General features: G+C 41.7%; 2 protein-coding genes, 3 long non-coding RNA genes and 1 pseudogene across 7 annotated transcripts in view; 4 read left to right on the plus strand and 2 right to left on the minus strand.

Moving 5' to 3' along the window:
- The first annotated feature begins 7,633 nt into the window (after nt 1–7,633).
- LOC119140846 lies at nt 7,634–12,748 on the plus strand. Its single transcript, XR_005101745.1, has 3 exons — nt 7,634–7,854; nt 11,368–11,463; nt 12,057–12,748. It is a non-coding gene; the product is annotated as an uncharacterized LOC119140846 (long non-coding RNA).
- Nucleotides 12,749–36,438: 23,690 nt separating this feature from the next.
- LOC119140839 (syncytin-A-like) lies at nt 36,439–37,799 on the minus strand. Its single transcript, XM_037372474.1, has 2 exons — nt 37,598–37,799; nt 36,439–37,050 (listed from the first exon to the last, which is right to left on the minus strand). The coding sequence occupies exons 1-2, from the start codon at nt 37,623–37,625 to the stop codon at nt 36,497–36,499; spliced, it is 582 nt and encodes a 193-aa protein (XP_037228371.1). The 5' UTR covers nt 37,626–37,799; the 3' UTR covers nt 36,439–36,496.
- A 6,487-nt stretch (nt 37,800–44,286) lies between these two features.
- On the plus strand, nt 44,287–103,540 carry LOC119140915 (annotated as a pseudogene).
- A 14,054-nt stretch (nt 103,541–117,594) lies between these two features.
- Nucleotides 117,595–122,779, plus strand: LOC119140847. Of its 2 annotated transcripts, XR_005101747.1 has the most exons (3): nt 117,597–118,314; nt 119,861–120,056; nt 122,698–122,779. It is a non-coding gene; the product is annotated as an uncharacterized LOC119140847 (long non-coding RNA). The 2 variants fall into 2 exon arrangements; XR_005101746.1 differs by lacking the exon at nt 122,698–122,779 and having other exon boundaries at nt 117,595–118,314; nt 119,861–121,192.
- Nucleotides 122,780–125,281: 2,502 nt separating this feature from the next.
- On the minus strand, nt 125,282–128,633 carry LOC119140848. Of its 2 annotated transcripts, none has more exons than XR_005101748.1 (3): nt 128,272–128,633; nt 127,548–127,665; nt 125,282–125,710 (listed from the first exon to the last, which is right to left on the minus strand). It is a non-coding gene; the product is annotated as an uncharacterized LOC119140848 (long non-coding RNA). The 2 variants fall into 2 exon arrangements; XR_005101749.1 differs by having other exon boundaries at nt 125,282–125,695; nt 128,272–128,630.
- A 6,375-nt stretch (nt 128,634–135,008) lies between these two features.
- The window catches only part of LOC119140916, a 22,399-nt gene continuing 21,863 nt past the window's right edge, over nt 135,009–135,544 (plus strand). Inside the window, exon 1 of the mRNA XM_037372579.1 lies at nt 135,009–135,077. The gene's annotated coding sequence lies outside the window, so the exon portion shown is untranslated. The remainder of the gene's footprint in view (nt 135,078–135,544) is intronic.

Genomic DNA, 135,544 nt, shown 5'->3' on the forward strand with positions numbered 1-135,544 from the left:
CCAATTTCCAAATCAGTGCCTCTATGGGCCACCTTAGTTCTTCCTTCCTGGATGACCCTCTTATAACAGATGGGGGCCATTCCTCACATCAAGGTCTGGCATGGCATATGTTCCCACCGCTCAACGCCTACTGGGTTGCAGCCAGCAGCGGAGCTCAAGATTCTTCTGGTGGCAAACCGAGGCCAACCAGTTTGCCCTTGACTATGGTAGGAGGCAACCTGACCAACCTTATTCCTTGTACTTCATTGTCAATGCAGTTTATCTGCACATCCCATAACAAGTCACTGTCATGGCAAACACACGATTTACATTAGTAATACTACAGAGTGTATTTTATTTCGCTTCACTTTTTCTGCCAATATCCCCACAGCCTTGCTGACCAAGGGATATTGTTTTTATCTGAACTGGGCAAGCCCCCTTATCATTTTTACTGTAACAGGTAAAGCATTTTTCACCTTTCCTGGAATTTATTTTCAGACACACCTGGTTAAAAATTTCTTTTACTTCAGGGAGGTCCTCTTTTCCTCTTTTCTGTTGAATTAAAGATAAGCTCAATATTTCAATTACTTGATCGTATTTAACTTTTAATTTCATTTCCCCTTCTGATATGGAGAAATAATGTGAAATGGGGATAATGGACATGGATTGTGATTGTATGTGTCTGCTTAAGGAATGTGGGTATGGTGACTAGTCATGGGTGCGGTGACAACTACAGTTTTGGGGAGACGCCTGCCCCTCTTCCTCTAACAAAGGGGAGACGGGGAGACACCTGCCCTTCTTCCTCTAACAAAGGGGCTATTTAAAAGAGAATAAGAAAAGATGAGAGACATTCAAATGCTATCTAGAGGGAGGGAGTGCTAAGTCTCCTTGCTGGAAAAGATTGGGTGGTCACAAGAACATGAATCACCTACAAACCTGCAAGACCACCACATTCCAAGAAACGGACTGATAAGCTAATTAACATACGAAGCGGGGTTTAGGTAACGAATATGTATAGGCGTTAATTGAATATTCATTTGTTCATTGTATAAATGTGAGATGGTTCGTCACTTCGGGTATGCACGCTTGTGGAGGAGCGATCCCCCGTGCATCTGCGCGCAATAAACATACCTACTTTATAACTTTCGAGTTATAGAGTCTAATTCCGCACGTCACTTCTTTAAACGTCTAGATGTTCTAATAAATCTCATGCCAACAAAGATTTTAGTGAATTTGGCGTTCTTATTTGTTTGTTTGTTTGTTTTTTTTTTACTTTGTACTTTAAAGGTTTCAGGATGTTTTCCTGGTGGCCAGCAGCTCCCACAACTGTAACAAATTTATTTATTTATTTATTTTTTACTGAAGTTTAACAAGTAAGTTGGTTTTGTATTCACTGAAATTCCACCTCATACCCATTCCCTGCCCTAGAGGGGCCGTTACCGGTCCTGTTGTACTGCAAATGCTGCAGCAATTGGGGTGACATTCAGGTCCTTCTGCTCAATCGTCAGCAACAGCAACCCCCTCCTCCTCCCCAGCAGAAGGGTTCGGGGCAGGAGATGCTCTTCCTGCTCTGCAGGTTACACAAGCCTGCCTCTGCAGCAGCACTTCTGTTTTGACTCTTTCTTACCCTGAATGCAAATCTGCTACTTGTTGCTTTAAGTCTGTGTTCTTACACATCATGCCTTTGCAGGCAAAGGGCAAACATCCTGCCATGCATCCCAGCATGATTCAGTCGCACCTTCGAGGGGGTACGGGGGTTTGTACAAACTCACCCCAACACTTACACACACACACACACGCCTCAGGTTTTACATACATCAGTACAAGTTTTTATATCTTACAACGTGTTTCATTCTGGTTGCTCCACAGAAGGAACCGCAACCTGAACTTTTTAACACAAAAATTTCAACAAGAATATCTTTCTAGTTTAGGTCTCAGTTTTTTCCTATCCTTTTCTAGATCCACAATCAAAGATCAGGTGATGTTAATCCCACACTCTTTCTAGTGCTAGTACCATAGGATCCCGAGGGGGTACTAATCCACAGTCCTTTTGCCACTCAGGTTTGTCCTGGAGGACGAAGAACATGTCTGCATATGATACTTCATCCCATTTTCCCTCTGTCCTCAGAAACAACATTAATTGCAGGAGAGTGTTATAATCTAACGTTCCTCCCTCCTGAGGCCATTTCGCATCACTCTCCAATTTATACAAAGGCCACCACTGATTACAATATTTAACCAATTTCCTTCTATTTTCGGTACCACCATGTCCTAAAATATCACTCCAATGTTTTAATATACAACCCAAGGGCGATTTTTCACAGGGCTTACTCCTTCCATTTCCCATTTTGCAATTTTAATTACTTTGGTTTTTTTTTTTTTTTTCGGCTGCCTTAGCCACCCAAGGTCAGAAACGCGGATAGAGCTTCTTACTCGTTTTGCACTCAAACGCCTGTCTCAAGCACTCTTGCACTCACACTCAGTCAAAATAATTAAGCTATACACGGAAAATCAAAATGCGCATCTCAATCACACCATTCACACTCTCCGGGCAGCCCGCAGTCACACAAGCAGTATGTTATACGGTACCGTGCACTTATGTACAAACTCTTAGGAACACTAACAGTTCACAAAGTATGCATTTCAATGAACAATTGTCAAAAACCAAACAATAAACAAAACCCAATTTTTCCGGGTCTTAAGCAGAGTGTTAAGTTTTCCGCTATTTGCCACGAATTACCAGAATGTTAATATTTTTCAACATACATTTCATAACTCCGAGTTTTGAACATATAACAAGACAACACATAGAACAAACAAGACACAGAGCACTATTTCAGTTGTTACATTCCAGGAACTCCCCAATTCTTAAAACAACCTAAAGGAAGTTTTTAGCTTCCTCTTTTTTTTGTATGTTAATTAGCTTATCAGTCCTTTGCCTGGAATGTGGTGGTCTTGCAGGTTTGTAGGTGATTCATGTCCTTGTGACCATCCGATCTTCTTCAGCAAGGAGACTTAGCACTCCCTCCCTCTAGATAGCATTGGAATATCTCTCATCCTTTTCTCATTCTCTTTTAAATAGCCCCTTTGTTAGAGAAAGAGGGGCAGGCGTCTCCTCAAAACTGTAGTTGTCTCCTCAGAGCTGTGTGCCTATGTGACCAGACATCGCACCCATGACCAGTCACCATACCCACATTCCTCGAGCAGACACACACAATCACAATCGATGTCCATTGTCGCCATTTCACACTATTTCTCCATATCACTGTTAGCTCTTGATTTTTTATTTTAATTTCTAATTGCAATTCAACAATTAAATCTCGTCCTAACAGATTAAATTCTGCTTCAGGGACGAGCAAGAGTTCACCCATTCCAAATTTATTTTCAGTTTCGAATACCACATTTTTGATTTTGCTTACTTTAAAGGGTTCTCCTTTTGCCCCAAATACTTGTACTTTTTCAGGGGAAACTTTACATCCCTCAGGTATTTGCTTAATAGTCGATTTCTCAGCCCCAGTGTCTACTAAAAAGGTGAACTCTTGTTTATGGGGACCTATTTTTAATTTTATCAAGGGCTCATGATGACTCCGGTCCCCTAAGATATAGAGCCCCTGACTCTCCTATTTGCCACAAACTGAGTTTTGAGGAGCGCTTACCCTAAAGGGTCGTCTGGATTTACCCCAGAGTACAGCTGAAGGGCTTTCCTCAGTCGTTCCAGCCACTCAGTAGGGCTTTCATCTTTCTTTTGCATTTCATTAAATGCTTTATTGATATTCTGGCCACGGGGTGCTGCTTCCCTAATCCCCTGAATTACTATAGTTCTCAGGTACTGCATATGAGTTCTATGCACCGGATCCTGATTATCCCAATTAGGTCTTTGGAGTGGCCATTTAATATCTGCTTGAGGTCCCTGGGCATGTTGAGCATCCCACAGTCTCATTCCTGCTCGTCTAATCATATCTCTTTCCTCGGTAGTAAATAATTGACCAAGGATAGATTACATCTCATCCCAAGTATAAAGGTTTGGTCCCAAAAATTGATTTAATCTTTCTGCCACTCCGAGTGGGTCCTCAATTAAGTTTCCCATCTTGGTTCTTTTAAAATCTCGTAGGTCAGCCGAGTTTAGGGGTACGGAAATATATCCGATCACAGGTTGAGGTCCCCCCATGGGTATTTCCCTTAGGGGGTACATCTGAGCTGCCCCTTTCTGACTTCTAGTTATGCGTCTAGGAAGAGGGGGAGACCCTTGTTCCGACTCTGGTGGGGGAGTGGGCGCTCTGGGGACCTCTGGAGGGGCTGCGGGAGCAGGAGGAGGAATGTAAGGAGGGGGGGTTAGAAGGGTTTCGTCTAACTCTTCCTGCTTTTTCTTTTGTTTAGTTTTCATTTCATTCAGTGGGTAAAGTCTAGCTCCCGGTCTTTCTAGCCACACTTGCGCATATCGACTCTCCTCCGGGTTAAGGGGTTTTTTATTATTAACCCAGAGGTTTAATTGCTGTCTTACCCAATCTTCTTCTGACCCATAGACTGCCCAAAAGACATTTTTAGAAATTTTCTTCCCTCCCCATATCTTAGTACAATATTCTATCATCTTCTGCTTATCTTTCCCTAGAGTTCCAGGGAAATATCTCCAATTGTCTAAGATATATGCCAGAGGGGTATTCTTAGGTACAATGGGTACCCTTCCCATGGGAGTCGAAGGCTTGCTGCCCTTCGCCCCCATCTTCTGGAATATCCACAAACATACACTCACTCGTTATATTCCAGGAAACCCAATCCCGCCCGAACGGCAAACCCGCGAACAAATTCGCAATATACTTACGCGTCCTGCGTCTTCGTCCGGACTCCCGTGCACAGAATTTTTATGGGATTTTACCGGTTTCTCCTTTGCTCATTATTCTAGAATTTAGGTTCGTCGGTAAGGTTGGAGTAAGCTGTTGGTCGCGGGGCCGCGGATTGTCGCGGGGCGCCTCCCCGGAGGACCAAAGCCCACCGTTCCTTATCCGAGTCACGGCACCAGAATTGTTATAAATTGAGACCACAATAGATCATAATCCAATTAAAATTTTTATTAATTATAGCAAGTAGAATATGAGCAAAAACAGCGCTGGACGACAGGGGAGTCTGCGCTCCACCAACTGCCGTCCTGAGCAGTTCAAACAGTCCCTTTTTATACCTTTTTTTTTTACTTTCGTGTTCATGAAGTAGTGGAGGTGTTGACCCTTCATTCATATGCACAAGCGGCATCCTGGACACCTGGCGGTTATCTTATCTTTATCTTATCTTTCACAAGCGGCATCCTGGACACCTGGCGGTTATCTTATGTTTTGTTGCCTAATCTTTACATTGGGCTTAACATAAATCTTAATAAACAATACCCTAGTCCATAGTTTCTTACACTTGTACTGAATTTTAAGGAAGAAAGAGTTTCTTAGTATGTCTTAGAAATTATGCAACTTCAAAACTCTAAGATTGTATCTTTTTTTGCTTCATAATAGTGACACAGGTAACTGGAGAGAATATGCTTTTGTGCATTCACTGTAAAGTTTTGGACTGAAGCAATACAAAACCTGGTTTTTTAGAGAAGCACAAAATATTGTGATGAGGAGAGTACCTGCATATGGCAAAGCTTGACTTGGATTAAGTGCTCAAGTCTTGTTGAAGCTGGTTATGATGTTTTTTGGTTTTTTTAAAAGTCCTTTTCCCTTAAACTGTGGAAATCTAACACTAAATATAATATAGTCATGGTGGAAAAAAAACCTCTGGGAGTACGTCCCTATTTGGAATAATGAAAATTTGAGATGGAAGACTGTTAAAAGTACATATGAACTTATGCTTTCTCTTTGCCAAATTACTAAAAATAAATATGTACTCTAAAAATGTAATGCTTGGTTAATGCATACTGAATTCCAGCATTCAGACTACCTAATTTTAGTTCAGCAAGGTTCCACTACATATTAGCAACTTCCTCATAAGTATTGAAGTAGCTATATTCTTTCACTTATGAGAAGGAGAGTGTCTGTGGTAATTGTGAAACATATTTTGGCCTCCTGTTGTGAATAGTGAATCTGTACCACTTATCTAAAGTATGACACACCTATGTTTAGTTAAAAGTCGGGAAATGTCCAAGGACCCTTATTGCCACATGACGGATGTACAGACTGCTAAGTCCTTGGGTTGGTTATCTTTAGAAGGGACATTTGGTCTTAGATTCCTGTTGTACATGCAACGTGGTGAAGACGGAGACTTTAAACATGGCCACTAAGGAATAGAGTCTGCGCAGAGACAACTCCTCAAGGACATTGCACAGGCACAAGATATGTAAATGAATTCTCAGAATTGTAATGAATATGTAAACGATTTCCTGGAAAACTATTGAATATACATGAGTCACTTGTATAAAGAGGGGGCTGAAAGGTTCCCTTGGGGTGCATGACTTTGGTGGAGCGATCCCCCATGCACCCAGCGCCGCCGAATAAAGATAACCTCCGCTCACTCGAATATTGGTGACTGATTCTTTAAATCAAATACTGAATTTTTTTTTTTACTAATTTAAAGTCCGCTTTGTACTTGTTTTAAAAATGAAAAATTCAGTCCTTGGTTGAGGTAGATCAACTGATTTTGGTAACGGGGGGGGGGGATTGCTGCTCAGGGACTGGCTGGGCATTGGTCAGCGGGTGGTGAGCAGTTGTACTGTACATCCCTTGTTTTCCTTTTTCCCTTCTCCTTTGGATTTTACCCTTTCCCCCCACCTTTCATTATAATTATTATTATTACTGTTATTATTGTTGTTCTTACCTCTTTATTCTGTTTAAATTATTAAATTGTTCTTATCTCAACCCTTGAGTTTTACATTCCTTTCCAATTCGCCTCCCCACCCCTCCGGGTGGGGGGGGAGTGAGCAAGCCACTGCGTGGTGCTTGATTGCTAGCTGAGGTTAAAATAGGATACTTGGATAGAGTTAATTTTCTTCCAAGTAGCTGGTACAGTACTGTGTTTTGGATTTAGGGTGAGAATAACACTGATGTTTTAGTTGTTGCTGAGCAGTGCTTACACAGAGACATGGACTTTTCAGCTTCGCACACCACCCCATCAGCCAGAAGGCTGGAGGGGTGTGGCAATGTATTTGGAAGAAAAGTGTAAGAAACTATGGACTAGGGTATTTTTTATTAAGATTTATGTTAAGCCCAATGTAAAGGTTAGGCAACAAAAGATATGAAATCGCTTATGCAAACAGCCACCAGACACCGCTTGTGTAAGATAGGATAACCGCAATCGCTTACACAAACTAAACCAGATACCGCTTGTGCAAGATAAGATAACTGCCAGATGTCCAGGAACCGACAGAAACAGGACAAACAACCCCATATAAGGACATATGAGTGAGGGGTCAACTATGGGACAAAGGAGGAAGACTTCTTACTTCGGCCTCAACGACCACCAGGAGGCAGAAAACGACCCCCTAACAACAACTGAAGCATGCGCAGAGTACCTCCACTACTTCATGAACACGGAAGTAAAGATGTATAAAAAGGGACTGTTTGAACTGCTCAGGACGGCAGTTGGTGGAGCGCAGACTCCCCTGCCGTCCAGCGCTGGTTTTTGCTCATATTCTACTTGCTATAATTAAAAAAATTTTAATTGGATTATGATCTGTTGTGGTCTCAATTTATAACAATTTCTGGTGCCGTGACTCGGATAAGGAACGGTGGGCTTTGGTCCTCCGGGGAGGCGCCCCGCGACATTTCGCGGCCCCGCGACCAACAGCTTACTCCAACCTTACCGACGAACCTAAATTCTAGGATATTGAGCAAAAAAAGGACCGGTAAAATCCCATAAAATTCTGTGCACGGGAGTCCGGACGAAGACGCAGGACGCGTAAGTATATTGCGAATTTGTTCGCGGGTTTGCCGTTCGGGCGGGATTGGGTTTCCTGGAATATAACGAGTGAGAGGTTCGATATACTGAACCAAGCGAGTGTGGACTCTTAAGTACTGCGTCTCCCATCTCCCGCGAGGGACTGGGCCAGGAACAAGGGGAGCGAGTGAGTGTATGTTTGTGGATATTCCAGAAGATGGGGGCGAAGGGCCGCAAGCCTTCGACTCCCATGGGAAGGGTACCCACTGTACCTAAGAATACCCCTCTGGCATATATCTTAGACAATTGGAGATATTTCCCTGGAACCCTAGGGAAAGATAAGCAGAAGATGATAGAATATTGTACTAAGATATGGGGAGGGAAGAAGATTTCTAAAAATGTCTTTTGGGCAGTCTATGGGTCAGAAGAAGATTGGGTAAGACAGCAATTAAACCTCTGGGTTAATAATAAAAAAACCCTTAACCCGGAGGAGAGTCAATATGCGGAAGTGTGGCTAGAAAGACCGGGAGCTAGACTTTACCCGCTGAATGAAGTAAAAATTAAACAAAGGAAAAAGAAGGAAGAGTTAGACGAAACCCTTCTAACCCCCCCTCCTTACATTCCTCCTCCTGCTCCCGCAGCCCCTCCAGAGGTCCCCAGAGCGCCCACTCCCCCACCAGAGTCGGAACAAGGGTCTCCCCCTCCTCCTAGACGCGTAACTAGAAGTCAAAAAGGGGCAGCTCAGATGTACCCCCTAAGGGAAATACCCATGGGGGGACCTCAACCTGTGATCGGATATATTTCCGTACCCCTAAACTCAGCTGACCTACGAGATTTTAAAAGAATCGAGATGGGAAACTTAATTGAGGACCCACTCGGAGTGGCAGAAAGATTAAATCAATTTTTGGGACCAAACCTTTATACTTGGGATGAGATGTAATCTATCCTTGGTCAATTATTTACTACCGAGGAAAGAGATATGATTAGACGAGCAGGAATGAGACTGTGGGATGCTCAACATGCCCAGGGACCTCAAGCAGATATTAAATGGCCACTCCAAAAACCTAATTGGGATAATCAGGATCCGGTGCATAGAACTCATATGCAGGACCTAAGAACTATAGTAATTCAGGGGATTAGAGAAGCAGTACCCCGTGGCCAGCATATCAATAAAGCATTTAATGAAATGCAAAAGAAAGATGAAAGCCCTACTGAGTGGCTGGAACGACTGAGGAAAGCCCTTCAGCTGTACTCTGGGGTAAATCCAGACGACCCTTTAGGGTAAGCGCTCCTCAAAACTCAGTTTGTGGCAAAATCTTGGGAAGATATCAGAAAGAAGATTGAAAAGTTAGAAGACTGGCAGAATAGAGGGTTGGATGAATTATTGAGGGAAGCTCAGAAAGTCTACGTAAGGCGGGAAGAAGAGAGCAGCAAGCGACAAGTAAAAATGATGGTAGCAGCGGTCAGAGAGGATCGCAAAGGGCGGACTGGTGAACACAGGTCTTCTGGAACGAAACAAGGGAACGTAGTAGTAAAGAAGGAACAGAGATGTTGTTTTTACTGTGGAAAGAAGGGACATATAAAGAAGAATTGCAGAGAAAGGATCAGGGATGAGGAAATATTGAAAACGGAATAGGAGAGTCAGGGGCTCTATATCTTAGGGGACCGGAGTCATCATGAGCCCTTGATAAAATTAAAAATAGGTCCCCATAAACAAGAGTTCACCTTTTTAGTAGACACTGGGGCTGAGAAATCGACTATTAGGCGAATACCTGAGGGATGTAAAGTTTCCCCTGAAAAAGTACAAGTAATTGGGGCAAAAGGAGAACCCTTTAAAGTAAGCAAAATCAAAAATGTGGTATTCGAAACTGAAAATAAATTTGGAATGGGTGAACTCTTGCTCGTCCCTGAAGCAGAATTTAATCTGTTAGGACGAGATTTAATTGTTGAATTGCAATTAGAAATTAAAGTAAAAAATCAAGAACTAACGGTGTCTGCCTATCCTTTGACCGTGGATGATCAAAAACAAATTAACCCCGATGTCTGGTACTCTCCGAACACAATTAGTAGACTGGAAATCCCACCGATTAAAATCCAAATTTCCGAACCCCACATACCTGTGAGGGTAAGGCAATATCCCATATCCCTAGAAGGACGGAGAGGATTAAAACCAGAAATTGATCGATTGTTAGCACAAGGAATCTTAGAGCCTTGTATGTCACCCTTTAACACCCCCATTCTGCCTGTAAAGAAACCAAATGGGAAATATCGGCTCGTACATGATTTAAGGGAAATAAACAAAAGAACTATCACCCGGTTCCCTGTAGTAGCAAATCCATACACACTGCTAAGCAAGCTAGGACCCCATAACTCCTGGTATAGTGTGGCTGATTTAAAGGATGCCTTTTGGGCCTGTCCACTGGCAGAAGAATGCTGTGATTATTTTGCCTTTGAATGGGAAGACATAGAGACAGGCCGTAAACAGCAATTGAGATGGACCGTGCTCCCCCAAGGGTTCACTGAGTCCCCTAATCTGTTTGGACAGGCCCTGGAAGAGCTCTTAAAAGAATACCAAGTACAAACGGGAAACGTGCTGTTACAGTATGTAGATGATCTGCTCGTAGCAGGGAATAATAAGGAGGATGTAAGAAAAGAAAGCATTTGACTCCTAAACTTTCTTGCACAAAAGGGACTACGGGTATCACAAGAAAAGTTACAATTTGTGGAGGAAAAAGTGAAATATTTGGGGCATTATTTGTTTAACGGCAAGAAGATATTGGATCCAGAGCGCATTAAAGGAATTCTGGAATTACCTATGCCTGTCACTAAGAGGCAAATTCGGCAGGCATTAGGGCTATTTGGGTATTGTAGGCAATGGATAGAGAACTACATCTTTAAAGTTAAATTCTTATATGAACAACTGTCTAAAGACAAAATACCCAAGTGGACCCCTCAGGATCAAGAGCAGTTTGCCAGTCTCAAAAAGGGAGCTAAGTCAAGCACCGGTTTTAAGTCTCCCAGATTTAAAGCGGCCATTCCATTTATTCGTCAACATACATGAAGGAACAGCATTCGGAGTATTAACTCAGGAATGGGCCGGACAAAAGAAACCGGTGGCATACTTATCAAAGCTGTTGGACCCTGTGAGCAGGGGTTGGCCGAGTTGTTTACAAATCATTGTTGCTGCTGCCTTATTACTTGAAGAAACGAATCGTATTACCTTTAATGGAGAAGTTGTCCTATATGCGCCTCATAATATAAGGGGGGTGCTTCAACAAAAAGCAGAAAAATGGCTTACAGATAGCCGACTACTAAAGTATGAGGGAATACTCATAGAATCTCCAAAAGTATCCCTAAGGACTATCGGAGCGGTTAACCCTGCAGAATTTCTATACCCAGGGGAAAGTACTGAGTTAGTACATGATTGTCTTCAAACGATTGAACAACAAACACGAATTCGACCAGACCTAGAAGAAGAGGAATTACAACATGGAGAAATAATTTTCATAGATGGGTCATCTCGAATAGTGGAAGAAACAGCTGTCCGGACTGCTGAGCGTGGATGGACTCATGCCAGTCGCATTAAAGGCCCAGTGACGAGACCCCACTGGAAAGTAATCAGTACTCCAGGTGACACCAAGATAACCCTGAAAAGATAACGTAATGATAGAGACTTTATTTGATTATTTTGCCGCATTGCCTTTTGGTATAAAGTGTGTATTGCTGTTTATATTTGCTATAATTATTTCTTTTTTATCTATTATATATGGAAGCGTACAAAGTGTGTTGAAGGAAATTGCTAAACTTATGCAACCACACAATATTGAATATAGAAGATATGCTGATGTAAATAATATATGTACTCTAGATATACGAATTAGGTGTAATAATTTGAACTGCAATTGTTATCCATTTGCTTGTTTCAGGTGTAAGGTATGCCAGGATAAATGGTGGACACACTGTGAATGTAGATACCCTCCGATAGGAGTTTACACACAGTGTTGGAAAAATCCAAAGAACTCTCACTGAGTGGAAATTAAAACAATTAGAGTCTAAACAAGAAATTATTTGAGAATCCCATGAGTGGTGGGAAATTTTTGCCAAAGGAATAAACCCTCAATATTATTGTTACCACTCCAACGAACCAGTCCCCTTTATAGCTGAAATCTTGGCTATAAAGTGCAGAAGGGAAGTACTAACCGTGTTTTGCTTTGCCCCATTAGTTAAAGCTGCAAAGTGGGAAGCCTATGTAAACAGGCAGAAAGCCCGAAACAGCTGTTCTCCTGAAGAATCCCCTTGCTGCCGAGAAGATGGTACACCCCGTGGCTCGAAGCAACCGAGTCGACGGGCAAGGCAGAGGAGGAACAAACTGTGGAGAAAAGAACCAGAACAATGGGACACAAAAGCAACAATGGCCGAACTTCCCCAGGACTGGTAAAAATATACTTAAATTGGCAAAATTGACAGACACCCTTTTTCCTGTTATGCCGTTAGTTCTGTTATTGATAATAACCCAAGCAGATGGAAACCCTCATGAGCCAATGAGCTGGAAATTATTGCAATTAGATACAAGCCAAGTCGTTGGTGAATTTCAAGGACCTGGCAGCCCAACATTCAACGTAACTCCATGTCAACTAATCGGGCAATTCACTCCTGTATGCAAAAGACAAGGATGGCAAGGTAATAAAAGTTCAACTTATTTTTGTCCTGCCTCTAATCCAGGGAAAGAATACTGTAATTACCCTGGACATTATTATTGCGCATACTGGGGATGTGAAACAATGGCCCTAGAATGGGGAATTAATAATGATAAATATTTGAAAATTAGTTGGGGACCCCAAGGCTGTAACCCACCTTCATATACTTACAATGGACATATATTAGGGGGACAATACTCGTCAAACTGTCAATATCTGGAAATAAATATATCAAGTCCTACAGATGATAGTTGGTTAGTAGGAAAGATGTGGGGAGTTAGAATTAGAGAACCAGGGCCAGACCGAGGGGGTTTTATTAAAGTAATAAAGGAAAAGCTTCCACACGATCCCTTACCAGTAGGACCAAACCTGGTCCTGAATCCACCCACTTCCTCTGAAAAAAAGGTTGCCCCCGTAATTGTTGTAACCCCTTCTCCAGACTCCCTTTCGGAAACAACTAATGACACTGTGACTGAATTTTCTTTATCCAGGGATCTAGAGTTGTCAGAATCCAACGACCCCTTATGGAATCTAATGCAAGCCTCTTATCGTGCCCTTAATGAAAGCAAACCAAATTTAACTGAGGAATGCTGGTTATGTTATAATGTTAAACCACCATATTTTGAGGCAATTGGAAAACCAGGTAGGATTCAATGGTCTAATGGTTCAAACCCACGAGAATGCCCATGGGATGACCAGAGGAACCATACGCAAGGAATTACTATTCAATTAGTAACAGGTCAAGGAAAATGTATAGGTACAGTGCCCGAAAAGTATCAGCCTTTGTGCAACCAAACAGTCACTAACACCAATATAGAGAAACACAAGAATCAAAATGACAAATGGGCTATCCCGACACCAGGAGCTAAATGGGTTTGTTCAGACATCGGAGTAACGCCTTGCCTATCCCTAAATGTGTTTAATCAATCTCAGTTTTGCGTACAGGTGATTATTGTTCCTCGTCTGATCTATCACACCTCTGAGGAGGTGCTACGCCACTTTGAAGGAGACCTGAATAGACAAAAACGAGAGCCAATTACAGTGGTAACCCTAGCTACACTACTGATAGCGGGTGGAGTTGGAGCAGGTACAGGCATAAACTCCCTAGTAAAAAGTCAGGAATTACAAAGTTTGCAGATGGCTGTAGATGAGGATTTAGCGAAAATAGAACAATCTATCCAAAATTTATCCACTTCAGTAAAGTCTTTATCAGAAGTAGTGCTGCAAAATAGAAGAGGATTAGATCTATTGTTCTTAAAGGAAGGAGGGTTATGTGTAGCTCTCAATGAAGAATGTTGTTCTTTTGCTGACCATACGGGAGTAGTCCAGGATACCATGTCTGAACTCCGGAAAAGGTTAGATCAACGTAAGAAGGATCGTGAGGCGGGCAGGCCATGGTATGAAAACTGGTTTAATGTTTCACCTTGGCTAACCACTTTGTTGTCCGCTTTAGCAGGACCGCTTATCATGTTGATTTTGGGACTTATATTTGGGCCTTGTATATTACGCTATATTTTACACTTTATTAAAGAACGGTTTGACATAGCTAAACTGCTTATTTTAACTACGAGGTCTGGGGCAAAATATAAGAGTGTATCTATTAATGAGGATGAAGATTGTTGTGGATGCGTTATGCCACGTGAGAACTATGCCTATTGTAATTGTGAGGTATTACCTTGTGAGTGTTATGATAAATGTTGGGATTGTGGAAAAAGGTTTGCTTGCAGTGCCGAGAATGAAAGTAGTGTTTAATAAACAATAAAAGGAAAAAAAAGAAAAAGGGGGGATTGTAAGAAACTATGGACTAGGGTATTGTTTATTAAGATTTATGTTAAGCCCAATGTAAAGGTTAGGCAACAAAAGATATGAAATCGCTTATGCAAACAGCCACCAGACACCGCTTGTGTAAGATAGGATAACCGCAATCGCTTACACAAACTAAACCAGATACCGCTTGTGCAAGATAAGATAACTGCCAGATGTCCAGGAACCGACAGAAACAGGACAAACAACCCCATATAAGGACATATGAGTGAGGGGTCAACTATGGGACAAAGGAGGAAGACTTCTTACTTCGGCCTCAACGACCACCAGGAGGCAGAAAACGACCCCCTAACAACAACTGAAGCATGCGCAGAGTACCTCCACTACTTCATGAACACGGAAGTAAAGATGTATAAAAAGGGACTGTTTGAACTGCTCAGGACGGCAGTTGGTGGAGCGCAGACTCCCCTGCCGTCCAGCGCTGGTTTTGCTCATATTCTACTTGCTATAATTAATAAAATTTTAATTGGATTATGATCCGCTGTGGTCTCAATTTATAACAAAAGGGACACCTGGCATATCAAAAGTCGCTCTTCTTTTAGCAGCTTAATATGATTAAAAGTATTATCTGCTCATCAAGGCTGCATAGTTGTGTGAGAAAGACACCTGGAATGAAGAAAACAGGATCTTTGGCAGTATAGGAGGCAGAAAAACAGCAGCTGAGCTGGGAACTGATGACGGCAAGAATATCAACAATTTTAATGATGAGACTAACCGCTTGTATGCTTTTAACCAATTAGTATCTGTATAGCATCCTGTGAACAGTGTAACCAATAGAATTAAGGTGTGATGTGTGTCTTGTGATAAACGCAGTCATGATTCATGTCAAAATAGAATATAGTGTGATAAGTGTCATTGTTGTACCCTGTGTAAATCTAAAATAGTTTGTGACCGTTATAACCTGTATCACAATTGTAATGAATAGGCGCATGTGCTTCTCCTTTAAGACAATGTAAAAACTCCCCCTTTCCCTGAGGCAATCGCTACTTAGAAAAGCCCGCCAAAGTAGACAAAGAAAGCATGCCTGGGAAAGCCCGCCAAAGAAGACAAAGACCCTGAGACTTCAAAAGCGCGCCAAAGAACGACCCAAGTACTCTAACGACCCAATGGAGAAAGAGCAGGACGAATATCCGGCGAGAAGAGATTGGTCACGATGCTGGTATAAAAGATGCTGCTTTTAGGACTCAGGTGTGCATGTGGTGGAACTAATTGAGTTCTCCGCGCACCCAGCGCTGTTTTTGCTTATTGTTTCTCAACCTAAATGGATTGAACCCAAAATAAAATTGTTTTAATTGTTATTGTTTATAACAGTATGAATATTAATATTGTATATAAGTTTGCAGAAACTTAAGTAAAGCGTCTTCAACTAGGATCACATTGATATGTCGTTGGGTCTGTGATTTTGCTCCTGCAATTTGCGCCCGAACGTGGCTTTACATTTTCGCATCGAAAATGAGTTCGCGTTGAAAGCGAGGACACAGGAGGACCCGACCGGAGGACTGACCAGCCGGACTGGTACGGGGAAGTCAGAGGAGGGCTCACGGAAAGTTGCTGCAGCGGATCACCCAGCGAGGTGAGCGGTCGGGGGGGGGGGGGAAGAAAAATGGGAAATAATTTGAGTAAAGAAGAAGAAGCGGTTGTAAAACTCCAACATATTCTCTCGAAGAGAACAGTTAAATATGATGAATCTCGCCTAAAGTGACTACTTGCATGGAGTAAAGAAAGAAATTTATTAACTGGAGTAGAAACGGGTTTTGAACTATGTACTTGGGAGGCAATTGGAGCTGCTCTGTGGGATGAGATCAGTGACGGGTCTAAGGAGGTGAAAGGGTTAGCTACCCTCTGGAAGCTAATTACATTGACCTTGCAAGAAACGAAAGCAGAAAGAATGTTATCGATTTGTTAATAAGTTAAGATTGATTGACTTTATTTGATTGATTAATTGATTTTATAAAATAATTTTATAAAATTGAAAAATAGAAGGATAAGAAATATTTTTAATGAAACTTATAGTTGCACAGTAAAAGCTGCTATGAGATCATCTGTATGTCTTGTACCAAGGCTAGAAGAAGGGGCTGGAACCATTGTTAAAACTTAGGTAATCACTTTAGGGTTTGAAAGGTTTCTTTGTATTTGACCAGTCTTCTGTATGTAGAAGTGTATTGAAATGTCAGAATATGAGATTAATGGAAACCGGGGAGAGTCGACTGGAACAGCTTGTAGTTACCTGCCAAGAAACTGTGAACTTTAGTAAAAGGTAATTCCGGCAGGGGGAGATCGCGACCACCGACTCATATACCACCTACCCAAATCGTACCCCAGACCCATTTCTAGACCTTTCTAAGCTCTACTGCGCAGAATCGGATATAGGAGGAGAATATGTTAATGATTTATGGGAGATATCATGGTTATTCATGAATACTTAATGAATATGTATGAATAAGTTCTATATATGGTGTCTGATTTTGAGACCTGGTGTGCGTTGATCGTGAGAGGACTCACTCACGCACCCGGCCGTCAATAAAGAAGTGTCTGCTTATCTACATCACATTGGTGTCGATAAGTTTTTCAGTCCGAGATTTCGGTAACAGTTTTGGCGACCCAGATGGGACCTCGCTGAAGGAGACCGGACGAGTCGGGGACCTGATCGGTTCCAGCCGGCACCGAGGATTTCTCGGGGATACCCATCGATCCCCGATCCGTAAGGCTCTTCGCGACGTTCCCTGGATATTTGGTAAGACACTTCTTTTTTAATTGTAGTAAGTGGGTGGGAGTCCCACTAAAGTAAGTAAGTAAGTGCACTAGAGAAAGTGGGGGGCAGTCCCACTATAATAATTGTATGGGAAAGAGTGGGATGGAGTCCCACCAGTGGGTTGGAGTCCCACTGAGTAAGTCTGCCTGTCAGACGCGGTGAAAGCTGCGCAGGGTTGGACTAAAAGGATCCTTGTGGAAGTGGAAGCCTAGGCGTCTGCCCGTAAGACATAAGCGAAAGCTATTGCAGGGTTGGACAAAAGTGGAAACAAGAGAAACTATATGCTATAGTGTTCTCTAAGGTAGTGCCTCTAACAAGAAGTTAGAAGAAGCTTTTGTTTTTGTTGTTTTGTGTTTGTGTATTAAGAAGAAAATTAAGAGGTATAATATTGTGTTATATGTTTGTTTAAAGTAACTGTGGGAAAGTGTGAGTGTGGCTGTAAGGGTGAGACGTGCAATTGAGCATGAAAGTAAGTGTGGAGTGTGGATCCGCGGATCGGAGTGACAGAGTTGAATAATTGTGTATTGTACTGTGAGTAATTATACCATGGCAACTAAGTTAACTCGGTTGTTTAAAAGTAAAAGCATGGGTAATCTTGTTGTAAATGACAAAATCCCGAAAAATTCTTTGTTGGGATGTTTATTGGCACATTGGGGAAATTTACAGGATGATCTGCAAAAGAGCCAGATGATTGAGTATTGTAATAATTTGAGTATTGTAATAATTTGAGTATTGTAATAATTTGAGTATTGTAATAATTGGTGGCCTTTGTATATATTGGATGATCAGGAAAAGTGGCCCACGAATGGGACACTGAATTATAACGCTATTTTGCAGTTAATGCTGTATTGTAAAAGAGAAGGGAAATGGAATAAAATGCCAGATGTGGATTTGTTTTTTACTTAAGACAAAGAAAGGATTGGCAGGATGAATGTAAGCTAACTATTAGAGATAATTTGGTAATGGCTATAACTTTTGATAATAAGAAAGTGAAAAAAAAAATGTTGCTCAACCTGTGAGATTGGGAGTGGATACAGGAGCAACATTTTTTATATTAAACACCTGTAAAGGAAAACCTGGAACAAAAACAGGCCATTCCTGCAACCCCTGGATTTGAAATTTGGAAATAAGATAATTACACATGAATTTTTGTATGTACCAGAATGTCCGATACCCTTCTTAGGAAGAGATTTGTTATCCAAATTAAATGTACAGATTGTTTTGACGAAGGAGAAGTTTTCTTGAAAATTCCTGAGTCAAAAACGGGAGAAATCCTGATGATACAAGAAAAGGTAAAGGAACAAGAAATTCCACCGGAGGTGGATTTGGCAGTGATCCCTACTGTATGGGAAACAAATATTCCTGGTAAATCGAAACTAGCAGAACCTGTTAAAATAGATTTGAAGGAAGGCGCAGGAACAGTGAGAATTAAACAATATCCAATCAAACCAGAAGTGAGACAGGAATTAAAGAAGTTGATGGATAAATTTTTGGAGTATAAAATTTTGGAAGAATGTGAATCTGAGTATAATACTCCTATTTTACCAGTCAGAAAACCTTCGGGTGAATATAGACTGGTACAAGACTTGAGAGCAGTAAATCAAATAGTTAAGGATATTTATCCTGTAGTAGCAAACCCTTATACACTGTTAACAGCATTGAGGGAGACTTATCAGTGGTTTACAGTGCTTGATTTAAAAGATGCTTTCTTTTGTATACCTTTGGAAAAGGAAAGCAGAAAACTGTTTGCTTTTGAATGGGAAAATCCTCAAACCGAAAGATGCAGCTGACATGGACTAGATTACCCCAAGGATTTAAAAACAGTCCAACTATTTTTGGAAATCATTTAGCTAAGGAACTTGAGATCTGGAAACAGGATAAATCAAGACCTGGGCATTTACTTTTACAATATGTGGATGATATATTGATTGCTACAGAAGAAAGATTTACTTGTATACAGGTGACTATTGACCTCTTGAATTTCCTGGGACTAAATGGGTATAAGGTATCCAGGAAGAAAGCCCAAATAGCCTGCCAGACTGTGATATATCTTGGCTTTGAGATTTCAAAAGGACAACGACAATTAGGAAAAGATCGCAAAGAAGCTATTTGTGGTATACCTGAGCCGAGAAATATTCATGAACTCAGAGCATTTTTGGGAATGACTGGGTGGTGTCGCCTTTGGATCATGAACTATGGGCTAATAGCTAAACCGCTGTACGAGGCCCAAAAGAACTCTCCCTTTGTATGGGGCCCACAACAACAAAAGGCTTTTGTAGAGTTGAAACGTGCCTTAATGTCTGCACCTGCCTTGGGACTGCCGGATCTAACCAAAGATTTCCAGCTGTTTGTACATGAAAGACAACACCTTGCACTGGGCGTGTTAACCCAGAGGATAGGAAGCTGGAAACGACCAGTCGGATATTTCTCTAAACAACTGGACACAGTGAGTAAAGGGTGGCCAAACTGCCTTCGAGCAGTGGCAGCAACAGTGATGCTCATACAAGAAGCTCGGAAATTGACTTTGGGAAGAACAATAACAGTCTATGTTCCACACATGGTGATAACTGTCCTAGAACAGAAGGGGGGACATTGGCTGTCCCCCAGCCGAATGATGAAATACCAGGTGGTATTGACTGAACAGGATGATGTGATTCTAAAGACAACTAACCTGGTAAATCCTGCAGTATTTTTAAGTTCCATACAGGAAGAAGGACGACTGGAACATGATTGCTTGGCTGCCATCGAGTATGTTTATTCCAGTCGTGAAGATCTGAAGGATGTGCCCTGGGAGCGACCAGACTGGGAATTGTATACTGATGGAAGCAGCTTTATGGAGCAAGGAGTCCGATACGCTGGATATGCGGTAACAACAGAGACTACAGTTATAGAAGCCGGAGCATTGGCGAGCACCACATCAGGCCAAAAGGCAGAACTCATCGCTTTAATTCGAGCCTTAGAATTAAGCAAAGACGAGAGTAAATATCTGGACTGATTCAAAATATGTCTTTGGGGTAGTGCATGTCCATGGAGCTCTGTGGAAAGAGAGGGGGTTATTGTCCTCTCAAGGATCAAACATCAAGCATCAAACAGAAATTTTATGATTATTGCAAGCAGTTCAAAAGCCGGGTCAAGTAGCAATCATGCACTGTAAAGCACATCAGAGTGGAAATGTAAAAAGAATAGTTGGAAATAATTTAGCTGATAAAACAGCAAAAAAGGTAGCAAAGAAACAAGCATCGCAAATGGCAATAATTCCTTTTAAAACAGTAACCCTTCCTAGGGAAAAACAGATATTTAGAAGAAGATGACAAATTAGGTCAGTTATTAAATGCTAAGAAAACCTTAGCTGGATGGTGGATAACTCCTAATGGACAGGTAGTAATTCCACCTCTTTTAATGAGAGAGATAATTCAAACAAGGCATCAAGAATGTCACTGGGGAGCAGAAGCTTTAGTAACATCTTTATGAAAACAAGTAGTATCAGTTAAGATGTTGGGAATAGCTAAAATAGTAACTGCAAAGTGTGAAGTATGTTTGAAAAATAATCCAATGATTAAGAAAAAGGTTCAAATGGGTAGACTGAAATCTGGTGTAGAACCTGGAGATTATTGGCAAGTAGATTTTTCAGAATTACCCAGACAAAATGGGTACTGGTACATCCTGGTAGGGGTTGATACTTTTACAGGATGGCCAGAAGCCCTTCCCTGTCGCACTACACAAGCAAAAGAAGTGGTGAAGTGGTTATTACAAGAAATAATTCTGAGATTTGGAGTCTATTGGAATTTCCTCTGACAGAGGTCCACACTTTGTTGCTGAAGTAGTCCAAAGTGTTAGCAAAGTATTGGGTATTAATTGGGATTTACATGCGTCTTGGAGACCACAATCTAGTGGGAAAGCGGAAAGGATGAATCAAACTTTGAAACGACAAATAAGTAAAATTTGTCAAGAAACCAGTCTAAAGTGGCCTCAGGCACTTTCATTGGCATTATTATGAATCAGGGTACAGCCAAAGAGTGGAACCTCAGTCAGTTTTTATGAATTATTATATAGAAAAACATATGAGTCTCCAGAACCAAATCTAAACATATATGTAAAAGGAAAACAAGATGTGTATAACTATTTGGTTTTTTTAAGGAAAACTTTGGCTGCAATTTGGAGTGCAGTAATTTGGAATAGACTTTATTCCAGGAAAATTCAGTGCATGATTTCCAACCAGGGGACTATGTCTATGTGAAGACCTGGACCTCTGAACCTTTGCAGGAGCGCTGGAGAGGACCTTCCAGATACTGTCAACCACTTTTACAGCTATCAAAATTGCAGAATGGGATGTTTGGATACATTATACTCGAGTGAAGAAAGCATCGTGAAGAAAGCACCTATTCCGTGGAAGATTGTCAATCGTGACCCAGAGACTTTAAAATTGACTTTGAAACATGTCTAATTTTTATATTGGATTTTATTTTGGTCGGTAGTGATTGGTGGGATCATGGGCCGGCTTGGTGGACAGAAACAAAAGACAAGTAGAAACAGAACAAGTGATTGACATTTCCAAACAAATGGCTGAGGAAAATTTGATGGTAGGATTGATTAAAGAATTTGCCAATTTACAAAACGTCACGCAGATCACTGCTTGTTTACCAATACCTAAGGCAGTAGGTGAATCTATTCCATGGGGAATCTTAACCATGAATTTGACCAAATTAGAATATGAAAATGAGACGATGGATTGTAAACAAGAACCTAGGAAAACTTGGAAATTGTAAAAGGTTAAAGTTGGAGAAGAATCACCAGTATATTCAACCATGTGGGAATGTAAAGGACGATTTGTAGCTAAACCGGGATTAGAGGGAGATTTAGGGAACAAGGGATGGTGTTATTACCCTAAAATGGCTACAACAAACACCAGTGTATGGGTAACCGAGACAAGATGTGAGAAAAAGAATCGAACCCTACAGGAAAAGGAAATAGTTTGGGATTCAGTTTGGTCTATGACCTTATATTCCCATTTTTAGTATATGGCAAAAACTCCTTGGTGTTTTACATGGGAGGGAAAAGTGTTTTTAGTATTACCCTGGGTCAATGACAGAACAACTTCATTAGGAGAAAAAGAGAATAAAATAGTACCATGGTGGAAATGTGAAAAAGTGTATGATTGTAGTAATGTAGACTTAGTAATCCAAAGAATTCCTCTGTTGGCTGTTGCTTTGAAATATGGTTGTTTTTGTCGAGGTCTTAAGAATACTCTCAATTTAACCAGCACTTTTACAGTCAGAAGAGGAACTTTGTTTAGTTGCAGAAAAGCTACTATTCAAAGTCCTGGACATTTAATTTGGGCATTGAGTGATGGAACCTGGACAACTCATCTACCATTAGATGGTAAAGTGAAACAAATTATTTTAGGCATGTCAACATTGTGTCCAATTTGGAAGCAATCACCATTTAAAGGATCCTTAGAGAATTTAGAATTGAAACGAATAAAGAGATCTGAGATAAATGATGATATTTGGAATGATCCATTTATAGGAGTGAAAACTGGTTGGGCACTTGAATCACTTTTAAATCTTACAGCTTTATATAGAAACAGAGCATGGCTCTATCAGTTAACTGGTCAAGTGGAAAAATTAGCAAACGTTACCAAAAAGGGGTTTAAGGAATTGAACATACAATTATAGGCAACCTCCAGAATGACTTTATAAAATAGAATGGCACTAGATATGCTCCTACTTAAAGAACATGGAGTATGTGGATATCTCAAGGATAAACTGGACCACTGTTGTATCCACGTTCCAAATGTCACTCAGGATGTGGAACATGATCTAGACCTATTGGGAAAATTGAAAAAGAAACTGAAACAATTCAAAAGGATATGTTAGAAGATTGGCTTGGGAAAATTTTTAACAAATTAGGATGGAACTTGAGCTCTTGGATATAATCCATAATCAAAACTTTGTTTTTGTTATTGATTGTCTTTTTGATGATCATGTTAGTATATGTATGCTTGAAGAAGCAGTTTACCAATAGGATTGCAGTCAATCGTATGATTATGAGAGAAGTACCTACTAGTCCACCAAGTTATAGCCCACCACCAAAATATGTTAAAACAAAAGATATATGAATAATGTGAAAGTATTGAAATAATGATTTTCAACACTTTCAAAGGGGGGAAATGTTATCGATTTGTTAATAAGTTAAGATTGATTGACTTTATTTGATTGATTAATTGATTTTATAAAATAATTTTATAAAATTGAAAAATAGAAGGATAAGAAATATTTTTAATGAAACTTATAGTTGCACAGTAAAAGCTGCTATGAGATCATCTGTATGTCTTGTACCAAGGCTAGAAGAAGGGGCTGGAACCATTGTTAAAACTTAGGTAATCACTTTAGGGTTTGAAAGGTTTCTTTGTATTTGACCAGTCTTCTGTATGTAGAAGTGTATTGAAATGTCAGAATATGAGATTAATGGAAACCGGGGAGAGTCGACTGGAACAGCTTGTAGTTACCTGCCAAGAAACTGTGAACTTTAGTAAAAGGTAATTCCGGCAGGGGGAGATCGCGACCACCGACTCATATACCACCTACCCAAATCGTACCCCAGACCCATTTCTAGACCTTTCTAAGCTCTACTGCGCAGAATCAGATATAGGAGGAGAATATGTTAATGATTTATGGGAGATATCATGGTTATTCATGAATACTTAATGAATATGTATGAATAAGTTCTATATATGGTGTCTGATTTTGAGACCTGGTGTGCGTTGATCGTGAGAGGACTCACTCACGCACCCGGCCGTCAATAAAGAAGTGTCTGCTTATCTACATCACATTGGTGTCAATAAGTTTTTCAGTCCGAGATTTCGGTAACAAGAATGGCTGCCTCATCGGCGTTTGTTGCCTTGTCTCCAAATACTGGAGCTTGTCCAAAAACTGCAAGTGGAGGAATTAGTATTTTTGATGCTGTAGATTAGGGGTCCTCAAACTACAGCCTGCGGGCCAGATACGGTCCCCCCAGGGTCCACAATCCATCTCCCGGCATTTACAGACACCCACCCCCCCCCTGCCGGGGGTTGGGGGGGGAAACCAAGCAGCCGCAGATGACCTCCTGCCACTTGATCCGCGTGCTGGCCTACGCAGCCCCTAAGCACCCGCCGGGACCGGGCTGGAACCAGCGCCTCGTCCTCGACCTGCCCCCCCCCCAGGGGGCGCCTCTCGGTTACAAACCGCGCTGCTGCCGCCCCATCCTCCCCCTTCTCCTCCTCCTCCTCTGAGATGCGCGGCGGGCGAGAGGTGCGGGCATCTCCTTTGCCCGGGCAAGCTCAGTCGGCAGCCTCTGCGCTGCGAGGTCCAGCCAACTCGGGCGAATCGCCAGAGCCCCGGCACGGCAAAGTCCCTTCTGGCCACCCTGTCCGGACTGCGCAGCCGGGCTGAGGAGGGGAGCGGCGGCATCAGCGAGGGGGGCGGCTCCCCTGTCTCTCCCTCCCTCCCTCCAGCTCCCAGGCAGGACAAGCGAGCCAGCACCAGTGGGAAGCGCGCGCACCATCATGTCAAAAAAAAAAAAAAAAAAAGAAAAATTGATTCCAAGTGCAGGGTATTCCAAGAAAAGTAGACTTCTGGTTATTTTTTTCACGGAGTCCAAAGAAAGAGCTGTTTGATATGCCAGAATTCAGTGTCTGTGTTCAAGGAATACAATTTGCGTTGACACTGCGAAACTCAACATAAAGATAAATATGATTCTTTGGTCAGACAAGTGAGAAAAGATAAAATATTAAGACTAAAACATGGATTGACAACTCGGCAAAATACTTTTGTGAAGCAAAAGCAGCTCAATATATCATCACTTCGAGCAAGCTATCAAGTTGCCAAGCTCATAGCACGCACTGGCAGAGCATTCATAGAGGGACAATCTGTTAAAGAATGCCTTCTTTCTGTTGCCAAAGAGATGTGTCCAGAGAGTGTACAGTGAGTCTTTCAGGACCTACAATTACACGAAGGATTGAAGAAATGGGGGAAAATTTGAATCTGCAGTTGCAAAACTCCTCAAAAATCTTTGCTATTTCTCATTGGCGCTTGACAAAAGCAATGATATTCGTGATTCTGCACAACTTCCAATTTTCATTTGTGGGACAAATGATTCTTTCGAAGTCACAGAGGAGCTTGCTGCACTGAAAAGCATCAAAGGAACAACTACAGGAGAGGATCTCTATGAGAAAGTTTGCCAAACTATGAATGATTTGGAGCTGGACTGGGGTAAACTATTCAGCGTGACAACTGATGGTGCTCCTAGCATGGTGGGGTCCATGAAAGGAGTGGTTGCACGCATTAACAAAGAGATGGACAAACGCAGCCATTCACATCCAATAGCCATACACCGCATCATCCACCAACAAGCACTGTGTTGTAAATCACTGAAGCTGGACTCTGTCATGAAAATTGTGGTTTCTTGTGTTAACTGCATTAGAGCTCATGCACTAAACCACAGACAGTTTCAGGAATTTCTGTCTGAGCTAAATGTTGCCTATGAAGATATTCTGTACCACACAGAAGTCCGTTGGCTGAGTCAAGGGAGAGTTTTGAAACGATTTTATGACTTCCACAGGTTTATGATTTTGTGCTTTCTAAAAACAAAGAAGTACCAGAGCTCAAAGATGCAGAATGGAAATGGCACCTTGCATTTCTGACAGATGTAACAGAGCTACTCAACTATTTCAATGTCCAACTTCAAGGAAAGGAGAAGCTCATCTGTGATATGTATTCACATGTGAAAGCATTTCAAGTCAAATTAGACCTGCTCATTAACCAAGTAAAGGAGGAAAACTTCTGCCATCTCCCCACAACTCAAAACCTGTCTGCAGAAAAACCAGCAGTTGCATTCCCAAACAAAACATGTATGGATGTACTAGAAATGTTGCAAAGGGAGTTTCAAATTAGATTTAAAGAGCTTCGTCTCCATGAACAGGACATACAGCTTTTCCGGAACCCATTTTCTGTTGACATTGAAACTGTTGATCCGATTTACCAAATCGAATTGGCCGAGCTACAGACTTATGACTCGCTGAAAGATGCATTCAAATCAAGCAGCCTTACTAATTTCTATGCGTCTCTCCCCTCAGAGACATATCATAATCTCAGGAACTACGCACTCAAAATTGCAACCATCTTTGGCAGCACCTATGTCTGTGAGCAGACTTTTTCCCGAATGAAACATCTGAAATCTCCAATCAGATCCAGATTAACTGATGAACATTTGCATCACTTGCTACGACTAGCAGTGACAAATATGGAACCTAACATTGACCATCTCATTAGCCAAAAGCAGGCCCATAGTTCACATTGAAATATTATTTTTTTGTTGATTACAATTGTCATTAATTTTAAATATTGCATTCTTTTTCCTGTTTTTTGTGCACTACTACAAATAAAATATGTGCAGTGTGCATAGGAATTCGTTCATTTTTTTCCAAACTATAGTCCGGCCCCCGACAGTGTCTGAGGGACAGTGAACCGGCCCCCTGTTTAAAAAGTTTGAGGACCCCTGCTCTAGTGAGTCGTTTGCCACAGTCTTGAAGGGTCCTAGAGAGTCATATACTATATTGATAGCTTTTCAGAATATTTTGCAGCAACAAGTCAAGCATGAGGAAGCTCAAGGGTTGCTTTTAAAACAGCTAGTTATGATAATGCCAATGAAGACTGCAAATGGGCATTGCTGCCCTTTTGCAATCGCAACCCCACCATGTGCCAAATGTTTATAACACAACTCACAGCAAACTGTAACTCTCATGTTGAGTTCTGGAATGCAGTGTAACACATTTTTGCTTCTCTAATCTCTTCTGTAGGAATAGTACACGCTCTTAACTTGCTTAGTAAATTAGGCTGCTAGCTTGCTAAAGAAAGTAATACTACAAATACTGCCTTTTTTTTTTTTTTTTTGGCTTATTAGCAGATGTCGATTCTGTCTGTCATATGTTGCTACAGAACCGAGATGCTATTGATTTTTATTGTTAGCACAGGGACATGGGTGTGAAGACTTTGATGGGATGTGTTGTATGAATCTGAGTGACCACTCTGAATTAATTCACAAAAGCATACAAAATGTAAAAGCCTTAAACAAAGATCTGCAGCAGAGCCAGGGGTGGGATGCCTTTGGTCTCTTCTCATGGCTGGGAAACTACGTAAAAGCCTTAAAGAAAGATCTGCAGCAGAGCCAGGAGTGGGATGCCTTTGGTCTCTTCTCATGGCTGGGAAACTTTGCGCCCTGGGTCAAAAGTATTGCAGGATTTATTATAATTGCCTTAACCGCCTTATTGATGTTTGCCTTATGTCTCCCATGTCTTTTTTCCTATTCTCAGTGTTTAGTTGATCATAGCATAAATGAGGTCATGGTCTGCAGGAGGGAGCCTGGGAAGCAAGACCACAAGTAACAATCAATTGAAAGGAATGTGCTCGAGCTTGTGGCTCACAAGCCCTGGTGGTAAGAGACATGAAAAATTGCTGAAGGGTATAGAAACAGGGACTAAGTGTCAAGTTGAGACTATACAGGGAACAAGGTGGTTGGTTAGTCAGCTTGCTCAAGGACATGGTACAAGAACTGCAGACATTATTATCTTTAACTGTTGCTGAATTGCTAAATAGCTAGTGTGAGATCTTCGTGCAAGTTGCCACATAGTTATAGAATACGCAAGTTTTTGGACCAATCAGAATAAGATGTAACAATTGCTTGTGTGTATATAATCATGCTATTAGGCTAATTAAAGTGACATTTGCTTGCATCAAGCTGCGTCCTGTCTCTCAATCGCGGCAATGGTCACCCAGCTTACATACAACCTTTGCCTTGTCTCAATTAGCAAGCAAAAGAGAAGAGGATAGAGAATGTCTGAAGAGAGATATATGAGAGAAGGATGGAGAATGTCTGATCTGGCAGGAGATGAGAGAACAGCTGGATATTGTGAAGGAGGGTGAGAAAGATAAACATGGTTATCTAGTAGCAAATAGGTGTCTGCATGCTTGTAGTGATATATAGCTATGTAACTGCATGAATGGTTTCTGCCCTGAGCCTGGTGGTACATATGGTTGAAATTTGTATTTGGGCTTAGAGATAAATATGAGCTTCTCTGTACAATAAAGTGTCTCTGGTTGCATCAAAACAAAACAACAAAACAAACCAAAACAAACAAAAAAAAGGAACAAACAGTCCATAACATGTTAAAGCAAGCTTTTTGAAAAACAAAATTGTAGAGTAATGGAGACAGTGGGTTGTTTGACATTGATAATGTGCGGCGAATGAAGAGACGGGATGCAGCTTGATGCAAGCAAATGTCAATTTATTGTACAGAAGCACGTGTTTTTATACACTTTCAGAAGCTGTGCGTTTTAAACAGATTGGTTCTTGAAGCTAAGCCTTGCATACTAGGCAATCCCTGATTGGTGGTTAACTACCAGCAATTAACCGCAAGGTGTTACCTTTCCTTGGCGCCATCTGTCTCCCACTCCCCTGTGCTCTGTAAACATGCCCCTAATGTTAATTGTTGTCTAGACAAGCTCGAGCACATTCCCCTCAGCTAACTGATTGCCGCGCATGGTCCTAGTTTCCAGACCGCTCCTGCATCTCCCCCTTCCTGTTGCACAAAAGAACCCCTGAAACTGAGCAAAAACAAGGCACAAGTAATAGAACAAATAAAAAGCCAACTAAGACATATTATCAATGTCAAAATAACCCACTGTCTTTGTTCCGTATAATTTTACAATTTCCCCTTTTTGTTTTTGAACAGCTAGTACCAGGTTTGCCATGTTCTGCAGGGCCCTTGCAAACATGACAGCAACCAAGGTAATAGCAAACAAACAATACTGCCAATTGAGTGAATGGATGCCAAAAAGGCTGACATTTTCTCAGATTTTGGTAACATGTTGCTGCAATGGGGCGCCTAAAATCCACGCAGCACATACCATCAAAATCCTCACAGCCATGTCCCTGAACCAACAACAAAAAGCAGTGGCAATTTTGACTCACATTCTTAACTGCCTACCAAACAAGGTGATTTAACTCTTTAATGCTTTCCCTGCTGTTACTCTGGATAAGAGAAGAACCGCTGCGACACGTTCCCATCATAGCCTCCTACTACATTAGCATCCACAGAAAGACAATTATCGACAAAGTGTAAACAATATCAGCTTCTTTTGGATTAACATTATACATAGATGGAAGGGCACACCAAACAAGAACTGGTTCAGTCAAAAAGTTCGAAACATCGCATGCCTTCTCTGAACATACCTCTGGGGTCATTCCCTTCATTCCCTCTCTTTTTTATGCAAAGAGAAACACTTTTACCATAACAGAGAAGCCCCTATTTACATCTCTGAGCCCGGACACAAACTGCAGCTGTATGCTCCACCAGGCTCAGGGCAGAAATCATTCATGTAGTTACATAGCTATATATCTCTACAAGTATGCAGACACCTATTAAACACTAGATAACCATGTTTATCTTTCCTAGTCTCCTTCACAATACCCAGCTGTTCTCTCATCTCTTCTTAGGTCAAATATTCTCCAGCTTCCTCTCCTATATCTCTCTTCAGACATTCTCTATCCTCCTCTTTTTTGCTTGTTAATTGCGACAAGGCAAAGGTTGTGTGTAGCTGGGTGACCATGACCTGATTTATGTTACAATCAACTAAACACTGAATACAGGAAAAAAAAAAAAAAAAGGTATGGGAGACATAAGGCAAACATCACTAAGGTGGTTAAAGATAATTATAATAAATCCTGTAATACTTTTGAGTCATGGCCCAAAGTTTCCCAGCCGTGAGAAGAGACCAAAGGCATCCCGCCCCTGGCTCTGTTGCAGATCTTTGTTTTAAGGCTTTTAAGTTTTGTATACTTTTGTAAATTAATTCACAGTGGTCACTCAGATTCACGTAACACATCCTATCAAAGCCTTCACACTTGTGTCCCTGTGCTAATAATAAAAATCAATAGCAACTCGGTTCTGTAGCAACATATGATGGACAGAATCAACATCTGTTAATAAGCCAGAAAAAAAAAATAGTATTTGTAGTATTACTTTGTTTAGCAAGCTAGCAGCCTAATTTACTAAGCAAGTTAAGAGCGTGTACTATTCCTACAGAAGAGATTAGAGAAGCAAAAATGTGTTACACTGCATTCCAGAACTCAGCCTGAGAATTACAGTCTGCTGTGAGTTCTGCATTACAATCATTTGACACATGTTGGGGTTGCGATTGTGAAAGTTGCCCGTTTACAATTTTCATTGGCATTATCACAGCTAGTTGTCTTAAAAGCAACCCTTGAGCTTCCTGATGTTCGACTTGTTGCAAAATATTCTGAAGCCAATCAATCAAGTTAGTATTAAAGTTAGTGACTCTCTAGGACCCTGCAAGACTGTGGCAAGACTCCCGCATCCTGACTGCTTTAATAGCCATCTCATTCATTTGCAAACAGTTGTCCCTGGCATACCCTGCCTGAGTCACAGAATCGGCACAGTTAATTGCTCCAGCCAACTGCTCATAGTTAACAGCAATTCCCCGATTAAGGTTTTCAGTCAAGGCCACTACACATAGCTCACAAAAATCAAATAACCACATCATATACTGCATCAGTTAGTACCATACAAAGCCATAACTTCCAATCATGCAGTGTGAGTGTATAAGGCTCTGCCATCACTTCAAGAAGGGACATAGCAAATGTATTATGAATCCTCCCTTCCTGCACTGCTTTGCTTAACCCTTTAACAGCCTCGTATTGCACAGGCTGCCACTCTGCAGGTTGATTTGTCTGACAAAATACTGAACATGCCCTAGCGACTCCCAAAACCCATCACTGAAGTGTTTCCCACTTGCATTCCTGCCACCAATCCCTCAGACTCGCTTTCACCCTCCCCAAAAATACAATCAATGCATCAGGAGAGACGAGGGGGTGGGGAAAAGGTCTAGCTCCTTTTCTGGATCTATAGGACCTGGATCAAAAGGTTTATCAGTGTCAATAAAATCATTGTCCGAGTTGTCCTGTTCCCGTGCTTGGTCCTGTGTTGTGAGGGTCGCTGCAATCAGTGACAGAAGCTTTGGGGGCAGAGGAGGTGTGGACAGAATCGCCATCGCTGACGGTGTCTTGAGAAGAGTCGCGCTGTTGGTGGAATTTACAGCTTCCTCTGGTTTAGCACCGATAGTAGAATTAGTCCACACTTGGCAAAGAGTAGTCAGAATTTGCCACCAAGATGTTAAATGCATTCCCAACACGGAGTTCCCCTCCGCGGCAGCATCATACAATTGGCTGCTGTCTGTACACACTTTCATTCTTTCAAAGTCTCTAAAGTTTCTTGGTTGCTCACCTGTCTCGATGAATACAGGTGTTATCCTCGGGGTTTAGGTTGTCTGCCTGGTCCAGACAACAAGACGATCATTCAGCCAAGCCGTCTCCTCCGGAACGCAGCCCTCTTCCACGAGCTGTCTTTTTTCTGTCCTTATTCTTCCAAGGCTTCGGGACACCACCATAGGGGTCACCATTTGAGGAGACTGAGGCACGGACTCCCTGATCTGACTAGAAGACCCTTCATGAGTCCATATACGTCTCTTTCTGGGGACGAAGCCTGATTCCCCATTACGGATTTCCCACAGCTCACCTCTCAACTCCGGAGGGATTTCAGTCCGGCTCCTGCTTCCTTTCAGCAGATCATTCAAAGTTCTGTGGGATTCGCTGCATGTTGCTCAGATAGGCGATTCGAGAGCCCTTCACGTTAGATCCTTAAACGCATCACGTCGGGGTCACCAATTTGCGGCGAATGAAGAGACGGGACGCAGCTTGATGCAAGCAAATGTCAATTTATTGTACAGAAGCACGCGTTTTTATACACTTTCAGAAGCTGCGCGTTTTAAACAGATTGGTTCTTGAAGCTAAGCCTTGCATACTAGGCAATCCCTGATTGGTGGTTAACTACCAGCAATTAACCGCAAGGTGTTACCTTTCCTTGGCGCCATCTGTCTCCCACTCCCCTGTGCTCTGTAAACATGCCCCATCATGTTAATTGTTGTCTAGACAAGCTCGAGCACATTCCCCTCAGCTAACTGATTGCCGCGCATGGTCCTAGTTTCCAGCCTGCTCCTCCAATAATGTGCAGCTGTAACCTTGGTTTAATGATGTGCAGCTATTATCCTGCAGCAAAGAAGTAAATAACTTTGAGGGAGTATGAGAAGAAACCTGGATGAAACAAAGGAGGAATGTGATCTCACCTCTAGAAGATACGGAAGCAGCATGAACAGCAGAGTAGCCTATAGTGAACAGCGGCTGGGCGCGTGGACAGTAGTGTTTGACCAATAGTAAAGCTTTTAGCAACGTGTGTGCAGAGTATAAACTTATAAAATCTTTAAGTAACTAAGAATAAAGGTCTTTGCTTTAACATTCTTGGAAAGTCCATGCCTCAATTGCCACAGTTTAAGAGACTGAGTAAAGAGGTCTTAGAAAGGGAAAATTGCTAGCCATACAGCCAGAGCTAGGCAGCCTTTTTCAAAAAGATAGCAGTTGTGGGGAGAAAATGTGCAGTTTATATTTTAGCAAGGGACTAACGCAGATGTGCAGAGTGGTAGGATTAAGGTTGTATAAGCAACTTTTGTAATAAAGTTATTGAAAGACTTATTTAAAAGAACAACATTTAGACTGCAATGTAGTTGCTTTAAAAACCAGAAAAGTCCCAATAAAACCAAACTTCTGAACAGGGTTAAGACATGCTTTCTCCACACAAAGAAGTAAGACTAACAAGAGGCTAACTGTAGCCATTTGTAGCACCAAAGATGTTATGAAGCCCTCTCAATTGTAGTCTGGAGCACTCAGGGTAGTGTCTCTGAAAATCTTGCTGCTTGCTTGTACTTGGTAAAGAACTTGTTATAGATCATCTGTTAACCTTATCAGACGCTTATAATGTAAGAAAAACTTCATTTGACTTTAGCAGGATTATGATTTTGAATGCCTATTAAAAGGTGAAATCCTATTTTTACAGAAAAGAGGACCTAGAGATTATTAAGGACAATGTTGCCGGAATAAATAAAACCTTTCTGAATTAAGGTTAAATAAAATGACTAAACTGTTACTTAGATATAAGTATCTTCTATTGAGAATGCAGCTTGACTATCTGGCTTCTGTTTTGTATTCTTTTGTAGCAAGGCTCAGTAAATTTGTTCATAGTGCTGTTGTCCCCTTTTGTTGTACTTAGACTCTAAATTCAGCTGGCTGGCAGCTCTTACACAGAGGGGAACAAAGAATAAGAGAGTTGTGATACCACAATGTAGCTATTTAATGGGATTCTCAGCTTACATGAGTCTGCCACTGAAACATATTACCAACAAAATGTTAACTATAAATAGTTCAATTAGTAAATATATTGTGACATTCATTATATACTACTTCAGTGGCCAAGGAAAATACTTGCATGGTGGAAGAGAAGAAACTTTTTTTTTCTCATATAGAACTTTTAATCCCAATTAAAAAGAAACAAACAAAAAAACCCACCTCCCACCCAGAAGAAAGCCTTAAGAGAGATGATCAGTATAGGAAACTTACTGAAATTTAACCAATTGGGCCTAGTAAGCAGCTGAAAAATAAATCTGAAAGTTTTAAGTATTAAGTAATGTCCACTTATCAGGGCCAGGTGTTGCTTAAGTTCTAAAGGCTCAGAAGCAATCTAAATATGATATATGTATTTTGGGATTCTTTTTATCAGTAGAAAAAAAATTCTTTTACATAGATAACAGGCATTGTTATTTGAGAAAATTAAACCTGTTCTTGTATGCTTGTAGTATATCTGTGCCTTTTATCTTATTTTGCAAACAAAATTAAGTCATTTGTAGTCATATGCTTCCATTACCAGGACCTCTTCCTCATTTAAGTTCTTAAAAGACTGGAGAATTCTCTTGGCCTTTACTGGTCTGTAGGTTTTGCTCTTCTCCACTCATTTAATTGGCTTTCCTTGATAGATTGGCTGGTGTCCAAACACAATTTAACTACTTCAATTGTTAAACCTAGAATGGTGAATAATACACTCCTCCAGTTTGTCTAGAAACACCCCCCCCCAAAAAAAACCCAACAAAAAACCCAAAGCAACTCACGCAGACCTTTTGCAGTCTTTTTAATCAGAAGACACTAGATGAAATGTTGTCTAAACAGTTTTCCTGAATAGTAGAATTTTAATCATGAATTAGTTGAAGACAGCAGTTTTTAAGTGATAGAAATTAACACACACGCACACAAAGGAGAAAAGTAACAGTAGAGATGAGTTTATGGGATTTGGTTTTCAACCAAGAAACCAACTTTGACGATGCAACAAAGAATCACATGGGAGGTGGGCTGTCAGAAATTGACTTGCAACAGGGCTTTCATGACAAACTGATTATGATTTTGTTTTAAATGACTGAGACATCTTGACTGAGATGTACAAGCTGTTTATATAGAGTTTGAGATTAAAAGTTGTGAAAGTATTTTCTGTGAACACAGGAAATATGTAATAGTAGACTCTAAACTGAAGTAAGTGTATAAAGCTTTATAACATAAGTCATGTTATGGTGAGTTATGGTCATTGGTGATTCCCTCCTGTGTGGAACAGAATCACCCATTTGCAGACCGACCCACTTTTCAGGGAAGTTTGCTGTCTCCCTGGGGCCTGAATTAGGGATGTCACCACAAGACTGAAGAGCCTAGTACAACTTTCAGACTTCTATACATTTCTGCTCTTCAATATGGGTACAAATGATGTTGCAACAAAAAGTCTGAGGTCAATTAAAAGAGATTTTAGAGCCCTGGGAAGAATGCTAAAACATTTGGGAGCACAGGTAGAGTTTTTCTCTATCCTGCCAGTAATGGGGGGAGACAGAAGAAACAGGCAAGCCCAGGATATCAATAACTGGCTCCAGGACAGGTGCCTCCACCAAAACTATAGGGTTTTTAAACCATAGAAAAGCCTTTGAGAGACAAGGATTGCTGGAGACAGATGGGATCCACCTGTCCTGATGGGGAAAATACATCTTTGAATGTAAGCTGATACAGGACTGACTGAGAGAGCTTCAAACTAGATTCAATGGAGGAAGGGGATACCAACAAGATTGCAGTAGATAAGCCTAGCATTGGCATGACATCACCTGAGGGTGGCAATGCTAATGGGAATATTTACATGGCTCCTGGGAGCATGGAGGGCTCAGGAGCATAAATCCTTGTACACCAATGCACTCGGTATGAGAAACAAACAGGATTAACTGGATAGGGATAGAATGGCCTGAAATTCCCATTGCCACCAGTTTACTTACTAACTGAAGAACTCTCTTTGCACTCTCCCTAGCACTAGTAATCATAACTAGTGTATTAACAAACTTTACAGATCTCTATAAGGACCTTTCCACTCCCTTGAAGAAATGAAAATACACTTGTTTTCAAACAAACAAAAATTATGTAGAAAGATCAAACTTGTGATTTCGATGACTGTAGAAGTCTAGCTCTGATATGTCTGAACTCCACACAGAGGAAACTCATGCATTTATCGAGGCTCAAACTAATCTAATTCAATGAGGCAGAACTAATTCCAAAAACAAGAGCAGGGCACTCCCTATTTGATATAATCCACTTCCATTTCTATACTATGCTGCTTTATCATGGGAACAATTAACAAGAGACATGGAAATGTGTCAGTTTATACAATTTAAGCTCTCTGTAGACTTTCCATGCTAAAGTTAAATTTCTCATTGTATTCTATGTCCTAAATCAAGCAGCAGAGAACACCAAATAATCCCAAAATCACATTAAACACTCTCAAACACAGAGCCCAAGAAGCAAATTAATTCCTAAAGTTAATTTAATAAACATGCCAACAATGACAACAAAAACTTCAGCCAAGCATGCAAGTGTGTAATGAGAGGGCTTAGGAGCATAAATCCTTGTACACCAATGCACTCAGTATGAGAAACAAATAGGATTAACTGGAAGCATTGGTCAGCTCCCAGAGCTACGATGTCATTGGTATTAGTGAGACTTGGCAGAATGAGTCCTGCGACGAGCGAGGGGAAGCAAGCAGCCGACTCAATGTGAGTGATAGAGCAAGCTTCGATTTATTACGGCGCGATTATGTCTTATATACAGTTCCAGTTAATTATGCCTACAAATCATCTGCTGATTGGCTAAGCTCTAAAGGGTTACACTTTCATACGTCCTCCTATTTGCGGTTTCTGCGGATAGCTAGCTACATATATTTTTTTTTCCTCTCTTGTCTACGCGAATTCCTCAAAGTTATTTACAACATTAGGCACAAGGTCAGCATGACCTTATCTCTCTTCCCTTTTTAGCAAGCCTGGTAATTTTCCATTTTTAGCAAGTCTGGTAATTTCTCGCTGCGGCCTAGCTTGGTTCACTCCAGACTTATGTCAAAAGCTGTATCACACAGTCCTTCTATGGAACCGTGGCCGTTCTCTTTCATCCATTCTGCAACAATTCCCCCTTTTTCTTTTTGGACAAGGAAAACTGATCCAGTTACACGCTCAAATAATTTTCGAATACAAGAGAGAGCACAGCTTAAACATATAAATCCAATGAAAACAATTATTACTATAAGCAACACACTTTGCAACAGTCTTTTTAACCAGCCTCCTATCCCAAGCCAATTTGTTAAGCCTTCAAGGCCAAAAAATCCAACATCTTGTTGAATTTTTTGAGAATGTTCCATCAATTGTTTGATTTCTTTATGTATGGAGCTTGAATTATCTTCAAGGTCCATACAACACATGCCTTCAAAATCTTCACAGCCATGTCCATGTGCTAATAGTAAAAAGTCAATGGCCATGCGGTTTTGCAAAACAGCATGTTGAACAAAAGTTAAACTATCAGCTAGGTCTGATAGAACTCTGCTGGTGAGGTTGGCTTGTTTAACCACCCAACAAGACAGCGTTTCTAAATTTTTGTGGGCCCGAGCAGCGGCGGCACCTGGGATAAATAACGAAGCAAAAAATACCTCCCATTTGTTCCAAAGTTGAACGTTATCATCACAGGTTACCAAGGATCTGGGAAGTGTCTCTTCTCCATCTCACTGGATTTGATTTGTTAGGATGAAAATGTGGTAAGGCTAAACTCAGACGACTGATGGTACATGGGCCACCTACAGGCATTGAGGGTATTCCATTCCATGCTCTATTACCACAAATAAAAAACAAACCAGGGGGTAATTTCCTAGGATATAATACTCCAGGTGCAGGATTAGATAGATTTCGACTGGTATGGTTACACCAAACACTCCAATTAAACTGATTCTTAATTGGATATACGGGAGTGATAGCAGTTGTACTACAAGGCATGTTAGAGGCTTCACCAGCACAAGGGTACCGGGAAGAATTCAAATATACACAATAAGAGGCATTTAGTGAATCGACTAGTTCGATTTCTTGAGGGCTAGGACCAATAGGGAGTTTGTCATCCCAGTTATCAAATTTTTCAAAAAAGCTGCTCATATTATTACCTCGAGCCAATATGGTAACTTTTGGCATCTGGTTAAGAGACTGGTTAAGGGCGATCCAATCTGAGTCATTTAACGGCACACCTACTAAACAAGTTAAAAAGGGTACGCTAGGGGTTGACAAACTTGCACAAAACGTGGTTGTGTTAATAGCTCTACTTAAAGTTACCCATACATTTTCTCGCAAATCAAACAATGATTTAGGCACAAAGGCTACAACTACGACAACAAAATTAATTAACACAACAATTCTCAACATTATGCTTAAAATATAGCTAAAACAATATTAATAAATCAATCACGAGTTGACATTGGTTACTGGAGCATCAGTCACTGCTGCTTTGGTCCATTTTGCTGGGATCCACTGCGGCCCTGTGGGGGTAAGTACACACATATAACCTCTTCCAGCATACTTTACTTCTGCTGGCCCTTTCCACAAACCAGCTGAAGGATCCCTATACATAACAAACATTGGAACATCATCTTTACATGTTTTAAGATACCCATGTAACCATGCAGGTGATTCTTGCTGTTCTGCAAATATACATAGATGATTCAACACAAAAAGAACTTTAGCAAGTCTCTCTTGTACATCTTCTCAAACTTTTGTAAATATTGCATTAATGTCTGATGTCTTCTTTCAATGATTGCTTGTCCCGTGGGAGAGTGAGAAATACCTGTAATATGTCGCACTCCCCATGCTTGACAAAAACGTCTCATTTTTTCACTGACATAAGCAGGGCCATTATCAGTCTTTATTGTCTGTGGCACTCCCATGACAGCAAAACAACTTGTTAAATGCCGTATTACATGGAGTGCTCGTTCCCCTGTTTGTGCTGTAGCCCATACAAATTTACTATATGTATCAATTGTAACGTGTGCATATTTTAATCTGCCAAATTCAGCAACGTGAGTGACATCCATTTGCCACAACTCTCTGGCTTTAAGTCCTCTGGGGTTCACTCCGATACCTAGTCCCGGTCCATGATGACTGCACGTAGGACAAGCTCGTACAATTCCTCTAGCTTCTTCCATTGTAATGTCAAATTGTCGATGCAGTCCCCGTGCGTTTTGGTGAAATGTGTTGTGTGATTCTCGTGCTTTAACAAACTCGCTTAGTGGAGCTGCTACAGACACGAGCTGGTCAGCGCGCGCATTCCCTTCCCCCAAACCGTCAGACCATTTATGACTTCTAATATGTATAACGCAGTAGGGTTGCGTGCGCTGCTGTATTGCTGACAACAGTTGCCTAAGGAGTTCAAACAGCCGTTGACTTTGCACTTCTTTAAGGCGAGCATCTTCAATTGGGCTTACGATTCCAGCAACATACATCGAGTCCGTTACAATGTTTAACCTCGCATGTATCCATTGGGTACATACCCATACAACAGCAGCTAGCTCTAAAGTTTGTAACGAATCTCCTGCTTTCGCAGGAAGGATTTGGTGGTGCCATTGATTGTTCTCGTGCCATGTTGCTGCTGCTTTTCTTGAGCGTTTCCCTGCATCCGTATAAACTGTGATAGCATCCGCTAAGGGTCGCTCACTTCGTTTCGGACGCTTTAACCAGTCATAATTACTAATCCATTTTAATATAGGTGCTTTTAAAGGCTCAACTTTAATCTCCAGAGCTTCACTTAATAAACTTAACTGTAAAGCTGATGAATTCTGCAACCACCACTCCAAGTCTTCTCTGCGTATTGGTAGATACACGACATTTGGCTCCATTCCGGTAATTTGTAAAATTCGCGTTCTTCCTTTTCGAATGATTTCTGCCAAATTTTGCGTTTTTTCTTGGATGGTAGTCTTTGGTTGCATTTTGGTAAAGATCCACTCTAATACTCTCACAGTCTCCCCCTTTTTCTTTTTGCACTGTGTAAGTGCACCAATAAAGTGTGAGGGACCGTTTAACACAGTGAGGTCTACAGGAAGATCAGGGTCAATTCGATCTACTGCACGCTCTACAACCCGCTCACTGAGTTGTTGAATCATAACTTGTTGATCCTTAGAAACAATAACAGGATTAGATGGATCTGTTCCTTTTAATAAAGGTCGTAACACGTCTAGTTCATCATTGGTGATGCCTGCTACTGGGCGTAGCCATTGGAGGTCACCCAATAACTTTTGAGCATCATTGAGGGTATGCAGATCTTTACAAATGGTTAATTTTTGTGGACTCACTTATGACTGAGTAATATTCCAGCCAAGATATTTCCATGCGGGTGAACGCTGGACCTTTTCAGTTGCTATGACGAGATTTTGCGTCTCTAACTGTCGTTGTAAAAAGGTCTCCTGTTGTCCAGTGAAAGGCTGTTTTTGAGCAAATAGAATATCATCCATATAATGGTAAATAATAACATGAGGCCATGCTTTTCGAATAGGTTGGAGAGCAGCATCAACAAATAGCTGACACAGGGTAGGGCTATTTTTCATGCCTTGTGGTAACACAGTCCATTCAAATCGCTGGTCAGGTCCCTCTCTGTTAACCGATGGCAATGTAAATGCAAATCGTTGAGTGTCATTGGGGTGTAGCTGAATTGTAAAAAAGCAGTCTTTTAAGTCAATTATTAATAAATGCCATTCGGTGGGCAACATAGCAGGATTAGGAAGACCCGGTTGTAAGGCTCCCATTGCTTGCATTTGTTGATTCACTGCTCGTAGATCATGTAATAGCCGATATTTTCCTGATTTTTTCTGGATTACAAATATCGGTGTATTCCAAGGACTGGTTGACGGTTTAAGATGACCTTGTGTTAACGGGTCTTGAACTAGCAAATGTGCTTGTTGCAGACTTTCCTTTTTCAATGGCCACTGTCCGATCCAAACAGGCTCTTCCATTAGCCATTTCAAAGGAATCGGGAAAGTCCAATTGACAGTGACCGTTCCTAAAAAGGTGAATTTGTAGTAAGTAGTACTCCTAATTGATTCAACACATCTCTTCCGATGAGTGCATTCACTCCACTCGGTAAGGGCATAACAGTAACATGTAGTATCGCTGTTTTTCCATCTATGATGATTTGTATTCTTTGTTGACTGCGCTGAACAGGCGCTATTCCCCCTACTCCTTCAACTCCTCCAGGGACGTGTTGCAGTGGCCAATAAGAAGGCCACTGACCACGCGCGATGATTGTGATATCGGCACCAGTGTCCAAAAGTGCAGTCATGTGTTTTTTATCAGTCCCATGTACAAGAATAATTTGGGCGAGTGGTCGTTGATTCATAGGTACAGTCAACATCGCTAAGCCTCCTGTGGACCCAAAACCATCTGTCCCGCGATCGTGATTGGAGATTGCAGACATTTGGTGAGTTAAGTGTTGGAGTGGTATTAATTGAGCAATGCGACTACCTTTAGGAATATATATAGGCGGAAAACTCGTTTGAACAACTATAAAAATTTCTCCTTTATAGTCACAATCAATAAGTCCTGGTAAAACAAAGAGTCCCTTGAGGCCACTGGAAGAACGACCCAGCAGCAAAGCTCCATGAAGTTGTCCGTTTATCATTATAGGTCCTTTGATTCCTGTGGCAACTTTCTGCGGACGGTTATCAAGTAGAGTAATATCTATTGCTGTTGCCAGATCCAATCCGAGGCTCCCTCGGGTTGCTGGTCGTAACTTTGTGGCTGGTTGAAGGCGGGAGGTGTTGGTTGTTGGTTGGGGAGCTGGTTGGGGACAGTCATCGGCATGCAGGTTGCTGGAGCCGCTATTGGGGTCAGCGCGCCGCGACTCCTGGCGCTCCGCTTCCCTTTTCCCGAACGCCGGCAAGCTGAGGTATTATGATTATTCATTTGACAGTTTCGGCACCATACTTGGCGTTCTTGACACTGCCGGCGCGTATGACCCGAACGTCCACAACGAAAACATGTATAGTCCCTTCGATGGTGTATTCTGTCTCGACGTTCATCCGGAGGTTTCAGTGGAGCGAGGGCTGCAAATGCTTGCTGCTGAGCCTTAACTAAATTGTCCCCTACCTCTTTAAGCGCTTCAACTAACAGAGCTTGGGCTCCTACAGGAACCCTGCTCATTCGCTCTAACATGGTTTCAATAGAGGCATCCAGAGGAAGAGTAACAAATGCCTTTTGTATAAGGGTTGCAATTTTCCAGCACACATTGTCTTAACAAAGGTCCTTTCATAAAGTCAGCCATATCTGCACTATTAATAGCATCTGTAACCCTATCTACAAAAGAGGCAAAAGATTCATCCCTTCCTTGTTTGACTGACATATATGAGGGTGTAGCCGGTGTAGTTTTGACTTTTTGTAAGGCTTCTCGTGCTAGCCTCATAGACTCTAATAAGACATCTGGGCCAGATTGCATCTGCATTTCTACAGAAGCAAAGGGCCCGATTCCCATCAATTGTTCTACTGTTAAACCCGCTAAACGATCATTCGGTGCGCGAGGCATATGTACAGACAGTTCACAAAGTTTCTGCCAATGGGCTTGCCATAACAACTGTTGTGATTGTTTCAAAATGAGTCTCATTATATTTTTAATGTCTTCTGGACAAAGCATTCCGCTACTCCAAATATAGTTTAACATTTGTCTTGCAGGTTCGCCATGTAAACCTGACTCATTAACTGTACTCCGTAACTGATTTAATATTTTCCAGTCTAAAGTATGATGTTCTCCTGTCATTACTCCTGCATTATCAACAGTGTAAATTACTGGATAGGCTTGATGATTAATTTGAGCTACGACATCAAAGTCTTTTTGTTCCATCGCTTCTCGGACTATTTTGTCCCAACCGACTCGAATTAGTCGTGGCTGCGGGTGAAGGCAAGGCGATTTAAAAGTTCTATTAGCTGAATCAGACTTTAACTTCCCATCGTCTGCCCTCTCATTTTTGTCACTTGTCTCCTCCTCAGTTTCGCTTTCTTGTGATTCTCCCTGCACCTCCTCTTGAGGTGGTGCCGAGGGACAAGCTTTTTCCTCCGGAGGAGGAGGGGGAGGAGGATGGTCTGAGGGTCGGCGAACAACAGGAACAGGGATTCCCGAGGCAGGGGGGGTAAAATAATCACCTCCTGCCGTAAGACGCCCAGCAGCCGGGTCAGACCGTTCGAGTCGGCTGGAAGCAGCTGCTGCCATTTGTTTTTCAACTTTATATCTTTTTAAACAATTAATAACTTCTCTCCAAGGTTTCATTAATTTCTTAGCAGCTTTATCATCATCAATTACTGAATCCCATAAACAATCCCCATAATTACACCATTCTTCTACTTCAAACATATGCTCAGGATCTGCAAAATATCCTTTTGCTTTACCTAATGCAATTAACCCGGCCAGATCTTTTAAAGGGCCTACTCCCCGCTTTTCTAAAAAGCATTGTAAAAGTGCTAGCGCTACCTCTTTTTCCATTGCGCGCTCGTTAAAGTCCTCTTTGTTGCAGCCTTTTCCCTTGGGTAGCAGCTCACGGACGGCGAACCCCTTCTTTAATTATCCTGGGCTCAAGCACGGATCGGGTACGATGCCAGCATCAGCCGATCTTCTGCTCTCTGGTCGCTGCTACCAGTGCTTCTCTGTCCTCGCTGTCCGGTGAAGAACAGGGATTGGGGGTCCCTGTTCGGGCGCCACTTGCGACGAGTGAGGGGAAGCAAGCAGCCGACTCAATGTGAATGATAGAGCAAGCTTCGATTTATTACGGCGAGATTATGTCTTATATACAGTTCCAGTTAATTATGCCTACAAATCATCTGCTGATTGGCTAAGCTCTAAAGGGTTACACTTTCATACGTCCTCCTATTTGCGGTTTCTGCGGATAGCTAGCTACATATTTTTTTTTTTTCCTCTCTTGTCTACGCGAATTCCTCAAAGTTATTTACAACATTAGGCACAAGGTCAGCATGACCTTATCTCTCTTCCCTTTTTAGCAAGCCTGGTAATTTTCCATTTTTAGCAAGTCTGGTAATTTCTCGCTGCGGCCTAGCTTGGTTCACTCCAGACTTATGTCAAAAGCTGTATCACACAGTCCTTCTATGGAACCGTGGCCGTTCTCTTTCATCCATTCTGCAACAGAGTCCCATGATTGGGGTGCTGGGATGAAGGGCTACAGGCTGTTCAGGAGGGATAGGCAGTGTAAGGGCTCTTTCTGAAATCTATGCAGGCTTTTCCTGTTTGCTCTCAAGCACTGGATGTGGAGAAAAAGAAAAGGCCTTGTTCATTGTCTGGGTGCCAGACTGCAGAGTAATTATGGCTTAAAACATAGTGAGGAAGCAACTAGCACTAAATCTGGCTCTCAGAGCTCACCTGCAAATTACTTCTGTGCATACCTGTCTGCAATGAGGGGCGTGCCCAAAGCCTCCCAAATCTTAAATCCTGATCTAGGAAGAAGAGACCTCCACAGATGAGCATAGAGGGAGTGAACAGCTCAGTGGAGTGTAAACTAGCTGCAAAGGTGCTTTGGTGCATGTGGACATTTTCCAGAGCAGAACTTGGGTAGATAAGCAATTGTATATAACCAGCACTTATGTATGCAATAAAGGTTCTCACTTCTTCACTGACTTGGAGTCTGTGCCTTCATATGCCACAAGGCAGGGCAGGCAAGGCAGAGATGTTGCACTGTATGTAAGGGAGAGAGGCTTGACTGTACAGCCCTCGCAGTTAGTGATGATGTGGTTGAGAGCCTCTGGGTGAGGATGAGGGTGGTGGAAAACAAAGGAGATGTTGTAGTGGGTGTCTACTAACGATTGCCCAGCCAGGATGTCAGCGCTGATGAGTTACTCTATAGGATTGGTAGCCCTCGTCCTTATGGGAGATTTCAACTTCCCAGACATCAGCTGGGAGTACCATACTGCTGTGATGAGCAGGTCTTGGAAGTTCTTGAAGTTTGTAGGAGATAACTTCTTGTCAAAGGTACTCAGTGAGCCAACTAAGAAAGATGCCCTCCTAGACTTGCTAATTGTGAATAGAGAAGGACTCGTGGGGGATGCGATGGTAGGTGGCTGTCTTGGCCACAGTGATCATGAAATAGTTGAGTTTAGAATTTTCAGCGTAATGAGAAAAAAGGACAGCAGAGTTGCTACCTTGGACTTCAGGAGAGAAAACTTTAAGCTATTCTGGGAGCCACTTAGCAGAGTCCCCTGGGAATCTACTTTTGAGGGCTTAGTAGTCCACGAGTGCTGGTCAGTTTTTAAGAACCACCTTTTAGAAGCACAGGAGCAGATGTAATCCCACTGTGTTGAAAGTCAAGCAAGCAGGGCAGAAGACCAGCTTGGCTGAACAGGGAACTCCTCGTGGAGCTCAAGAGGAAAAAGAAATTGTATGATCTCTGGAATCAAGGTCAGGCTTCTCAGGAAGATTACAGAGCCGTGGTTCGTATATGCCGGGAGAAAACACAACAGACCAAAGCTCAATTAGAGCTGAAACTGGCCAGTGTTCTGTTAGATAACAAGAAAGGCTTTTTGACGTATATTAATAGTAAGAGGAGGTGTAAAGACAACATTGGACCGTTACTTCTTCAAGATGGTTGTTGTGGTTTAACCCTGGCCAGCAACCAAGCACCGTGCAGCCACTTGCTCACTCCCCCTCACCCAGAGGGATGGGGAAGAGAATTGGAAAGGAATGTGAAACTCAGGGGTTGAGATAAGAACAATTTAATAGGTAAAGCAAAAGCCGCGCACGCAAGCAAAGCAAAGCAAGGAATTCATTCACTTCTTCCCATGGGGAGGCAGGTGTTCAGCCATCCCCAGGAAAGCAGGGCACCATCACGCGTAACGGTTACTCGGGAAGACAAACGCCATAATGCCGGATGTCCCCCCACCCTTCTTCTTCCCCCAGTTCATATACTCAGCATGATGTCATATGGTATGGAATATCCCTTTGGCTAGTTTGGGTCACCTGTCCTGGCTGTGTCCCCTCCCAATTTCCCGTGCCTCCCCAGCCCTCTGGCTGGCAGGGCCCAAGAAACTGAAAAGACCTTGACTTAGTAAAACATTACCCAGCAACAACTAAAACCATCAGTGTCCTATCAACATTGTTCTCGCACCAAATCCAAAACACAGCACTGCACCAGCTACTAAGAGGAAAATTAACTCTATCCCAGCTGAAACCAGGACAATGGTCATCTGACTATTAGGGCTGAATAAAAAGCGGAGGCATTCACTGCTTATTTTTGCCTCACACTTTAATAATACTGGTAGACCTTGGGCTGGCTGGTCCCCTGAGTCAGAGGACCATGAGTGTGGGAAGAGTGGCTTTCCACTTGTGGATGCTGAAATTGTAAGGGACCAGCTAGATCAGCTGAATGTTCACAAGTCCATGGGGCCTGATGGGAGTCATCCCAGAGTACTGAAGGAGCTAGCGGATGTTACAGGAGGACCCATCTCGATCATCTACCAAAGGTCTTGGGAGTCTGGGGAGGTCCCTGCTGACTGGAAACAAGCTAGTGTTATTCCAGTCTACAAGAAGGGCGTGAGGGAACTACAGACCTGTTAGTCTGACCTCAGTTCCTGGAAAAATTATGGAGAAGATCATACTCTGGGTACTATTGAAAGGCTTCTAAAGAGCAATGCAATCCTCAGACTCGGTCAACATGGGTTCACAAAGGGAAAGTCCTGTCTAAACAATCTGATCTCCTTCTATGATAAGGTCACCCACCTACTGGATGAAGGGAAGGCGGTAGACGTAGTTTTTCTGGATTTTAGTAAGGCTTTTGATACTGTCCCTCACAGCATCCTTCTGGACAAGTTGTGCAACTGTTGGATGAGTGGGTTCATTGTGTGTTGGGTGAAGAACTGGCTGAAGAGCAGGGCTCAAAGGGTTGTAGTGAATGGAGTTATATCTGGCTGGCGACCAGTCACCAGCAGTGTTCCTCAGGGTTCAATTCTAGGGCCGTTTTTGCTCAATATATTTATCAGCAATCTAGATCCATTAGCAAGTTTGCTGACAATACCGAACTGGGAGGTGCTGTTGACTCTCTTGAGGGACAAGAGGCCTTGCAGAGGGATCTAGATAGATTGGAGCATTGGGCTATGATTAATAGGATGAAATTTAACGAGCCCAAATGCTGGGTTCTGCACATAGGATGGAGTAACACCAGACACAAGTATAAACTGTGAGAGGAGTGGCTGGAGAGCAGCCCTGCAGAAAGGGATCTGGGGATGCTGGTTGGCAGCAGGCTCAATAGGAGCCAGCAGCATGCCCTGGCAGCCAAGAGGGCAAACTGCATCCTGGGGTGCATCAAACACAGCATAACCAGCCAGTCAAAAGAGGTGATGACCCTGCTGTATTCAGCATTGGTGCAGCCTCACCTTGAGTACTGTGTGCAGTTCTGGGCCCCACAATTTAAGAGGGATGTGAAGATCCTTGAATGCGTCCAGAGGAGGGCAACAAAGCCAGTGGAAGGGCTGCAAGGCATGTCCTATGAGGAGCAGCTAAGGACTCTGGGTTTGTCTACTTTGGAGAGAAGGAGTCTGAGGGTCAACCTCATTGCTCTCTACAGCTTCCTGAGGAGAGGGAGTGGAGAGGGAGGTGCTGATCTCCCTGGTATCCAGTGACAGGACCTGTGGGAATGGTTCAAAGCTGCACCAGGGGAGGTTTAGATTGAACATTAGGAAGCATTTCTTTACCTAGTGGGTGGTCAAACACTGGAACAGGCTTCCTAGAGAGGGGGTCGATGCCCCAAGCCTGTCAGTGTTTAAGAGGCATTTGGACAATGCTCTTAATTAATAACACACACTAACTTTTGGTCAGCCCTGAAGTGGCCATGCAGTTGGACTAGATGATTGTTGTAGGTCCCTTCCAACTGAAATATTTTATTCTTGTCTCATCTAGTCTTTTTTATATATAGCTTATCAGAGGGAAAGGAGGAAATTCCAGGAAAACTATTCATGAAATAATCTAGGAATGTTAACTTCCTTGCCTGATTTACATCTGTCAGGCAAACCTTTTTGGTCACTATAGGTGAAAATTTTTTTACTGTGGAATCATAACACAATCTTCTAGGAAAATAAAACCTTGCAAAATTGTGTCAACCTGTTTATATATGTGTGTATGTATCACTACAAAACTGCACTCCACTAGGAAAACTGCACCAAGAAAATTTTTAAAAAAGAAACTCAAACCAAACACACACACATACACACTAACAATGTGTTATGTAAGTGATGTTGCTTAATACTAACTTAAAATAAAGTGCTATGGGTAAGTCATGATTCAAAGAAATAGAAGATTGAACTAAAAATGAGCTATTAAATTTTTGCAGTTCAAGTGATTTATAGCTTTCCTCTGTGCTAGGATTTTCTTTTTCTTATTTATTGGACTCTGGTTTCTCTAAAACTAAGGCTTTTCTCAAACAAGAAAGCAGATGGTTATCTTGATTGCATTATTTCTTCATGGTGAAGAAGTGCTTAAGAGTGAAACTTATTAAAAATTTAAATGCCTTATCTTGATGTTGCTCTGTGAGAATATGCCTACCTAAAAAGGGAAGTAACCTAGATACGTCCTTCTTAAGTGCAGGTTCAGTCTGTTAATGCTTATTCTTGTGATGGCTCTGCTCTAGGTTCCTGTGTTGTTCGAGATGCTACAGGGAAAGTTAATAATACCATTATCACCAAGCTGAAAAATTGTACTACTGCAGCTTGCAAATTAAACTATGATTTCTCATCCTGTCAGACAGGGTGTCAGTATGGGCTGATGAACAATTTCCAGGTATGAAATGTTCTCTTAAATTAGTATAATTGGGTTTGTGCTTTTTTTGAAATGCATATTAACAACAACAATAAAATAATTGGTTAAAAATGTCTGTCTCCATAAATACAAGGTTAATCTGGAATAGTTCAGTGATACACTTGAGCTAGTATGTAGAACAGCAAGGTAACCATGTTTAAAAAAACAAACCAGAACACCTTTGGGTATTTATATGCAGATGGTATAAATATTTACTCTTCTCCCGAGTAAGCTGCTTAGGTTAGTGGTGGTATTGCAGCTTGCTCCATTTAGATAATTGAATGTCATAATTCACTGACATGGATAGATGTGCTCATTGATAAATAGTGAGGTGTAGTAATTGTAGGAGGTATCTGTCAGTAACTTCTTTTCTGGTTCTGTTTTTTTAAAACTTGAAATTTCCTAGGAAATGTACTGACTTTTTAAAATATTACATATCAGTCACTATCATCTTTAGTGGTAAGGATTTTGTGAGATTTTTATAAGAACTGGTGTTATACTTTAAAAAGTTTGAAGAGTAGTGAGTAGTATTTTATCAATCCTGTGCACTTTGTGCTGCATTCAGTTCTTACAGCAAATTTTGGTTTTAGTGCTTAGGCAGATGTGGTTTTGAATGCACTTGCTGGATAGCAAATGGATGATCCATAGTGCAATTTAACTATGGAAAGCTTAGATGACACTAAGAACTGTGGGTGAGAGGCTTAGAATTCCACTCACTGGGATGGTAACAGTCTTGCATAGGAAGACCATCTTTAGTTCTTGTTGCAGTTATTGCAAATGAAGTCCTTGCAGGCTTCAGACATTCCTCTGTTCAGTGTCACAATGGCTGTGAGCTGGTAAAAGAGTAACTTCAGGAAACTGTTTGGGCTCTGTAGCCTGAGCTTTTATCTAATTCTAGTTAAGTTCCAACACGGAATAAAATAAATGCAGAATTCGGTCACATAACTATTTTAAAGTATATAAAATGGGTTTTTTTGAAACTAACTGATTTTGGATGACAGTCAGAAGTAGCATGAAACTAAATTCCAGAATCAGTGTAAAAGTTCTACTAAAACACTCTTCTTGCAAAGGACGTAGGCTATAAAACATTGCAAAATAGTTGGGGGTGGGGTGTGGGTTGGTGGTGAGTACAGTATAATCCATATACATTATATTCAAAAAACCCAAACCAACAAACAAAACCACAAAAAAACTCCAACCCTAAGATAATAGAGAAGCTACTGTTTGTTTTCATGCAGCTTTACTTTTCCTCTACAATGGCTAGACCAAATAACTGAAACTCCTGCTGCATATCAGCCCTTCATATTCTGTATGCACTCTGCTAGAGCTATCTGCATAAGTGGGCTTCTAGGTTTTGTGGTTATGAGTTCTGGATTATGGTGTATAAATTGAGTGGTTTCTTTTAACACCATGGCATACTGGTTCTACTGGAACAGGTTGTATGTGTGTGTCTCTGCAAATGGGTGTGGGGTATCTCTCCTGGGCATGCCTCCCACCCTTTCCTTGGCCCCTCCCCCCGTTTTGCTGGGCATGCCCCATCTCAGCCTCCCTCTCTTTTCCTGGGTGTAGCCCTCGTTGGCCCATACTCTTGTTTCCTAGGACCTGGGCCTTGCCCTCCAATCGTGGGTCTTGACTGGATCCACCTCCTGCTGAGCCTCACATCCCACACCCCCACCTCGGGCCCTGCCATCTTCTCATCCTTTTGGCTGGCTCCTGAACCCTAGCCTCGCAACCCCTTCTCCTTGAGCCTTGTCCTCTTCTTGCCCTTGCCCTCACCATGTCCCTGGTTCCTCAGGCCCTGCCCTTAGCTCGTCCTCCTCTCCTTGGCCCTTGCCCTTGCCTTCCTCTTGCCCCCGGCTCCTCAGGCCTCTCCCTGCCTTCCTCGACTTAGATCTTGCCCATCTTGCCTTGCCTTGCCCACTGGCCTGCCTGTCTCACCTCACTTTGGCCTCGCCTGTCTCACTTTGGCCTTGGGCCTCCCTCTGGGTCTCACCTCAGGCCTTGCCTTGCCTGTCTTGCCTCAGGACTTGCCTTGCCTGCTGCCTCACCTGTCTCCCTTTGCGCCTTGCTTTGGCCATGGGACTTGCCTCATCCATCTTGCTTTGGCCTTGCCTGTCTCCCCTTGGGCCTTGCCTTGCTCATCTCACCTCTCCTTGGGTCTCAGGACTTGGCCATCTCACTTTGGCCTCCCAATTTACCCTCCTTGTCTTGGGCCTCACCTCACCTGCCACCTCACCAATTTCCCCTTTGGCCCCGCCCACCTTGCTTTGGCCTCAGGCCTTGCCTCACTTGTCTTGCATTCCCTTGGGCTCTGAGCCTTGCTGTCTAGCTTTGGCATCCAGTCCTTGGGCCTCCCCATGCCCGCCTGACCCCTCATGCCTGGCCTCATCCTCCTCTGCCTGGGCCTCACCTTGCCCTTCTCTTCTTGAGCCTTACTTCAGCCCTGGTCTCACCCTTGCATTACTGCCCATGCCTCACCACCCTCAGGCTGAGGCTCACCCTGCTCTCGCCCTCCTCTCGCCTCGCCACCCTTGGTCCGAGGCATGAACTCGCTTCATCCTCAACTCGCTGCCCTCGGGCCGAGGTTTGCCCCCACCTTGCCCTTGACACCCTCGCCTCGCTCCTCGCTTTCCCCTCACCTCACTGCCTTCTGGCCAAGACTCACCCTCACCTCGCCACCCTTCAGGCCAAGGCTCACCCTTGCCCTTTCCTCACCTTGCCCTTGTCTTGCCCTCGATGCCCTCAGGCCAAGGCTCGCTCTCGCATTGGCAATGCTCTCTCCTTGACCGAGGCTCGTGCTTGTCCTTGCCCTGCCGCCCTTTGGGTCGAGAATCACCCTCGCCTTGCACTTGGGCCAAGGCTCGCTCTTGCCTTGCCCTGGCTTCACCCTCTCCTTCTCTCACCCAGAACTCCTTGCCTCTCCCTCTCCTTGCTGCGTCATCTTGGGCCAAAGCTTGCCCATGCCTCACCCTCACCTCACGGCTCTTGGACCAAGGCTCACTGTTGCCTCGCCCTTCCTTTGACACCCTCTGGCTGAGGCTCGTCCTTGCCTTGCCCTCACCTCATTGCCCTCAGGCTGAGGCTTGCCCTTGCTTCACCTTCGCCTCACCCTCACCTCATTCTTGTCTTGCTGTCCTCATGCCAAGATTCACCTGTGCCTCACTTTCAGTGCCCTCACCTCTCCAGCCTCTGGTGTTGCATTGCCAGCCTCTGGCCTCACATCGCTCTTGCCTTGCCCTCACCTTGCCAGCCTCAGGCCGAGGCTTGCCCTGACCTCACCCTCGCCTTGCCTCCCTCGGGCCAAAGCTCACCCTCATGTCACCCTCACCTCAGCACCCTCAGACTGAGGCTCAACCTTACCTTGCCCTCGTCGCCCTCAGCATGAAGCTTGCGTGCAGTTCACCACCCTCAGGCCGAGGCTCAACCTCACCTCGCCCTTGCCTTGCCCTCGTCTTGCCCTCGCCTCGCTGCTATTGCCTTTCCTTGCTTCGCCCTTGCCTTGCTGCCCTTGGGCCGAGGCTTGTCCTTGCCTCACTGTTGCCTCGCTGCCCTTGGGCTGAGGCTTGCCATCACACCAGGCTTGCCCTGGCCCTGCCACCCTCAGGCCAAGGCTCGCCCTCACCTCACCACCCTCCAGCCAAGGCTCACCCTGGCCTCACTACCCTTGGGCTGAGGATTGCAATCACCTCGCCAATATCACCTTTTCTCATATCACCTTTTCTCGCCTCTCCCTTGCCTTGCTGCCCTCAGGCTGTCTTGCCCTAACCTCACCCTCGCTTTGCTCTTGCCCTCACCTTACCCATTCCTCACACTCAGCTTCCTGCCTTTGGGCAGAGGCTTGCCCTCACCTCGCCCTCGCCTTGCTGCCCTTGGGCCAAGGCTTGCCTTTATGCTGAGGCTTGTCCTTTCCCTGCTGCCTTTGACCCAAGGCTTGCCCTCACCTTGCTCCTATTGCTTTTCCTTGCTTCACCCTCACCTCGCTGCCCTCAGGCTGAGGCTTGCACTTGTGTTGCCCTAACCTGAGCACCTTCAGGTAGAGGCTCGGCTCCCCATTGCCTCGCCAACCTTGGGCTGAGGCTCACCCTGGCCTGTCTGTCACCTCGTGCCTTGTTCTTTCCCTGCTCCCACCTCTCGCCACCCCTGTGTCCTTGGCTCTTGCCTCACCCTCACCCCATACCTGGCTCCTTGCCCCTTGTCCTGACCTCTTTGGGCCTTGCCATTGCCCTGCTTCCTTGGGACTCACCTTGTTGCAGATTATCTTAAGATTTTACTGAACCTTTCTATATTTTGTGTTTATGTAACAGTTAGTTATAAGAACATTTTGATTCTAAGGAATTAACCTTCATGATAGAATTATGTTAACACTTATTAACCAATGACGTATGAATCACTGTGCTGCTTGTTATCCGAGACTGTTACTTGAAGTCCCTATGCTATAGACCATAATACCCTTAGTCTTTACTCTCTAGACCATAACCAGAGCACCCTGGTTCTATTGTGTATAGGATGAGTTATTGGACAGCTTGGCAAGGCCGATATCCAGCCGTCCAACTTGGCAACAAAACTTACTTTTAAGGTGTCCTGAAGTGAACTACCTTCATTATAATACTAAAAATCACGCCCACAGGTCAAGAAGACCCCTTGCCCAGGTGAAGACCCTTCCCCTGCGCAAGCGTAGTAACAGAAAAGGATGACACAGCAAATATTACAATTCTATGCAAATTTCTAACCAATCATTGTAACTGGGAGTGTACAAACTTGTAATTTTGTGTATAAATGTAATGGTAAAATCTACACAGGTGTGCTTGATTTGTGGCGATGCCACCGAGCACCCAGCGCTGCAATAAAGGAGTGCCTGCTTCTTAATACTACGTTGGTGTTAAGAGGTTTGATTCCCGATTTTGGTGACAGCTTTGGCGACCCAGATGGGACCTTGTGAGTGAGATTGGAGGGGACTGAGTGCTGATCGAGCTCCGGCCAGCACCGAGGATTTCTCGTGGAGAACCATCACCCTCGACCCATAAAGCTCCTCACAACATTCCCTGGAATGAGGTAAGGCACTTCCTTAAAAAAAAAATAATAATTGTTTGGTTGTATAGCCTGCCCATAAGGTGCAGCGAAAGCTGCGCAGGGTTGGGGCTCAAGGGTTCCAGATTTGGTTGGTCTGCTCGGCATAAGCAAAAGCAGTTATCAGGTTAGACATTTGTTTGGTTTGCCCATAAGTCATAATCGAAAGCTATTGCTGGGTTGGACAATTTTTTTGGTTGTGTACACATTTGGTTGAACAATATATATGTGAATTATCGTCTGCCTAATTTTTAGGTTAGACATTTGGTTGTAATATGCACATATATTGATTTTAAAGTTTACATCTAAGTTACAAGTGGGTAACTGCTGAAACTTGGAAAATTTGAATGTTATCTGTTCTGTTGATGTTCTGTTGAGTGTGTGAGTGGGTGATTGAGATGTGCACGAAGTGAGTGTGGAGTCCCCATACACTGTCCCAACATCCCACGAGGGGCTTGGTCAGAGAAGGACGAAGTGTTTGATTTGATCGTTATATAAGGTAATAACTAAAAGAAAAAAAAAAAAAGAGAAAAAGAAGAAAAAAAACCCTGGTAACATGGCAACAAGACTTATAAAATTATTTAAGAGTAAAAGTGTGGGGAATTTAACACTGGATGAAAAGATACCGAAAACCTCGCCTGCTGCGGGCATTTCGGGCGAGCGGGAGTCAGATTCAAATACTCACAGAGTTCAAGATCTGATCCGTTTATTGTACAAACCAGATAGACTTTTATAAGGCATTCTATAAGCGTGCAATAACGTGATTGGCTATTTTACAAGCGTATAATAATATGATTGGTTAACAATTGTTTACTGGGAAGATTTCTGTTTCTGCTTGTTCTGGCATGTAGGCTCCTTTCTGCGGTTTCCCAGCTCCTCTTATCACGTCCCGTTGGCCTTGGTTTTGTGCCAACATCTGCAATTTGCTCCTCTTTCTTCATTCCACTGTTCTGGTCGTAACCTCGTCTTATCTCTTCAGTATTTTTCCACTTCCTTCAGAGTTCAGTATAATCATTCAATACAGCAAGAGCCCCAACACTCACCGTTAGGATGTTTGTTAACACACTGGGGTATTCACCCCATGAAGATTTATGAAAAAATCAAATGATAGAATATTGTAATAATTGGTGGCCATTGCACATTTTAGAAGATCAGGTAAAGTGGCCAACTAATGGAACACTAAGTTATAATACTATATTGCAATTGATGCTGTTTTGTAGGAGAGAAGGGAAATGGAATGAAGTCCCATATGTGGATTTGTTCTTTTATCCGAGGCAACAAACGATTTGGCAAAAGGAATGTAAATTGATCAGTCAGAATAATCTAATAATGACATTATATTTATGGGACAATCAGTGCCAGATATAAAGAGGATTTTAAACTGGGAAATGAAGGAGTCAAATTTCTGGTTGATACTGGAGCAACGTATTCTGTGTTAAATGTTTGTAAAGGGAAACCGGGAAATAAAACTGCAAAAATAGTTGGAGCAACAGGGAAAGAGGAAAACAGGCCATTCCTACAACCCTTGGATTTAAAATTTGGATATAAAATAATTACACATGAATTTTTATACATACCAGATTGTCCAATACCTTTGTTAGGGCGGGATTTACTATCTAAGTTAAATACACAAATAGTTTTTGAGGAAGGAGAAGTTTTCTTAAAAATCCCAGAATCAAAACCAGGAGAAATGCTAATGATAGAAGAGAAGGTGAAAGAAATGCAGATACCCCAAGAAGTGGATGAGGCTGTCATGCCAATAGTCTGGAACACAGACATACCTGGCAAGTCTGAGGCAGCACAGCCTGTAACGATAGAATTAAAGGAACAGGCAAAAACGGTAAGAATTAAACAATACCCAATCAAGCCGGAAGTGAGGCAAGGAATTAAGAAGTTAATTGATAAGTTTCTAAAATATGGGATTCTTGAAGAATGTGAATCAGAATATAATACTCCAGTCTTGCCAGTAAAGAAACCTTCAGGTGAATACAGACTAGTTCAGGATTTAAGAGCTATGAACCAATTGGTTAAAGATATACATCCTATTGTTGCAAGCCCATATACACTCTTAACTGCATTAAGAGAAAATTATCAATGCTTTACAGTGCTTGATTTGTGGAGATGCCACCGAGCACCCAGCGCTGCAGTAAAGGAGTGCCTGCTTCTTAATACTACGTTGGTGTTAAGAGGTTTGATTCCTGATTTCGGTGACAACCTCACCCTCTTCCACCTTTCCTTGGCTCTTGCCTAGCTTGGGCCTTGCCCCAGTCTCCTTGGCCCTCACCTCATCCTCACCTTTTATTCAGTTCCTTCACTCTTGCCTTGCACTCTTTGAGCCGTGCCTCAGCCCCGGCTTCTTTGGCTTCATCTCCCCCAGCTCCTTGCCTCCGGCTGTTTTGGCCTTGCTAGCATGCCCTAAGGTCCTCAGACCTTGTCTCACCACCAGCACACCCTAAGCTCCTTGGGCCTCAGCTCGCTCTGTCCCAGCTCCTTGTCTCTGGCACCTTGGCTGTTGCCTTACCCTCCTCTCCTTGGGCTTCTCCTTAGCCCTCCCCTAGCCACCAGCTCATAGGCCCTTGCCTTGCTCTTGCCTTTCCCCGGGTTCCTTTGCTTTCATTTCACTCCTCCCCTGGATCCTTGCCTTTTTTTCACCTTACCCTGTCCCTGGCTCCTTGGCCCTTACCCCACATCCTTTGGGCCTCACCCCTGGTGCCTTGCTCCCAGCTCCTTGGGCCTCATCTCACCCTGCTCACAGGTCCTTGGCTCTTGCCTCTACCTCACGTCATCATCCTTTCCTTGAGCCTTGCCTCTCCTTGGCATCACCTTCCTTTCCTGGGCCTTGCCTCACTCCTTTCTTAGGCCTCTCCTCACCCTCTCCTCTGCCTCACTCATTCTCCTTTCCTGAGCTTCACCTTCCTCTGCCTCATCTCATCTTCCTCTCATTTGGTTTTTCCTCCTTTCTTAGTACTTTCCCTCATTTTCCTCTTCTCATCCTCCTGTTCCCCTCCTCATCCTCCTTTCCTGGGTTTTGCCTTACCTTCCTCTTTCCTGCATCACCCTTCTTTCCTGGGCCTCACCTCACCCTCCTCTTCCCCACCTTGGCCTCCTTTTCTGGGTTTCCCCTTTGTCTCACCCTCTTTTCATGTACCTTACCCTCCTCCTTTCCTGGACCTCACTCCTGCTTTCCTGGGACTCTTTTCCTGGGTATGCCCCTTCTCTGCCTCCCCTTATATATTTTGGGCATTCCCCTTGTGGTGGGTTGACCCTGGCTGGACACCAGGTGCCCACCAAGCCACTCTATCACTCCTCTCCTCAGCTGGACAGGGGAAAGAAAATATAACTAAAGGCTTGTGGGTCAAGATAAGGACAGGGAGAGATCATTCACCAATTACTGTCACAGGCAAAACAGACTCAACTTGGGTAAATTAATTTATTCTCAATAAAATCAGAGTAGGATAATTAGAAATAAAATCATATCTTAAAAAAACTTTCCCCCATCACTCCCTTCTTAACTTTACTCCTGATTTTCTCTACTTCCTCCCCCTGAGTGGTGCAGGGGGATGGGGAATGGGGCAATGGGGGCTGCAGTCAGTTCATCACATTGTCTCTGCCGCTCGTTTCTTCTCAGGGGGAGGACTCCTCACACTTTTCCCCTGCTCCAGCATGGGGTCCCTCCACAGGAGACAGTCCTCCATGAACTTCTTCAACGTGAATCCTTCTCATGGGCTGTGGTTCTTCATGAACTGCTCCAGCGTGGGTCCCTTCCATGGGGTGCAGTCCTTCAGGAACAGACTGCTCCAATGTGGGTCCCCCGCAGGGTCACAAGGCCTGCCAGAAAACCTGCTCCAGTGTGGGCTCCTCTCTTCATGGGGCCACAGGTCCTGCCAGGAGCCTGCTCCAGTGCAGGCTTCCCATGGGATCACAGTCTCCTTTGGGCATCCACCTGCTCCGATGTGAGGTCCTCCAAGGGCTTCAGGGTATCTGCCCCACCATTCATCTCCCTGGGCTGCAGGCGGGGCAGCCTGCCTCACAGTGGTCTCGCTGTCATTGGTTCTATCAGACATAAGGGGAGCTCCTAGCAGCTTCTCACAGAAGCCCCCCCTCCCCCCCAAAAAACAACCAAAACCAACACCACAACACAACCACCTTGCTACCTAAGCTCAATACATCTATGTTGGACTGAGACAGGTATTCACTCACCCCATGCTGGTCTGGCTAACTCAGGGAGACATTCACACTCTTTTAATGAACTCAGGGAGAAACATTTACACTACCAGTTGATCCACCCAACTGTGGATAGCTGTTTATCTAAAAATAGGCCACCCTCTGGTCCCCTTTGTGTTGATATAAAGCCAGCTTTCATTGCAACAGCTGTGGTCAGTCACACCCTACATTATTGCCTGAGCTTCATGGGCTCATCACCCTTGCCCATCTCTTTCAAGCCTTCTTCAATTGTAGGGGTTTTTTGGTCAGTCACAGACTGGACTTCAGCAAAGCATTCAACACTGTTTCCGAGCAATCAATCACTGGAACAAACTCCCCAGGGATGTGGTGAAGTCCCCATCATTCTATAGAGGTTTTCAAAATGCAGTTGGACAGAGCGCTAGATAATCTCATCTAGGCTGCCTTTTCCACGAAAGGTTGGACCAGATGTTCTTTCAAGGTCCCTTCCCACCTGAGCTGTTCTATGATTCTTTCTGTGGGTGTCTGTCCCTCTCTCTGGGTGTCTCTGTGGAGCGCATTGCTCTCTGTTGGTGCGTTTGTGGGTGTGTCTGTGGATTCCTCTCTCTATGGGTGTCATGCTCTGTGTGTGTGTGTCTCCAGGTATGTGTTTGTCTCCAGGTGTCGTGCTCTGGAGATCATGGTCTGGTGCTGTGTGTCTCTGGTGGTGCCTCTCTATCTGGCTGTGCATGGGTAGTTGTTGGTGTCTCTCTGGCTGTGTGTGTGTGCATACCTCTCTCTGGCAATGCCTCTCTGGCTGTGTGTCTGTCTTTGGTGGTGTTTCTCTCCAGCTCTGTATGTGTGTGTGTGTCTCTCTCAGTTTGTCTCTGGCTGTGCGTTTTTATGTCTCTGTGTGTGTGTCACTGTCTTTGTGGGTGTCTATCTGGCTCTGTGTGTGTGTGGGTGTCTCTCAGTGTTTCTGTATGTGTGCATGTGTGTCTGGGTATGGCTGTCAGTATCTCTGTTGCTGTTGGTTTCTCTGCATGGGTGTTTCTCTGGAGGATGTTTTTCTGGTGGTGTCTCTGTGTGTTTGTGGGTGGATGCCTCTGTGTGTGTGTGTCTCTCTCTGTCTGGGTCTCTCTCTCTCCCTCTGTGTCTGTGTGGTCAGGTGTCATTGAGGGTGTGTCCCCTCGTGTGTTTATCTGTTTTCCTGCCTCTGTCAGCCTCCATCTCTGCCTCTGCCTGTGTGTCTATGTGTTTCTCTGTCTCTGGCTAGCCATCTATCTGTCTGGCTTGCTGCGTCTTGTCTCCCCCCACAACTTTGGAAGAAGCTTCCTAATGTCTTTTACAGTGGTAACTTGAGTTGTAACTTACTAGCTTGTATAATGAACAAGTGCTGTCTGCATACATCTTAGATTTTTCTAAAATTTATAAAACCAGATTTAACATTAAAAAATGAATAGTATAAATAAATGAAGCAATGAACAGAACCTGGAAAGAGAATGTAACATCTGAGTAGATTATAAGGACTAAATTGCAAGGAGTCAATACAAATGTTGTATAGTATGGGCCTTGAAATATCACTTTTAAACTGGATGGAAAGAAAAGCGAGGGAACAGATTTCTAAACATTCTGTCCATAAGAAGTCCTTCTTGATCAAGCCATTTTCACAGGAAACACAATTTTCATGCTGCATCTACTAAGATTTTTCTGTGTTTGTTTATTATGTTCTTAAACCAGCTCTTTTCTGAAACATTTGCCAGTAGAGCATTTATACTCTTAATTTCTCTTCCAGAAATATATAAAATTGAGCCTGGCATTTACAGCTGTAACACTTTCTGTAGAGTGTAAATCTACCTTAATCCTGGACATAGAAAGAATAGTTTAATCTTGTGTAACCGAGTATGAAAGATACTGAGATAATACAATGGGAAAGGTTAATGAAGTGTTAGTAGTATGAAAACATTCATGGTATTTTTAACTAATGAGTATGTCTGAGTTGTATGAATAAATGCCTGTCCTACCATAACATTTTTTTGGTGAAATTAAAATATACTTCAGGAAATCCTGTACTTCATTACTTAACCTACTGACTATAACAGCTACTTCATCACTCTCCTCTTATGCATCCACAGATCTTTCATTTTTTTTTATCCAAGGAATGCTTTGAATTGACCAGTGAAACATAATGTAACCTAGAAATTCAATTTCCTATGTGAGAGGCCCAGCAGTCTTTGACTGTCTGATCTATAAAAAAATGCCAAATTTTGTCATTAGTTCAGCCCTAGGAATATGAATATAATTTCCTCAGCCACTTGTATATTGTTTCTGGGAGCATGCCCTACTTAATAAGATTGCTTGGAACAGCTGGATTTTACAATTTCAAGTGGCAGTAACTTAAAAACTAAACAATTCTGCATTCTTATTCTCCCTTTCCTCCAGTCCCCATTCTGCTATTCTAGAAGTTGCTAGGATGAAAGAGGTATATATTCAGTGCAAATGATGCAGAACGTCATTCTGACACTTATTATAGAATCAGAATGGTTTGGGTTGGAAGGGACCTTAAAGATCATCTAGTTCCACCCCCCCCCAGCACCATGGGCAGGGACACCTTCCACTAAACCAGGTTCCTCAAAGCCCCATCCAACCTGGCCTTGAACACTTCCAATGATGGGGCATCCACAACTCTCTGGGCAACCTGTGCCAGTGTTTCACCACACTCATAGTGAAGAATTTCTTCTTAATATCTAATCTAAATCTCCCCTCTTTCAGTTTAAAGCCATTCCCCCTTGTTCTATCACTACATGCCCTTGTAAAAAGCCCCTCTCCACCTTTCCCATAAGCCCCCTTTAGGTACTGGAAGGACGCAATAAGGTCTCCCTGGAGCCTTCTCTTCTCCAAGCTGAACAACCCCAACTGTCTCAGCCTGTCTTCATAGAAGAGGTGCTCCAGCCCTCTGATCATCTTTGTGGCCCTCCTCTGGACTCACTCAACAGGTCCATGTACTTCTTATGTTGAGAGTTCCAGAGCTGAATGCAGTACTCCAGGTGGGGTCTCATGAGAGCAGAGCAGAGGGGAAGTATCACATCCCTTGACCTGCTGGCCATGTTTCTTTTGATGCAGCCCAGGATGCGGTTGTCTTTCTGGGCTACAAGCACACATTACTGGGTCATGTTGAGCTTCTCATCCACCAACACCCCCAAGTCTTTATCCTCAGGGCTGCTCTCAATCCATTCTCCAACCCAGCCTGTGCTTGTGCTTGGGATTGCCCCAGACCACATTCAGAACCTTGTACTTGGCCTTGTTGAACTTTATGAGGTTTGAGGTTTGCATGGGCCCACCTCTCAAGCCTGTCAAGGTCCCTCTGGATGTCATCCCTTCCCTCCGGTGTGTCAACCACACCACACAGGTTGCTGTCATCAGCAAACTTGCTGAGGGTGCACTCAAACCCACTGTCCATGTCGCTGACAAAGATGTTGAACAGTACTGATCCCAGTACACACCCCTGAGGAATGCCACTCGTCACTGGTCTCCTCATGGACATTGAGCCATCGACTACAACTCTTCGAGTGCAACCATACAGCCAATATCCACTGAGTGGTCCATCTGTCAAATCCATGTCTCTCCACTGGAGAGACAAGGATGTTGTGTGGGACAGTGTTAAATGCTTTTCACAAGTCCAGGTAGATGACGTCAGTTGCTTTTCCCTCATCCACCTTCACTGTAACCTTGTCATAGAAGGCCACCAAATTTGTCAGGCATGATTTACCCTTAGTGAAGCCATGTTGGCTGTCACCAATTACCTCCTTATTTTTCATAGAATCATAGAATCATTTAGGTTGGAAAAGACCTTTAAGATCATCAAGTCCAACCATTAACCCAGGACTGCCCAGTCCACCAGTAAACCATGCCTCTAACCACCACGTACACATTTTCTGAATGCTTCCAGGGATGGTGATTCCACCACCTCCCTGGACACCCGGTTCCAATGCTTGACCATCCCTTTGGTGAAGAAATTTTTCCTGTGTGCCTTAGCGAAGTTTCCAGGAGGATCTGCTCCATGATCTTGCTGGGCACAGAGGTAAGACTGACTGGCCTGTAGTTCCCTGAGTCTTCCTTATTTCCGTATTAAAAAATGGGGGTTATGTTTCCCCTTTTCCAGTCAGTGGGAACTTCACTGGACTGCCACGAAGTCTCAAATATGATGGATAGTGGCTTATATTCCACTTAAAGGCCAGGCATCATGCTGGGATTGGTCCACTGACTGAAATCATCAGATTTTCAAGTTGTTAGCAAATTAGTTAATACTGGCTGTCTTCAAACAGCCTAGTGTCACGGTCCACTCAGTGGACTCATGATGGTTCGTTAACTATGATCTCGAAGCGCAAAAATCAAGGCGACCACGCCAAGGGGTTATGCTTCAGTTAAACAGCACAATTTTATTGTTTGCCCGTAAAGCGGCTTGTGATAGGTAGAAAGACAGAAAGTAAAGGAAAGGTAAAGTAAAAAGAAAAGGAAAGAGGATTATAGCTACCACCACGGGTCCAAGGCATCCCTATGGTCCCAGGTCGAGGCAGCGTCCCGCCGGTCCTTCTGATCGTCATGATCCTTGGTGGGGAAGATCTCCAAAGTTCAGTTACTAAGAAGCCATCTTTTTATGACAAGCAACACACGTTGCTCCTCCTCTGGTCCATGGATTGTTGCTAGCCTCCGCCTTCTTGAGCCAGGTTATCATGCGTGTCCAAAGAGGAGTGCCCGAGGCGTAGTTTGCCTCAGAGGCGGGTAGCTTCAGACCAGGAGGTGTGTTTTTGTATTATAATGATATTATAATGAAGAAAGTTCACCTGAAGTTTATGTTTTCTGGTTCGTTGTTATGACCACGATCGTGATCCATCTTCTGGACAGCTGTTATGCGGCCTTATTGTAGTTGTTCCTTTCAGTCCCAGGTGGCAAGGAACAGCATAGTACTCCTCGTACCGTGCAGTTCTCCTTCCCAGGGTGCAGTTGTTCCTTTCAGTCCCAGGTTGCAGGGAGCGGCATAGTACTCCTCGTACCATGCAGTTCTCTTTCCCAGGGTCTTTGTGTCTTGGTGTCCATGAGGACCACATTCCATCTCCAGGTCTCTGTTGGCAATGTTGAGACAATATTGTTCTCTTTAGACTGACTCTTACACCTAGGTGTTGGGATTTTTTTTTCATAAAGAAAATTAATCTGAGTATTGAACCGTAACTGTTCTCTAAATACAAAGTTCTGTATCTTAATTCACTTGACACATGCAAAACTGGATGCAGCTACGGCAAGGGAGCAGAGCAGTATAATGGTAGAATAAGGTCTTCAGACAGAAGCTGCTTTCGTTTTTTTGGTGTTTTTGTCTTATCAACATTGTTCCATTACACTAAGCCTACTGAGCATTTGTCACTTTGTTAGTCATCTAGTCTACCAAAAGTTGCATATTATATTTCACTCACCGGAGTTACAAAGACATCCTAGGACATGACCTTGGGGGCATAGGAAGCAAACTTATCCTGTCCTTGTGATTTTGAATGGCAAACAAATTTAGTTTCTAGTGATAGAAATGTTGAGAAGCAGATACACAGACAAGACAAACTTTCCCAAGATGTTCCCTGACTTCAGTGTTTTTGTCACTTGGGTTTCCTGAGACCATGTTATTCAGTGCTAAGTTAGTCAAAATATGTAACAGCTTCCAATGCATTTTTCTTCCATTAACTTCTTTTCCAATCTTTTTATGAGTCTATGGACACTAATGCCATAGATTCATGTGACTGGAGAATTACATGGTTGGGCTATGTATTGTGTGAAAAGTTGCCTTCTCTTGTTCTGAAACTAGGATATGCTTATCTCACCTGATTTGCCCCTTTGTTCCTGTACTGGAAGAGGCATTAAAATGAATGCATGATATTCAAAAAGCTTTTAACTGGAGGGTACACAGTATTATATTTTTCTGTTTGTGTAGTTAATGTTGACATCTATCTGTATAGTATACTTTGTCATGTGCTTTTAAAAAAAATTATGCCTTGCTTTCAGGTGATGAGCATGGTATCAGGATTTGCACCACTGATTTCTGCAGGTATTTTTTCAGCCACCCTTTCTTCTGCATTAGCATCTCTTGTGAGTGCACCTAAGATTTTTCCAAGTAAGTATGGAAGCAAAATCATAATCTTTTAAAGAATAATTAAGTTATGAATCAGAATTTTGGAAGACAACTCTGGTATATAGCTTGCTACTGTTCTTAAATATAGTTAGAATATAGTTCATCCCAAATCTTGCGTTTTCAGTTAGTTTGTTAGAGGTAAGCTGTGGCATAACTAATGTTGCAGGAGTCTACAAACTCCTTTAGATGGCTTTTGTTAGAACAGAGACCAAGGATCGAATTAGCTGAAATGATGGTTACTTTTGTCCTATTGGCCATATGTCCTGGGACATTTCTACATAGTAGTCCATCTCTGCTGCTGTCCTTGTTTCTACTCTGAAGAGCAAGGAAAACATAGACTCTAGATATTCTCATAATTGTTTTCTCTCAGCACTAAGAAATGTTTAAATTTTGTGTCAATGGAACACATGCAAAGATTAGATATCCAATTAGTTCCTTTCTAGAAGTAAACATAGAAGAAAACAGCATTAAGTAAAACTTGTAGCTGTTGAATCTTAAGCCTCAGATAACACGTTATGAAAATAACTCAATATAACTGTACCAGTATAAGTCACTTTACATTGATTTTGATGGTGTTCCTGAAAGTATTTTGGTTTACCTTCTTTTTAACCCTTTAATTTAATTTTAACGACTTCTCTTTCATTCAGTAAAACTTTAGTATCCTCTAACAATCTTTTTCCCCGAAAGTTCAGTAAGGAGTCAAACATGGAAAGGGTTTTGTTGCAGAATATAAATGCAAGTGTTGAAGCAGAGAATTAATTTTACATTGCACAAACTTTCCAATTTCTCAGGAAACACTGTTTTGTCTCTAAAGATTCTTTGTTATTGTAAGATGCCAGTAAAGTACAATAGTCAACCACTTGCAAAAAAGCAAAGCTTGTCCTTATAGGTAGAAATTACTGAAGAATGTAAGAAATGCAAAATGCAAAGACAATTACAAATAGAACACGTTGGCTATAAACCTTCTTCTTTTTGGAAGATAATGTATGTAGTGAAAGACCACATTAGTAAGCATTAATAAGGATACATTTTTGAACAAAATGCATATTAACTTTTGAATCTTTTTTTTTTTCTTAGGCTTTGTGCAAGGACAGCATTTATCCAGGATTTCTGATGTTTGCTAAAGGATATGGGAAGAACAATGAACCACTGAGAGGATATCTTCTAACATTCTTAATTGCTCTTGGATTCATATTAATTGGTTAATTTTAAATTATAATAAATCCAATATCCTTTTGTCCTTATGAAGCATACTATTCCATCTCATGAGTTGATAACAACGTCCTTGAGGTTTAATGCTCAGTTTGATTTTAAGCCCACATTCTAAATCTGTTTAGTTCTAGGACTCTCTTCTCCTGTCTTCTAGATATAGCTCTATCTAGAATTAGAATAAATCTGAACTGTAGCAATACTGCATTTAATCATAGCAATTTGTAGACTAACACGGCACATTCTGCAATTTGATCACTGTTCTTTGTGATGGTGGGAGTACAAAACCAAATACTTTGTACCATACTGCTTCAAGGAAAGGAGAGCATCGAGCTCTTTCATCTCTCACTGAAGAGGGAGTACTCATCACTGTTGCCATAGGGTAGTGGTCTATAACAGTACACTAACATTAGTACTGTTGATTCAACTCTTCATTTAAAATAAAAATGGATAGTGTTAGTCAAATTGCTCACACTAGCTTTGTCTGCTGTTACCATTTGCCATACTTGATTGTCTCTTAATCTTATTAGTCTCTTGTTCTGTGCTGTTTGAGAAATGAGGTTTCAGCTAGAGACATACTGCATATATATTAATGCTCTGTCCACTGCTTCTGAGGTTCTTCAGAACTCAGTACATTGCTGCACCTTTTGATCAAGCCACACAAGGAAAGAAATCTCCTGAATGAATTATTTTGAGAAAGCGTGTAGCACTTCAAAACAGTTGATAGCATGGAAAACCATGTAGTTTTTTTGGGTGAAAGTTTAATTTGCAATTTCTAGATGCAGAAATACATCTTATAAGGTAGTAAGTTAAATGTCTCGTTTAGTTTAGTTATTAAACATCTATTTTACTTTCATGGTGCATCTGAATTACAAGCTTAATATGTTTCTGTTAGCTTGGGTTTTCTGAAATTTTGAGGACTAAGTGATCCATGCCTAGTAAAGCTTGAGAGCTACTGATTTTGGCCATCATTGCTAAGAGAACACAAGATAATTCAGTATTTATTCAGAAACTCTCAAATGGATCTCTGATGACATCTGCCACTGTTGTATCTCCTTTCTGTATTTACGTTTCTTTAAGGACTATCACTTGAAGAATGCTTTCTTGCTAATTCAGTATCTGGAGTTCAAGACCCACCCTTTTCTCTTCTTTGGATTTATCTCAATATATTTAGCCTTCCAGTGCAGAAGAAACTGGAATTGCAAGGTAGTATTGCCATATTTTTATAGCCTTTGTTTGGTGTGGGAGACTAGTTAGAATAAAGGAAGAAGTCAAATGACAATACTTGTAGAACCAATGGAACTTATGCTCAGTCCTCTATTGGTTCATGATGAAATAATGTCACTAAAAGGTTCTCATCTACTGAACTGGTAAATAACATTATTTTTTTCATAGCATTTGCATAACTCAATGTCTACATAACAGGTGTATATGTCTAATACAGTTGTTAACCTTGTGTGTTTTGGGGGTGGTGGTGTCTTGGGGCTGTGTATTTACCTGATCTTGGATAAACTTGTGACAAATAAGGGCGTAAAATGGTGGCAGATCAGTACTTCGACATATTTGCATTCTGCTAGGATACATCTGTCCTTTTTCTTTTAGTGTAAAAATACCTAGTCATGTGTAAATGCTAAAAACACACACCTAGAACCAGTTAGTATGTGATAAAGACACTTGATAATTCCTGTTATACTACCTTCAAAAAAAAAAATCAACTGTGTAATGCAAGTTATTGCCAAAGGTTCTAGTAGCCTGTTTTAATAGATATATGTGGGCATTTCTCGAGCTAGCTCGACAGCATCAGTGAGTGAAAACTGACCTTGGGAGAGAGACATAGTTATGCTTGTTGGAAGGAAGCCATGGGAGCAAGAAGAGAAACTTTAAGATACGGAGTTGTCTGCAGAGCTTGTGGCCTTGTAGATAAAGGGAGTTGCTAAGTTGCTGTGTCTGCAATAGAAAAAAGAGCTAGAATGGAAAATTACTGAGCATAGTTACAGGCTGATACGTCAGCCCGCTGTAAAGGTATAAAAGGCTAGCTTGATTTTAATAAAGTGTCTTCTTCAAGGTATCTTTGAGTCTTCGATCCGCTCTCGGAGTCCGTGCATCAATACACCACGAATGGTGCCCAACGCGAGGCCCGAAATTGACTAGCTGTTGATCTGGTGGTGTAGCAAAGCCGAACTACAGGACTACATGCTGAAAGGAAGAGTATCCAGTGCGCTCAATTACCTATCGCAGGATGAAGGTAAGTGGCTGAGTATGGGGACTGCTTTAACAAAGGAGCAGAGAACCGTTTTACAAGTTTTTACTAACATTCCTAAGAAGTATGGGAAGAAAATAGATGAGCAAGAATTAAAACGCATTCTTCTATGGGCATCAAAAGCTGACCCATCTGTTAATACCACTAACATTTATACTCCAGAGATTTGGGATAAAATAGGCATCCATCTATGGGACTGCTACAAAAAATTATAAGGTAGCAGCTACTTTGTTGAGCCCTTGGTGAATTATTTTTGAAACTTTAAAAGCTCATGCTGGCTCACAATCAAAGGAAGCGGAAACAGCTTCTTCAGCTCCTTCACTGCCACACTCTTTAGCAGACGCTGCCGTAAGACCAAAAACTAAACCTGCTGCTACTGCTCTTGCGGCTCTGCCGCCTGATACTCTCGATGATGACATGGATAATCCTTTTGACCCAGAGCTTACTGATCCAGAAAAAGAGCCTGAATTATATCCTCCAGACCCTCATGATAAATGGGTGGCTGTAAAAGGGGAAGCAAAGCAAGCAGGGGATACAGATGTGCTGAGTGCTTTCCCTGTGGTGTATGTGCCAGATCAAGATCCGCAATGGGAAGCTCTCTCGTATGCTTTTATTAAAGATATCAGGAGAACAGTGACAGACCATGGGCTTGGGGCTCCTTATACTACTCATTTAATAGAGTCTCTCTGTGATACTCATGTGTTTACCCCTAATGATTTTAAAACGTTGTTTCACTTGATAATGACGGACATGCAATACACTATGTGGGAGTCAGAAACGAGGCAGCTTGCAGGCATCCAAGCTACTGAAAACTCAGTGTTGGGGGCACGTGATCCATTGCGAGCGGTTAATGTAGATGTATTACTAGGGCAAGCTGATCATAGCACCAATGCTGCGCAAGCTAGGATTTGCCAGGCAGGTTTGCAGCAAGTAAAACAATAGGCGTTCCGTGCTTTGAAAACTGTCCCTGAAGCAGGTAAACAGAGGCAGCTTTTTGTCAGAATTAAACAAGCAAATGAACCATTTATGAAATTTTTGGACAGACTTAATGAGGCTTTGGAAAAGCATATTGATAATGAGAAAGCACGTGAATATATTTTTAAACAACTTGCTATTGAAAATGCCAACCCTGACTGACAGAAAGTATTATGATCTTTAAAGAATCCTAGCACTGATGATATGTTGAATGCTTGTATGAATATTGGGTCTAGACAGCATGATTTGTCTCTGATTGTGGAAGCATTTGCAATGCTATCAGTTAAGTCACAGCAATGCTTTTCGTGTAGTCAGTACGGCCACCTACAAAAGAAGTGTCTGAAAGCAAAAGTAAATAATAAAGGGGGTCCATCTGGAATCTGTCCGTGCTGTCGTAAAGGGCATCATTATGCCAATCAATGTCAATCAAAATTTGACTGGGATGGCCAGTCTTTGACCTTACTGGGAAACCCCAAGTGGAGCACCACGAGGGGTTGCGCTATGATAACAAATTACCCCTCTGAATGGCCCCCCCGGAGCTGCAGCAGTCTGTGCACCGGTACAAGTGGCAGCACCAGTATACGGATGAGATCTTAATTGCTGCAGAATCAAAACAGACAGCCCAAGAAGTGAAACGGCAAGTAGTCCAAGCAGTCTCGACAGCGGGACTCAAAATTGCAGAAGAAAAAATACAAGAAACACCACCTTGGTGATATTTAGGATGGAAAATATCAGAACAAAACATCCAACCTCAATGTATCACCTTGCAAACAGAAATAAGGACTCTGAACGATTTACAGAAACTGTTTAGGAACCATAAATTGGGCTCGTCCTCTCTTAGGGATATCTACTGAAGAACTCCACCCCCTCTTTAAACTATTGGAAGGAGATCCAGACTTGATGTCTCCTTGAACACTTATCCTTTCTGCAAAAACTGCTCTTGATAAAGTGGTGGTAAAATTAGCAGGTCAAGTCACTCATAGGCAAAAAATGGACCACCCTACCTATTAGCCTTTTCATTTTTTATTCAACTTTTCAACCCTATGGTCTCTTATCACAGTGGGTTCCGCAAGACATATATCCTTTGATTATTCTGGAATGGATATTTTTACCACATAATTTTGGAAAAAAAGTTACCACAGCTATTGAAATGATAGCTATGGTAATTCAGAAAGGAAGAGAGCGTTTATTAACTTTAGATGGTGTTGAACCTAATATTATCTATTTGCCTCTTGATACAAAACAGCTAACTTTTTTAACTCACCATTCTTTTGTTTTTCAGTGAGCTCTAGCGAATTTTACAGGACATATAAGTATTCATTTCCCAGGACACAAAATTATACAATCCCTGCACTCTCTTTCTCTTTTACCTACTTCACAACTAGCTATCACACCAATAGCTGATGCCCCTACAGTATTCACTGATGGGTCTGGCAAGACAGGCCAAGCAGTGATAGTTTGGAGAGATGATGAAGGAAACTGGAAAAGCAACATACATATTGTCACAGGATCGCCTCAGGTAGTAGAACTCTCTGCAGTAGTCTGTGTTTTCAAATTATGGACCACCCCAACAAACATTATCACAGATTCTGCCTGCGTGGCAGGCCTTGTTTCTAGGCTAGAATGCTCCTTTTTGAAGGAAGTCTCACACAAAGCCTTATTTGCTCTTCTCTGGGAGCTCAAGTGGCTCCTGGATCGACAGGCACATCCATATTTTATACAACATGTATGCTCACATACCTCCCTACCCGGCCCCATAAGTGAGGGAAACACACAAGCAGATAGGCTTGCAGGTACCATGCAGGTCTTACCTGACAGTTTTGCACAGGGTCATTTACCTCATGAATTATATCATCAAAATGCAAAAGTACTGCAACGCACATTTCAACTGACTCAAGACTAAGCGAGGCAAATTATACAATGGCGTCCTGATTGTCAACAAGTTTTGCCTGCACCGTTGATCAGAACTAATCCTCAAGGTCTTTCATTACTTGAAATTTGACAGATGGATGTTACTCATGTACCAGAGTTTGGCAAGTACAAATATGTCCATGTCTCTAACGACACTTTTTCATCTTGTATTTATGCATCGGTACACTCAGGTGAAAAAGCAAAAGATGCTTGCAGACATTTTATTATGGCCTTTGCCACCCTGGGAGTTCCAATAGCTATAAAAACAGATAATGGCCCAGGCTATATAGCGCATAAGACACAGACATTTTTTCAACAATGGGGAATTCAGCGTATTACAGGCATTCCACATTCTCCCACAGGCCAAGCCATTATCGAACGCACACATAGCGCTCTTAAAACTATGTTGCAAAACCAAAAAAGGGGGAGTCTAGGGTTAATCCCACAAGAGCATATAGCTAAAGCCTGTTATGTTTTGAATTTTTTAAATCATTGGACGGAGGATGGACCTCCTATACAAGGTCATTTTGGCTTACATAATGCTTCAAATTCTAATGAGAAAGCCCAAGTTATAGTAAAAAATTTACAAACAAATCAATGGGAAGGTCCTTTTCTGTTATTAACTTGGGGTAGAGGGTATGCTTGTGTTTCCACAGGTTCTGGCCCAAGATGGGTACCAGCTTGATGGATCAAGCCATCGTTATCTCAGTCATTGCCATCATCTGTGCCATGATGTCAGCTGCATCAATATGGATCCCGCCTCAACCCAAAACCAACATCTGGGTAACCTTGTCCAATCGCACAGGACAGGACACACTATGCCTGTCAACTGCTTCTCCAGAAAATCCTTTTACAACCTGTCTGGCTGGCCAACCTGTTGATGATTGGCCCGTCCCCTCAGATAAACAGATCATAATTCAGGGATTTGGTGATGTGTTTAACAATTGGGATGGTTGTGTTCCATATTTAGCATATGGTGGGATTGAACCACAGGAACTGGATTTATTAGGATCTGTAAAAATGGATTATTGTGTATACTTCAACTAAACAGGCAAATATGATATAAAACCGATTCAATGGTTAAATGCTACCATACCTGCATATAGAAATGCTAGTGCTTGGTGTAATTATATTTCTCCTAACATATCAAAGTCTAGCAATCGTCCACTTAAACTGCCTGCAGGATTATTTCTAATTTGTGAAGACCATGTAGCATTGGAAGGTTAACTTTGTGAACACTCAATACATCCATGATTATAACTCATAAGTTATGCCACCACAAATGCACTATACATGCCTTTAAAACTGATTGTAAAGATAATATGGAATCTTGGAGCCCTAGTGAAATTATAGCAGCATCTATATTTGCTCCAGGAGTAGGAACAGCGCAAGCGCTAACCACCTTGAATAAGCTTGGCTGCTGGCTTGCAAAACAAACTAATGCAACTTCATTAGCCCTGAGTGGACTACTGCTAGACGTTGATTCAATAAGACATGCTATGCTGAAGAATAGAGCTGCAATACATTTTTCTATTATTAGTGCAAGGTCATGGTTGTCAGGATTTTGATGGACTTTGTTGTATGAATCTGTCTGATCATTCTGAATCTATTCACAAAAGTATTGAAGACCTGCAAGGAGGAGTACAGAAACTACAACAAAGTGATGGTTTTAACATTTTCTGAAATCTTTTTGGTAGATTAGGTTTAACTGCATGGATAAAGAGCTTATTACAAATAGGTGTAGGGTGCTTATTCATTTTTATATGTATTCTGATCTGTATTCCATGTGTGTTAAAATGTGTGCAAACTATAACAGAGCATTGAAACAAGCCTTTTTTATATATATATAAAGAAGGGGGAGATGTGGGTATTTCTCGAGCTAGCTTGATGGCATCAGTGAGCAAAAACCAACCTTGGGAGAGAGACATAGTTATGCTTGTTGGAAGGAAGCCATGGGAGCAAGAAGAGAAACTTTAAGATACGGAGTTGTCTGCAGAGCTTGTGGCCTTGTAGATAAAGGGAGTTGCTAAGTTGCTGTGTCTGCAATAGAAAAAAGAGCTAGAATGGAAAATTACTGAGCATAGTTACAGGCTGATACGTCAGCCCGCTGTAAAGGTATAAAAGGCTAGCTTGATTTTAATAAAGTGTCTTCTTCGAGGTGTCTTTAAGGTGTCTTTGAGTCTTCGATCTGCTCTTGGAGTCCGTGCATCAATACGCCACAGATACACTGGTACAAGCATCTTCAAACGCTCCTTGAGACACTCTTTTAGATATGGAAATGTTTCTAATTTTCTCCTCTATTTAAAAAATATGCAAATTAATTTCAAATGTGTTGGAAAATTAAAAGTGTAAATGTGTCAAAGTCCTTATTTTGTACAGTACTTAAACTGATGTGCATTATTATGAAATGTGATGTAGAGCACTGAGGAAGGAAGATGAACGAACAGCTCTTACCTTCCCTTGGAACAGTGATTAAATTTTCTTCCTTTCTTCCCTCCCCTATCCTATTGTGACTAGGTTGGCATCTTGCTTTCAAATACTACAATATGTGGATTTCTCTTGTTGGAGCTATTCTGTTTTGCATTGTAATGTTTGTCATTAATTGATGGGTAGCACTTCTAACATACGTCATAGTCCTTGGACTCTATGTCACTTAGAAGAAACCAGGTATGTATAGGGTTTTCTTCTGGTTTTGGTGTGGGGAAGAAGGGGATAGAGGAAGGAAAAGGTCATGTTATTTAGAGAAAAATGAGAGAATTCTATTTGGATGACTAGTTCAAACTTCTGTTTCAGACTTTCCAGTTGTAATGAAATGCAGTTATGCCTGTATATTCATTGCTGTTTTCTTCCTCCTCCTCTGAGTATATCAAGATCCACCCAATTCAAATGTTTGCCCTTAGACATAAGCATTTGAATGAAAGTTAGAGAGAAAGGTGCGTATAAGAAGAGCTTGGGTTGCAATGCTGAAGGCACCAGAAAAGCATGTTTTGACAGGAAATGAAAGGGGATGCTCCTGTACTCTTCTGAATTGGAAATGTATTTGTGTAGCATTTGTGGGTTTTTTCAATAAACTATCCCTGTAGCTATGAACAATTTATATACTTTCTTCCTTCCCTTTAAGAACACTATATGATTATAAGTGCAACATGGAGCAGGATTGAGCCAAAGTGTTCCTGAAGTTAAAAACAAGGAAAAGGCAAAATCCTATGTTGTGAAGGTTATAAAGTACTTAAATAATATATCAATCGTAACTAGCAAAATTGGAACATATATGGGAACAACTAGAGAGGATACTAAGAGCTTTCATTTCCTCATAAAAATAATATTCTAAAAGGAACTGCATAATCTAGTCTGTCCTCTTTATTCCATCAAAAGTTATTCATTGAAAGGATTTGACTTAATTTAGACAATGCCTTGCAAGGTTACTTTACCTTTGCTGTCATTCAGAATAACTAAACATCTTATTTTTTTCCAAAATGTTAATTTTTTTAACTCTGAAGTTGACAGTCTTTGAAATGTTGGAAGCAACTCAGTTCTCTTTTTCCTCTCGTTTTCCTCTCCTTTTCTTATCTTTTTCCTCCTTTTTCTTCTTTAATATAAAATATCAAACTGTAACATCTATTGGACATCTTCTACAGAAATTTAATCTTTAAATAGAATTGCCTATTTAGTTGTAGGGTCTTTTAGCCATTTGGTGTTCAACATTCATTTTGTGATCCTGTAGTCTTATGTTGAACTGCTTTAAATAAAATATTGAAACTTCAAATCATCCCACAGATGTGAAATGGGGATCCTCAACACAAGCTTTGATTTATTTGAATGCACTACAGCATTCTATTCGTCTCTCAGGAGTGGAAGATCATGTGAAAAACTTCAGGTAACAGTTTATGAATGTATTAAGGACATAAGAAATTACTTCTGCTATGTAGCCAGTAGGGTATGGCTGTTTCCTATCATGGCTTCCATTAAATTGCCTGTTCACCTCCTATGGTTTGTAATAACGGGTTGTAATAACTTTTAATAGCACTATCTTAGCTTCTGGGCATATCTACATTAGTATTTTATTTCTGATCAGGAGTGCACTTGAGAAGCAAGTCTGTTTACTGCACTTCAGTTTGTATCATGAACTGGTGGTCTTGGGGCACGTAAATTGCATTCCTTTTTGATGAAACTAAATTGAAAGATTTGCTCCAAACTGCTAATGGGCATTCAGTCAATGTGATCAGGCTAAAACTGATCTAACCAAAAATCCCTGAAATATGTATAATACGTATGTTGTGTCCTCAACACTAGCTGATTCACGTTAGGGATATTCTTCTGCTGCAGTGCAGCAATGATAAACAGGCTACACTAGCAGTCTTCACACAACTGAAGGAGTGAACTGATTTTTTTCATTAGCCAACATGGCTGCCCAAGAAGTGTCCTAATGAAGTAGGTAATTGCCTATCCTATAGTATGTATGCTGCTTTTATGGAATGAGCTATTCCAGAGGAAAGGTGCTTCAAAAAAATTTAACAGAAGGTATTGATTACTTAAACTTTCCTCTAAATAGATAGAATCATAGATTGAACAGGACTTCACCAGGTGATCTTGTCCAACCATCCACTCAATTGGCTTAGTGCAGAGACATCTGCAAAGATAGAACCAACTTTGTTAGATCAGGATGCTCAGGACCACACCCAGTCAAGTTTTGAGTATTTTCAAGGATGGAGATTTTGCAGCTGCTCTAGGTAATCTTTCCCAGTGTTAGACCACCCTCATATTTTTTTTTTTCCTTAATGTTGGAATGTCCTACGTTATATCTTCAGTTACCCCTTATCTTTTTTTTTCCTGTGCACCTCCAGAAAGAGTCTGGCTCCATCGTATCTATAGCCTCCTATTAGATAACTAAAGACAATACTGAGATGCCTTCATTTGCCTTCTTAAGACTGAATTAACTTAGTTGTCACCCTTCCCTTGTACATCATGTGCTCTAGCCTCCAAATCTTGGTTGATCCTTTGTTGTTGACTCCTCTCTTTTCAAATTGGGTGGTTACCTACTACATGCTGTGTTGCAGCACCAACAAACAAGTAGGCTACAACAAAGCTTTACCATTGGTCAAATTCTACCATCTGTGCTGTATCTCCTTCCTCCAGAGGCCAGACCACACTACTCCTCCTCCATCCAACCTCCTCTCCCACAATCCTCAGGGCTATTTAACCACTTAGCAGGAATGAGCTACAGCTGCACATCATCCATGTCAATCAACCCACTGCCTGCGAGGCAAGGCCACAGCTGCATGTTATCAATGCTAATCAACCCACTGCCTTCATTCCTCTACAATTCTGCCCAAGCCTGGCATAGGGTTTATACTATTGACACTTAGTCGAGCAACTCATCCCTTGCATCTACAAGTCTAAGAAATGTCTTATTCTGTCATAGTTATGCTCAGTGTGCTAGCAAATGAATCTAGCTACTAAAATCTTCTGTTGTTTACAGAAGGGAATTTGCCTACTTAGAGCATAATTTAAGGAGTGAGTTTTAGGAGAGATTCTTGATACAGGTGCTATTTGCTGTCGAGGTTAAGTCCAGAATCCAGAACCTGGCAGCGATGGAGTATTTTTCAAAGAAAAGATTGATAATATTGCCTGTCATTTGGGGAAAATACACCAGTTCTGCCACCTAGCCTCTCTTGGAGGTGACTAAAATTAAACAAAACAAAAAATAGGACAGGTACTCACAATGTCTGTGTTGCATAGATACAGATATTTGAAGTAAGATGTCAGCCAATTATGATAGGTATCAGCACAACCCCAATGTATATTATAGTAAAACTGTAAATTACCAATATATTAATATGGATATTAATGAACTTTCCACTTCTGAAGAGCTGGATGTTGTAAGCATAAACTGCAAAACTTGAAGTCGAATTATGAAATTACTGTTCTTTCTGAAGTTCTAAGACTATGTGACATTAAAATCTCTCATTATTTACAAATATCCTACTATTACATCCAGTCATATTAATGGGGGAAAAAAAAAAAAAAAAAAGAGTCTGACTTAAGAAAAAAAAGAATCTCTGCTCTGATGCTTGGAATACCTCCTCCCTCTGCTTCTTCACTGACCTTGGTATCTACAGAATTGTTTCTCTCACACTTTTTCTCACTCTTCTTTCTCACAGCTGCTGTGCGGTGTTTTTTACCCTTTCTTAACCGTTATCACAGAGGCACTACCAGCTTCACTCATTGGCTCATCTTTGGGCTGCAGTGTGTCTGTTTTGGAGCTGACTGCAACTGTCTCTGTCTAACATGGGGGTAGCCCCTTTCCCTTCTCAGAGCCACCCCTTCCGCCCCACCTGGTACTGAAACCTTGCCACATAAACCCAATACAATAGCTTTTTGAGTTATAAACTTCTCTAATAATTTTCCAGAGGAGGTATAGATCTCCACATGAGCCAGTTAAAAGTACTCTGGCTTTAGGAGTACTTTTTTGTTACTCTTTTTTAGACTGACACTGATTTCTAACCCATGGCAAAAAATGTTTTGAATTGTAGAGGTACATCCTAAAACTAACTGGTTCTAGTATGGAAAATGAACTGCAGCTGTTGTAGGGACTGAGACAGATGGACAAATTACTTTTAGTGATTCTTATGGTTTAAAAAAAATTTTTCTGAAATGAATGAGACTGTATACTTCAACTTCTAAAATTTATTATAAAGATCAATTAATAATGAAATAATGGATGAATAATGAATGAATAATGAATAACTTATTTCACTTACAGTAGTTTGGTTGTTCCTTCTGAATGATAGCAATAAAAGCATATGGCTCCAGTTCTGTTGGACAGAGAATCTAAGCCAGAACATGTAAAAGGATGTGACTTAAAAGATGGGGTGTTGGGGCTCTTGCTGTATTGAATGATTATACTGAACTCTGAAGCAAGTGGAAAAATACTGAAGAAATAAGACGAGGTTACGGCCAGAACAGTGGGATGAAGAAAAAGGAGCAAATTGCAGATGTTTGCTCAAAAGCAAGGCCAACGGGACGTGATAAGAGGAGCTGGGAAACCGCAGAAAGGAGCCTACATGCCAGAACAAGCAGAAACAGAAATCTTCCCAGTAAACAATTGTTAACCAATCATACTATTATACGCTTGTAAAATAGCCAACCACATTATTGCACGCTTATAGAATGCCTTATAAAAGTCTACCTGGTTTGTACAATAAACGGATCAGATCTTGAACTCTGTGAGTATTTGAATCTGACTCCCGCTCGCCCGAAATGCCCGCAGCATCTGGTGACCCCCGACGTGATCCGATGAGGGTCGACAGGATCGGTTAAAAGTCAGGAAGATTCATTAAGGATCGTGTTACAAGCTGCGGAGCCGGCGAGGATCCTGCTGCCAGCGGAGAGAGAGCTGGGCGCCCGAAGAAAGGCGGAACGTGCACGGCTGACCGGTGAGTCAGGAAATTTAAGCAGGATGGGAATCACTGCATCAGTGGTGGAAAAAGCAACTGTAGACAGTTTGATGAAACTGGCAGAAAAAACTGAAACGCCAGTCTCACGGCAGGCAGTAGTTGATCTGCTATGTTGGAGTCGCCGCCGTGGTTACCTTGCTTCTACGCAAGATGTATATAATAATGAAACATGGAAGAAAGTAGGAGAGGACTTATGGGAATCTGTGCAAGTTGGGACTAAGGGGGTAAAGACTTTGGCTCGCACGTATCGAGCTGTAAGGGGTATGGTCGCGCAATTACCACCCTGGTGTCCTGAAAAGGAACAAGCGGCGAGCGGCGGCGTGCGGCCCGGCAGGCCCCGTCCCGGCCGCGGTTTCTCTCCGAGGCGGCACCCCCCCTCCACCCCCCCCCCCCGCTCCGATCGGCGCCATGGCAGTGCAAGCGGCCAAGCGAGCTAACATCTGGCTGCCCCCAGAGGTCAATCGGATCCTTTATATTCGGAACCTGCCGTATAAAATCACAGCGGAGGAAATGTATGATTTATTTGGGAAATACGGACCTATTCGACAAATCAGAGTTGGAAACTCTCCTGAAACAAGAGGAACAGCTTAAGCTTCTCAAGGAAAAATACGGACTTGATTACAAACCCCTCCCCCCCCCCAAAAAAAAAAAAAAAAAAGAAAAAAGAAAGGAAAAAAAAAAGGAAAAAAAAAGAAAGAAAAAAAAAAGAAAAAAAAAGAAAGAAAAAAAGAGGAAAAAAAAAAGAAAAAAGAAAAAAAAAAGAAAGAAAAAAGAAAAAAAAGAAAGGAAAAAAAGAAAAAAAAAAAGAAAAAAGAAAAAAAAAGAAAGAAAAAAAAAAAGAGAAAAAAAAGAAAGAAAAAAGAAAAAAAAGAAAGAAAAAAGAAAAAAAAAAAGAAAGAAAAAAAAAAGAAAAAAAAAAGAAAAAAAAAAGGAAAAAAAAAAAAAGAAAAAAAAAAGGAAAAAAAGTGCTTCAGATGTCACCTACAAGAAATGCGTTTCTGCTTTGAACTAGCTTTTGAGCCTTTGGGAGTAAACTATACGGCTATAAATCAATCATATTGGGGTTGGTTAGATAAGAAGTATAATGACACGAATTTTGGCTTTAGTGATAACTGTACCTGGTGGAATACTACACTTGTTAAAAATATGTATTTTTTGCAACAGTTGATTTACCGTTTAAATGTATCAATTTATTTACCTCAACAAGAATTGAGGGTGGTTGAGGGATTTATTGAAACAAGGTCTGTCTATATTGTTGTTTGTTATTCTTTTGTTACTTTTAGTGCCTTGCCTTTTACAATGTTTTCAGAGCTGTGTGGAACGCAGTATTAATGCTGTATTTAAAAAGAAAGGGGGAGGTGTTGGGGCTCTTGCTGTATTGAATGATTATACTGAACTCTGAAGCAAGTGGAAAAATACTGAAGAAATAAGACGAGGTTACGGCCAGAACAGTGGGATGAAGAAAAAGGAGCAAATTGCAGATGTTTGCTCAAAAGCAAGGCCAACGGGACGTGATAAGAGGAGCTGGGAAACCGCAGAAAGGAGCCTACATGCCAGAACAAGCAGAAACAGAAATCTTCCCAGTAAACAATTGTTAACCAATCATACTATTATACGCTTGTAAAATAGCCAACCACATTATTGCACGCTTATAGAATGCCTTATAAAAGTCTACCTGGTTTGTACAATAAACGGATCAGATCTTGAACTCTGTGAGTATTTGAATCTGACTCCCGCTCGCCCGAAATGCCCGCAGCAATGGGGGAAGAAATTTATCCCTCTTAGTCTTGTCTAAATTCTGTTTCTGATCTTTTAAAATGTTTAAATATTCAGACTTAGTGGGATTATTAAGTTTGGAACCAATTAATCATACATATGCTGACAATTGTCAGATTGATCTTGTCCTAATTTAACATAATCTTCTAAAAGCAGATGATGGTATTACCTCTCCTATGAGGATTACAGTCTCGTGGCCTCTCTTTTTTACAAAGTAAGATAACAAAGCTCCAGAGGAAATTACTTCTAACCATTTTTCCCCCCTATCCACAGTTATTAGACCTCAGTGCTTAATTATGACAGGTGCTTCAAACTCACATCCAGCTTTGCTTCACCTTGTCTGTGCTTTCACCAAAAATGTGGGCTTGATGATCTGTGGCCATGTACATATGGTAAGTGTATTCTTTCTTTTTACTTAAAAATTACCTTGACTTTTTTACAAAACTGTCATTTTCTTCAAGTGAAAGACGTTAGTTTCCTGAGAAGTGCAAAAACTGTGATTTACTGGTGGGATCCACTCATGCAGGGGTCACCACCTTTGCAGTTAGGTGTGCTACACCTTTAAGGAAGCTAATATGGCAGTTAACATAAACATCAGGATGTTGTGCTTTGCATCACTTTTTATCCACTTCTAAATGAAAGTCCTGCAGTAGAAGTTGTGTTTTAGGATATGCGTATGTATGGTATGGGAGGAAACAGCAAAATTAGTATCTTCGATCATTTGATATTTAAATGCTTTGGAAGACTTGTAGGAGTAAAGTGAATACTGGAATACAATCTGGGCCTTTTTCTGTCCTTGTGTCATTCAGTCTTGTGCTCTCTCATACATTGGACAGAGCAGTCAGTCAAAATGACAGCAGTATACAGCTAACTGTCTAAGTTAGTGCTATCTTCTCTGAAAGAAAACATTTTTCTTTCTGCAATAGATGGAATTGCATTTCTATCTCATACAAGTTACCACAAAGACTGGGATTTATCATAAGCAAATACATGGACACTTGATTAGTTTTGTATGAATGAGGAAACTTGGACTCTCAAAAATCACAGCAGAAACTTGTAAATTGTGGCTTTAATCTTTAGTTGAAACACAGAGTCAAATCTTAAGGTAGCTTTCTCCAAAGCTGTAAGACTCACTGCAATACACGGAGACACAGAACGGTTGAAACTGGAACATGAAACAGACTAGAAGCAGAAATATTTTGGACTGGTCTTAATCAAGCTGCAGATCTCAAACTTTCATCTGGATATTTTCCCACATCATAGAATCATAGAATGGTTTGGGTTGGAAGGGACCTTAAAGATCATCTAGTTCCAACCCCCCTACCATGGGCAGGGACACCTTCCACTAGACCAGGTTGCTCAAAGCCCCATCCAACCTGTCCTTGAACACTTCCAATGATGGGGCATCCACAGCTTCTCTGGGCAACTTGTTCCAGTGCTTCACCACCCTCATTGTAAAGAACGTCTTCCTAATATCTAATCTAAATCTATCCTCTTTTAGCTTAAAGCCATTCCCCCTTGTCCTATTACTTACATACCCTTGTAAAAAGTCCCTCACCAGCTTTCTTGTAGGCCCATTGGTAAAACAATGTAAAAATAAATAGTCATATAAAGTGGTAATGCAATTTAAAATCTTGGAAATTTGAGGGGATGTCATGGTTGAACCCCAGCCAGCAACTAAGTACCATGCAGCTGCTCACTCACTCCCCAACCCCCACCCTGGTGGGATGGGGAGGAGAATCAGAAATAGGTAAAACCCATGGGTTGATATAAGAACAGCTTAATAACTGAAATAAAGTAAAATAATAACAACAACAATTGTAATGAAGGAGAGAGAGAGAGAGAGAAATAAAATCCAAGGGAAAAAAGCAAGTGATGCACAATACAATTGCTCACCACCTGCTGACTGATGCCCAGCCAGTCCCTGAGCAGCAATCGTCCCTCCCGGCCAACTCCCCCCAGTTTATATACTGAGCATGATGTTCTATGGTATGGAATTTCCCTTTGGCTAGTTTAGGTCAGCTGTCCTGGCTCTGCTCCCTCCCAGCTTCTTGTGCACCTCCTCACTGGCAGAGCACGGGACACTAAAAAGTCCTTGATTTAGAGTAAGCACTACTTAGCAACAACTACAACATCAGTGTTATCAACATTATTCTCATACTAAATCCAAAACACAGCACTGTACCAGCTACTAAGATGAAAATTAACTCTATCCCAGCCAAAACCAAGACAGGGATTTTGATAGCTGTGTGGAAGCTAGAAGTCCAGGGAAGAAGTGTAGGTAACTAAGTCAAATTACTGGGTTTGTAGGAAACATAAGAGACTAAGCCAGTTCTAAATCTCCCTTGATGGTAAATAGAACACAGTGGTAGTCTTAATGTCTCAGGCAGTTGTTGCTTTTTGCTCCTCTAACCTGCTTCCACAGTCTGATCTTGGATTAGCAATGCAGACTTCATGTTGTGCTTCTATATGTTGTACTGAATCTCACAATAAATAGTTTTCATAGAGCTGCAGTAGAGGCACTACTGTGACAAAGGCTTTCTGAAATAGCAGTAGGAGGGAGCAGTAGTAGGATTATGTATAAATGTAGGCAAATGCAGTTTCAGTACAGCTTGAAACAAATACTCCCATAAAACCTAATATTAAGTCATCTTATATCCATGTATGTTTTGTTACAGAGCCCTTTTCTTCTAGACTTATGTTATGCTTTGGAGGACAAATTTATGCCACAAGCTAGTGAAGTGGTTGTGCTCTGCAGGAACAAGAATGTTTAAGGTTGAGGAACCCTTATCCTAAAAATGAGAATGTGGTCCACTCTTTATTGTTGTTGTTAATGAGTGATATTTCATTGGGTTGGGTTCTTTTTGACAGTGGAAAACATGTTTTGAGGTCCTTCAAGTTTTATTTGGATTCTAGCAGTGAAATAAAACATTCTGCTTTATTATGACTGATGCTTATATTTCTTGTTCCCTCTCCCCCTTCATTTCCTTCTTTTGAAAGGGTTCTAAGAGGCAAGCAGCGAAGGAACGGTTAAGTAATCTGACCAAGTACCAACAAAGGCTTATTAAAAACAAAACAAAGTCCTTCTATGCACCAGTGCATGCAGAGGACTTGAGGGAAGGAGGACAGTATTTAATGCAGGTACACCTGTGTTGTGGTTTAACCCTGGACGGCAAACAAGCACCATGCAGCCGCTTGCTCACTCCCCATCACCCAGAGGGATGGGGAATCAGAAAGGAATGTAAAACTCAAGGGTTGAGATAAGAACAATTTAATAGGCAAAACAAAAGCCACGTACGCAAGCAAAGCAAAACAAGGAATTAATTCACTACTTTCCATCAGCAGACAGGTATTTGGCCATCTCCAGGAAAGCAGGGCTACATCATGCCTAAAGGTTACTTCGGAAAACAAATGCCATAATGCTGGATGCTCCCCCCCCCCCCCCCCCCTTCTTCCCCCAGTTTATATACTCAGCATGATGTCATATGGTACAGAATACCTCTTTGGCTAGTTTGGGTCAGCTGTCCTGGCTATGTCCCCTCCCAATTTCCCATGCCTCCCCAGCCCTATGGCTGGCAGGGCCCAAGAAACTGAAAAGACCTTGACTTAGTAAAATATTACCCAGCAACAACTGAAACCGTGAGTATGCTATCAACATTGTTCTCACACCACAACATTGTTCTCACACCAAATCCAAAACACAGCACTGCACCAGCTACTAAGAAGAAAATTAACTCTATCCCAGCTGAAACCAGGACAACCTGTTTCATGTTTGTTTGGGTTTTTTTAATGGAAGTGGTGAGGATGGACATAAAAAAATTAAATGTTTTTATACTTTGCATGTTGAAGTGTTTCCATTATGCAAAGTTATCCTAAAACTTTGAAAGATACTTGTATGCTTAAAAAAAAAAAAAAAAAAAGAAAACTATTTTTTAAAAGTAAGTTACTGAAACAACTAATTTGTGTTCTCCTTAGGCTGCTGGTCTGGGTAGAATGAGACCCAACACCCTTGTTCTTGGATTTAAGAGAAACTGGAGAAAAGCTGACATTAGAGATGTTGAGACCTATATAAATTTTTTCCAGTAAGCAGAAAATGCAGAAATGTGGATAATTCTTATTACCAAATGAACAAAAATGAAACATAAGTAAAAGAATTTTTATTTCAGGAAGATCAGTTACACAAGCTTTCTTCTAATTGCTTTCAGATGCTTTCTAGTTTTCCACATTGCTGATCCAACAATCTTCAATCCAGTGTTTTTTTCTGATATGGAAATTAATAAGTAGCTGTTTTACAGTTTGAACAGAGTAAATTTCTATTTAATAACCCTTTCTGCATCTAGAGAGCATTGTGGCAGCAGATTGAGATTTAAGAGTTACAGTCATTGAGGATTAAGTCTAGAAAATGAATCGACCGTTATGTTAACTTTTCATCTTCTAGTTAAACCAGTAAAATATTCTGTTGGATTTGTGTGGCAAGGTTTTGGTAGTGGGGGGGCTACAGGGGTGGCTTCTGTGAGAATCTGCTAGAAGCTTCCCGTATGTCTGATAGAGCCAGTGCCAGCTGGCTCCAAGACGGACCTGCTGCTGGCCAAGGCCAAGCTGATCAGCAACAGTGGTATTGCCTCTGTGATAACATATTTAAGAAGGGGGGGGAAATACTGCAACTGCAGAGAGAGGAGTGAGAATATGAGAGCAACAACTCCACAAACACCAAGGTCAGTGAAGAAGGAGGGAGAGGAGGTGCTCCAGGTACCGGAGCAGAGATTCCCCTGCAGCCCATGATGAAGCAAGCTGTCCCCCTGCAGCCCATGGAGGTTAATGGTGGAGCAGATATCCACCTGCAGCCCATGGAGGACCCCATGCCAGAGCAGGTGGATGCCTGAAGGAGGCTGTGATCCCATGTGAAGCCTGCACTGGAGCAGGCTCCTGGCAGGCCTTGTGACCCTGCGGGGGACCCACATTGGAGCAGTCTGTTCCTGAAGGACTGCACCCCATGGAAGGGACCCACGCTGGAGCAGTTCATGAAGAACCACAGCCCATGAGAAGGATTCACGTTGAAGTTGTTCATGGAGAACTTGTCTCCTGTGGAGGGACCCCATGCTGGAGCAGGGGAAAAGTGTGAGGAGTCCTCCCCCTGAGAAGAAAGGAGCAGCAGAGACAACGGGATGAACTGACTGCAACCCCCATTGCCCCATTCCCCTGCACCACTCAGGGGGAGGAGGTAGAGAAAATCAGAAGTGAAGTTAAGCCCAGGAAGAAGGAAAGGGTAAGGGGAAAGTGTTTTAAGGTTTAGGTTTTATTTCTCATTACCCTAGTCTGATTTGATTGGTAATAAATTAAACTAATTTACCCAAGTTGAGTCTGTTTTGCCTGTGACAGTAATTGGTGAGTGATCTCTCCCTGTCCTTATCTCAACCCATGAACTTTTTGTTACCTTTTCTTTCCCCTGTCCAGCTGAGGAGGAGTGTAAGGGACAAAAATAAGTTGACCTGGTAGAGTAACAAGACTGAATTGGCAGAACTGTTAGTGTACAGATAAGCGGCCAAATTTGGCAGTGAAACCGCAAGTGTGTGAACAGCTCATAATGAGCAACTGCTTTGCTACATGTAGACAAATTCCCAGGTGCTCTGCTGTATGTAGGCACATTCCAGGGCAGAACTTGGGTAGATAAGCAATTGTATATAACCAGCACTTATGTATGCAATAAACGATCTCACTTCTTCACTGACTTGGGGTCCGTGCCTTCATATGCCACAGAGGGGAGTGACAGAGTGGCTTGGTGGGCACCTGGCATCCAGCCAGGGTCAACCCACTACAAATTTTTATTGTAAATGATACACAGCACTGGACACCCAAAGTAATACAGTAGCCAACAAGCAGATGGGAAAGGAAATCCCAGTGTAATTTGTCAGTTGTGAAGGTCCAACCAGTTCTGATTGAAAAAATTAATATAATATCTTTCACTACTAACATATTTAAGAAAAACAAAACTTGCTTCTCACACTTGCACTTATACAGAGATTATTTTGTTGTTGTGATATGCTACTTAAATTGTTTTAGTTGTGCTTTACCCTTGTTGGTTACCATGCCTTTAAAAGAAAGAAGGGAAGAAGGATTACAGGTAGAGATTAAAACAAACCAAACTGGGATTAGAAGGGAAAAAAACCCCCAAAACCTCTCCCACCACCACTACCACCACCCCAGGTCCTTAAGAAAAATGCAGGACTCCCAAAGGCAGTGAAAAATAAGGGGAAAATTTGGTTAATTTTTCTTTGTGTGGAGGGGATCCACACCCACCCCCATATTGATTTGTAATGGCTTGTGCTGGAAGAACTCTTAGGGCCATAAAGTCATGTGGCTCTCCATATCCACAACAGAAAAACCTCAGGATGTAGCAACTATAGGTCAAGCATATTTTTGAAGTTTGAATTTTTAAAATTTCTGAAGAGCACAATAGGAACACATCTCATCTGCAGAGATTTAAAAAATTAAAGAATGTTTTAAAAATGTTAACTGATGGGAAAAAGATTTTTATTCCTATACCATAGTCAATTTTTATTGCATTTATTATGGAATATGTTGATACTTTGAACATTTCTCATCAAGTCTTACTACTTTTAAAGAATAGCGTTTAATGACGGAAATCTTGTGGTATTTCTGTCTGAGGAAAGGACATGGGATTTCTCGGAATCATTTATCTGATTTCAGAGGGCTGGAGCACCTCTTCTATGAAGACAGGCTGAGACAGTTGGGGTTGTTCAGCTTGGAGAAGAGAAGGCTCCAGGGAGACCTTATTGCGTCCTTCCAGTACATAAAGGGGGCTTATGGGAAAGGTGGAGAGGGGCTTTCTACAAGGGCATGCAGTGATAGGACAAGGGGAAAATGGCTTTAAACTGAAAGAGGGGAGATTTAGATTAGCTATTAGGAAGAAATTCTTTACTATGAGGGTGGTGAAGCACTGGCACAGGTTGCCCAGAGAGTTGTGGATGCCCCATCATTGGAAGTGTTCAAGGACAGGTTGGATGGAGCTTTGAGCAACCTGGTCTAGTGGAAGGTGTCCCTGCCCATGGCAGGGGGCCTGGAACTAGATCAGGAGTCCTCAAACTTTTTAAACAGGGGGCCGGCACGCGGATGAAGTGGCAGGCAGTCATCTGCGACTGCTTGGTTTCCCCCCTCAACCCCCAGCGGGGGGGGGGGGGGGGCGGGGGGGTTCTGTAAGTACCGGGGGCCATATTGAGGACCCTGGGGGGCCGTATCCAGCCCGTGGATCGTAGTTTAAGGACCCCTGAACTAGATGATCTTTAAGGTCCCTTCCAACCCAAACCATTCTATGATAAATGAATTATAGTTGTTTTAATGAGGTATGTATATTTAAAGTGCTGATGATTAATGGCTAATGCAAACTGGATTATATGACTAAGTTCATATTTTTATCTTTTAAATCTTGATTTTTCTGTCCTTCCTTTTCCTCAGACTTTTGTTCATTCATTTGTTCAGGCTTATTGCTTGTTTCTACAGTAATTAATTTTCTCCTAATTTATTTTTTAAAGGGGTAAGTTCCCCCATCAGATATAATGGAAATAAGCACATTAAACTTGTATCTAATTTAATTCTGAATTAAAATTTCATATCTTTTTTTAAGCCCCAAATGTTTTGGAACACTTCAGAAATGTGTAGCCTGCAGATCAAGGAGATGTCCTTGAAATAAATCCCATTTTTTGATGGAAGAAATCAAAATTTAGATTTCCCAATGGATTTTGTCATCGTCTCTGCAGAATTCAACTGACTTGTTCATGTTTCTTTTATTTAATGACCATTTTGTATAGGTGAGACAGAAAAGGGAACAGATAACCTTTATGTATGTTGCATTTCAGGACATGGTGTTCAGTTCACTAATGCAGTTGATAGTTTGGAGTTGAAACTAAAATTGTAACAGAAACATATGATTTGGAAGTTTAAAATGTAGTTTAGTCTCTAAAATTTGTTCAAAGAGGGTGCATAAAGTAGGTTTCTGGGGAAGGAATGCATTATAAAAGTGTTTTATTTCTGTTTCTTTTGTGTAGTGATGCCTTTGACATCCAGTATGGTGTAGTTGTCATCCACCTAAAAGAGGGCTTGGACATATCTCACCTTCAGGGACAAGGTAATATTTATTTTATTTCCTCTGGCAAATAGCTGTTATTTTAACACCACTTTCTGAAGATGTTAAATGAAGAATTTGTTTGGTTTTTTTAGCGAAAACCAAAATCACTCTTTTCATAGAATAAAAATTACTGAAAGGAATAGGTCTGTGTGGTGGGTTGACCTTGGCTAGCTCCCAGGTGTGTAGAGAGCTTTATGGCAAGTGCTGGAGGCCACGATGCCTGTGAAGGACCTTGAAGGCTAAAGAAGAAAGAAAGATAAGGTTGGCTGAACGCCTGGAAGACAAATGGGATACGAAGCAAGGCTGGAGCAGATGTGTGATGCCACGTCTTGGCAGCTGGCTGAGAACATGAAACTCACAGAGGTAAGAAAGAAGAGAGAAAAAAAAAATGCAAGAAGTTCAGTACGTTTGTAGCTTAGTAATTAACCAATTATATGTAGCCAAGAAGTGTGTGAACGGTATTGATTAACCAATGATATTTTAGTATGTTGCGCGTGAACAACGAACGAGAATATATAAGCATGGGGTTTGGACTAATAAAGGGTCTTCTGGTCAGATTCAGGAGTCCGTGTCTCAGTCTCCCCAAATGGTGATCCCTATGGTGGAGTTCCAAAACCTTGGAAGAATAAGGACGGAACTGAGCGACAAAGACGACAGCTCGTGGAAGAGGGCTGCGTTCCGGAGGAGACGTCTTGGCTGAACGATCATTCTGCTGGCTGGACCAGGCAGACAACCCAAACCCCGGGGACTAAGGAAACTAAGGAAACAATGCCTGTACGCATCGATACAGGTGAGCAGCCAAGAAACTTTAGAAGCTTTAAGAAATTTTAAGAAACTTTAAAAAATGGGTTCAAATATGTCTGCAGAAGAAAAAAGTATATTAAGGGTGTTTCAGCATATTTTGCACAAAAGAGGAATTGTATATGAAAAAAGTAATCTGGGACTGTTGCTAGCCTGGTTAAAGAGCCAAGGCACCCCAGCAACCTCTACAGAAATATTTGATGTTAAAATGTGAGAGTCAGCAGGAGAGCAAATTTGGGAAAAGGCATCTCGAGGAGACTTGAATGCTAGTCAGGTAATGACTACTTGGAGATTAGTGTTCGAGACATTGAAAGAGATGCGTGCAGAAAAACAGCTTGCAGATATTGCTAAGGAGGCTTGGTCGGAGACTGAGAAGGGGCAGGAAGCCAGTGTAACAACAAAACAAGATGTTGCTCAGCCGACGGAGCCGAGTGAGAGCAAGGCTGACACTGAGCATGTTTCTGATGAACTAGAAGGAGCAGTCGGAGGATTCAGATGAGGATGGACAAGGTGAAAATCTGTTAAATTTACGATTGGAGGATTTACAGTTAAAAAAGGAACAGTCAAAAGTAAGGAAGAAGCAAGTGGTGCGGCAGAGTGCTAATAAGGAAAGCAACAGTGATAATGAAAATGATATCGGGAGACGGATTAAAAAAGAGTGGAGGGGAGTGCACTTGGAAAGTATGAAAGAGGGAGTGCACGTGTTTCCCATGGTATTACAAGATAGACACCCAGGCCAATATCAGGCGTTTCACTGGGAAATGATTAAGGAACTACAGAAAACTGTAATGCAAAATGAACTATATTCTCCTTTCACACAAACTTGATTAGAGAATGTGATGATGGGTCCGCAGCTAGTGACTGTTAGAATGGATCCGTGACAAAGTGCTGGACTTTCCACCTGATGGCACTTTGCAAATTCCTGCCTGGTAAGTGGTCAGCAGACAATTGTATGATGATGCTGCGCAGGGGGACTCCGCGTCGGGAATGCATTTAGCACCTTGGTGGCAAATTCTGACTACTCTTCGCCAAGTGTGGACTAATTCTACTAACAGTGCTAAACCAGGGGAAGCTGTAAATTCCAACGACAGTGCGACTCTTCTCGACACACTGTCAACGATGGTCTCTGCCCCCAAAGCTCCTGTCACTAATTGCAGCAACCCTCACAACACAGGACCAAGCACTGGAACAGGACAACTCGGACAATGATTTTATTGACACTGATAAACCTTTTGATCCAGGTCCTATAGATCCAGAAAAGGAGCTAGACCTTTTTCCTCCCTCCCCCGGTGCATTGACTGTATTTTCGGGGAGGGTGAAAGGGGGTCTGAGGGATTGGTGGCAGGAATGCAAGTGGGAAGAGCTTAAGCGAGGAGATTTGGGAGTCGCTGTGGCATGTTCAGTATTTTGTTAGACAAATCAACCTCCAGAGTGGCAGCTTGTGCAATACGAGGCTGTTAAAGAGTTAAACAAAGCAGTGCAGGAAGGGAGGATTCATAGTACATTTGCTATGTCCCTTCTTTAAGTAATTGAAGAGCCTTATACACTCACACCACATGACTGGAAGTCATTGCTTTGTATGGTACTAACTCTGATGCAGTAAATGATGTGATTATCTAATTTTTGTGAGCTATGTGTAGTGGCCTTGACTGAAAACCTTAATCGGGGAATTGCTGTTAACTATGAACAGTTGGCTGGAGAAAATAATTGTGCCGATTCTGTGACTCAGGCAAAGTATCCCAGGGACAACTATTTGCAAATGAAGGAGATGGCTATTAAGGCAGTCCGGATGCGGGAGTCTGGTTGAGCCTCTAGTGAGTCGTTCGCCACAGTCTTGCAGGGTCCTAAAGAGTCATATACTAACTTTATTGATCGGCTTCAGAATATTTTGCAACAAGTCGAGCATGAGGAAGCTCAAGGGTTGCTTTTAAAACAACTAGCTATGATAATGCCAATGAAAATTGTAAACGGGCAACTTTCAATTGCAACCCCAACATGTGTCAAATGATTGTAATGCAGAACTCACAGCAGACTGTAACTCTCAGGTTGAGTTCTGGAATGCAGCATAACACATTTTTGCTTCTCTAATCTCTTCTGTAGGAATAGTACACGCTCTTAACTTGCTTAGTAAATTAGGCTGCTAGCTTGCTAAAGAAAGTAATACTACAAATACTATTTTTTTTTCTGGCTTTTTAATAGATGTTGATTCTGTCCGTCATATGTTGCTACAGAACCAAGATGCTATTGATTTTTATTATTGGCACAGGGACATGGGTGTGAAGACTTTGATAGGATGTGTTATGTGAATCTGAGTGACCATTCTGAATTAATTGACAAAAGTATACAAAACTTAAAAGCCTTAAACAAAGATCTGCAGCAGAGCCAGGGGCGGGATGCCTTTGGTCTCTTCTCACGGCTGGGAAACTTTGGGCCGTGGATCAAAAGTATTACAGGATTTATTATAATTACCTTAACCACCTTATTGATGTTTGCCTTATGTCTCCCATGCCTTTTTTCATGTATTCAGCGTTTAGTTCATTATAACATAAATCAAGTCATGGTCACCCAGCTACACATAACCTTTGCCTTGTTGCAATTAACAAGCAAAGAAGAGGAGGATAGACAATGTCTGAAGAGAGATATAGGAGAGGAAGATGGAGAATATCTCACCTAACAGGAGATGAGAGAACAGCTAGGTATTGTGAAGGAGAGTAGGAAAGATGAACATGGTTATCTAGTGATAAATAGGTGTCTGCATGCTTGTAGTGATATATAGCTATGTAACTGCATGAATGGTTCCTGCCCTGAGCCTGGTGGTGCATGCAGCTGCGGTTTGTGTCCGGGCTCAGAGATGTAAATATGGGCTTCTCTGTTAAGGTAAAGTGTCTGGTTGCATTAAAAAAAAAGTGACTTTAATAAGACTTAGAAAAACAATTGTGAACATAAGAACTTTTTCCAGTTACTCTTCTGTTTCTAGAAATATGCTTTTTCATCATGTGTGTTTTTCGGTTAAGGGGTAAAATGTGGAAACTAGATGTTAGGATGACAACTCCAACCTAATCTAATTCCAAGCAATTTGAGATAAAATGGACTTCTGAATTTTGTTCATAAATTATAATGGAGTGCTACATATATATAAATGCTAGAACATAACCCTATTTCAGTGTGACCAGAATTTAACATACAACTGCATCAGCATATTGACAGAATATCTTTTGAATTATTTCTTTTTTTTTCTTAACCTCTAAATTGGGAACAGCTCAAGGTGAAAAGACTGTGCTGGTGCTTCAGAAGGAATAAGTGTTCTTTGTGTACAGGTGAATTTAACACAGCTGAAAATTTGTTTTGGGTTAAAAGTCAAATATCTGTCACACCTTCATCACCACCACCACAACCTTTAAGGTCAGTGGAAAAAGTATTCTGTACTCCGTTGCAGCGGTGAAACTTCAGTTGAGCTGCATTAGTTTGTGTACTTAACTGCAACTCCTTTGGTGAAAATGAAGTTGTCATAGAAGTTAGACTTTAACTTGAGTAACATACCATTTGATACCTTGTAAGTGAGAAAGATTGTGTCCCGACAGCATGCCATTTCCCATACTTGTGCCTAGAATTATACTTGAAATCAGCTTGCGTGTTAAGTTTAAATGTAATCACACAGATATCTCAAAGTCCACAAAGATACAGTACTGCTTAGGGTATTCTTGCAGTATAGCAGGTGCAAAACCAGTTTTAAAGTTATGATCTAAAGAAGCGTTTTCTTTCAGGAACACCATTTTTCACTTCTAATAGATCATACACAATACAACATAATATCTCTCCATAAAGTGTCTTGTGGATAGAACGCATTCTACAAATTTGTATTAGAAATAGATGTTTGTATATTTAACCTGATGAAGTTGCCTAAGCTAAAGGATCATGACCTAGGTATTGTTATGAAGCTCAAAGACAGTGACAACAGTGATGGAGAAGAGTGATTTAACATGTAGATGATTTATGGTTCATACAGGACTACATTTAATTCCAGTAATGATCTAAAGGTGTCCGTTCAGCTGTTTGTTTAGTTCTAAGTTTTCATTGTATGCTTTCAGGTTCTTTGAAAAACAGCAATAACAGTTGAACAATTATTTCAAGTACAGCTTTGTTCTACACAATTTCCACTTCCATGCTTTAGAATGGAGGCACAGTGGAACACTCGCCCAAGTGCAAGATTTCAAGAGCTTTTAAGTAGGTTTTATCTCTTTTTTTTTTTAGGATAGAAAATGTTTCTTAACAGCTTATATATAGAATTTTCAGGTTAAACACAATTTCTCATGCTCATTTATTTGATTAGAAGTTTCTGATGGAATATTATAATAAAATTTCCATAGCTTATTGCATGTTCTTATAAATAATCATAAACCTATATGTAGACCTCTGTATGAAATGCGCTGATAAGAAAAGTTTTACATTTTGTGAACCTGATTGAAATGTACAAATGTACACATAAAATAAGGCTAAAATTGGTAATTAAGTAATGAGAAAAAAAAAATTAAAAAATGAACAGTCCATAACATGTTAAAGCAACTTTTTGAAAAAAAACCAAACCAAAACAAAACCAAAACCTAAAAGGGGGAATTGTACAGTATGGAGACAGTGGGTTGTTTTGACATTGATAATGTGCAGCTGTGGCCTTGCTTTGACGATGTGCAGCTGAGATCTTGCTGCAAAGAGTTAAATAAATTTGAGGGAGTATGAGAAGAAACCAGGATGAGACAGAAACAAAGGAGGAATGTGATCTCACCTCTAGAAGATAAGGAAACAGCATGAACAGTAGAGAGTAGCCTATAAGTGAACAGTGCTAAGGAATGCGTTGTATGAACCTTTCGGACCATTCGAAGTCAATTCACAGTTAGTTACAAAAATTGAAGGACATGTCAAATGACTTACAGCATGAACTATCAGGAGATTGGTTGCGGAATCTTTTTAAGTCATGGGGAATCACCAGATGGTTGCAGGAGCTTACAATACACAGAGGAATGTTGTTATTTGTAATTGTAGTTATATTGATGATTATTCCCTGTATGTTGAATTGTATAAGATCTATGATTCAAAAGCAGTTTAACCTGTATGTTGTTTCTGTTCAAAATAAAGAAGGGGGAATCGTAGAGAGCTTTATGGCAAGTGCTGGGGGCCACGATTCCTGTGAAGGACCTTGAAGGCTAAAGAAGAAAGAAAGTAAGATAAGGTTGGCTGAATACCCAGAAGACAAATGGGATATGAAGCAAGGCTGGAGCGGATGCGTGATGCCACGTCTCGGCGGCTGGCTGAGAACATGAAACTCACAGAGGTAAGAAAGAAGAGAGAAAAAAAAATGCAAGAAGTTCAGTACGTTTGTAGCTTAGTAATTAACCAATTATATGTAGCCAAGAAGTGTGTGAACAGTATTGATTAACCAATGATATTTTAGTATGTTGCGCATGAACAACGAACGAGGATATATAAGCATGGGGTTTGGACTAATAAAGGGTCTTCTGGTCAGATTCAGGAGTCCGTGTCTCAATCTCCTCACAGGTGCTCACCAAGTCGCTCTATCACTCTCCCTCCTCAATAGGACAGGGGGAGAAAATACAAAGAAATGCTTGTGGGTTGAGGTAAGGACAGGGAGATCACTCACCAATTACTGTCATGGGCAAAACAGACTTGACTTGGGAAAGGTTAATTTAATTTATTGCCGATTAATAACAGAGTAGGATAATGCAAAATTACATCAAATCTAGAAACACCTTTCCTCCACTCCCATCTTCTTGCCAGGCTCAAAATCACTCCAAAATCTTCTGCCTCCTCCCCCCTCCTCAAGTGGCACAGGGGGATGGGGAAAGGGGGTTGCAGCCACTTCATAACTCTTTGTCTCTGCTGCTGTTTCTTCCTCATGCTCTTCCCTTGTTCCAGTGTGGGGTCTCCCACAGAATACAGTCCTTCATGAACTTCTCCAACATGGGTCCTTCCAATGGGCTGCAGTTCTTCAAGAACTGCTCCAGAGTGGGTCCTTTCCATAGGGTGCAGTCCTTTAGGAATGGACAGCTCCAGCATGGGTCCCCCACGGGGTCACAGGTCCTGCCTGAAAATGCACTCCTTCTGGGTTCCTCTCCATGGGCTGCAGTTTCTGCCAGGACCCTGCTCCAGCATGGGACATCCACCTGCTCTAGCATGGGGTCCCCCACAGGCTGCAGGGTGGATATCTGCTCCACTGTGGTCATCCATGGGCTGCAGGGGGACAACCTGCCTCACCATGGTGTTCACCATGGGCTGCAGGGGAATCTCTGCTCTGGCACCTGGAGCACCTCCTCCTCCTCCTTCTTCACTGACCTTGGTGTCTGCAGAGTTGTTTCTCTCACATATTCTCATTCCTTTTTCCCAGCTGCTGTTGCACAGCAGTTTTTACCCCTTTTTAAATATGTTATCACAGAAGCACTACCACTGTCACTGATTGGCTCAGCTTTGGCCATCGGCCAGTCCATCTTGGAGCTGGCTGGAACTGGCTTTGTCCAACATGTGGGCAGCTTCTGGTGTCTTCTCACAGAACTCACCCTTGAAGCCTCCCTGCTACCAAAAACCTTGCCACAGAAACCCAACACAGCCTGACATCTGTAAGAAGTATACCCTATGTTCAGCAACAGAATTTTTTTTAATATATATACAACTATCTTTATGTGTAAGCTGTATGTACTTGCTTCCCAATGACTTAATGTTACTGAAAGAAAGAGGCTACCAAATTGACATCAATTACTTAAGACCCTAGTCTAGAAATTAAGAAAATATTTTAGCAAAAGTTGCATGAGCCAGTAATACTGTTATGTATTTTTTTCCCCTTACCTTAGCAGCTTAGAGACCTCAACAGAAGTCTGTCTTAAGTTTGGAAAGGTTTTGTATTTTCAATGTAGAAGACTTGCTTGCACTTTGTAGGTATTTCTCTTAAGTCCACTAGCATAATTTTAGTTGCATTTCGAGCACAATCATGAAGGAAGCCTTTGAACTTCATTGGCAACTGTCTACTGAATTGATAATGTATAATTTGTTTGTAGCCTGCTCCATGCAGTGTGGCTACAATGAGGAAGACTGCTTGTGGCATGCAACTCATGCTGTGTAGGTGGCACCCTGTGGAAAGAGAGGATGTTTTTTCCTTCCCTGGAAATATACAAAGGTGTTAGGATTTAGGGAGAGGCAGAGAACTTATTGCTATGTACAAGAGGGCAAAGCAGTATGAGAAAAACAGTAAGGAGTGGCCTGTTTTTCACACAGGACACTGCTGAGATTGGGAAAGCATAACTTCAAGGTGTCAGAAAAGTCTTATTAGTATCCACGGGGGTCTGTGTTGAGTTTGCTTCAACTCAACCATCAAGTAGCTCAACTGAAGCCAATCCTGGAAGAAAACTTGGTGGTCTGGGCCGTGGCTGGGGCCTTGTCTAAGGCTCATCCTCCACTTGGGGTTAGACTTTGTATTTTTTCTCCTTTTGCATGGAAAATGTTGCACCAATATCCTCCCCCCACATATGTTTAAACAAAAACCAAGGTCTCCATGTCAGATAGAATTAGTAGTGTGACACCATTAATATAATAGCAGAGAATGTGATAACTTTACCACACGTTTCATACTTAAGGCATCTTGTCAGCCATAGAGTTCCATTAGCAACACTTGAAAAACTCTTTCGCTATACAAATGCTTAGTTAACATTATTCTGGTATCAGTAGCTGTCTTTTGTAATTATTGTTTCTTTTATTAAAGTTGGGGGGGGGTGGTTGGTGTCCTAAAGGCTTTTCCTTTTGATCAAAGGAGGAAAATTTTTGCTAAAATGAGAAAAATTTCTAGCCAATGTTTCTGTTTAGCTCTTAATTTTTTCAAATTCTATTTATGCCAGAGGTACTGTGTATTGATACTTTTACATTTTTAAAATATGCATATAATATAAACATGAAGTTTGTACTTTCTCAGTAGTAGCTAGCTGTTTTATGTTTAACCTACAGTAATGCGATAGACACCAAAAATCTGGGAAGGAAGTAGCAGGAATCTAAAGCTATTTTCAAAGGAGGAGCCTCTTTGTACTTTGAATCAGTTTTTATAAGTTTTTGTTGTTTTCCATAGCATAGCAGTTGTAGTATAGTTTAACCAACTGTGAACTATTCCAGTACAGTCACATATCTCTGTCTGATACCATTTGGCACAAAGAAGTGGTTTATAATGCATTTCTTTGCTTCCTCAAATAAGAGATACTCTCATTCTAAGAAAAATCTACATGTTCCAAGGATGTCATAGTAAAAGTGGATTATAGCAAGAAGGCTGAGACAGATGCTTTTTCTATAGCTTTTGTTCTGTCATCTAGTGAAAACACTCCTGTTCTACATAAAGGTAACTTTCTAGTTAGCAATGAAACTTGAATTCTCACTCTTTCTCTCTCTGGTTCTGTTTTCATTCTCTCCCCCACCTTCCCCCAAGGAATTAGATAAGGTTGGGTTTTTTGGTCTGGGGAACTGAAGTGTCTTATGCTTTTCTAGCCATTGATGTCTAATCATTTAAGTATTTTGTTTTAGAATTTACCAGTACATAAAATAAATCTTTGAGCTCTAGGCCTCTAAATAAAATAGTTGGTAGACTACAAACTACAATGAATATTTTTTTTGTTTTAAATAGTTAATGAGATTGGTGAGAAGCAGTCCATAAAGCTATATATTGAAAGTGCTACTAAATTTATGAAGGGTTCATTACCTCAGACTAGAATTTTTTATTATATTCATATTAACAGGCACAAATAATTCAAGATACGATACTTTAACATTAACTGTCTTTCCTCTTTTTAAGGAAAAAGCTTAAAGTGACTTTATAGTTAAATGAGAAATGTTTGGATTTGTTTCTTGGGTGCGTTTCTTTTTAAGTACAAGTCATTCTTAGGACGCTTTTTTCATATGAAAACCCATTTCATTCTACATCTTTATTTTCTAAGGTTTTTTTTTAATATAAAACAGTTGTGTTTTCATTAACATCACAAAGGAAATTAACCTTTTCATTTTTTATTTTTAAACATGTTCCAGAGGACGAGGAGGATGGAAAGACTCCAATGCAGTCACTGTTGAAAAAAAGCAGGCATTTTTCACCATTTTGTGTTAAATCATTCTTTCGCGTTATTAATTTTTATTTTCCTTTCACACTCTTTCTTGTATATGCACATGTGTGTGTGTACCAGAGAGAGAAAATATCAACCATACAATGTTAATTTTTTTCTTTATACTTGAGTTGGAATATGGTCGGTTCATCTTCAAGGATTAGGTTGTAGTAAAATGAAAGTTTGTGCAAGTTCCCAGAACAGGATGTTACTGTGTATGCACAGTAGGATTGTGTATGCATCCAAAATATGATTGTTGGGTGGTTTGGGGTTTTTTGGTTGGTTGGTTGGTTTTGAGTGGGTTTTGTTGATTCTTTTTTTTAACTTTGTTCTTTATAATTTATATTGAAATGTATCCAGGAGCTTGCTTAGTTCTCTGAGTCTCAGGCATTTTACTGGATCACTACTTGATTTAGGAGTAAGGGAAGGATTATCTAGTGTTATACTCTCAAGGGTTGTTTCAGTCTATTCAATAGATCTTCTGAAGCCATAGTTGTTGGTATAGTATTTGGAATTGTTCAATAGCTTACAAAGCAAAGGATAATATAGACAAACAGTGAGATTATTGTCTGAAATAACATGAAGTAGTCATTCAAATAGTATGAATAGAGATTAATTAGGATGAATTAAGCAGTTCTTGGTTTATTTTAGTCTTTTTTTGAAAGTTAAGCAAATACTTTTGCCTCGACTAAAATACATCCAACTCTTTTGACATTTACTTCATAATTTTGACAGCTAGAAGCTGTTATTTTTTAATAATGGAAAGTGAGATTTCAGCTTGAAGTACAAGATGGCAGTTTGGAAGAAGTCCCAGTATGCAATATAGTAGTATAGTAATTTAAATCAGTCACAGATGTACTCTGAATTTAAAAATTCCTAATAAGGCAAGGACTGAGATGAATATCAAACTCATGTTTCTTGTTCAAATGCAGATTTAAGCTAAGGGAAATCAGTTAGGTTTTTTTCTAGAGTTCTTTTATATATTTATATGTATTTAATTGAAAATGCCATTGTAGTCTTGTTTTAATAAGTATCTATACATTAGATACAACAGCTGTCCTGGTTACACAAAACTAGTCTATATTGTGCTTCAGAGCCTTGCACATGTAAAACAGTACTTTCTACAAAAGACAGAATTTCAACAGTGGGAGCTAGCTTTTCTATTGACCAGATGCTTAAAAAAAAATGGATTTAAGGAATGAAGAACAGTGCTTAGGAGGTGGTTCTTATTTATAAATTAGAGTCTATATGTTTCTCAGGGGAGTAAGATTTTTGTCATGCAAGAGCAATGCAACAGCACATGATCTAATGCTCTGAAGTATGTATGTGATATTAGTTAAATTGTTCAGGCAAATGACTATGTAAAGTTCTTGCAAATTATTTATTTGTCAAATGTCAGCTAGATGACTTGAAGGTATAAATCTGTAGCTGCTGAACTTGTGAGTTTGTGAACTCCCTAAATATAGCTTAGTATATATCTATTCAATCAAAATTTGGAGTCTAGAAAAAGAAAATTTTAAAATTACTTCTATTTCAACTTACAGATATCACAAAATATTAAGATGTTGCATTTGGGCTTTGGGGTTATTAAGCAAAACAGTTAAAAAATAACCTGCCATTAGATATTTTTTCCAGACTCAAATGGCCCATCTTCTCCTTTAGATTTGGCTGACCAAAGACTTCTTCATGTTAGTACCCAGTTTCAAAAGAAACAAGGCAAAAGCAATATTGATGTCCGATGGCTCTTTGATGATGGAGGCAATGTACTTTGTACTTTATCAACAAGTGTTTGGAAAACAATATTGAAGTGATTTTGAATTAATTGTTGATAGATATCTTTCAGTCCATACATAGATTACAAAGTTGTACTATTAAACGCTCTTCTTAGAAGATACTATGTTTTCTGATACGTTCCTAAACTGGTCAAAATGCAGGTTTGACACTGTTGATTCCTGTCGTGGTTTAACCCCAGCTGGCAACCAAGTACCACGCAGCTGCTCGCTCACTCCCCCCGCAGCCAGAGAGATGTGGAAGAGAATCAGAAAGGAATGTAAAACTCAAGGGTTGAGATGAGAACAATTTAATAGGTAAAGCAGAAGCCACACACGCAAGCAAAGCAAAGCAAAGCAAAGCAAAGCAAAGCAAGGAATTCATTCACTGCTTCCCATCAGCAGGCAGGTGTTCAGCTGCGGCGAATGAAGAGACGGGACGCAGCTTGATGCAAGCAAATGTCAATTTATTGTACAGAAGCACGCGTTTTTATACACTTTCAGAAGCTGCGCGTTTTAAACAGATTGGTTCTTGAAGCTAAGCCTTGCATACTAGGCAATCCCTGATTGGTGGTTAACTACCATCAATTAACAGCAAGGTGTTACCTTTCCTTGGCGCCATCCGTCTCCCACTCCCCTGTGCTCTGTAAACATGTCTCATCATGTTAATTGTTGTCTAGACAAGCTCGAGCACATTCCCCTCAGCTAACTGATTGCCACGCATGGTCCTAGTTTCCAGCCCGCTCCTGCATTCAGCCATCCCCAGGAAAGCAGGGCTCCATCATGCCTAATGGTTATTCAGGAAGACAAATGCCATAATGCTGGATGTCCCGTCCCGTCCCGTCCCTTCTTCTTCCCCCAGTTTATATACCAAGCATGATGTCATATGGTATGGAATACCTCTTTGTCTAGTTTCAGTTACCTGTCCTGGCTGTGTCCCTTCCCAGTCTCTTGTGCCCCTCCAGCCCTCTCACTGGCAGGGCCCAAGAAACTGAAAAGTCCTTGACTTAGTATAAACATTACCCAGCAACAACTAAGAACATCAGTGTGCTATCAACATTGTTCTCACATCAGAGCCAAACACAGCACTGCACCAGCTACTATGAAGAAAATTAACTCTATCCCAGCTGAAACCAGGACAGTTCCTTATCTTCTTACAACCTAGAAAAAGTGGAAAGATTGTAAGATCAGAGTGTTCGTTGGTGGAAAAATAAACAGTATTGATCATAACAGAAGAGCGTAAGTTTGCCTCTAAAAATTTTATTTCAAATGCTAACATAGTATACATTAGATGACTTTCTCTTACAAGTAGCCTTCTTTCAATTGTTCTGTAGCAGAGGTTTAATCATACTCTCTTCTCCCTCCACCAGAATAGTTCCATTCCCCCAAATTATGTTGAATGAGATACCTCAGGTTACACTAATTTTTCTGTAATGTTGTCTGGCACTAATGTTGTCTCTGTTCCTCAAATATTTTCTGGGGTGGGCTTTAAGGAAGGGCTCTTCTCTTATTTTATGCTTTTAAAAATTTATTTTCCGAAGTATGTTGATCTGTAGCAGTATGGCAGATTTGTATAATAGTTCTGTTCAAACAGGGATTTTTTCCCCTCTACTTCTATCACACTTGAGGGGTGGTGTGGGTGGTGTTTGTTTTTGTTTTCAAACTAGTGTTTTTAGTACCAAGTGCCTGACTACCTTGTAAATTATAAAAGAAATGCTCGCTGTATAAAGGCTTGTTTTTCTGATGCAGGATGGCTACTTTGCTCAGCAAATTTCAGATAGATTTCTCAGACATCATCATCCTTGGAGATATTAATACTAAGCCAAAGATAGAAAAGTAAGTCTCAAAAAAATCACCCCAAAAAACCTGATTGTAAGGTGAAGTCTTCATTTATTTCATGAATTTAGAATATTTTGTTCTTAAGAATTTTGATAAAGTAGGTCCTATAACATAGTTCCCGAAAAACGCGAGAAATTAAATAAGCTATAACTATTTTATGATTCTAGAACTTTCTATTTTATAACATTGGGTTTTTTAAATTTCTGGTCTTTAGACTGTGTGGTGGGTTAACCTTGGACTGCAGCCAGACCCCTACAAAGCTGTACTCTCACTCCCCCTTCTCAGCAGGACAGGGGTAAAAAGTAAGATGAAAAATCTTATGGGTTGATACAAGGACAGAGAGATCATTGTCATGGTTTAACCCCAGCCAGCAACTAAATACCACGCAGCTGCTTGCTCACTCCTCCACCCCACCCCCAGAGGGATGGAGAGGAGAACTGGGGAAAAGGTAAAACTCAAGGGTTGAGATAAAAACTAATTAATAATTTAAATAAAATAAAAACAATAATAATAATAACAATTATAATGAAAAGGAGGGAGAAGGGGAGAGGAATAAAATCCAAAGGGAAGGGAGAAAAGAAAACTAGTGATGCACAGTACAGTTGCTTACCACCCACTGACCAATGCCCAGCCAGTCCCCAAGCAGCGATTGGCAGGCTCTGGCCAACTCCCTCCAGTTTATATACTAAGCATGATGTTCTATGGTATGGAATACCCCTTTGGCTAGTTTGGGTCAGCTGTCCTGGCTGTGTCCCTTCCAGTCCTCTCTCTAGCAGGGAATGAAAAGCTGAAAAGTCCTCTACTGAGTATAAACACTACTTAGCAACAACTAAAAACATCAGTGTGTTATCAACATTATTCTCACACCAAATCCAAAACACACTACTATACCAGCTACTGGGAAGAAAATTAACTCGATCCCAGCTGAAACCAAGACACAACCCCAGGTCCTTTTCTGCCAGCTAGCTTTCCAGCCACTCTTCTCACTCCTCTCTCCCATAGCATGAAGGTTGTTGCTGATATACTGACTAGTACCATATTTGTTTTAATATGGCTGTTCTCTTTATTGTTCCAGTATTGCAGCTTTTGAAGAAATGATAGAAGCATTCAGACTTCATGAAGATGATAAAGAGCAAGAAGTTGTAGATAAAATGAAGGAGAGTGAACCCTGGAGGATAACAGATAATGAACTTGAGCTTCACAAAACAAAGGTGCTGTATTCTTTGAATAGCTATGCTAAATGTTGATTTTTTTCCTCTCCTCCTACTGGCATTTGTGGATATAATAAGCTGATTCTTGTTATTATCTTCCATAGATGCTTTTATGAATAACTCATGGAAAGCAGCATCTTTATAGTTAATGAACTAGTTAATTCTTTGCTGTTCCTGATGTCCACAAACAACCCCAAAACTTTTCAGTGAGATACTTGCAGCAACACATTCTTTTGTCTGCTGATTGATAGCTTGTTTCTGCAGACACTAGCCAGCAGGCTAACAAAACTTCAGCTGACCTGAGAACAACAGAACTATAAGAAATGGCTAACTCCAAATGTTTGCTGCAACAAGCACTATAGCTGATGTGAAAGAGAAAACTGAAAATGACTGTATGAATACAAGTTTAAGAAGTCATCAGTAGTAGAATGGTGGGGAGCTGCTTAAGATGCTAAGCAAGGATACAGTAGTATAAAAAGGAGGTCCATTACAGGGAGAGGCTTGCCAAACAAAGGTGGGGTTTCTGTAACAGTGGCTTCCTATTAGCTTACAGGAAATAGTTAAACAAACCTTGGAGAGAGTTTAGGGGGCTCTTGCTTCCAGCAGTTGTGAAGGACGATATCATTAGTAAAGGGACTATCTTAAAAGTAGCTTTTGTAGTATTTCACTTATTTGCACGTTCCTAAGCTTACCATTTTTTTTTTCTCTCATGGCCTTTGAACCATAGATATCTCAGACAAATGAACAAGTTACCAAACTGAGGGATAAAGTATATGCTTTCTATAAATGACACATACCAATTGATCACAACTGGGTTTTGTTTCTTGGTTAAATTATTTTTTTCTAGTTTATATATATAAAAAAAAGATCTTCCTAACAAATTTCATTTTAAATACAGACTTATCATCGGATTAGGCTAAATGAGTTGCTGAAAGAACGTTCAAGTACAGCTAACAATTGCTATGTAAGTAAATATTTTTTATGGTGTCACATGAAAAGGGGGGGGGGGGGGGGATCCTCTCAACCTCAGGTGTTTGATCTGTCTATTAGTGCCCCAGGAAAGCTGAGACCCTTGTGCCCGACCAGTCTGTCGTCAGTGTCCCATTACAGGGACCCTTCACTGAACAGTCTCACTGGATCAGAGGGCAATTTGACTGACTTGTTCAGGGAAACACACCAACAGCATCAGGGGGACCCCTCAGTGGGTCTTCCCACTTTATTCAAATATGTTACCTGCTGCCAGCAACTGCTAGCACCCACAAAGGATTAATACTAACAGTTTACAGAATAACACTCTTTCTTAATATAAAATTGTGACAAATTAAGGTTCGTGATTGCAGGTGATAGGGACTGTCTGCAAAAGCAAACTTGAAATGATATACAACCAAACTACATACAACTAAACTATAACCGCTAATAACAGCTAGCGTGAGTTAGTTATTAAGCATGCATAAGACAAAGTTCTTACCCAATAGGCGTCCCTATGGGGGAGAAGAGAGGTTCAGCCCGTCAACTGATCCCAGGAGTTACGATGGAATCTTCCCCTACTTCTCCCCTCCTCTATCCACGTTTTATACTTCATAGTATATTGCATATTCATTCATCATACACAGGACTGGTTACCAGTTTCTCACTTCTAATGCAAATTAGTACACATCCTGAGATAGCACTACTGAAGTTCTCTACTAACTACACGTGCTCCTCAAGCAGGGTTTTGCCCTCTTTCGGGGGGGGGGAATTTGAGTTGGAGCTTGCGATCTCCCACTACCACTGTTATCTTTGTCCTATTTTCAACTAATTTTCTGTTGATGTCAGTGCATTGCAACACCTTATCATCCTGTTTCCTCTCATAGCCAGAACTACCCTCACTTGAAGGTTTCTTTCTGCATAACTTAGATAACAGTGTTCTTTTCAGTATCTGTTCTCATGCTCCCCAAGGCTGACTACCTTGATTAGAAGTCCCTTCATTCGTAACAACTTTAGAGAGTGAGTCAGTTTGACCTAGCTTTGTGAACACTGAATCAGAGTTGGGTAATCCGGGAGTTTAGACAACAGTTCCCCCCCTGCCCTGGACTTATTTCAGTTTAGGACTAGTCCATTTCCATCACATTTAGGTGGCGCTTGAGTGACTCTAGTCATACATATTGTTATTACTAACTGGTATCATGTGCCCAGTGAGGTGTAGTAGTACCTTGGAGGCAGGTAACTTTGAGATGGAGGTGTGTGTTAGTATTACAATGAGATTATTTCATTTTGCCTCAATGGTTGGCTCAGCCACAGACATCTCATGGATTCTTCATGTGACAACTGGTATGCAGCTTATCAGCTGTGTGGTGACATCAAGTTCCCATCCCTGCAGGGAGCATGACAGAGCATGGCCGCAGGGTCTCCACTCCTCTCCATCTTCTGTCACTCCTATCAGCATGTGCTGAGCTGGCAGGGTGCGTTGCTTAGGGAACTGTGATGATGTAGATTCCATGCATGCCAACCATCCTGAAGGCGATAGCTGTATTTTACCCTAAAAAGCTTTCTGTAATACTTCGCTTCTATTAGGACCCAATTTTTCTCTAATTCCCCCCTTCAAGGTGATTTTCCCACATATGGTTATTCTAATTGATATAGTACTGTGATTTGAACTATAAATATATGTAAATATGGGTTAGGAAGAAGACCGTGCCTTGACATTAAAGCATAGAAATACTCGAGCAAGTTTCAGTAGTGGAAGTAATTACTGATGTGTAAAAACTGGCCTAAGTATTTTCATGCTTTTGATATGTTACTTCAGATGACTACCTTCATATCTGCAGTGTGGTGTGATTCTCACATTCATTCCCCTCTCACATGCCAACTATTCCCTCCTCTTTCACATTCTTCCTTTCAACTGTTTTTTTCTGGGAAATCTCTCTAGATAAAAGTACTTTTGATCAACATTATTTGCTGAGGCATTTCCATGGAACTACAATCAGAATGCAGATTGTAGCTTCTTCACCATGTTTTTCTTTAGGAGCCTGCTTCAGAGCTCCATTAAGTAGTACCACAAACAGAGTTTGAGCAGTGCAAGTAGACTTCCAGTAGTTTTTCAAAAGACGACAATATGGTGTGTTTTGGAAGGGTTGTGAGAAAGATAAATAGACTGCAACAACTTAGCACCATAAGTAAAAGTTCTATTTTAAAGATTTGAAGAGTCTTTAAAGAAACTTTCTCCAACTGAGAAGTCATTGTGAAGCTGCCTGAATATAAAATGGTGATAAGAAGCCGAAAATGAAGTGTAGGGCCTGAGAAACTGAAAAGAGCTTGACTTAGTATAAACATTACCCAGCAGCAACTAAAAACATCAGTGTTCTATTGTTGCGACGGAGGGAAGACACAGTCACTCAATATGAGTGATCAGCAGACTTCGTTTATTGTCCCTTACAGTCACCTTTTATGCCTTGTTATAATTAGCTCATACATATTACAAAAGTTAAGCTCATTATTGGTTAGTTGCCTAAATACCAAGCCCGCCCCTAGTTTCTCTTCTGTAGTTATCTGTTCCCACCTGCAACATTCTTTTCCCACCGAAATCTTCCTGTTATTGTGTAACAAGAACAGCCAAGGACAGTGTATTTTTGCTTTACTTCAGATAAGCTGAGAGCTGTGTGCATTTTTGTCCAGCCAGCTGGACTATGTCTATGTGACCTTTTTCAGCTAGCCAGTTATCCACATTCTATCAACATTGTTCTCACACCAAATCCAAAACACAGCACTGCACCAGCTACTAAGAAGAAAATTAACTCTATCCCAGCTGAAACCAGGACAACTGGGTAGGGCCTGTTTCTCTTAGTGGCAATTTCCATCTGTCTTAACTGTAGAGAACCAGAAGGCTAAGACTCCCAGGCAGAGAAAGCAGAACTTTTAACACAAATTAGTCTAACATGTCCTATCTAGTTTCAGTGTGATCTGTAGTATTACACAAAATATTCTTGCTTCATAAATAATAGCTAAGATAAATGTCATAGAATCATTTAGGTTGGAAAACACCCTTAAGATTGAGTCCAACTGTTAACCTAACACTGCCAAGTCCACCACTAAACCGTGTCCCTAAGTGCCAGGTCTACAGGTCTTTTAAATACCTTTAGGGATGGTGACTCAACCATTTCCCTGGGCAGCCTGTTCCAGTGCTTGGCCACACTTTCAGTGAAGAAACTTTTCCTAATATCTAGTCTAAACCTCCCCTGGCACAACTTGAGGCTGTTTCATTCTATCACTTGTTACTTGGGAGAAGAGATCAACACCCACCTCACTACAACCTACTTTCAGGTAGTTGTACAGAGCAATAAGGTCTCCCCTCAACCTCCTTTTTTCTCCAGACTAAAAAACCCCAGTTCCCTCAGCTGCTCCTCATAAGATTTGTTTTCTAAACACTTGTACCAGCTTCATTGCTCCAGAACCTCTACATACCTCTTGAAGTGAGGGGCCCAAAACTGAACACAGGATTTGAGGTGCAGCCTCACCAGTGCCAAGTACAGGGGGACAATCCCTGCCCTAGTCCTGCTGGCCACACTATTTCTGATACAAGCCAGGATGCCATTGGCTGCCTTGGCCACCTGGCTCATATTGGCTGCCTGTTCATATTCAGCCAGCTGTCAATCAACACCCTCAGATCCTTTTCCACCAGGCAGCTTCCCAGCCACTCTCCCCCAAACCTGTAGCATTGCATGGGTTTCTTATGACCCACGTGCAAGACCTGGCACTTAGCCTTGTTCAACCTCATCCAATTGTCCTCGGACCATCGGTCCAGCCTGTCCAGATCCCTCTGCAGAGCCTTCCTACCCTCAATAATATAAACACCACCACCCCCCAACTCGGTGCCATCTGCAAACTTACTGGGTGCACTCAATCCCCTCATCCAGATCATTCATAAAGATATTAAACAGAACTGGCCCCAGTACTGAGCCCTGGGGAACACCACTTGTGACTGGCCAACAACTGGATGTAACTCCATTCACCACTACTCTTTGGGCTTGGCCATCCAGCCAGTTTTTTACCCAGCGAAGAGTACAGCCATGCAAGTCATGAGCAGCCAGTTTCTCCAGGAGGATGCTGTGGGAGACAGTGTCAAAGGTTTTACTAAAGTCTAAGTAAACAACATCCACAGCCTTTCACTCATCCACTAAGCGCATCATAGAATTATGGAATGGTTTGAGTTGGAAGGGACCTTAAAGACCATCTAGTTCCAACCCCCTCAGCACCATGGGCAGGGACACCTTCCACTAAACCAGGTTCCTCAAAACCCCATCCAACCTGGCCTTGAACACTTCCAATGATGGGGCATCCACAACTCTCTGGGCAACCTGTGCCAGTGTTTCACCACGCTCATAGTAAAGAATTTCTTCTTAATATCTAATCTAAATCTCCCCTTTTTCAGTTTAAAGCCATTCCCCCTTGTTCTATCACTACATGCCCTTGTAAAAAGCCCCTCTCCACCTTTCCTATAAGCCCCCTTTATGTACTGGAAGGACGCAATAAGGTCTCCCTGGAGCCTTCTTTTCTCCAAGCTGAACAACCCCAACTGTCTCAGCCTGTCCTCATAGGAGAGGTGCTCCAGCCCTCTGATCATCTTTGTGGCCCTCCTCTGAACTCACTCAACAGAACCATGTACTTCTTATGTAGGGGGCTCCAGAGCTGAATGCAGTACTCCAGGTGGGGGTCTCATGAAAGCTGAGTAGAGGGACAGAATCACCTCCCTCGGCCTGATGGCCATGCTTCTTTTGATGCAGCCCAGGATACGGTTGGCTTTCTGGGCTGCAAACACACATTGTCGGACCATGTTGAGCTTCTCATCCACCAGCATCCCCAAGTCTTTATCCTCAGGACTGCTCTCAATCCATTCCAGCCCAGCCTGTATCGATACCAGGGACTACCCTGACCCACATGCAGAACCTTGCACTTGGCCTTGTTGAATTTCATGAGGTTCACTCTGGCCCACATCTTAGGCCTGTCAAGGTCTCTCTGGATGGCATCCCTTCCCTCCAACATGTCGACCGCACCACACATCTTGGTGTTATCAACAAACTTGCTGAAGGTGCACTTGATCCCACTGTCATCTTGTCATGAGATCAGGCTAGTCAAGCAGGACCTGCCTTTCATAAACCCATGATGACTGGGCCTGATGACCTGATTGTCCTGTACATGCCATGTGATGGCATTCAAGATGATCTGCTCCATAACCTTCCCCTGCACCAAGGTTACGCTGACAGGCCTGTAGTTCCCCAGATCCTCTTTCCGGTCCTTCTTGTCAATGGGCATCACATTTTCTAACCTCCAGTCAAATGGGAGCTCTCCAGTTAGTTAGGACTTCTGATAAATGATTGAAAGTGGCTTGGTGAGCACTTCTGCCAGCTCTCTCAGTACCCTTGGGTGGATCCCATTTGGCCCCATAGACTTGTGTCTAAGCAGTATAGCAGGTTCAGTCAAGCTGGTCTTCTTCCCCACCGGCTTATCTTTTGGCACAGTCTCCTGCTCCTTTAATATTTCATTCCTGAAGAATGTCCAGCCTTCCTGGACTCCTTTGCCCTTCAGTACTGCCTCCAAAGTGACTCTGTTAACCAGGGCCCTAAACAGGCCAAAGTCTGCCCTCTGGAAGTCCAAAGTAGCAGTTCTGCTGACCACCCTCCTTACTTCTCCAAGAATCGAAAACTATCATTTCATGATCGCTGTCCCCAAGATGGTCTCCAACCATCACATCACCCACAAGTCCTTCTCTGTTTGCATACAGGTACAGTGGGGAGCTTCCCCTAGTTGGCTCACTCACCAGCTGTGTTAGGAAGTTATCATCTTCCCCACACTCCAGGAACCTCCTAGACTGTTTCCTCTTCACTGTATTGTATTTCCAGCAGACATCTGGTAAGTTGAAGTCCCCCACAAGAACAAGAGCTAGCAATTTTAAGACTTCTCCCAGCTGCTTATAGAATATTTCATCTGCCTTTTCATCCTGGTTGGGTGGTCTATAACAGACTCTGTGCTGGTTTTGGCTGAGATAGAGATAATTTTCTTCATAGTAGCTAGTATGAGGCTATGTTTTGAATTTGTGCTGGAAACAGTGTTGATAACACAAGGATGTTTTCGTTATTGCTGAGCAGTGCTTACACAGAGTCAAGGCCTTTTCTGCTTCTTCCACCATGCCACCAGTGAGTAGGCTGGGGGTGCACAAGAAGTTGGGAGGGGGGTCAGCCAGGACAGCTGACCCCAACTGACCAAAGGGATATTCCATACCATATGATGTCATGCTCAGCATATAAAGCTGGGGGAAGAAGAAGGAAGGGGGGGGGGACATTCAGAGTGATGGCATTTGTCTTACCAAGTAACCATTACCCACGATGGAGCCCTGCTTTCCTAGAGATGGCTGAACACCTGCCTGCCGATGGGAAGTAGTGAATTAATTCCTTGTTTTGATTTGCTTGTGTGTGTGGCTTTTGCTTTACTTATTAAACTATCTTCATCTCAAAACATGAGTTTTCTTACTTTTACTCTTCTGGTTCTCTCCCCCATCCCACCAGGGGTGAGTGAATGACTAGCTGTGTGGTGCTTAGTTTCTGGCTGGGGTTAAACTACAACATATAGGTAAGGATGGTTCTTGAGCAAGTTAAATCAAGTACACAAAAATTAGAATTATTAATTTGTCCTGCTGCACGTCAGCTCAGATTGTGAGTGTTCTCTGGAGTCTGCAGGACTGTTATGTGCATAACCCTGGCATAGGCAGGAGCCTTGATAGTAGGAAGTGTACTCAGTTGCCCTGTGGAATAGACTGCAAATTCTGATGAGTACTGAGGAATTATATTGGGAATAATGGTCAGTGTCAATAGGAAACTCAGAATCTAAATCTCAAAAGTTTCTTGACAAAGATCACAGAGGCATGTCTTTGCTAAATCATTTGATTACATGCAAATAGAGTTATCTTTTTCTTTCCTTTTTACTGATATATAAGCCAAAGGCAAGGCTTTCTCCCTTGTAGTATGTATATGCATTTCTGCAGAAATACATGTTTAGCACATATATTCATATATGAACACATTTTATTCTTAACTTCTTTGCAGAGATGATTTATCTCTGCCTGCAGTGTGGCAAAAACATGTGTCACTGTCAGAGTCCAATACTCTCTGACCATATCCTTTTAGATATTCCACCTGTGGAGAGTGCAATGTTTAATATCAAATTTACTTACGTGACAATACTTGATGTTATACAGGATTTCTGATTTAGCAGTCTCATACAAAATATACTGAAAACACAATGCAAATGTAAGTTACACTTAGCAAAATATAGCAATTGCCATACACAGTTCAATCACAATACCAATGTGATTGCCATTACCAGTCTCTATAATGTGCTCACCTTCACGATGCTGAGCATCCCCAATCACTAGGAAGGAATACATGGGTTGAAGCCAGCTCAAGCCTGTTGTTCTCTTAGAAATTCTTTTGTTAGTTGTTTAGGCTTTATGCTCTATGTTGGGCTGAGTCATGTATACACTCCCCCCATGTTGGTCTGGCTAACTCGGGGTGAAATATTTATGTCACCAGTTGATCCACCCAACTGTGATATAGTCGGTTGATCCACTCAACTGTTGATAGCTGTTTATCTAAAAAAAGTCCCCTTTGTGTTGATATAAAGCCAGCTTTCTTTGCAACAGCTGTGGTCAGTCACACCCTGCATTATTCCCTGAGCTTCATGGGCACATCACCCTTGCCCATCCCCTTTGAGACTTCTTCCATTATAGGGGTTTATTGGTCAGTCACAATTGTGGAGTGGCTGGAAGACAACGGACATATTATGAGCAATCCAGACCAAGTAACTTTGTTGTAGTAGCAGGCCGAGCAGGCCGAAGCTGTAACAAGCTGCCGGTGTTGTGAAGGACATATGCAAGGCCAAGGAAGACAAAGAAACTGTGTATTCACAGAGACATAAGAGAGTTGGACAGAAAGATGAGAAAAAACAGGATGCCTGCACAAGGGGGGAGCAACGTGTGGGCACCACACCGGGACCAATCATAAGGGAGGTGGAAGCATGTGAACAAGTAGTTTTAACCTATCACCTTTTACATAACAAAGTGTGCGTAGCGTGTGTATTTTTAGCTGGGGGTATAAATTGGCGTGGGTCTATTAATAGTACCTGTAGAGTATAAATTGCTGTGAGTCTATTAATAAAGTGGCACTAACTTGATCACATTGGTCGTATAAGTTGTGTCCGAGCCTTCTGCGTCAACAACAATCACCTGCTTTCTTCAGATATTAAAACAAAAGCAGCATTGTCAGCAAATAAAAGTCCTGGTATCCTTACAGCCAAAAGAATTCCAGCTTTTGAATAAAGAAATAAATGTTCTCTCTATTGTTGAAATTTTAATGTATTAAGTATATATTTTTTCCTGAAAGGAATTTTATCCTATTGCCACAGACATTTTGGTCAGCATATGAATTATTCAATCCCTCAATCCCCAGCTTCTTAAATGGTTTAATTCTATAGGTCTCTGTTGTTTCGCACTGTTCTAGAATATAGGTTAATGAACCGTATGTTCAAAAGCTTTGCTGTACTAAAAATTAACATAATATTTTAAATAAGTTTTTATAATGGTTGGTTTGACTCATTTAAAAACTTGGTTTCAACTGTTGTCATTTCTTTAAGGTGGTTGTAAAGTCTCTGAAATACTTTTATGAAAGTAAGTTTCTTAAGTAATGTAATTTTCCAAAGTGAATGCATGTATCTTCCTCCAAAACAAAAGCAAAAACATTGTCCTGGTTTCATCTGGGATAGAGTTAATTTTCTTCTTAGTAGCTAGTACAGTGATGTGTTTTGGATATGATATAAGAACAATGTTGATAACCGCGCTGATGGTTTTAGTTGTCGCTGGGTAATGTTTATACTAAGTCAAGGACTTTTTGGTTTCTTGGGCCTTGCCAGCCAGAGTGCTGGAGGGGCACAAGAGACTGGGAAGGGACACAGCCAGGACAGCTGACCTGAACCAGCCAAAGAGGTATTCCATACCATGGGACGTCATGCTTGGTATATAAACTTGGAGGGTTAGCTGGGGGGGGATCATTTCTCGTTTCTTGGGGACTGGCTGGGCATCGGTCAGTGGGTGGTGAGCAGTTGTACTGTACATCACTTGTTTTTTTCCTTTTCCCTTCCTTTGGATTTTACCCTTTTTCCCCACCTTTCCATCCTAATTGTTATTGTTATTGTTATTACTGTTGGGTTTATATCTTTATTCTGTTTAAATTATTAAATAGTTCTTATCTCAACCCTCGAGTTTTAAATTCCTTTCTGATTCTCCTCCCCACCCCTCCGGGTGGGGGGGAGTGAGCAAGTGGCTGTGTGAGGTTTGGTTGCCAGTAGTGTTTGGTTGCTGGCCGGGGTTAAATCACGACAACCATCCATATTGGAATTTGAAACAACAAATTAAGAGACATTACTGATAGTGTTTTGAACAATATATTGGTGATATGAGAAAGAAACAATGTAAAAAACAGACAAGATGCTGAAGTCTGATACATTCATGATAAGTACCTAACGAAAACCAAAAACATTATTTGTTTGAGAGGAAATGGCCTCAAGTTACACCAGGGGAGGGTTAGACTGGATATTAGGAAAAATTTCTTTACCGAAAGGGTTGTCAAACATTGGAACAGGCTGCCCAGGGAAGTGGTTGAGTCACCATCCCTGGAGGTGTTTAAAAGACTGTAGACATGGCACTTAGGGACATGGTTTAGAGGTGGACTTGGCAGTGTTAGGTTAACAGTTGGACTCAGTCATCTTAAAGGTCTTTTCCAACCTAAATGATTCTATGATTCCATGATTATCACCTTATGGGCACTCAGCTTTCAGGCAGAAAGAAGAAAAAAACAATCAAACCTTTTCATTCACATTTTGGCTGAGAATTAATTTCATTTTCAGTTGTGAAAGAAGTGGTTTAGGTCAGATCGCTTAAAGAATTACCACCAAAGAGTTTGAGTGAAAGAGGTTTAATATGAATTTGTGGAAATGTGACTGCACAAGATTCAATGGCAAGGTTCACTCTATTATGTATTACATGGAGTAAATGAAGAGAGATAAATCAAGTTGGAATCAAATCAGAATAGAGTTGGAAATAGTTTATAAAGATCAAAGGCATAAGAGGGTAAAGGAGATCCTCCCATTGAGTCACAAGGTTTAGAGCGGACCCCCTTGCTTTCTAAACTCTCACAGATTTTAGGTGTGGCTAGATCCAATCTTAGTCTCAGACTTGGTCACTGGTTTGTATCTAAACGGGGGAGAGAGAGAGAGAAAAAATTGTTCACAATTCAAGATATTCTATAGGATTTTAGCAGCAAAGAAAATCAATAAAATTTGTTTTAAATCACAAAAATTACCTAACTACTTCAAGCGTGCAATATATATTATAACAAAGGTATACTGCTAAAAGTTTGCCTCGAGTTCAGTGAAATACTCACATCTAATGCCTTTGCATTCCTCAGTGGATGAAGTGTTGAGCCTCAAGGAGCAAGGGTATCAGCCCAGGCCCCATTGTTGGCTTTCTGCAACAGTCCCCCTAGTATTGCAAACTTGGAGGTTTTCAAACTCTGAGCAGCATCCTGCTCAGAGGGAGATGCTGGTCACAGCCTGCTGTGGTCCAGGAGAGTTCAAAAGGGTCTCACTTTAGGACTGCTGTTTATAAGGCTGTGAGATGATTGGCTTTAGTCATCAGTAAATTTCCATCCTGGCTGCAACCTGAGTTGGTAACTTTTCAAAATTCCAAGAACAATGGTATCATTCCACTCAGGTTACCACTCAGGCTATGTTCCGGCAGGAGAATTCTGGGATTGTCAGGGTGTCATGTGAAGGGGGGGGGGGGGGGGGGAGAGATTTTCTCAACCCCTAGTATTTGATCTGTTTATCAGCGCCCCAGGAAAGCCAAGACCCTTGTGCCCAACCAGTCTGTCAGTGTCCCGTTCCAGGGACCCTTCACTGAACAGTCCTGCTGGATTGGAGGGTGATTTGACTGACTTGTTCAGGGAAACGTGCCAACAGCATCAGGGGGACCCCTAAGCGGGTCTTCCCACTTTATTTGAATATGTTACCTGCAGACAGTGACTACTAGCGCCCCCTAAGGACTAACACTAACAGTTTATGGAATAACACCCATATATAAAATATATAAAATCGTATATAAAACCATATAAAATCGTGACAAATTAAGGTTCGTGATTGCTGGTGATAGGGACTGTCTGAAAAAACAAGCTTGAAGTGATATACAACCAAACTATATACAGCCAAAACTATAATTACTAATAACAGCTAGTGTGAGTTAGTTATTAGCGCGCATAAGATAAAGTTCTTACCCAATAGGTGTCCCTATGGGGGAGAAGACAGGTTCAGCCTGTCGACTGATCCCAGAAGTTACGATGGAGTCTTCCTTAACTTCTCCCCTCATCCATTCACTTTTTATACTTTTCTTTACTCTCAGGTGGAGCTTGAGTGACTCTAGTCATACACACTTTCATTATTGATTGGTGTAAAATTCTCTCGCTTCTTGTTTAAAACATAGCCAATAAGAAATATAACGCACATGCTTGGTGAGGGGTGGTCGTGCCTTGGAGGTGGGTAACTTTGGGATGGAGGTGTGGATTAGTATTACAATGAGATTATAATGACCAAGGTTCATCTAAGGAAAATGATTTTGCCACAGTTGTTGGCTCAGCAACAGTCATCTTCTCTTATATCTCCTATTGACAGCTGCTATGCGGTTTGTCAGCTGTATGGTACCATCAAGTTCCCAGTCCTGCAAGAAGTACAGCAGAGCCTTGTCGTGGTGTCTCCACTCTGCTCCACCCTCCACTGCTCCTCTAGAATAGCAGGTTGTGTTGCCTAGGGAACCATGATGGAGTAGATTCTGTGCATGCCAACCATCTTGAAAGTGGCAACTGTATTTCACCCTGAAAAGGTTTATATAATACTACAACTTCTGTTAGGTCCCAGTTTTCTCTAATTCCCCCCTCCAAGCGATTTTTCCACACAGGGAACAACTGATTGTCTCCATTCTCATTCCCTGCTTTGACCAGTCAACTGGAGTTCCAGTATGGACAGTGCTGTTCTCTGCCTTAGCTGAGCAAGAGTTACTGGTATGGTCAAGGGGTGCTTAACCGCCCAACTCATTACTCAAGGTTCCAAGGCCTACTCAGCAGCTCCTGGGGTCATAGAACAGCCCAGAAAAAGGGGGAAAAGTTTGCCACCACATTTTCTCTATATTTTTGGGTAGGAAAATGCAGATTCTCCTTGGCCTTCCTTTTGTTGCTAATGTATTTTGTATTGTCTTTTACGGCAGTCGCCAGATTAAGTTCTAGTTGGGCTTTAGCCCTTCTAATTTTCTCCTTGCATAACCTCACGACATCCTTGCAGTCCTGAGTTGCCTGCCCCTTCTTCCAAAGGTGGTAAACTCTCCTTTTTTTCCTGAGTTCCAGCCAAATCTCTGTTCAGCCAGGCCAGTCTTTTTCCCCACTGGCTCGTCTTTCAGCACATGGGGACGGCCTGATACTGCTCCTTTAAGATTTCCTTCTAGAAGAACGTCCAGCCTTCCTGGACTCCTTTGCCCTAAGTACTCACCAGAGGAATGCCAGGAAACTGAAAATATTGAAAAAGTTTGCAGATTTGGGGCCTTATCCAACATCTAAGGAACACACATCCACTCACTCAACCCATCCCTGACCCAAGGAGGACAGGTAAGGGAATAGGAAGAGCAAAAGCAAGAAAACTCTGGGTCCAGATAAAGACAGTTTAATAAGTAAAGGAAAGAAGAAAATGAAAGAAAAAACAAGTGATGCAAAGACAATCACTTCACAACTTACCACAAATAGATTGATGCCTAGCCAGTTTCTGAGCAATGGCTACCTCCCCCAAAACCTTCTCTTATTTTTTATTGCTGAGCATGACATCATATGGCATGGAATATTCCTTTTGCCAATTCAGGTTAGCTGTCCAGGTTGTGTCCCCTCCCAGCCTTCATGCCCACCCCCAGCCTACTTACTGTGGGGGCAAAGTGGGAAAAAGAGGAAGTCTTGATGCTGTGCAAGCATTGTTCAGCAATAGCCAAAATGCTGGTGTGTTATCAACACTGGTTTAGCCACAGATCCAAAACACAGTGACATGTGGGCTGCTACAATGAAAATTAACTCCATCCCAGCCACACCCAGTACACCTTGGAAAAGTGTTTCAGTGTTAATTACCTTAACTTAAATTAAAAATTTCGATTTAAATTTAATTTAAAGCAGTTATTTTCATTCTGACATTCTTGAGTTTAAAGTCCATTGATCTTGTGGTATCTTTATTTATCACAATGAAGTATTCTCCATTAAGCTGACTTAGGCAAACTTAAGTACTTCAGGAAGGAGCATAGTCTAATACAGCTTTTTTGTAAGCTTTGAAGCTGTTTTCTTGTCTGAACACCTTCTTATGCATTTTTTTTTTTAATTCTAAGGGGGGGAAAAACATTTATTCTGTCTTTAACTCCTGAGAATTTGAGGTATTTTCCTATGGTGCCTGAGAAATGGACTAGTGGAAGTGCCTCACCTAACCTCTGCTGCTTCAGTCTCATTCCAAAATGGAGATGGATTTTTTGTGTGTAACAGCTGATCTCAATACTTGGTGGGCTGAAGTAGCAGCCACAGGAAACCCCTGCAGTCCTGCTGAGGGGGTGGCAGATGCCTTGGCTGCTCAGCCTTGCTCACCCTGAGGGGGGCAGCCATGACATAAACCCTAGGCCAACATCTCTAGCTGATTGACTGTGGCTCAGATGTTGGCTCCTGGCTAACACAACTCTTCAAGTATGAGGTGATTTGACAGCTACTGTAGCCACCTTGCTCTGTTATACCCACATGATAACTCTCTTCTTTCAAGCCTTTACTTCCTTCATGAGCAAACCACATTTTCATGTTAATCTCAATCTCTTGTTCTTGCAGGGTGCTGAAGAAAATTCCAAGTCTGGTACCACATCCTGGTCAGTAATGACCCCATAATCCTCCCTAGCATGATGGAGTGTAATTGCATATGTGGGAATCCAAAAAGGAGAAAGCAGGTAAATCACTTCCTCTTTCCAACACATTTGGCTGTGTAATTGTGTTGCTCAGAGCAGTCTTTCGCTCAGCAGCCACTACTTTCTTTTGCCACTCTGGGAACATGTAGACTCCAGCAGTAGGAAAAGTTACATGATTTTTTTTTTTTTCTGAGCATGACCTACCTTAAACAAACAGCTTTCTCGTTAATCACTTCAAAACAACTTGAGTTAGATATCAAGAGGAAGAAAAGAGTGTTCTGCCTCCAGCTGGGGAATGCCTTCCTCATGGAGGCAAGTGTCCTCTGTGCAGCTGCATGCCAAGCCTTCCTAAATATGCCCTAATGCCACTCGTAACCGCATAGGAAGACCAAGAAATGCATACGTGTTTATTAGGGGGCTCTGATTTTAGACAGAAACAAAAAAAACCCCACACCACACTAAACAGTAACATGTGGCCAAGGCCAGGCTCTCCGCCACACTGCGCCGGTCATAGGCGCCCCTCAGGCTGCCGCGCCCCACCCCTGCCCCCTCACGCAGGAGCTGCAGCGGGCACCAGGAGCGACACCGGCCCCAGCGCCCGTTCGCTGCTGCGACGGGTGGACGGGCCAGCGAGCGCCTGCTGCTCCCAGCCCCAGCAGTATCCGGTGCGGCAAGGAAGCTGCTTTGGTTCCGCCACCCCCTCCAAGCGGCCCTTCCAGCCGCCATGGCCCGGCGGCGCTGTCCCCTCCCGGCTGTTGCTCCTCCTCCTCCCCGCTCTGTCCCAGGGCGCAGGAGTGACATCACGCCCAGGGTTTCCATCCGACTAAGAGAGGAGGAGGTTGAGCGGAGTAGCAGCGTGATGGCGGTGATCGGGAGGACTTAAGAAACAGCGGCGGAGCAACACGGCACCTACTTCTTAGGCTTTTCCCCTTCCCGGTTTGGGGTCCTATTGTTACAGCCGGTAGGGGCTGCAGGCGAGCCTGCCGCGTGGGGCTGTAAGGAACCGGCGGCCCAGGCCCTGTGGGGGCTGCAGGAGAGCCTCCGATCCTAGGTTGCAGCACAGACCTCTTCGTGGGGTGAGGCGCCGTCTCGGACCAGGGCAGCTCTAGGGAGGCCGGGCCGGGCGCACACGCGCAGGTAGGCAGAGGCCCGCCATGGCTCCTTTCCTTTTCCCTGGTCTGGAGTTGTGTGGTGGCTGTCGCTTTTGAAGATGGATGGGGAGGCGACTGGCGTTGAGAAGAAGAGGTTGGATGCCCGGTGCGAGGCTGGGGCTCCTGGGCCTGCTCGCTGTTTTCCAAAGAGGGAGGCAAGGAGGGAACTGTGAGAGCTGAGGCGGGCAGCCGGGGTTGAGCCTCTTTAGCTGTCTCCTGCGGGGGGAGCTTGTGACGAACGGGCTGGGAGGCAGGAGTGCGGCCTTCGCTCTTCTCTGGCCATGGCGGGGCGCTGGGAGAAGCGAGCACGGAGGACAGCGGCTGCATTAGCAATACTGCCAGGGGAGCCTTGACCAGGAGCGGCGCCTGTGCGGGTTGCGCCACCAGCAGAGGGCCATCTCCGGGGGCGGGAGGTGAACCCGTGGGAGGTAAGGAGGCAGCCCTCGCGTGGGCTCTCCCCAGGAGCACCTTAGGAGCGGTCGATCACGGGAGGCCGCGAGAGCGCGGTGCGGGTGGTCGGGGAGGATCGTCGCCGGAGCAGGGAGTGGACGACAAGGAGATAGTTTCGTGGCCGCTAAAGATGTTTCCTGGGGCCCGGGGAGTGCCGGTCCTAGAGGTGGCAGGGTGTTCGCACCCTGGACGCGGGAGGGCAGACTGCGCGGAGCTTGGCCTCGTTGGGCAACAGAGGCCGATCCGCGAGGAACCACCAAGCTGCCTAGCTCGCCGCCGCGGGGGCCCCAGCCTCGCTTTGCGGCCTCTTTGGGGTTACAGGGTTCTTTCCTATCACTTTTCTTCCGTCATCGCCTTTGTTTGCTGGCTGGAGTGGCCCTGGTGTCTGAGATAGTGCCTGAGGGCAGGGCTTTTTCCATCCCGGAACGAGGCGACCTCTGCCTCCATCATGAGCTGTAGGTCGGGCTGTATTAGAGGAGAGCACCTTGAGGCAGGCAACCTGCAGGCGAGCCCCTAATCTCTTTTACACCACTAAATCTGTGAGAGGCGCTGCTCTTTAGCTGATTATCAGTGAGTTCATACTTGCACTCCATTTAAAGTGAGCCTAAACTTCCTAGGTGCATCTCACACGGTAGAGATCTGATTGAAAATGTTGATGTATACGAAATAATGATTACTCCGATCTTACTAGCCTGATGTAGTTGAGTCAATTTTTTAAAATGGGGCAGTCTTTATTTTCCTGCTTCTACCCCCAACTGGATGTAAGCATTATGTCTGTGTCTGGAAATGCTTCTGATATGTTTTTGTGCATGAAATAATTTTGCTAATTAGATCTTAGGGCTTTAATATCCGTAGTTTATATTCATGTGTTTGGGGAGGCTGTTTTCCTTTAAAATAAAGTTAGATCTGGTTGTTCTTAAGTACTATGGCATACCAAAAGCTATTTTTCAGTTAAAAAGATGATGTCAAATGTGGTAGATACTCCCTTTCAGTGTTGTAACAGGACAAGTTATTTTCAGTATCTTTCAGTTGCAACCATCAAATATTTCAAGTTATATCACCATTTTCCTTTACTACTTTAGATAATTTGGGAAAAATCTTCAATACCTGCAGAGAACAGTTGAGTAAACAAGTCACCTGGAAAAGAGTACCAAGAAGTAGATTCTTGACATCTGCCTTCTAACCTGAGTGGACTTCTATTTATCTTTTAAACTTAATATTTACAATGAATGGGCACAGTGATGAAGACGTTGTAAGAAACAGTAGTGGAGAGTCAAGGTAAGCACTTTCAGTCCTTGGCTATGTATTTTGTTTATTAGAACTGGTTTACATTTTAACTTTGTGCCAAACCTTCCTGGTGAGCAAGTAGACCATTATTTAGGAGGACCGGTCATGCTTTTTTAAAGATGCTTAATCTGCTCGTTTGAATCAGTTAGCTTCATTTAATAACTGTAACAATCATGTGTATATACCTTACGTAATACAGTTTTAATGCTATTTAAGCTCTATTGGCATCCATTACTCTTTTTTTCCTCAAAAGTTGTCTGAAGTATCAATCTGAAACAGATTAGATTGAAATGTTAAACTCATGTCTATGAAGTGTAGGGCATGCATGCATACATAATATGTGCTATATAAACCCCTAATTAGGCTATCTCTAAAGTTGGAACAGTGGACTACTAATTCTAGTGAGGCTTCCATATTTGTTGAGTTGTCAAAGCAGTATAATGGAAAGCATTAACTTCATGTTTGTTTTCCAAAGTGAAAGTACAGTTTTCCCAGCTGTTTTCTTAATATAATAATCATCATCATCATCATCCACTCCTCTAACGTCACTTGCTGGTGTTCTAGGATATGTAGAGAGTTCACTTGGTTGGAAAAGCTTGGTTAGAACTTCCCTGCTGCAAGATGAGGATAACCGTGGACTTCTAGGGGTGGAATTAAATTTGTATTCTAGAACACCGCTAAGTTCAACAAGTGTCTGCTGCACTAGGAAGTTAATATTTCTAAAACTGGGAATATGATGAATGCTGCAGATTTAAGAAGGCAAGGCAAACTTACAAATAGAAGCGGTTGTGATCATGCTGTCAGTCTACCCATCTCTCTGTCTGTCTTCACTTTCTGATCACAGCCTGTTTAACCTGTTAGTTAATTCCATCAGTCAGAGGTCATAAAGTAAACTGAGTTCTGTGGGCTTTATGAAAACAGCCAGTTGGGGTAGAGGGGATAGATCTAAATTATTGCCCCAAGTGAAGAAATCCAAGAACAACATAATGGCCAGCTGATCATTCAGCATGTGCTGGCCATTAAGCTTGCATGTAGCATAGTGAGTAATGGGGTGGGAAGAAGGGGGAAGAGAGAAGTGTTTAGGTGATATTAGGTGCAAATCTCTAAGAAACCTATGAGCAGTAGAATTAAAGACACAAAAGTTGTTAAGGTTTATTTTTTTTAATGTCAAGCTTCCATGTTATACCTAGAAATATTCTAGAAAGTCAGTAAACTTTGAATCTTGTGAATAATTTGTAAGCTTTGTTGTTGTTGTTGGATTTCTGCTTCCAGTAAAGATGATATTTGTCTAGTTAGCAAACAAATTTTAGGTTTCTTCTAGTAAGTGGCAAAATATTCCTGATTACTTATATTAAGAAAAAAAAAAAAAGAAAACAAACAGCCAATCCCAAAACAAGCCTTGTCAGCTGAGTAGAGGAACATGAACAAAATAAAACAGTGTGAACAAAGCTAGTCTTCTGAACTTTTAGAGAGTTATAAATAAGATCTCCAACAAATGTTAACTTATCAGGAACAACTCCGATGACTTTATATTTATGAAGTTTTTTACTACTTGAAACAAGCCACATAGCTAAAAATAATGTAGGAATAATACTGCGTATCAAACTATGACCACTTGTAAATACCAGTATATCAAAGTTATTCAAAAGCTGTAGCAATTCTCATAAGACTAAACCAACTAAATATCAAAAAAGCATCCAGACAACTTTATTAAACTAAATATCAGAAAGATGCAAATTACTTAAAACATGATAGTTGCCTGTGAAGTGAGAGTTTGTTCATCTTAAATGTGCTGCTGAGCACATTTTAAAGCTTTAAAAAAAGTTTTTAAATGTTAAACTTTGTTTCCTCTAGGCTTGTATCAGTCATTGACCCTGTAGCCTAATTCAGACAGATCTCAGAAAACCTATTTGTATGCTTGCCATTTGCTATCAAGAAATTCTGTTTTTCTAAATGAAGGGTGAAGGCTTCCAATATTAAATAATTGAGCCCTTTTTCTGTCCAGGCTATTTTCATTATTAAAATAATTATTGTGAAAGGTGTTTGCTTATGGGGTACCTTAGTATGTCTTGCCCCTGTTGTTGTGGTTTGGTTGGTTTGTGGGTGTTGTGTTGTCATCCCCCCTGCCTCCCCCTTTCTTCAAGTTTTCCAGAACTCTAAATGACTTTCACTAGAAGGAAAATTCCTTAAGCTAGCTGTGACTGCAGACAGATATCTAACTGTAACCAGGGAAGTGAAGCTGCATTTAGTCTTCAAATAGTCTGGGAATATGAATTCTACAGAATGGAAATAAAATCAGTAACAGGGTAGCTTGTTACTGGATAGCAGTCTGGTAGCTTGTCTGGATAGTAAGTAATTATAAGTACAAAAACTTTACAGCAGTGCTCTGAGAAACTGACTCTTAAGAAAAACATTTTTGTGTAGTGTTCTTGAAAGCATTCTGTTGCAAACTTGAATAGGACTAAATACATGTTAGCTAGCATTAAGAAAGCGTAATGAGCAAGGAAGGGCAGTTATAGCTGAACTGCAATACAAGCTCTAGGTAGAACAGGGAATGCAGAAATGAAGCATTGGTGCCAATTGAACAGCAATCTGATTTCCTGTCTCTTTGCTCTTCCTATGTTTCTTGTAGAACAAGACATGGAGCACTTGAGCAGACCTTACTTCTCTGTAGGTAAAAAAGGGTGTGCTCTGTCACCCTCAAAGCAAAGTTCTTCCTTGTATTCAGAAGGAACTTCCTGTGTTTCAGTTTGTGCCTGTTGCCCCTTGTCTTGTCGCTGGTCACCACTGAAAAGAGTCTGGCCCCATCCTCTTGTTACTCGCCCTTAAGATATTTATATGCATTGATAAGATCCCCTCTCAGTCTTCTCTTCTCCAGGCTAAACAGGCCCAGCTCTCTCAGCCTTTCCTCATAAGGGAGATGTTTCAGTCCCCTAATCCTCTTTGTAGCCCTCCACTGGACACTCTTCAGTAGTCCCCTGTCCCTCTTGAAGTGGGGAGCCCAGAACTGGACACAGTACTCCAGATGCGGCCTCACCAGGGCAGAGCAGAGGGGGGGGATCACCTCCCTCGACCTGCTGGCCATGCTCCTCCTGATGTGTCCCAGTATCCCATTGGCCTTCTTGGCCACAAGGGCACACTGCTGGCCCATGGACAACTTGCTGTCCACCAGGACTCCCAGGTCCTTTTCCGCAGAGCTGCCTTCCAGCAGGCAGGTCAACCCCTAGCCTGTACTGGTGCATGGGGTTATTCCTCCCTAGGTGCAGGACCTTACATTTGCCTTTGTTGAACTTCATCAGATCCCTCTCCGTCCAGCTCTCTAGCCTGTCCAGGTCTCGCTGAATGGCAGTGCAGCCTTCGGGTGCATCAGCCACTCCTCCCAGTTCTGCCATTCAGAAAGTTCTCAGTCTACCTCGCTTGTCCACTCATCTAACACACACTTCCTGAGCTTACCTATGAGGATGTTATGGGGGACAGTGTCAAAAGCCTTGCTGAGGTCAAGGTAGACAACATCCACTGCTCTCCCCTCATCTAGCCAGCCAATCATTCCATCATAGAAGGCTATGAGGTTGGTCAGTGTATTGGGTCTGGCTGAGCCCCATAGCAGCCCTCATAGTGCTGTGCTTGGTAGCTAGAAATGTGATGATAACACACCAGTGTTTTGGCTACTGCTGAGCAGTGCTCCCACAGCATCAAGGCTGTCTCTCCAACCTCCCTTCCCCCACCCTCACCAGTAGGCTGGGGGTGGGCAAGATCTTGGGAGGGCACATAGCCAGGACAGCTGGCCCAAAGTGACCAAAGGGATATTCCATACCATATGACCTCTGCTCAGATAGAAAAGCTAAGAGAAAGGAGGAGGAAGGTGGGCATTTGTTATTTACAACATTTGTCTTCTGGAGCAACTGCTACATATACTGAAGCCCTACTTCCTGGGAAGTGGCTGAACATCACCTGCTAGTGGGAAGTAGAGAATAACATCTTTTGTTTTCTTTCGCTTCTGCATCCATGACTTTTGCTATTGCTTCATTAAACTGCCTTTATCTTGACCCACAAGTTTGGTTTTTTTATTTTATTCTCTCCTCCCCTGTTCTGCTGAGGAGGGGAATGATAGAGCAGCTTGGTGGGCACCTGGCATCCAGCCAAGGTCAACCCACCACAGTCAGGTATGATTTCCCCTTGGTGAATCCATGTTGACTACTCCTGATAACCTTTTCCTCCACATGCTTAAAGATGACCTCCAGGATGAGCTGTTCCATCACCTTTCCAGGTGTTGAATCTATTTGCTATACTGAGATTGTCAAACACCACAAAAGGTGTGAAGCTCTACAATAACTGTAATGGAATGCTAACTTAGATTAGACTTTGATTATAGACTTTTTCATGTCAAAACTATTAATTACACATTGCAGAGTCTGTCTGCTTCCTCCCAGGGTGAGACCCACAGCTATGTGACATTGAAGCTGGTAGAATGTGGTGGGTTGACCTTGGTGTGCCAGCCAACCAGCAAAGGCTTTGGTCCCCACTTCTCTTGTTGCTTTTTCAATTTTCATGACCTCAGATTTAACAATTTTACTTAAAATATGACATACAACATCCCTTTTCAAGCATCACCTGAATCAACTCCTTCCCTAACCTGTAAATTCCCTCGTTAAATAACAGATCCCCAGGATTAATGCAACCTTAATGAGGCACAGTTATAATAAGAAAGCTCATGTATTTTTTACGTCAAGCTTTGCTGCCCCAGCCTCCAGGAAACAGTTGCTTGAATGTGTTATGTATCAGTAGGATTTTATGCTGTTATGTAATTCAAAGAAATTATTCAATGTAGAGTTGTTCTTTTGGTTAAATATACATCATAAATATACAGGACAGCACATTATAGAACAGCTAATGTTACAGTGAGGGCCTTACATTTTGCACTGCTTAACTTCTTGCTACTGTATGTAATTACCTGACTTTGCTTTCATTTAGCTAGTATTCAAGTTTTAACTTCTACCTCTACAAAGGCAAGGAAAAGTTCTAACATACACAATTTCCAGGTATGATATTTATTTGTAACTGACCCCTAGACTAGGGATTGATGCAATGACTTTAAGTGGAGGCCCAACTGACTTCAGTGGAGTGGCAGAGATAGCTGCCAGTGGTTAATTAAATTAACAATATGTATCTGGAATTGTTACCGAAATCTCAGAATGAAAAACTTATCGACACCAATGTGATGTAGATAAGCAGACACTTCTTTATTGACGGCTGGGTGCGTGAGTGAGTACTCTCACGATCAACACACACCAAGCTTCAAAATCATACACCTCATATAAAACTTATTCATACATATTCATTAAGTATTCATGCATAAGCATAGTATTTTCCAAAAATCATTAACATACTCTTGCTTCATATGTTAATTAGCTTATCAGTCCTTTGCGCTTGTGCAAATTCTTCCCAAGAATTGTGGGCAGGGGTCTTTGGGAGGAGGGCCGTAGGTCTTCCTCATGGTGTACTTTTCACCTTTTGTCTGGAATGTGATGGTCTTGCAAGTTTGCAGTGTTCTTATCGGTCTGAGCTAATTTATGTCCTTGTCGACCATCTGTGTCTTCTGCTTGTTTCTTTTAGTCGCTCCCTCTAGATAACTTATAAACAGGCCCCTTGTTAGAGAAAGTTAAAGAAAGAGAAACAGACTCCTTCTTTCATCAGTTATTTCATTAATTATTTCTTTCAAACTATGGTTACATGACCTAATTACTATACCTACATTCTTTGAGTAAATATAAGCTCTTAGCCTTGGTACAGGGCTGTACAGAGGATTTCATAGCAGCTTTTGTTGTGCAACTACTAGTTTCATTAGAATATATTTCTTATTCCTCTATATTTCTATTAAAATGATTTTAGCAAATCTGTAACAGAATTATAGGTTTAACTCTAGATTCCTTTACACTTATGAATTGAAACAATGCAGTTATATACATGCATTTTTATGTCTGACTGGAGAACACATATAATACTTGACTACATTACATAACCCCACACAGTTTTAATAAGTGGAAAAGCATGCCCATTTTTACGTTGTAAAAAACTCTGTCTTTGGTTAATAAGCAAGTTTGTTTTATTAGTGCCAAATATCTATTCATACTGATTATTTAAGCACCTTTGTCTTTTTTAATTTATAAAATATGGGCTACAAAAACACTCCTATTTTACTTCAGATAAAAATACAAACGATCATTTATAATTTCTAGTCTTTTCAGAATTTGAATAAATGTTGATTTTCCAACAACAACAAAAGATCTTGGCTATTATTTTGTGTTGCTTCTGCTTTATGTTTTATTTAAGAAATCCTTTGCCAGTAACATTCTTAAATAATGTGATTCTGGGAATGTATACCATGTCATATTTTGTTAACATGAAAGAGGAAATATCCCAGTCCTCAGATCACACTTTAAAAAATATGACCAGTCTATATAGGAGAACAATGTCTGTACCCATTACAAAGCTTTCATTGCCTATGAAAACTGAGTAAAAATTAACTTCACATCATGAAACTGCAAAAGCAAATTAAAGAAATTCAGTCACTCATATCAACTCTGGCTGTATCTGCTAAATATTTTCTAACTGTTCTTAAAAAGAAAACCAGAAGGCAATGAATAGAAACAATAATAGTCAGTAGCATGCGTTGCATGTTATTTGAATGGGAAGTAATTTATCGCTTATGAAATAAAAGCTGTTTATTCTTGTGATTCACTGTTTGTAACAGTTTTTACAATTTATCTGTTTAAAAAGTAAGAAACTGTACCACTATGAGCATATGAATACTGCACACATCAAATTGGCTGTACAATAACAGAAGGACATTTGCTATTGGTGTATGCACACAGACAAAGCAGCCATTTTGAAAAAAAGAAAAAAAGAAATGTTATGGGTGTTTAACCCCTTGTGTGTCTCTGGTTTCACACTACTGCTTTGATTGGGGTAGCCTGGGAGTGTGACCTGAAATTCTTTAAAAATAAGCATACAGGTTAAATACTGAAACAAAGATTATATGTATTATATTTTTATTCAGCCAGTAGCAATAGAGACAATATAAGAAACAGGTTCAGAATAAGACATTTTGAATGTATTTGCATGTGTGTCCGGGGTTGGGGGAGGGGGGTAAGTTTTCCAATGTGAAGATTATACAGAAATGAAACATTGCCTACATAGTTTTATTTCATGACAACAACATAGTGGGCCTTGGGTCAGATGTGTGAAGCTATTTCTCAAAGAAGCTGCATATATAATTGAGACCCTATGAAGGGGTCTCAGTTGAAGTTGCCAGGTTACATTCATTTCAAAAGCAGAGCCATTTGTTATCAAATTTAAATTAACTCTCTCAGCACTGAACTCACAGTTTAAAGCACAGCTTTTCAAACATTATTTACTGTCTAAGGAAGGAAAAATTGTGCCTGTTAACTGACAACATTATTTCACAAAAGACAGAAATCTTACCCATATTTATTCCTGCAGAGCAATAATCTAGAAAGATTAATTTCTGAAGGATATCTTGATGCCCTATTCTCTCTTAGGAACCACAGTGTTCTTTTTCTTCTCTTGTTATTTTCTTTCCCTTTAAAAAAAAAGAAATCACAATTTCAGCTTTAATTTGGAAATAAATTAATAATTCAATATTTGCTGCTGGTTTTCTGCAAGCATGCCACAGCTGCTTTCACCAAATATTTTGGGTTTATGAGATTGCATACAAATTAGAGACTCATAAGATATTTATATTTTTCAGCCCCACATGACCTACAACTTTTGGGTTTGATCCTGTAGCTTTTATTTGCACTGACAATCCTTATAGATATAACTGCAATGTGATTTTTTTACATTCAAGAATTACTAATGAGATAAATGATGTCTGGATTGCACTAATTATTATTATTTATTTCCTTGAGCACCCCAGTGTGCTATGCACTTTCTAAACAGAGATGTTTTTGCCCCAAGGAGCTCACACAGCTGTGCAAATATCTTTTAAAAGCAATCCATATGACTTTTTTATGCAGTATCTTAAGTAGCAAGGGGCAAACAATAAAAACAAACACCCAAAATCATAAACATTCATTCACTAAATTAATCTGCTTTTGCTGAGTTCATGCTCTTCCTGTATTCACTTTTGGTAAATATTTTAGCAGTTGATTGTCAATGGCAAAATATTTGTGGAAAGCAAATATACCCTGGAAAGAAGTCTGTCTGATAGAAAATTTTAGTGTTCTTGGTTCATTCTTTGGAGATGATGGATGCTCTTGAGCTCAGCAGGAACATACATGCTTGAAAGTAAGGCGCATTAGCCCAGATCCTCAAGGGACGGTCCCCATCAGTCACCTTTGAAGACAGACACTATGTTGGACAGAAACCAGAATGATCACTCAAAACTTTGCAGCCTTAGCTCCAAAGATAAAATAACAGGTACAACAACGTATGACTTCTCCAGCCAATCACAACTGATGAGTACAATGCAGATTTTGAATATCAATAATGAAGTCATACAGTAGGGAAAAAAGCTACCTTGCAATCTGCTCATAAAGATGACAAGAGATGAAAATATGACTAAATTTATCAAATAAATTATTCATAGTAAATTATTTGCTCTGTCTGGTCTTAAATTAGGTTTACTCAGGCTAATCAACAAAGATGCCAACAATTAAACCCAACAGAACATCCCAGTCATATACATACTGTATGTGTGCCTGAATACATCATCATACAATACAGGCTTTTTGAACAAGAAAAGAAAGATGCATATACTTTCATAAATTCTGTATAAACCACAATTATGTTATTTTTCAGTGTTTTGTTTCAAAAATATAAAAGTTTTATTTTTTAAAGCTTTTAAACCTGAGATTTTTACCCAATTTAACTTGATATTTTTGTTTTCATTTCTCTGATAAATTGGAGTCTCTAGCCAAGAATAAGACTTACTATTGCTAAGCTTAATATACTGAATTAAACATAGTACTTAACAATCTCTGCTTTTCCTTCTTGAAACTTAAGCTTAGAGTATTTACTATATATCCCTTCATCAACATAAGATACTGATTTGTTAGATTTAAGTCAGACCTGTTGTAGCTGTTGACATATATGATAGCAAGACTGCTTGAATTTCATCTTTATAGTCTGTGAAGGGAGAGGACTTCGTTTTAGAAAAGACAAGTAAAATACCATTGACTGATGTGTTGTCAAGTATTTTTTCCCATAAAAATCAACAATCTAATTTTACTATTCATATGCATAAAGATATAAAACATTTGTTTAAGCAATTAGTAGGTAACTATCTCAAATTGTCTACTATATTAGAAAATGATCCTTCATATAATGTACAAATATTTTCTAAAAAATAAGAGGTAAAGATAAATTGAATTAAAAAGTTATGACAGTAATTACACATTATCACATTTACCTTTTCATTTTTAAAAGGTAGATATATCATGTATGTGTGCTCCCATATAACTCTGGATATTATTCTAAAACTACAAATCAATTTGTTTATTTAAAGCTCTATGCAGCTAACAATACTACAGGGCTAGTAAATCCTACCAAGCACTCTTTAAGAATCTTGTTTATTTACTGGTGGAAGTAATGTATGATACTTGTGCATCCATGACAACGCTGTAACATGTCAGAGCAGGACTAGGTCTTTTCTTGCAACTGCAATATGAGATTAAAAGTAAGAGGCAATATTATTATATAGCAGAAGCTTTTCAAAAGACAAAACATGTTTATGGGAGGATACAATTGTTGTTCATGGTAATATATTGTGCTATTTCAGTGCTTTAGTTAGGTTCATCCATTGATTGTAAATAGTACTGAATGGTGAACTTACCAGGAAACATCAAACTTTGTATTTCCTCCTGGAGTTCTTCATAATACTGGAAAGGGATTCAACAGTGTCAAGCCTGAATTCTTAGGAATATCACTTTTTAAAAGTATTAAGTTGGATCGTGTGGTGACGCAAGTCGAGGTGGACTGAAAAGAAACACTATGTCTGCGTGGCTGGGTTTGGACAAAATGGCCTTTATTGTTTATACAAACTATTTATATATCTTAGACAGTGCAGGTGTTAGACCCTGATAGGTTTTTGTGTCCTTCTTCTTGCTTGCTATTTGCTGTTGCTGTAGGTGCCCGTATGCTGCGGTTCTAAGTTCGGGTTCTTCACATCCTGTTTACATACCTGACAATTTGTGGCTGTCTTAAAGGTACACGGCTAAGTCTTTGAAGTCAACTAACTTGTCTGCAGACCCGCTGCAGACCCCAACAGGATCGTACTGTAATTTTTATCTTTACTTAAAAGATGCTTCAGGTTCTTCAGTATTTTTCATTCTCATGCCAAATACTTTGATTAAAAATGTTTTATGATCCAGTGGATTAGCAATGTAATTGCCTGTTTATATTTATTAATCCATGCATTCTCTCAGCACGTTTGTGTTTGCTATGATATTGATATGTTAGATTGATACGCTTGAGATGCAAATGATATGTATGTGGTGGAATTTAGACATTACATTATCATTGCTTTGACAAAGGTTGTAGGGTTTTAAGATTTAGAAAAGCATCTTGAAATATTAAAGCAAATTAATTCTGGAAAAGCAAATCAGTGCAATAAAGGAAGAGATTCGTAGCTAGGGATAGGCTCCAAAAGAATATTTATCTTCCTCTAACATCTTAATAAATAACAGGGACAAATTCTACCATAGGTTTCTTAGCATTCACAGATTTAAATGCGGAAAGATTTTGATTTAATACATCACATTTCCTCCTAGCGTACTGCATTTTCCAGATATGATAGTATTTAAGCTAATGTCTGAAGTACAAGGTTAATAAAGAAAGTTTTCTATTCCAACATAAGTCTCTTACTGGAAACTGTCAGTTGATTCACTAAAATTAGAGATAAAGTAGTCCTGAAAAAATCGGTAAGCCTTAGCTGAGACCAACCTTTCATTGTACCTTAGACAATAAGTATCAGGATGTGGCAGCTATAGAAATTACACAGATAACAGCCTGGGAACCGCATGGAGTACCTTCTTATTTGGTTTCAGCAAATTTACATGCAAAAAGAGGGATAATAAAAACAAATAAATTATCTCTGAGTTTTCTCTCATTTTCTATCCCTTTCTCAACACACTATAAATTGGTCACCTCTACACAAACAAAACAGTTGTATGTTGATCAGTTGCTTCTGCAGATATGTGTTTTTCAGTTAGAATAGAGACACAGGTTTGGGTGTCCTGTTGTTGACTTATTTTGATCATCATATTTTAGAGTGGGAAGGGATTGTTTAAGTGCATTTTGTTCAGGTGTGTGTCTATGTATGCACATTAAAAGAGCTGTTAATTTGGAGGGGTGTGTGAAATATAATTGTTTTCATTACTTTCTTGGTTAACATATTCAGTTTGTGAGGTCAGGTGGAGCGTTGTGCTAAAGGCACCCATCTAAGTGATGATAATTTGAACTTTCAGCAGAGAAAGGAACGTAAGAAGACCCCCAATCTGGATAAAAGTTATTCTCAAATAGTTTACTAAAAAGAAGGGAGCTCTAGTCCCACAATTATTGGTTTAAAATAAAGTGGCAACTTTCACTTCATTTTGTGGGCTGCAAGACTGTTGGGTTAAGTTGATGATGCTTTGGGAATACTTAGCAAACCAGCTTCCTGTCATGGTTTAACCCCAGGTGGCAACCAAGCACCACACAGCCGCTTGCTCACTCCCCCTCACCCAGAGGGGTGGGGAGGAGAATCGGAAAGGAATGTAAAACTCAAGGGTTGAGATAAGAACAATTTAATAATTTAAACAGAATAAAAAGGAAAGAACAACAATTAAAGCAACAACAATAATAATAACAACAACAGTTATAATAGAAAGGTGGGGAAAAGGATTAAAATCCAAAGGAAAAGGGAGAAAGGAAACAACTGATACACGTACAAACTGCTCACTGACCAATGCCCAGCCAGGTCCCTGAACAACAATCCCCAGGCCCCAGAATACCCTCCAAGTTTATATACCAAGCTGACATCCTATGGTATGGAATACTCTTTGGCTGGTTCAGGTCAGCTGTCCTGGCTGTGTCCCCCTCCCAATTTCTTGTGCCCCCTCGAGCCTCTGACTGGCAAGGGCCCAAGACACTGAAACTTCTTGACTTAGTGTAGAGGAATGAAGGCAGTAGGTTGATTAGGCATTGGAATATGCAGCTGTGGCCTTGCCTGGACGACCAGTGGGTTGGATTGACATGGATGATGTGCAGCTGTAGCTTGTTCCCTGCTAAATAGTTAAATAGCACTGAGGAGGTGGGGGTGAGGGTGTCTGGACAGTAGAACTGGACTGAATGGTAAAAGCCCTTGGTACAGCCATACTAGTTTTTTTGAGCTGCAACCATGGGTGTCTATGTGTGATGCTGGAGCTGGACTCTATGGCTGCAACACTGGTGCCTAACATAGCTGAGATAAGCAGGAGAACCTGCAACCTATAACAGACACTGTGAGAGGTGAGCCATTGACAACTAACTGATATAGGTGTATTGCAATATTTGTTGGCCACCTTAACTCAAATGGCAGCTTCTGGCACCCAATGTATGGGGGCTAGTTGATATGGGTGCAGAAGAAGAAAGTTTTGTTACCAAGGCTTATAGACATATTTGAAAAAAGAAGCATAAGTATAACAAGAAGGCAATAAGAACTTCACTAGGATGGTGCAAAGTAATGATGTGCTAGGTAAGCTGAAAAATGTCTCTAGCGTTCAGGCATGGCAAAATGCTGGAATGCTACTTTTTGGGGCTGCTGTGAGAGGGACAAAATTGCTACAGTGTCATTGACAACATGGAGATTGGTCTTAGATTTACTAGAACGATCAGAAGTGGACAGGGAGACAAAGGCTGCAATTGAAGCAGCCACATCCCCGGTTGCAGAGGTGATGCCTAATAGGGTACCTTGATGCCATCAGATATCTCTGCCAATACAGTCGCTGATTCACACAGTCGGGGCTGGCAGGAGGAGCAGAGTGGTGTTGGGATCAAGTGGATAGAGCTGGGTTCCCTTGGGGCAGCAGGGGGATCCGGGTCATTGTCAAGTGTGCCTGACTGTGATCCCCAGCCACCTGTGATAGGTTTATCGGAGGAGACCTTGGGTCATGTTCAACAACCAGTCCAAATTACAGCATTGGGACCAGATCCTGCCAAATTCTGGAAAAAGATGCGGAGCAAGCACTTGCAGACAGGGAATACCAATGTTTCAGACTGCCTTGGGGGGCAAGGGGTGTTATAGCACTGCCAAAGTGGCTTGAAAGGATGGTAATGCTCCCCCAAAGTGGGAATCTTTCAAACTTGGGAGTGACTAAGAAAGTTAAGATCAACCTGTACACAGTACGGAAGAGGCTCTCGCCCTATGCTCAATCATTGTTACGTGGTCTTTTCACAGCAGAGCTTACTGCGCATGATTACCGTAAACAATTGCACAAATTATATTGACCTCTATGCAAATGTTAATGTTGAGTCAAACTGGAGGTGTTTGGCAAATGAGCCAATCATTGATGATTTAGAATACCCCCAGGATGATCCACGTTTTGGGGCAGGGATTCCACAATTCAATGGGGAGGGCTCTGGTTAACCTCCTCATAGTACAAGCGCTCGCTTACATCCTTAGTCCTGCAGCAGGGAAAAATGAATTAACTCCAAGCTTATTGCAAGTCTGGATCATGGCACTCCACAACAGTCATGGACAACATAAATCAAGGCCCCAATGAGGGTACGTGTCATTCCCTGGATAGGTTGAGAGACTTCTTGGACAAGCCAATACAGAATGGGGCAGCTAAAGAAGCATTGTTACGTTCAATTAGCTAAGGACAATGCAAATGAGGATTGTAGAAAGGTGGTTGCAGGCATGGTGAATTCGTAATCCCACTTTAATAGAATTAATGTATGTATGTGGAAGTAGGAACCGCTGCCTTCCAAATGGAGCGTCTGGCAAAGACTTTGCTGATGCAGTTCAGGGTCCGTCCCCGTGTTACACATGTGGGCAAGAAGGTCACTTAAAGAAGGACTGTCCAAGAGATCGAGGCTGGGAAGGGGCTGAATGGCTTCTGGTGGTATGCGTTGGATGTAACAAACCAGGGCATTTTGCAAAACACTATAGTATCTAAATTTAACACTCAAGGGCAGTTATGTGCAGGTGGCAACAGAAAGCAGGGAAACAAGTGGGAGGAACCGCACGATGATACAGATGAATCTTCCACAACAATTCCAGGCTTTATGCAGCCAACTCGCAGCCTGAACTAGGAGCACCAGATTGGATGTTTACTACAGCAACCGCCATCCACACTAGAGGATGATAAGTACATAGGTCCCACTGAATGCTGTGGGACCCATTGGCAATAAAATGAGGCTGTGCTTGGCTGTTAGTTCAACATTACAAGGTTGGTTTGTCTTACCAGGAGTACATTGATGCTGATAATATGGGTTGGATTCAAGCAAGGTGTGGACCCCCTGTTGGGGCTCTTGCTGTATTGAATGATTATACTGAACTCTGAAGCAAGTGGAAAAATACTGAAGAATAAGACGAGGTTAGCGACCAGAACAGTGGATGAAGAAAGGAAAAATTGCAGATGTTGGCACAAAACCAAGGCCAACGGGACGTGATAAGAGGAGCTGGGAAACCGCAGAAAGGAGCCTACATGCCAGAACAAGCAGAAACAGAAATCTTCCCAGTAAACAATTGTTAACCAATCATATTATTATACGCTTGTAAATAGCCAACACATTATTGCACGCTTATAGAATGCCTTATAAAAGTCTACCTGGTTTGTACAATAAACGGATCAGATCTTGAACTCTGTGAGTATTTGATCTGACTCCCGCTCGCCCGAAATGCCCGCAGCATCTGGTGACCCCGACGATCCGATGAGGGTCGACAGGATCGGTTAAAAGGTCAGGAGGATTCATTAAGGATCGTGTTACAGCTGCGGAGCCGGCGAGGATCCTGCTGCCAGCGGAGAGAGAGCTGGGCGCCCGAAGAAAGGCGGAACGTGCACGGCTGACCGGTGAGTCAGGAAATTTAAGCAGGATGGGAATCACTGCATCAGTGGTGGAAAAAGCAATCGTAGACAGTTTGATGAAACTGGCAGAAAAAACTGAAACGCCAGTCTCACGGCAGGCAGTAGTTGATCTGCTATGTTGGAGTCGCCGCCGTGGTTACCTTGCTTCTACGCAAGATATATATAATAATGAAACATGGAAGAAAGTAGGAGAGGACTTATGGGAATCTGTGCAAGTTGGGACTAAGGGGGTAAAGACTTTGGCTCGCACGTATCGAGCTGTACGGGGTATGGTCGCGCAGTTACATGGCGAGGCTCAAGTCACTGCAGCTGTTAAGGCTGCAGTGCGGTCTCCCGCGATCCTACTGCTCAGTCGGAGGAAGAGCCAGAGGGACAACCTCCGTGTGAAAATCCCCCGATTATACATCCAAG

The sequence above is a fragment of the Falco rusticolus genome, chromosome W, assembly GCF_015220075.1.
Source record: "Falco rusticolus isolate bFalRus1 chromosome W, bFalRus1.pri, whole genome shotgun sequence".
Lineage (NCBI taxonomy): Eukaryota > Metazoa > Chordata > Aves > Falconiformes > Falconidae > Falco > Falco rusticolus.

Excerpts from the sequence above, each read along its gene's own strand:
- LOC119140839 (XM_037372474.1), bottom strand. The coding sequence starts at position 37,625 with ATGCCAAAAGTTACCATATTGGCTCGAG. Across the intron at positions 37,051-37,597 it reads AGTTACCATATTGGCTCGAG|CCCACAAAAATTTAGAAACG; the intron begins GTAATAATATGA and ends CCGCTGCTCGGG.